Source organism: Toxorhynchites rutilus, chromosome 3, assembly GCF_029784135.1.
Source record: "Toxorhynchites rutilus septentrionalis strain SRP chromosome 3, ASM2978413v1, whole genome shotgun sequence".
Classification (NCBI taxonomy): Eukaryota; Metazoa; Arthropoda; class Insecta; order Diptera; family Culicidae; genus Toxorhynchites; species Toxorhynchites rutilus.
Window position 1 is genome coordinate 247513751 of NC_073746.1, and position 144179 is coordinate 247657929.

At 37.8% G+C, this 144179-nt stretch overlaps 2 protein-coding genes across 2 annotated transcripts; one reads left to right on the forward strand and one right to left on the reverse strand.

The window, feature by feature from the left end:
• Positions 1-6834: 6834 nt before the first annotated feature.
• Positions 6835-121223, reverse strand: LOC129779622 (helix-loop-helix protein delilah). The gene is made up of 3 exons (XM_055787208.1): positions 120033-121223; positions 48141-48205; positions 6835-8004 (listed from the first exon to the last, which is right to left on the reverse strand). Exon 3 carries the CDS (start codon positions 7981-7983, stop codon positions 6892-6894), a length of 1092 nt encoding a protein of 363 aa, XP_055643183.1. The 5' UTR covers positions 7984-8004; positions 48141-48205; positions 120033-121223; the 3' UTR covers positions 6835-6891.
• LOC129779623 (ubiquitin-conjugating enzyme E2 Q2-like) lies at positions 91820-92914 on the forward strand. Its single transcript, XM_055787210.1, has one exon. The coding sequence runs from the start codon at positions 91853-91855 to the stop codon at positions 92912-92914; it is 1062 nt and encodes a 353-aa protein (XP_055643185.1). The 5' UTR covers positions 91820-91852.
• Positions 121224-144179: the final 22956 nt, after the last annotated feature.

The following is a 144179-nucleotide window of genomic DNA, read 5'->3' on the forward strand; positions in this document are numbered from 1 at the left end:
CAATAAAAAGACGAAGCCAACTTTTCTCATGATGCTTCCCTTCGTTCTGTTGATTGAAGTTTGATTCATTTAGAATCCGAAATCACAAAACAGTTGTATTTCGGGATTGGTTAAAGTTACAACACAAGCTTTAGTATCAAAATACAGATACTTTATTGTTCTTTCAGAAAAAGAATATTGAAAAAAATGTTTTTTTCTGTCTTTGATAATGTGTACGTTATATCGAGTGACGTTATATCGAGGGTACGTTATAACGAGGGTACGTTATATCGAAGTTTCCCTGTAATTCTGATTTTGTCTAATATCAAAATAGCGATATAGTGTATTCGACAAATTTTCAGATCATTATAAAATAAAAGAAAAAGAAAAAGAAAAAGAAAAAGAAAAAGAAAAAGAAAAAGAAAAAGAAAAAGAAAAAGAAAAAGAAAAAGAAAAAGAAAAAGAAAAAGAAAAAGAAAAAGAAAAAGAAAAAGAAAAAGAAAAAGAAAAAGAAAAAGAAAAAGAAAAAGAAAAAGAACGTCTACGCTGATTCACGTCAGCGTCTAGGTGTAGCTATCCGGGTTGTCGAAGACATAAGCAGGGACATCTGTATGGAGTTCGGCCTCGACAAGTGTCGCTGTGTCCACCTGCTGAAAGGACAACTTACCGAATCCGGAGGCTACGAGGTCTATGACGGCGAGTTTATAAGAGACATGGTTCGTGGCGAATCCTATAAATATCTTGGATTCCGACAGCTCACCGGGATTCGCCACTCCGACATCAAGACGGAGCTGCGAGACAAGTTCTTGAGTCGAGTGAACTGTGTCCTGAGGACTTTCCTCAACGCGGGGAACAAGGTACGCGCGATCAACACATTCGCGGTTCCCCTGCTGACCTTCAGTTTTGGTGTAGTCAAATGGAGCAAAACTGACCTAGAGGACCTTGAGAGGAGGATGAGGAAAGCATTCAAAGAGGCCGGAATGCACCATCCTCAATCGGCACTGGAGAGAGTTTCACTACCACGCAAAGAAGGGGGACTTGGAATCGTCGACATTTCTGCACTGTGTGTTGCCCAGGTACGACAACTGCGCGAGTACTTCGCAGAACGCGCCAACCAAAACGCGCTATACCGGGCTGTCTGCGCCGCCGACAGAGGATACAGCGCTCTGCACTTGGCGCAAGCGGAGTACCAACTCAACTGCAATCTGCAGACAGTGGAGGAGAAGATTGCAGCTTGGAAGCAGAAGGCAGTGCATGGTGCCCACCCCCATCAACTGGACCGGCCACACGTCGACAAGGCCGCATCTAATCTGTGGCTAACGCGTGGTGAACTCTCTTCAGTAGTAGAAGCCGACATGATAGCCATCCAAGACAGGATAATGCCGACGAGAAACTGCAGGCGGTACGTCTGGCATCAAGACGTTGATGACATTTGCCGGATGTGCCATCAACCAGGTGAAAACATAGAGCACATTATGGGAGGCTGTCCCGTTTTGGCCAACGCAGCCTACACCGAGCGCCACAACAACGTGGCCCGTATTGTTCATCGACAACTGGCGCTCCAATGTGCTCTACTGGAAGACAACGTACCAAACTACCGGTACCTGCCTGCACCTGTCCTGGAAAATGACCGTTTCAAGCTGTACTGGGATCGCACTGTTCTGACCGACCTCTCAATCCACCACAACCGCCCAGATATAATGGTTTACGACAAGAGCGACCGCAAAGTCACCATCATCGATGTCGCTATTCCACTGAACCAGAATCTGGAGGAGACCCACGGTCGCAAAATCTGCAAGTACCGACCATTGGCCGTGGAGCTCAAGGAACTGTGGGGGCTAAGGGAGGTCCCAAGAATTGTTCCAGTCGTTCTCTCTGGAACTGGAATTATCCCGAAGACACTTCTGGAAGCGCTAAAGGTGTTGAACATCGAGAAGGAATTGGCCGGCATCCAAAAGTCGGTCATCCTTAGCACCTGCGCGATTGTCCGACAATTCCTCGGTCAGGACTAAAACAGCACGAGCATGCAGATACGTGCATTCCGCAGAGCCTAGTCCCCCTTTGGCATTCAGAAGCCCGGGGGCAGGTGAAAATTCTGGCTAGGTTCGCCTAGTTAAGAAGTGAGATAAGTCTGCCACATAAAAAGAAAAAGAAAAAGAAAAAGAAAAAGAAAAAGAAAAAGAAAAAGAAAAAGAAAAAGAAAAAGAAAAAGAAAAAGAAAAAGAAAAAGAAAAAGAAAAAGAAAAAGAAAAAGAAAAAGAAAAAGAAAAAGAAAAAGAAAAAAGAAAAAGGAGGGCGAGGTGCAAGAGCGGGCCACCAGCCGGATTCAACCCGAAGAGCTACCGCCACACGGAAACAGCAGCCATCGACATCACCAACGAAACGCTGCGCCTACGAGGCGTGTTGCGACTGTCAGACGACAGTCGTCCACACTTGTGGGTACTACTAGGCGACGGATCATGTGGACACACGAAATGAACGAATTCGTGATCCGCGCCTATTACATCTGCACTGCTTTGGAGACGGACATGAGCGGTCGCCCTCGAATACTCGCAATGTTCGAGGAAGCGTATCCAGAGTTCGTCGGGAGGCTTGACCAAAACGCGATGAACGCGAGGCGTAGAGCGATTGTACGCAACAATATGCTCTCCCAAACGCAAGTCGACGAGATCAAGCAGCAGGTGCAGAGAGAACTAAGCTCCAGAACAAACAGAGCAAGCGATGTGTCGAGACGAAGTTCAGTACGGCTGAGCAATTCATTCGCGAGTGGGGCACGCGAATCAGCACCAGTGGAGGCCTCAGTACAACAACCCCCTGAGCCGGAAGATCCACAGCCAGATCAACAACTACTACGCGATCTGGTCTTCCATTACGACGAGGCGATCTCACAGTTCCGCGACACGGACCCTCTGTCGCGCCCCAGGATCCCGAAGTTGCAGCATTCCCGTAGGCTGACAAGTGCAGTAAAGCTCATGAACGAGCACGTTCTTCCGCTGCACTTGGTTGATGCTGAGAACATGGAGGAGCTGCAACTGAAAGTTTACTGTGCTGCTGTGGCGACCGCCAAAAGTTTAGGATACCGTATTAGGCCAAGAGGCGGACTGCTCCAACATCTCCGTGAAAGGCGTGAGCCTCCATGGCGAAGGAGATTGAAGCAACGGATCCTAAACAAGCGCGCCGCAATTGGAAGACTGATGGCGTACAAAAGAGGCAGCAGATCGGTGAAATTATGTCGCCAAGTTGCTGTGATCGTGCGGCCTACTGAACTTCGCCAGCTGGGAGCTCACCAGCTGACGGAAAAACTCGACACACTGGTACAGCAATTGAGCGTCCTTACAAAACGGCTGAAACGTTACTCTGACTCTGCAATGCGCCAGGAACAAAATCGGATGTTCAGAGATAACGAAAAAGCGTTCTACGACCACATTAGCGACGAGAAGCCCGACTACCGCGAAGGTTTGCCAGATATTAGCGATGTGACGAACTTCTGGGCTGGTATTTGGGAGACCCCAGTAGAACATCGCGACGGGCAAATGTGGTTAAGACGGGAGGAGGAGATTTGTGGTGAAATTGGAGAGATGCCAGCTATCATCGTCGGAGAGAACGATGTCCGCGAAGCCTCGCGGTACCTGAGGAACTGGGCAGCACCGAGCCCCGATGGTGTCCAGAACTTTTGGCACAAGACGCTGACCGTCGCACATCCAAAGATAGCTGAGTGCTTCAACAAGGTGCTACGTGACCCACACAACCTTCCTGAATTCGCCACCCGTGGCGTCACCTTCCTCCTCCCGAAAGACAGCAACACATTGAACCCATCAAAGTACAGACCGATAACGTGCCTATCGAGTCTGTACAAAATACTGAGCAGCATAATTACCGCCAAAGTTTCTGCTCACTGCGAACAGCATCACATCATCGCAGAAGAGCAGAAAGGATGCAGGAAAAATACGCATGGCTGCAAAGACCAGGCCATCATCGACGCAGCCATAGTCGGCCAGGCGGTATATAACCAGCGGAACCTAAGTATGGCCTACATCGATTACAGGAAGGCTTATGACTCCATACCTCACTCGTTTCTCGTCCGGGTATTGGAGCTCTACAAAATTGATCCCGTCGTCGTTAGGTTCCTGCAGCATGCGATGAGGCAGTGGAGTACGTCTCTGCACCTCAGTGATGGGGAAAATGTGTTGCAGTCTAGAACGCTGCAGATAAAGAGGGGGATATTCCAAGGCGACTCTTTCAGCCCGCTTTGGTTTTGTCTGGCACTGAACCCCCTCAGTAGGACGCTCAATAGAAACGGTCATGGCTATAAAATAAGGTATGGCGACGGCGCCCACGAAGAAGTGACCCATACCTTCTACATGGATGATCTCAAGGTCTACGCTGATTCACGTTAGCGTCTAGGTGTAGCTATCCGGGTTGTCGAAGACATAAGCAGGGACATCTGCATGGAGTTCGGCCTTGGCAAGTGCCGCTGTGTCCATCTGCTGAAAGGGCAGCTTACCGAATCCGGAGGCTACGAGGTCTATGACGGCGAGTTCATAAGAGACATGGTTCGTGGCGAATCCTATAAATATCTTGGATTCCGACAGCTCACCGGGATTCGCCACTCCGACATCAAGACGGAGCTGCGAGACAAGTTCTTGAGTCGAGTGAACTGTGTCCTGAGGACTTTCCTCAACGCGGGGAACAAGGTACGCGCGATCAACACATTCGTGGTTCCCCTGCTGACCTTCAGTTTTGGTGTAGTCAAATGGAGCAAAACTGACCTAGAGGACCTTGAGAGGAGGATGAGGAAAGCATTTAAAGAGGCCGGAATGCACCATCCTCAATCGGCACTGGAGAGAGTTTCACTACCACGCAAAGAAGGGGGACTTGGAATAGTCGACATATCTGCACTGTGTGTTGCCCAGGTACGACAACTGCGCGAGTACTTCGCAGAACGCGCCAACCAAAACGCGCTATACCGGGCTGTCTGCGCCGCCGACAGAGGATACAGCGCTCTGCACTTGGCGCAAGCGGAGTACCAACTCAACTGCAATCTGCAGACAGTGGAGGAGAAGATTGCAGCTTGGAAGCAGAAGGCAGTGCATGGTGCCCACCCCCATCAACTGGACCGGCCACACGTCGACAAGGCCGCATCTAATCTGTGGCTAACGCGTGGTGAACTCTCTTCAGTAGTAGAAGCCGACATGATAGCCATCCAAGACAGGATAATGCCGACGAGAAACTGCAGGCGGTACGTCTGGCATCAAGACGTTGATGACATTTGCCGGATGTGCCATCAACCAGGTGAAAACATAGAGCACATTATGGGAGGCTGTCCCGTTTTGGCCAACGCAGCCTACACCGAGCGCCACAACAACGTGGCCCGTATTGTTCATCGACTACTGGCGCTCCAATGTGCTCTACTGGAAGACAACGTACCAAACTACCGGTACCTGCCTGCACCTGTCCTGGAAAATGACCGTTTCAAGCTGTACTGGGATCGCACTGTTCTGACCGACCTCTCGATCCACCACAACCGCCCAGATATAATGGTTTACGACAAGAGCGACCGCAAAGTCACCATCATCGATGTCGCTATTCCACTGAACCAGAATCTGGAGGAGACCCACGGTCGCAAAATCTGCAAGTACCGACCATTGGCCGTGGAGCTCAAGGAACTGTGGGGGCTAAGGGAGGTCCCAAGAATTGTTCCAGTCGTTCTCTCTGGAACTGGAATTGTCCCGAAGACACTTCTGGAAGCGCTAAAGGTGTTGAATATGGAGAAGGAATTGGCCGGCATCCAAAAGTCGGTCATCCTTAGCACCTGCGCGATTGTCCGACAATTTATCGGTCAGAACTAAAACAGCACGAGCATGCAGATACGTGCATTCCGCAGAGCCTAGTCCCCCTTTGGCATTCAGAAGCCCGGGGGCAGGTGAAAATTCTGGCTAGGTTCACCTAGTTAAGAAGTGAGATAAGTCTGCCAAAAGAAAAAGAAAAAGAAAAAGAAAAAGAAAAAGAAAAACCAAAAAAAGGGGAAGAAAGGGGATATTAAGGGAAAGAAAAATAAGAAGAAGAAGAAAAAGAAGGAGAAGAAGAAAAAGAAGAATAAGAATATAAATATAAAGAAATAGAATATGAAGAAAAAGGAAAAGAGGAAGAGAAAAAATGGCGAAGAAAAATAATGGGCTTCGTTTTTTCCAAATCCTGGCTGAACATTGTTCATTGAAAATGTTAGATTGAGTAGGAAACATGGATGTTTCCACGTCAGCTGAATCATTGTTTTGCCATGAATGTGGAAATGTTTGTCGATTCCAATAAATAGTTTGACTATTAACCTAAAATTTAGTTTTTTGGTCATTTTAATCTGAAAATCCCCAATAATCAATATATCCAACATAGTTCTGAGCAAACAAACCAAAGGACCCCAAGAGCACCCAACAAATCGCAGTACGGCGTCCAGTTGAATATCTAAAGCAATATTTTATGTTGTGTTTTCAGTTTGTGAACGCGTAATTTCGAAAGCATGTGTCCAATCAATTCTAGCAACTATCATTTATATGGCGATTCTTCTTTAAGACCGGAGGCGTTTTATTTCGCTACTTTCCTCATACAGGCCCTCGTGGCCTGAAGGCAACGTCAACAACAACTTACGAACTAAGTACAACAGGTGGCGGCAGCTAACTACAAACCGTATAACTAATATGACACTTTGAGAATAAATAAAAACAATCGCTCTAATTGGTCGTCACTTATCCTATCGTACAAGTAGGAGGAATTGTCATGTGTATCACACCAATATTGGTTTTCTAAATTGTTAGCCTTACACCTAGATGTATGTAAATTTTTACATAAGAATTTCGCGCTTGTTTGTGGATGCCAATTTTTGTTTTGTGATCTTTGATAATAAAAGGAAGGATACTGTTATAAGTATAACTCAAGTGCAGTCTGTTCGTTGAATCCTGTGTGTAGCAGATCATTGAAGGGATTAAGCGAGTCCAGGTGGCTCAGCGGACTCAGGCATGGTTCGGATAGTTGCAGCGAATCTGCATCCGATTCGAGGAATAGACCGAACTCCAAATCGTTCGGTGCACTGGTGGTGTTGCAGCTGTTGAAGGTTTGCTTCATCCCGCTCGATTGCAGCGGGCTTAGGGAGGGTTCCGACAAATTCAGCGAATCATTATCGGAGTCCAGCATCATTCCCAAATCTACCAGATCGTCTGCCGGATCCAGATTGAGTGATTTGTCCTCTTGTTTACTCTTCGCTCGTTTGGAGCGAGTGGAAGAATTTTTCTTGGCGGTCGTTGATTTGCTAGCCTTTTTGGGTTTTCGTTTACTCGTCGATGCACTACTCGAAGCGTTCGATTTCCTGGGCGGACTTTTCTCCACGTGTCTCACCGATTGTGGACTCACAGCGTTGAACAATGCTTCGTTAAGAAGCGCACCTTTTAGCATCACTTCCCGTTCGATTTCGTTGTGATTGATCATATCCATATCGTTGTTGTTGTCCATCATTAAACTGCTATCGGTGTTGTCCAAAATATCGCGCAATATCCGTATGTATTTCATCGCTAGGCGTAGCGTGGTGATCTTTGTGAGTTTCTCGTTTGCACCAGCACCACCAGTCTGACTGGGGGAGCTCACCGGGGAACTATTTCCACTTGTACCCGCCACTGCGACTGGAACCGCTTTGCGTAGAGTTTCGAAGGCACTATTAATTTCCCGCATTCGCGTTCGCTCCCTCGCATTTGCCGTTTTCCGGCGGTACTTGCTTAGTGGGGCAGCCTTGGTTTTGGGTTTCTCCTTCGCGGAACTTTTTTTCTCCTGCTGCTTCGTCGTTTGTGTCGACCTCCGGGACTGTCGCTGCCGGAGGGAGTACTTCTCGTCCTTTTTGGCCGCCTCATCACTGCCACTGGTAGTGCTTCCGCTACTGCTATTGTTGTTCGTATCCGCCAGCTCCATAATTGGCATCTGATTGAAGGTGAGTGGCGTGATCGATTGCATGGAGGTGTGCATGGTTTGATTTGTTCTCGATATCTGTAAAGGCAAAACAGCGGGAAACAGGGAATTAGTGATCTGTGAATACAATGCAAATATCTCAATATGGTGTGTCAATGCTTCGGACAATGGATGATCATTTCGCATAGGTTTATGTATAGAATAAATTACACGCCAATTATCGACGAACATTCACTGTTTGAAAATTCTATTTGATTTGTCTAATTAAACACTTGTCGAATTGGTTGATTTTTGACAAACCGGACCCTATTTCAGAATGCATAACGACCGGAAACCTTGCGCAAACTTTAGTGAATGATCACTCTGTGGCGCCTTGTCCGACAGATTGCTGTCTCATGTCGTTTCAGCCTCGTTTCGGTGTCCATTACGAGAGCCGTGTTAATTCCGTGCGCCATAAAACAGTACAAGGTGTTAAAACAATTCACACTCTGCACTCTTTCGGATAAAATGAATGAAAAAAGCCATTCTTCAGACGCGGATTTTGGGTTTATCGTCGACTAGGGGAATGGGTGGTAAGACAAGCAGGTTCAGTAGAACGTCAATTCCATCGTTGGATGATTGAGTTACAAAATTATTTTTTTTCTTAAATTGACTGGTCATGTATTTTACGAAAAAACTTTTTCAATGTTTCACTGGAAACCGCTAAGTTTTTTCGTTTTTTTTCAAAAATAATGGTTTTATCTGCAAAAAAATATTACAAATTCAATATTCAAAGTATTGCCCATCGCTAGTCACAACTTTTTCCCATCTTTCTGGCAATTCACGGATTCCATTGCAGAAATAATCGGCCGGTTTGTCGGCTAGCCATGAATCGATCCAATTTGAAAATACTCTCGTTGGTACGAAATTCGACATATTCGAAGTGGCAAAAAACTATGTTATTTATGCTTCAACTTTTTGACATATACTGAAAAAAAACGCGCAATGACAGTAGCTTTCCAACGAATATCTGAAAATTTGGTTCACTGGAATAATAGTCAAGTTACGCCATCTGTTCGAAAACCGAAGAAAGGAAGCGAGGACCGACACTGGTATTGTGTAAATGCTCTTGATGCGGTGTATTGTAACAGTTTTCCCAAAAACTTTAATTTCAACCCAAATTTTCCATACATCATAGATTATCATTTTTAATGTCACACTCTAAGACCACGAAATGATCCGTGGTTGGATCACTTGAAATCCGAGTTAGCGCATTCATTGAACATTCCCTTACTCAAGCGTATCCAGTGTGTTTATATTTCTACACACAACATATCTTCACTTGGTCATATCATTTCACAAGTTAATGGCTAAACATTTTTCATACCACATAAGTGTTGAAACCTTCACTAGAACACTTGTGTTCCCAAGCTCCGAAGTACTGACCAAATAATCGATTTCCGCGCAGCACATCGAATTTCATAGAACCCTCAGTGCGTTATGCAATGGTGTTCTTTTCCGCGCGGCATTATGCAAGTACGTTTTTTAATTTATTTATGGTTTCAGCCAGCGGCTCGCGACAGGCGTATTGGTGCATTTGTTTACATATTAATGTTTGTGTTTACCATCCACTCCTCCTGATTGGATGATTCGTAAATAAATGCTTCAAAGACAACTCCCACTTTTATTATTACCCATCTAGGAAATAGAATTAAGAACCGAAGTACTATAATTAAGAAGTTTCCTTTGTATCGAAGAAATAAAATAAATTGATTCTTGAATTCCAAATGGTTTAAGTTTTTTAAATGGTTTAAATTGCGACAGTGTTGTTCAGATGGCGACCGTGACAGAACAGGTCCTGAATGGAAATCATATCAAGAACAATTCGGGGCTCAACGTGTTAATAACGCTGTAAATAAACTAAATGATAGATCGTACTCAAAATTGATATAAGGACCACTGACAGTAGCATCAACTTAAAAAAAATAAAAGAAGGTCAGCGAGGTAATTTAAAACTACAAATTCCTGGTATATATTTGACAAAATATAGATCTTTAATATATACAGACATAGAAGTTTAATTTAATTAAGATACTACCTTTTCTAATTGCTACACATTGCCATTCTCCAGAACCAAGTCATCGCCCCAATCGAAGTGGCGAGATATAATTTTAATGTATCAGTACCATTGTGAAAAAAAATCGTGGATAAGTTTTTTCTTTTTATAATAAAGTGTGTATTATTTCATTTTTTTCGGAATATTTTTTTTATTTTGGAGGTGGCATAAGAGAACTAAACGAAGTGAAAACATCCTTGCCGCTATCAATTTGTCTTACCACTTGTCAATGTCATTTGTTCTATATACATGCTGTTTGGTTATTTAGTGCAGATATTTTAAGGTGTGATAGTGGGTCACATTTGGTGAAAAATTATAGGAGATTGTGTCCAAGACACGTCCGCGTTGTTGACGTAGGACTACGCTGCTATTATATTCAATTCGCTTGTTTATAACTTCGGATATTATTTTAGAATTCTGCGAAATTTTAGAAATAACTGTTCAGTAGAATGGTTTGGTCGCCCTGAAATGTTTTTTTTTGTAGAATTCTCTTGTCCTTTCTTGCCCTCGCAGAACAATACAATTGTCATGTCAATGCATTGATAATTCGAACGCTATTTTGGTGGTCTTTTTCGCATTTTACATACACTCGGCTACAGGCGATTATGTACTTCTTACACCAGCACTATTATTCCACATCATATAACTACATCAATCTATTTTCGGCACCGCATGGAAACAAGAACAATGACAATAATTGCAATTATTTTATATTATGCTAAATGTTATTTAGTACAGTTATACCTCGATATTAGGCAACTTTATTTTTTTCCTCGTTACGTTATATCGAAGCAACAAAAAAATTTTTTTTGTTATTGATGCAAAACTGTTCACAATTACTCAAAAATGCGCAAAAACTAATTGTATATCACCCAGCAGTATTTATAAACCTTTCTTATGCCCATAATTTTCGTAGACAAACATGATCAAGTAGAGGAAAAAGTCTGAAGAAATTGAAGTGAAATTTGCATCAATTAGTGATGAAACGCATAGCAGTTTAGCCGGATACCGGATACCGGATATCCGGCAACCGGGGATTCGGCTTTTTATTCGCGAATGCGAAAGTGGAAGACACTGTATGTGTGCATGAAGCGAATGAAGGATTACATTTTAGAAGAAAGAAACACATTCTTACATAAATATAATGAACTATGAATAAATTTTCCGTTTCAAATGGATATCCTTTAACCGAGTTTTCTGTAAGGAATCTTCAACAGGGTTTTTTTTCCGATAAGGATTCAATTACTTAGGAGAAGATCAGAATTACCTAATTGCAACTTTCTTAGGATCAGGTCAGACTTTTTAGGAGTTCTTGAAAGGTAAACAGTCTTGCTGATAATGTTTTTGGAGTATATAAAATATCTTGCGACAAATCTTCTGAGAGTAACAGTTCATCGACTTCTTCAAGACCTGAAATGAAACAAAAGAGATGAAACTGAATCGAACCTTATACACGAACCTCATCACACGCCTTTTGGGACTGTTTCAACGAAGTGGCAAATGAAAGTATTAGTTAGCGTCGCGTTCAGGAAAAAAATCCCGTTGCTAACGAAATCCACGAAATGTGAAAACACTTAGAATTGATCGCAATCACGATTCTTACATTTGGTGGTCATCAAAATTTAAGCAAGGATTGTTAGGGTTTATCTTTCAGTTCCTTGCAGTAGTATTACAGTGAAGATTGTTCTCTGAAGTTGGCCTGGTGTACGAAGCAAAGCGTAATCGTTTGTCATCATTAACTTCTGAAAATTTATTATTTATTCATCATAATTTACAACTGAGTACTTTTGAGTACAGTTCATAAATGAGTGTTATTAGTAAGCATTAACTTGATTTAAAATAAATCTGGCATGTCAGTAATCAAACCTTATTTTTAATTATCGATAAATGATTTTGCTATGCTTTGTTAGCTAGCTAATGAGCTATTTTGCTATGATTTATGTTGCGTTAATGATAAATTGTTGATTTTCTACAATACCCGATATCCGGCCGAGCGGCCGGATATCCGTTTCATCTCAAGTATCAATGTTTATTTTATAGTTTCTATGTTTGACTTACTTTATCTCCAAATGGAAATTCCTCTGAATTTTGTTCTTGAAACATGTTCAAGTTATGCTAAAAGTTAAAAAAATGCCATAATAATACCAAGAGAAGGCATTCGTTTTTCATAAGGGAAATTATTGTAAACTGTAATATGAAACAATCCGTACATTGCTTTTCCGCAAGTTCCTTTCTATTAAAAAATAATGAAATAAATTAAGGTGAATGTAACATGAATCGATAAACAAATTCCCGGAAATGTTTCAATCAGCTAAATGTACCGATCGGCGTCATTGTTTACGTTTGTGAAATGTCCATTCAGTACAAATTCAACCATGTATCGATATGCGTCGGAAGTTTCCAGAACTAAATAAATTCAACATTTGTTTTGATACATAATATTATTGGGTTTAAATAGGACATATTCACGAAACATTGAGACCAATGCTACCCCATTTTGCGGTTCTTATTTGTTTGAAAACTTACTAGAAACATTTATTTGATATAATTTATGCTCCAAAAACCATTTCTGTATTGTTTATTTCAGTTCTAAGACAAAAGTTACGTTATATCGAGGTTGCCTTATCTCGAGGTATGACTGTATTGCCTTAGTGGAATCGCACCTCTAGACATCGTTCATACAAAGTATCAAACCAAACCAAACAAGCGTTCAACATAGCATGCATACAGAGCCACACATTGATGGATTGATACGATGACATATATAAAATATATATAACCATTTAGCGCTTTTCTCAGAAGAAACGCTTTCTGTTCTGGCCTAGAAAAATGTTGTACTATTTTATCATGCTCGAGATGAGGATAGGGGTCAGCTCTTAGTGGATAAATTTTTACTACTGCAAGGGAAACCAAACCACATACAAAATCGCAGAACGAAATTTTATTTTCTTGGTGACTAAACAAACGAAATAACCTCTTTCTGTAAATCTTAAAAACCCCGAAAAGAGTTGCTTCATTATGATCAACATTAGCGCTGTCGTCATCCTTGCTGAAGGCAGTTTTGTGACTGGCACCCGAACCCAAATTACTTGTAACATTCCAGCACGACCTTACGATGGTATAGCTTCATGATTCCCCAAATAATTATGTGGTACACAACCTCAACGCCTGCTTCGCCATAGCGTCAGTTCGAGGCATTGACGCAATGTCAAAACACCAACGAAGCTATTATGACGTCGGAAAACAAGCGATGTTCACTGCTTCGGATATAGAAAAAGACTGAATATTTACCTCCACAAAGATCCATTATTCATATCTTAGCGCGTATATTCCCCTTCCGCCATCTATCCTTCTTGTTTGTATTATTACGGCTGCAAAATTAGCACAACCAAACAATTGTCCATCATAGCATAAACAATTAGGCGATTGTTGCATCGCAACAGAGCCAATGCGCACGGGATACAAATACAAATGAGTAAAAGAGAAACATATGGAGATTGACGTTGCGAAGATGTGCTATTTGTACGTTCGAATTGTGAAGAACGCACGTTCGCACACAAAGCCATATATCGATGACTTGAAACGACTGAATATTCCATTTTGTGATCTTCTCAACAGAAGCTCCGTCTGTTAATATTGCAGGTCCCAATTAGCGTAGGTGCCATCCTTGGTGGAGAGAGTTTGGCTATTGGTATGCAAAACTAAATCACACACACAAAAAAAAAATTTCAGCTTGATGATTCCCCACACAAATGTGTAGCTCAGAAGCTTAATGCCATGGCGTCAGTTTGATGCACTGATTGCAATGCTAGAGACATCAGCGAGTGAGTGATTCGTTCGCGTCCACAGCTCAAGGCGAAACGAAGACATGTGATGACGCAATATAAGGCAGAACAAGCGATAATTATTGCTTCGAGTAAAGAACGAGACTGAAAGTTTGCCTCAGCAGAGATTCAATATTTATGCTCTATCAAATATTCACCTTCGTTGTTCGTCGATTTGTTGCTCGTTATTGACGGTACGGGAAGGTAAGCTCACAAATGAGCAGGACAAATGCATGCGAAAATGGAAATGCTTTCAGTTTCCATAAATTTGAACCATTTATACACAGGCCCCTGTATTGCATAGCATATCAAACAAATCATAGGGAGTTTCCGAATCGTTCAGTAAGTAAATCCCCAAAATTCGTTCGCGGCAAAAATAGCCATTAACGTTAACTTTATTTCATAAAAATTTGACCTGTTTTCTGAATTGACACCCTTAATGACGTAGACGTAGACGTAGTCCTACGTCAAAGAATCTAAACTTTAACAGATTTATTGAACTTTTGTTTGAACCCAAACTGTTTACTTTAACCTGACTCTAATCCGAAAAGTACGTTACTTGGAACGATTATGTTGTTTTCATTTAAAAACTGACTAAATTTGAACGAAGTTATAAAACATTATAGGAAATAGGAAGAATTAAAAAAAATTGAATGTAAGTTATTTCAGGAGTTTTAATTAATTGTCTCCCAAAAATGCATGATAAACTTGATTGTTTCGGTCAACCAAATTAGCCCTTTGCGGTCGTATCACATTTGGACATGGGTGTCGTACTGGTCGGAATTATTTTTACTTGATAATTGATTTATTATAAAAAATTTGCTAAAAAATGTGTTTGTATTGTTTTCATATAAGAAACCCCGTTTTGTCTCATATTCCGAACAGTCTCAAATTCCGAACACTTCAGTTTTAAATGTAATGTTATTTTTATGTTATAAATAATTAAATTAAGTTACTTTGTAACATAATAATTAAATATAACATAATAATTAAATAATGAAAACACAGATATTCTTCGAGGTATAGGCTTCCTTTTGACACCATTGACAGGTATTGACTTCAATTTGATATATCGATCATATGAATCGGACAAGCAGTTTAAAAGTTATGATTTAAAAAAATGCGTTTTGCTGTTCGGAATATGAGTCAGTGACAAAAATGGTGTTCGGAATTTGAGACAAAAGTGATTGATCATATTTTCAGTTTTTCACCATGAATATTTATTTGTAAATCAATTTTATTGTAGTCAAATGAAAAAGAAGGCTCTATTGTACCCAAAAATCAAATTAATTTCACGAAAGAGTACCATTTTGAGTATTGATACACTGTTTAATGGCCATCAAAGCTTAAGTGTTCGGAATATGAAATAAAACGGTACATGCTAAAATTCGTATGGTATCTTTCGAAACAGTTCCAAAAATACAGTTTAGGTGTTCGCAGGTATCACAAAATAATTAGTTTGGTGTCTTCCACCCTTTATCTTTCTGAATATACAAATAATGTTCTTTGCCGTAATTTATAAGCCTATAATTTATAATATTAGACATTTGCAAAATAGTGACAGTCAAAACCTATGATAAAATATTTGCGTTAGCAAATTCTGTAAAAAACGCATTGTTCATTTTTCACTTTTTTTAATTGTTTCAACTATTTTGTTTTCTGTTATTATGTTAAATGCTAGAGAATGTATGAACCTCCAATGAATGGGTGAAAAAATGATGTATTAAGTTTAGTAAATTTACATTCAGAACTGAAGTGTTCGGAATATGAGACAAAATGTTCATAAAAAGTAATATTGAAGTAGTGTTCGGAATATGAATCAAATTTCTACGCATGATTCAAATTCCGAACACTTCATTTTAAAATGTAAATTTACTGAACTCTAATGTTATAAATAATTGAATAATCAAAACCCTGAAATTCTTTAGGTTATAGCCTTCATTTTAACATCGTTTACAGGTGTCGATACCGATATAACGCCCTTGGTCCCGAAACCATGTAAACTATAAGAAACAAATGCAATCAATAATTACAAAAGCAAAATTCAATTATTTGCGAACATAACTTTTTCCAAAAAAGACTAGCTAATTGACTTTAATTTGATATATCGATCATATGAATCGGACCAGCAGTTTAAAAGTTATGATTTAAAAAAAATGCGTTTTTGCTGTTCGGAATTTGAGACGCCATCGAAACCTAAACACTGAACATGTAGGAAATGAAAGATTGAAAGATTTCGAATACTTATAACTCAAACATTTCTTAATAGATCGCAAAGATGTTTGCATCAATTAATAGGGTATATTACACATCTATCACAATGAATAACATTTTATTTTTCTTGAGATAAACATTGAAATAATTGTAAAATGTCAAGCGTTATCCGAACGCGCTAAGGATCAAAAAGAGCAAAAAATGAAATACAAATACAAATGAAACACACATTTCTGTATTACTCGAGAATTAATCAAGGATATGAAACCAAATATAGCATTTGCAGGTTTTAGGGTGCAATAAAAGTCTTTACGGTGGTTAGACACTCCATCCCCCTGTAAGAGATGAACCAGCCTACGGCTGAGAGTCTCTATAATAAAGAATAAGAAAAAATCCACCCCCTCTCTAAGAGGGATCTGCCCTACACACGAAACACAAAATTCTGCATAACTCGAATACTAATCAATCAAATGGAGCCAGATTTGGCATGTGAAGGTTTTTGAATATGATAAATGTTTCTATGAAGGTATGACACCCCACCCTCTTCTGAAATGGAGAGGGGGTCCCGTAAAAGTAATACACATATTTCAACCAAACATGACAATTGATTTTTTTTTAATATGATAGAACGCACTCATATATCTTCTTCTATTTATATAAATAAAAATGGATCACCGAATGTGTTGATAAGAGTAAAACTCGAGAAAGGAATTGTCCGATTTAGGGCTGTCTTTATTCTATCATATTTTCTGTATCAAACATTTATTCCATGTAACGGACAAACAAGTTATTTGCAAGTGGTTGAAAAATCTTGATCGAGAATTGAGTCTGAAAGTAATCTGATATTATAATGACGAGTTTTGGTAGAAGTACTAGGAATTTTATAGTAAAAGGTAATTTTGAAGGGTAGATTAAGAAAATCAATCAATGAACAGTTCTGCGATTGGACCTATGAACGTGTGCTTAGTAAAAAAAACGTGGATGTGATAACGAAAAAACAATTTTAGGCGGGGCGAAGTTTGCCGGGTCATCTAGTACTGATATATAATCGCCTGTGGCAGCATTTAGTTTGTCTAGAAGAGTGCATTCTCAAAACAGGGACACAAATTTCAACATATGTCCATTGGTTCTATTCAGGGTTGCCAAACCTTCCACAAAAGAATTATTACAATACAATTCAATACATAAGTTCGATGCATTCTGAAGTGATGTCCGAAATAATAAAAAAGTAAACGGATTATTGTTTGCTTGGGGAGAGCTTGTGTTTAGGAGTGTTTTTGGGCTGGATGGTTGGTGATTTAATTCCGATTGTTTCATGATCGAGTTCTACGAAATTGTGCCGGAAATTGTGGTTAAAAGTAGCGTCGTTGGATATGTAATTTTGAAAATAGGTACCGAGAAACTACTTGGTTATTCGATAAGATATTTCAATTGGCAACCTTCGGTGGAGTTCTACTTCTCTCTGGTTTAGTCCCAGACATTACCCACCCGTCTTTTTGGCTTTCATTTAACGGGTTACCAATGATTCAAATATCATAGAATAACTTGTAGAAAGGGTGCTTATCAACATAAGTGTAGTATAATAACTATTTAATCAACTGCATATCCGTCCTACCCCCAACTCCTCTATATGTTTCCCAGACCGATGCGCTTCTGCTAATTTATTTTCTCTTCATTCGTTCAGGCGGCACTCGGTTAGAAACCGTCTAAAGTTCCATTAGCCATAAATCACCGCCAAACGTTAGCAAGCAAGCCAGCCCGCGATTCGCACATTCGCGGGTCATATTTCAACCTGCGGCACCCGCACAATTCAAATTCTCGCCCAACAGTTGGGGCGCGAGCGATTATTTACGATGACACTACGAGTGTTGTTGTTCGCTTTCGAGCTGGCGGTCAACTCTTAATAGGATTCCTTTATAATTTCCTCCCATCAATACTCCCCCAAACCCACACCGGTCGTGTTTGGTGATTCCCCCTCTCTCTCTTGCGGAAGGATCATCGAATGAGATGCTGCGATTCTTGGATTGGCACCTTCTTTAGCAGATGTCCGCCGGCGAGTTTCACAATCAATAATGAGCATAAAACATGCAGGGATGCAAAACGACTCACAACAGCACAATGAGCCTTGCACGTCATCATCAATTGATGGCGGCCTCGTTGTGTGTACCTTTAGCAGGTTCGTCCCAGCTGTTTTTTTTTTATTTATTATTTTCGTACAATCACTTGCACAAAGGGCAACCTGACGGTGGAAGTGGGAACGATAAATTCTCGCATCGTTTTCTATGGATTCGCAAACGGTGATAATTTATGACATCCGGGGCGCGCCCCGGGGGCACTTTGATCACCGGATCGTGTCAGCGCTAGGGTCTTGTTTTGATTTTGATTAGAGGGTTCGTAAGGGCACCAGGTGGTTCCGTACTATCGTGTAGCGTTACCCTGTTGTTCATAAGATTAATAGAAGTGTGAAAGCCTTAGACTGATCGTTCTGGATTTTTATCACTGTATATATGAAATATAAACTATCGAAAATGTAAATATCAAAAAATCGTCTTTTTCTGTGCCAAAATTAAAATTAAATCAATGTGAAAAAGCTGTAAAAATAATTAAGCTGACAATTCAGCATCTATGAGGCATTAAGTGATGCGAAATCGAAGATAATGCATAATCATCGGAACAATTGCATTAATACCTCTCCAGAAACACCCTGCATATCAAGCCATCTCCTCAATACTTTTCAAGCTATCATCAATCCCACCATCGAACCAATTATACACGCACGACTGCATCGGGGATACCTATAATTAGCATCTCAAAATCGCCCTGACTCGATAAAATTGATTTCACACCCTGTCAGCTTTCTATCGCGTGCCGAGATCTAAGAAGTCAATCACACCGGTCATAACACCGGCATCCGTGCTTAGGGGAATTTCCTCCTCGTATGCCCACGTGGAGAGCTGTACCACTCCGATCCGATCCCCGAGCGCTTTATTTATTCCCAGTGGCCAATCACGCTACCTAATCCGTCCATCTTGAATTACACATTCCAGCCAGGGTCTGTGTATGTCATACCTCCCTTTTGGATGTCTTCATGTCCGAATCGTTGTGGGCTAATTTGCCGCCCGGCGACGAATGGCCGGCTATTGGCATCGATGCAATGATCAGCGAATTACTGCCAGAAGATAAGCGGTTGACATTTGCTTAGAATTTATGTCCCCATTCAGAGAGACACCGGTGTGGATAGGATGGCGTGTTGGACGCGATGGTCCCATTCACTTTACCCTTCCAAAGGGGACTTCGTGTACTCTAGCTCTCTCTCTCACCGGTGAACAGCATATTTGTGCGATTGTCAAGTTATGATAAGAATAACGCCTTTTCATTAATTTCCCGAGGAACGCTTTCGGGCAAACGTTGAGGACGCATCAAAATCCTGACATTCCTCCAATCGTCATGCGATTTATGACGCGAAATTATGGTAATTAACTGCTTTGAGCAGAAGAAATATGCACACACGAGTGTAAACATTTTATGGCCAATTGTGTAATGGAGGTCCGAAAGCGTCGTAATGGAATGAATTAACAATACGGCGAAGATAAAGACCTGTCAAGGCGAAAGTCGACAGCACTTGAAGAAACTGATAATATAATAGTGGAACCGCGTGGTTAACAAAGAAAACATAACAACAGCACAAAAAATATGGCACATGAAAGCGAAACAAAAAAAACTTGAAAAAAATTGTTGTTGTGCGCGCATCGTTATCGATTTCGCACGATCTCGGAATGCTGCTGAAAAAATTTGCTCGAAATTGGACGTGACTAGATTTACAACGCCTTATGGGGAGTTTTATGAGCACGACATAAATTGAGATTTTTACTGGGCGATCGGTCCGCCGATAAGTGCGATATTCATTAAACGAATCTTATGGTTAAGATCACTGGGCTTCAAGTGTCGGGGAGGGCCAAACTGTTGTGCACCGTCCGAAATCGTAATCGGATTGGACCAATGATCATTATTAGTGTCGATAAATATAGGTATTGGCAGTTCCCTTGAGTAACATGTTCCCAATTATCGGTTGATCATTTGTTGTGTACTCAGCCGAAATCGGGATCTTCATCGTCGATATAAATCGTCTGTTAATGTTTTTTTTATTATTATTTTACATTATATTACTGCTTGCTAGTACTGTAGGAATTATTTGACGTAGAATTTCTACGTCTCATGTCTAATTTTCAGGGTGCCAAATCAGAAAACATGTCACATTTTTATGAGATATGTTTAACAATCATTATCAGTTGTAGCTCTACTGCCGTGCGGGTAGGTCTTGCACAAATCGTTCGTTGCGGAAGAATGTTCAGAGCAAGCACAAATACTGTTTTCTTCATCATTTTCAATGAATAAAAATATCCACAGAATGCGTGACAGTAATTGATATGCAAAATCATAATACTGGGTCATTTTCAAAGTATATTTGGTTATTCCTCACTAGAAGGTGCTGATGGTCATATATCGAGTAACACTAATCCAATTGTGTTAGTAGAATGCGCGTCTGCAGGATGAGACTCATAAGCTTCAATTTCATATGTCTATCATATGAATCGGTCCAATAGATCAAAAGTTCTGAATTTTTGTGGTGGAAAAAATGGAGAAAATTTGTTTTTTCGAACCGTCGATTAACTTTGAAAAATCATAACTCAAAAACGAAAAAATAGCATTTCTAATATCGAGATATGTTAAGCAAAAAATCCTCAGCTTTCAAGAAAAAACCTAAAAAAAAGCGGCCTCTAGTCCAAAGCCACGAAAACAATAAAAAACGACTACAATCAATAATAACGAAAATGAAATCAATTTGTTTTTTGCAAGTTCAATATTTTTTAATGAAAGGCTAGCTCATTAGATTCAATTTGATATGTCGATCAACTAAATTGGTTCAATGGTTCAAAAGTTATGAATTAAAAAAAGTCATTTTTTGGAAAAGTGGAAAAAATTGATTTTTCGGATAACCCTAATAAAAAAATAAAAAAATACAGGTATAATGTTTTGCGATAAAGAACAATATTACCACTTTTGACGAAAATCTGAGAACCACTATATCTAAAGCGACCAGATGGTCAGAGGTCTAACGCGGGACACAAAAAAACAAAACGTTATGTATATACGTTATGTTAAAATAAACCATAGTTTAGCGAGTCTCATTTATTCGTGAAACTCTCAACATGTGTTCTTGCAGTTAAACCTGATCTGTATGATTTCTTTCTAAGTATCGTCACTCAGTTGGGATTTTTCGGTGGTTTAGATTCTGTTTACGCCTGAAAATTACTCGCTCAGTCAGAGTATTTAAGCCTGGCACGCACGATTCAAATTCTATAATTTTCTTCCAATTACCGAATGGCATGCTCGAAAATTCCAATCCATTTATCATCGATTTTAGTGTTAACGTATGCATTAAAAAATGGACTATTTTCGAATGGCCATAAAAAACACTACAAAAAATAATTAAAGGTGAAGGAGGAAGGAAACCTCTGTAGTAGTATAGGTAAAAGCACGTGTTCTTAAGGGGTAATAGTGTTTGTGAGCAGAGATGGCAACCTCCCTGAATTTTCAGGATTTTCTAGATTTTTTAGCACGCTCCCTGATATCCTGACGAACACTCAATTTATCCTGATTTTTCTGAAATTATCCTTATTTTTCCTGATTTTTATACTCTTTACATTATACGTAATAAATGTACTGGTTTCCATGCCAAAGTTTTCTGTCATTAAGTTATCCGGTTGCACTTAACTTCTTCCATCTCTACCCTCAATTGTTTCGTGGCTTCCAAAAACAGTGTTAGAAATTTTTTGAAACCAGATTGTCTGACGAATTCATGAAATTACAACGGGATTAAGTTTGAGGAACAACATTGCTTTATCGAGGATAATGTGTATGTAGATGTATCCCCAGAGTTATTAATGTAGGAATACGTTTCAGAGTGTAAAATTACTCAAGAGAAAATTTTTGAATCCACAGTTAATATAAAAAGATTTTATATGTAATTTGTTCTTCTTCTTCTTCTTCTTTTTGGCTTTACGAGGGTTTAATGTAATTTGTTCGTCTGATTCAAAGTTGAATAAACTTTGATGGGACTATGGAAAATATATCTATAACCGTACAAAATATCATACAAATTAGAAAAAAATCAACAATCTTTCACTGCTGATATTCTTTCCTTATTTGTTGGGTAAAGATTTATTCCAAACCATGGATGATGAATTGAGTGAAAATTTGAATATTGATTTCTCTGCAATTGACTGTAGTGATGTTGTAGGGTTTTCGGAAAAAATATAAACGATCAAAAAGTCAGGCGAAACACTAGCATATCCGGTCTTCGCCCGAAGAGAGATATATTCTGTTTCTGGTGGGATTTGGAATGGATTCTGTATTATGAGCAACTACCAAGCAACCTGTTTCTCACATGTATGGCTCGCACCATTTTTCGACGAGGAAGCAAACATGTTCTGGGAGGATAGAATATTTAAGCTGTGTGAAAGATGGCGAAAAATTGTAAAACAGAACTATGGATATAAAATTAAATTATAACGCTTTGATCGAAAATGATGTTCTTGTTTTCCCAAAAACTCGACATTAACTTTTCGGACAACCCAATATGAGCTATCCTGATTTATCCTGATTTTTATTTTCATTCTTCCTGATTTTTTCAAATTATAGTTGGCAACCCTGACTCTCAGCCCCAATGATCGAGGGACCGACGCGAGCCTCAACATGTTAATGGCTCCGTGTTGGACTCACGTAAATGAAAATTTCGAAATTTTTATATTTTGCGAAATTGTCAGTAACTAAGAAAACTAATAATAAATCAAATCTAGGTGCGATTCTACATGAACAATTATATGAAACATTTCCTTCAAACACTAACCGTTCTTGAGATGTAACCAATTTTATGTAATGACAAACATGATCAAATTTATCATACAATTTCGAAAACTCTATCGTAATTTTCAACAACTGCATGCATTTATTTTTGTTACAAGTTATCTCAGAAGTTCAATTCAATAAGTGCGCACTTTTGCCCCGCATGGTGCATGGTTCCCCACATTTTGCATTTGTCATTTTGTATTAAAGTAGATATTAGTCCAACTACAAACAAAACTCGAGAACTTCGTGTACTACGTTTCGAAGGTAATATTTATAGTTACACTTTGGTAAGCAAACTAAAATTTATAAGCTTTTATTTCAAAAGTTATTGAGCGACAACAGTTAGGTGCGCACATTTGCCCCGCACTACTCTAAGCCTTTGTTGAGCTTCATCTTTGTAAGAGTTAGAAATGGTATCATTTCAAGCACGGTAGATATGTAACAAGTACAGTAGAACCTCGATTATCCACGGAATAGTCTGGCTAGGTCACCGCGGATCACGAAAATCGCGGATAATGCAATAAATGACTAAAAAAGAGATGCAAACACAATATTTCAGCATGATAACTATGTTTTATCAATAAATGAATCATTAAACTATCCATCTATAAGGTTGTGTACACCAGAAGTCAAATAATGTGAAAGTCATGACTAAAACAAAAATTCAAAATCGTACACCTCACTGATAATTTCCGGGAAAGTCCATAGCATTACTATGGAACTCGCTTTCGCGGATAACCGAGGTTCCACTGTACTCACTAAATTTTATCGTAGATAATATTCGATCTCTGAATAAATGTTGTTTAAGCTGTTAAGCTGTTAGCTTCGGTATTCCAGCTACAATTTTGAAACCTTAACATCTATTAACAACGATAGACAACAAACATGCACCGCAAGCAAACTCGAATGCTTATCTCGAACCGCTACTCTGTGTCCATATTGACAAATTTCGTTTTAACATCCGTGGCATGACAGCGCAGCCTTGTGGCGGAATATCCTCCGGCACACTCGGCAGCATAATTATTCTCCGATTATAGCTGTATTCTGAGCACATTGTCAGTCGGAGATTTTCCCATGAATAGTTGTCCCCGGCACAAAAGGCTAACCGAGCGGACTGGTTCCAAGGCAGCAGCATAACATATTCGAACGGATTCCGAAATGAATCAAAACAAGAAGCAGGTTCATCGCGGCCGCTGTGTACACACCGCTGTCCGAAAATGGCGAAACCACAAAGCTGAAGTAACCTCTGCCCATATAAACCCATCCGGTCGCCAGGGAACCACAGAAACGGTTGCTTCTGGCTTCTGAGGAGGTTTTGTAAGAGCTGATAAAAGCATAGAAAACCTGCCGATAGTGTAGAGGAGAAAAAAAAGTGGTAATTCTTCGGCCCTGCTGCAAAGCGATGAGAGATCCATATCGGATGCAACAACCGCATTGAAGTGCGCTGAGAATCGCTTCGGAAACATTTTGCCCGGTCCATCTAGATTCGCTCGATTTGGTCAAGGCCTGGTGTGATACCACCAGTGGAATTGATTCGATTATGTGTTTGTTATCTGAAAAGGAATGCTATCGATGACCATGTATCCCCCTGTCGATGGAATTCCAACCTGTCAAACAGACCGTTTCGAACGCAATCGGTATCCAAGTTTGACATGCCGTCTACTCATGCAATCGATGCTTCTTAAGCTCAATTATTTACAACCGTAATCAAAGCATGTATCGCAAATCGTTTTTGGTGTATATCAACACTTCACAAAACGACTTCTCACGCTTGAAATACGATCACATCCTCGGGACCGGGAAACGGTGAATCTCGCTCACACCTGCAACCAAGTCAGTCAGCCGGCTGAAGGCGAAAACCGTTCCTCCGTGCGGACATTGATTGTTCTCTTAGCAACTCAAGACGTACACACAATGAGTGCGGTTGATCGGACCGAACTGATAGTGTCACCCACCGGTAGCACAGGTATCAATCAAACTTTCGACTGGATCAATATTTACATTTGTATTCACGCGGCGCAGTCCATTTTGACGCGTGCATTTTTATAAAAGCTTTTTTTCATCGTTACCTTGCTCATTGCATTCGTATTAGCAATTGGTTTCTCAACGAGATATTCACGTTTTGATAGCACTTTGAACGAAGAAACGGCAGCGCTAATGGATAAAGCAAAAACCGTAATTTGTTTTCAACATTCAATGACCAATTTGACATCTGTAATCAACCGGTTCAATAGATACTCTGGATCGCGAAGAAATGGAATATCAAGCAGACTTGAAAATGTCACAAACTTGATCAGCACGATTAACGAGTTCGATGCTTACGCTTGAGTCATGCCCACACCCACAATTCCCCGAACTTCATCGAATTCATGCTCGCTCAAACAAAACAAATGCCCGCATTAAAATCAATCATCGTTCCGACCACGTTCCAGGATGGGTGCGTCAGCAAGAAGCCCCAGCTCTGTGTCTCGCCATACGTAAATACCACGTGTGACAAGCGTAACCGCTCCTCGAATTTCAAGTCATCTCCGATTCCCCGTCAACCAGAACGGGGCTAATGGCACGAGGGTGGGATGGCCTTCCTGGCCAAGACCCCAAGACCTATTTCGAGCTGTAAACGTGCCTCCGATGTCCGAGCAAATCAAGTCAAAGCACGTCAACTCAGTCGCCTCCGTTTGTCGGAATCGGAGTTCGCCAACGATTCGCGCGGGGGTCAAACAGAAGGAGGGCATGTCACGACCCGCAATCACGTAATGACCTCACCGCCACTTTCTTATCCATCTGTCGCCGTGCCGCGGCGTTTATTATGCGGTCCGGCTGGCTTCGGGAGCAAACGCTTGCGTTTGAGGGGCGAATTTTGTCGTTCTTTTTGCTTCGGTGGTAACTGCACTTTAGTGTACGCGTCGATGCACAACGTTTGTGGTATTCATGCATTTATGCGCGATCATGTTGTGTATCTCACTTTGCCCCCCACGTGCTTTGCACAAAGTGTAAAGCAATTGGAGCAATCGGGAAAAAAACAATTCCATTCTCAGTTTTGAAAATTTTGAGCTTCAAACAGGACTCTAAAAGTGTTTCAAATATTTAGGGTGACATATTCAAAGCATGCGAGCGACTGTGCACTCCAAAGAGAAACTATTCATGATAGTTACAATGAAGTAAGAGCTCTTGCATCTTCCTAGTAATGGAAGGTATGAGGAATCGTTGTCTTTCCCCGAAACGGTTTCAAAATCAGTGAACCAATCTTTGACAAAATTACTAGATACATTCCTAAGGGTGCTCGTACCTTGTTTGGACGAGGTCAAATATTTGATTCTTTTTAACAGATAAAAAATGTTCCAACTTGTTTAGTACAAGTGTTAAATATATTTGACACGACACGTGGCGAAATCTACTATGGTCGGATTAGACTAGGGATTGCATTACCGTTCTAAACTTCCAATAACCGGTTATTCGGTAATGAAAATTTCGTTACCGGTAAAACCGGTAAACAAATACTTAAAAAAACCATTATCTTGAAGAAACGGTTTTTATTGATAATGTTTGTTTTACAAAAAGTTGGTTAAAGTAATACTTAAGGACACAGAGAATGTTAATTTTGCCGCCTTCTAATCTCGATCGGATCTCATTAACAAAGTTTCCAGAGAAGAAAAACGCCCGTTCAAAGTCCAGTACCATTGTCATGTATTTGCCTCTGATCCCTTTTACGAAAACTCTAATTCGAGGGTTTTCATCTGCGTTCATCATGCGTTTATAGACGTTCAGTTTGGGCTAGACGTTGTTACCTTTGTTTGTTGCAATTGTCGTTCAAATTTTTCCTTGATGCTCAATTGTTCTACATGTTCCGCATCGCCAAGTGGTTTTTTTTTCCTTCTGTTGTCGAGCTACAGAATAAATATCATCATCATCAAATTTGATTAAGTCAGGATCAATTTCAAATCAGTATAATTTGATAAAATCTGTGTTTTCGACATGAAAAAATCTTTTTATCTTAGTTCTTTTCCAGAAAATCCGTATGGATATCTGTATTGTATTTATAAGTCTAATTTTTAGCCATAATCTGAGCTTTAGTTATTATACGATGTTTAAGGTAACCACGTAGCGCTAGTAAACATATACATTGTAGTAAAACACAATGCTTCATTGAGGTGTAATTAAAGTTTAAACAGTTGCATTTTTTCATGCTTGTTTGCATTGCGCAACGTAAATACTCTTATTATAACATATTCTAGATCACACACAAAAATGTAATGCTTGCAGATTCAAAAACTGGATAACTGTCAAAGAGTGAAAAGGGGACATTTAATTGGCATGAAACCATGTGTTCAGGATAAGGACAGGTTCTGATAGAAACTTTTATGCTACATAAATTAATCGGTATGTTTTCATTTATATTAACATTTTTTGAACTTTCATTGTTCAACCGTTTACCAATCATTTCAGCAGTAGTTATTTGTCTACCCTTATCCAGTTCAATAGCTGTTGCAACAGCTTCAATTCACACGAAGATTTTGTGGGTTCTATAGATTCAACTCGAAATTTCCAAAGTCTAATCCTGCGTCCTTTGATGTTTTGTTCTGGGCATATATTATCCAAAGAGTAAAATAAAAAGTTCTGGTTTCCTAGTTGATCTGAATAAATTCAATAACAAAATGTAGTTCAAAATAAGTGAAATAGACTTGCTCATCGAGTCGTTCAAATGGTGTAAAATTCGATTCGCTGTTTGGTTTCGCATTTAACTTGAAGGTTCAGTTCGTTGAACATCCGCAGACTGCGTTCAATGACGGATTCCAGTGAGAGCAAGCTTGTTGCAGATAAATTCAGAATATTCAATGATTTGAGCTCTACTATTTGTTGAATTGAGTTGAACTCAATGCAACTCGATAGATCTATGGAATGTATCTTTCATCTGAAACTTATTTTCATCAAAGCTTCAAACAACAATAGCTAAAATTTTCAAGATTCCCAGTTCGGTAGACTCATCAATTATGATTGAAGAGTCCGAATTTTCAATTTTCTCCAAAGGAATAGTTTTCAATGTTCGGATTGTTAGAATCCCTAACCACGTTGGCTGCCTCATTTGTGTAGACCAATGTAGGCAATGCATGTTCCTAACATTGACTATACCGATTGTTCCGTGTTAAAGAAACGCCTTGCAAACAAATGTTTGAAACATTATAAGTTCTCACTGCAACGCCATTTAAGAACATTTGGCAATTTTATAATTATCTATACAGTATTAGATGATTAGGGAGTGTTTTCGTGAAGTGACCGGACAAAATTATTCAAATTCATTGAATCAAAATAATTGTTGTATAAAATTGGAACCTTATCTTTGAAAATCTGTAAATTCTGTATGAAATCCTAAAAATCTGTAATCTGTATCTACAGATTGTGGGTTTTAAAAAGTCTAAAAAAACTGTATAAATACAGATTATTCAGTAGATTTAGAAACCCTGTTGCAGGTTTGATAGATGCGGTTTGATAGAAGACATCATTAACTGTGTCACTACCTCGAGCAAAATGATTATTCATATATGGGAATAAATCTGCGTATACGAAACGTCTTACTGCAATCCTTCCAATCAGGGCTTCAAGCAGCTGCTTCGAAATTTCCGATGGTTGCTCCGATATCTGTTCTAGTACAAATTGCAACCTGACGTAAGCTTCATAAAGCTGCATTTCTTCCGCAACAGCAGTTTAACAGCGACCAGAACCTCAACCAATTCCTTTATCGCTGTCAGTTCTTCATCGCTGAAACTTATCTTGTGTTTCGTTTTCAGATCGAGCAGCGGTTTTTCGAACTGAAGTTCGGAGGTCGTAAAATCGGCGGAACACTGTCGGTTGTGATTTTCCGATCTTATTTTGATTCTCGAGTCATATTTCAAAGCGGCATAAAGACAAATATTATTTGTGGTGTAAAAATGAAAATTACCGAAATTACCGGTTAATGATTGTTAAATTACCGGTAATTCGGTAACGGAAAATGACACGATATTACCGGTAAAACCGGTAATGGTAAAACTGGTAACAATCTATAGATGAGACGAAGGTAAACCTCATCGTAGATGACCCTGAATTGGCAGTTCATGCAAGGTAACGATCCGAAGTGATTCCGGGATAACAAAGTCGACGTCATGGGGTGGCTAGCGCCAGTAACCGGATCTGAACCCTATAGAAAACCAATAGAAGAACGTGAAAATGTCGGTGTACCCGGAGAAGTCGAAGAATAAGCAGCAACTGTGGGATAGAATCCAAGCTTGTTGGTACGCCATCCCAATCACCACGTGCCAGAAGCTGGTGAAATCCGCGCCGAACTGGGTTCGTGAAGTGATGCGTAAGCAAAGGTCACACGTACTAACCCCAGAAACTTTTCACGGTATTAATTTTCTTGTTTTCATTTTTTTACCATGAATTTTGGAACCGATCTTAATATTTGTCACGTCACGTTGACTATTGTTTTAACTACAGATGTTATAAACTTCTTCGAACATTGCACTGGATTGGATTATTTTTTCTCAATGTATTGTGACTTTCTTTTTTTAATCTTCTTAATATTTAGTCATCAACATCGTTTGCACATCATCAGTGTCGCTCCCAGCTCCCATAGATACTTATTGTACAAAAACAAAATAATCAGAAATTCGACTAAAAAAACAGTCACAGCTTGCAACACATTCGAAAACAAATCATATATTCTTTTATTTCCTTATTTTGTAACCCCACTGATCAACACTACCTCAACGAAATGCTCATTTTCAGTCCCGAGGAACCTACGCGAGCCACAAAGTGGTAGTAGCTCCGTGTTGGACTCACGTAAATGAAAATTTCAAAATTTTTATACTTTGCTAATTATACTAATTCAATATATTTGACACAAAATACGACAAACAAATATTCGTTTATTGAATGCCTAATTCTTTTCTTCGTTCTGTTCGTCAAACCTGTCCGTACATAAATATTTCAGAAAATTGTTTTCCATGTTCGATGTTTGACATTGCTTGCCACTATTGTTAATTAAAGAGGGACAAACAAAATAGTGTTTGTACCAAATTCAAACCAAACTTTATCTGTCAAAAAGTGTCAAATATTTGACCTCCGGACAAACTGTATACGGCCACCTTGAGTATTCTGTATTCTGTATTCAATAATTTAACAAGTAACACAAGTCATCATTTGTTATTTACTTTTGTGTCGTTACTAACATTCTATTCAAATTTAATAACTGAGAGTTAAACCAAACTATTGATTCCTTAGAGGCAGTTTATTAGTACTAAATTGAATAACTAATTGAATATATTGGATATCTAAGAGCTCTCGGATATTGAAACTTTCATAAACATACAATCATACATTCCTACAAAAAGAAACTGAGTAAACGCTAAATTATAATATGAGGAATTATAATTTTACCAATATTTCAGTACTACTAGTATTTAAACGATATTAGGGTTGCATTATAGTCTCTTGATAAATAAAATAAACCATAAAGAGCCTGACTGGGTAAGGGAGTAAAAAGTGTCCCCAAATCAAATCACCAGCTGTATGGCAAATATTGTTAAATAAGAAATTTACACGTTTTTTGAACCCCTATGTGGTTTTACATAGGATCTATAGTGAAAAACGTACGTACGTTTCGTACTTTCACGCCCCCCTCAAAAGCTTCGAGATGAAAATTTGAAAAAAAAACTAAATATGCATCTCATTACAGTGTATCAAGAAAAATTATCAAAAAAATAACATCAAAAATTTAAGTACTAAAAAATATTGAAATTTTAATTTTTTTTTATTTAGAGATTCAGTACTACTATGATTCATATTTAAATGTGTTTCTACGGCTTTTCTAGATCTGTGATTTTTTTTTCAGTGTTGCGCGGCACAAAAAAAATATTTTTTTTCATATTTCCAAAGGGTTTGGCTGGGTAAGGTAGTAAAAAGTGCCCCCAAAACAAATCACCAGCTATATGGAAAACATTGTATGAGGTACTAAATAAAACATTGTGACAATAGTACCATATATTTGAGTCCTTATATGGTACACCATAGGATCTATGGTGAAAAATCCACGTTTTCGTTTTTCTTCACGCCATTCTCAATTGCTTCGAGACAAAAATGAGAAAAAATACTGAAAGTACATCCTACTAAGGTGTATCGATAAATATCTTCAAACAATTTTTTCATCAAATAATCCAATAATAAAAAAAAATTAAATACGCGGTACAAAAACAATTTCTATATTTTCTGAAATTTAAAAATTTTGGAAAAAATATAACTTTAAGACTCACTTCTGATCTAATTTTTATTTAAATGCGTATTTGTCTATTTTTTCTACATGTGGCGTAATTTTTTCCTGAAAAAAAAAAACATTATTTGTTTTCGCGCAATCCTCTTAAAAATTACACATATGAACGCATTTAAATAAAAATTAGAGCAAAAGTGGGTCTCAAAGTAATATTTTTTTCAAAATTTCGAAATGGCTGAAAAAATATATATATATTTTTTTTTGCACCGCAAAAAAAAACACTCTAAAAATTCTAAAAACACACATATACCTTGAAAAGACGCAGGAAGAAATTTGAATACAAACTAGAGTAGTACTGAATCTCAAAATCAAAAAATAAATAAAATTTAATTTAAAATTAAAATATTTAAAAAAAAATTTTTAGTATTTGATTTTTTGATGGAAAAATTGTATGAAAATATTGATCGATACATCTTAGTAGGATGTATTTTCAGTATTTGAAAAATATTTTTGTCTCAAAGCTATTGACAATGGCGTGAAAAAACGAGGTGCATTTTCACCATAGATCCTATGGTGTAACATATAAGGATTCAAATATATGGTACTATTGTCAAAATGTAATTAGTACCTTATACAATATTTTCTATACAGCTGGTGATTTGGTTTGGGGGTGCATTTTACTCCCTTACCCAGCCAGACCCTTTGGAAATATAAAAAAATATTTTTTTGTACCGCGCAACACTGAAAAAAATCACACATATCTAAAAAAGCCGTAGGAACACATTTAAATATCAATCAAAGTAGTACCGAATCTCTATATCCCAAAAAAAAAATTCAAGATATTAATATTTTTTTTAGTACTTAAATTTTTGATAATTTTTTTTTTGATAATTTTTCTTGATACACATAGTAAGATGCATATTCAGTATTTTTTTCGAATTTTTATCTCGAAGCTTTTGAGGATGGCGTGAAATAAACGAAAAAGTATGTTTTTCACTATAGATCCTATGTTAAACCACATACGGGTTCCCTCAAAATTTCTTATTTAATATCCTATACAATATTTGCCATACAGCTAGTGATTCGGTTTGAGGGCACTTTTTACTCGCTTACCCGGCCAAGCGCTTTAATTCTTTTATTTCAACATATCATACTTCTGCTATCAAATCTACTACAGGTCGGACTCGATTATATATAGTCGACCTTTTTTTTTTCAACAATTGTTTTCAAATCCTATACATAATCGAATCTCAAGAAAACAATTTTTTCATTAATGTATGAATGTCAAACATGATTAGAAAAATAGATTTTTTTTGTGATTCGATTATGTATTGGATTCGAAAATTAACGTTGAAAGTGAAATTGCGATTATAATTAATCGAGTCCGTCCTTTTTTTTTATCAATTCGTTTATTTTTACAGGCTCAGTTACTTAAGTTTAAAGGAGCCGAATTCTTAAATATAATTTTGAAACTATATATATAAACAATTTTCTTACATCTATGGTTAGTAAGGTGGAAAACCGATTACTCGCGGTGTACTCGAGTTTAGGAGGGTGACATATTTTTAGGAGAAGGATGGGATATAAGGAAATTGTAACAATGTTGATGAACACTCATTTCATAAATCTATTCGTATATCTATAGTGTATTTACATTTCAACTTATTCTACTATTTATAGCAAAGGGAATTACCCGCAAAGGATGGAAAGGAGGGTATAAGGATGTAGGGACAATCACACACGAAGATCTATAGCTTTAAGGAAAACATATATATGGGACATGTAATCAAGGTCTAACCGAGACAACACATCTCTCACCGGCACATTGGGCTGTCTTCCTCGGGCCCGAAGGGAGTTTTCTAAATTCGATCTGGCGACCAGATACACCTCGCACGACCAAACAATGCGCTCGATGTCGTGATAACCTTGGCCACAAACGCAGAGATTGCTGCTGGCAAGATTGAAACGAAAGAGTAGTGCATCTAACGAACAGTGATTGGACATGAGTCGGGAGAAGGTGCGAATAAAGTCTCGACTCAAGTCTAGACTTTTGAACCACGGTTCGAGGCTAACCTTAGGGATAATCGAGTGAAACCACCGACCCAATTCATCTTCATTCCACTTGCGTTGCCAGTTAGCGATGGTATTTTTGCGGACTAAAGAATAAAATTCATTGAAGGCGATTTGATGCTGATAAATATCGCCTTCAATTGCACCTACCTTTGCTAATGAGTCAGCCCTCTCATTACCCGGAATGGAGCAATGTGAAGGGACCCAGACAAAGGTAATGACATAACAGCGTCTGGATAAAGCACTCAAAATTTCTCGTATTCTCTCAAGGAAGTACGGCGAGTGCTTTTCCGGCCTCACTGAACGGATAGCTTCGACAGAGCTAAGACTATCCGTTACAATGTAATAGTGTTCAACAGGTCGTGAGGCGACGCTGTCCAGCGCCCAATGAATTGAGTCCGACCTGTATATCTAGTTTTTTTTGCTCTCTCCATATTTCGAACGGAATGAAATAAACTTTCTTGATGTGCCATCTCTTATTTTCCAGCAATGAAATATGTTTGTCGGCACTCAACACCCATTTCTTCTGCTAAGTCGCGGCATGGTTTGATGAATAAGGGCTTCAGATTCTGGACTGGTCAGCTTGTTTGCCAGGTCAAAACCCTATCAAGAACTTATGAGGAGTGGTTTTACGAATAGTACATGCATCTTACAAGCAGTATGAGTGATTTGAAGAGCTTAAACGAGGAGTATCCTCTACGTAGAACGAGATACACACTACAACATGGCGCAACTTGGTCGTAACCACCCCGAATGGGTTATTTGTACTGATGGAGAACTAAAGAGGACCTACGAATTAGAAACGAAAAACGAAAAATTCACGTGAAATTGACGTTAATTTTGTAAAGGAGAGAGAGTCTTTCATCTGGTTCTGGTTCTGGCCTGTACACAACAATCAAGTTCAAATGGCGAGTTTTTTGAATGAATATAGACCGCTCACATTTTCGGTCTGCTGCATCGGTAATTGGCACTATTAATAACTCAACAAAGGAAGCTTCATATCAACAGTCCCGCTGTGAACAGCCCAACTGTGAATATTCGAACAATAGTAATATTCTTACGCCGAAAAAAGGCGACATGTGTTGTGCATCGATAGAATAGGAATTCTCTAGCGCCTAAACGGCTACTGTGTTATAGATAAAAACAAATGTTCATCGATAGATAGCGATACTCTAACGCCTCAATATGGTTACAGTGTAATATACAACAAAAGTTATCTTAAGATAAAAAATGTACACGAATGAATTCGGCTCTGTTACAGCTGAATTGCTAAATGAGCCTAATAAAATAAACTGTTGGGATAAAAAAAAAATATAGATATTATATTCTACACTATATACTTCAATTCAACCGACTTCTTACATATCTCTGGAAACTCTGAAGAAATTAGTGGCTCTACAGTTGTGAAACGCAGTGTATATATTGTTTAGAAAATTGATAACATCAGATGCGAGATTTGATTTCACATTCCGAAACATCATTTCCATCACTAAGAGAAATGGAATGGTTGTTCTGTTACGGTGGGATGACTCAGATGGTTTATTTTCTTTTTCGAGAATCAATCCGTTTATGCAAATCTGACTTGTTGCTCTACGTTGTTGTTTTTCAGACTGAAACTAGTGATATAGAACAACAAATTTTGTTGTGCTCTGTCAAAAAGATTTTTCGCTTCTGCAACGGTATAATCGTAATCAAACTAGATTATGTCCGGTATTATGTTTCTCATACAAATAAGGACATACGACTCGATGAAACTGATGTTGAATTTGACGTGGATGTGGTTTCACTATTCATTGTTTTTCGAGTTGAGCACTCCTCTCGTCGTGTTGATAGCGGATCCATCAATCCTATGAGATGTTCTTGTAACAGTTCGGCTGAAAAGCTTATAAAGTAACACAGTAAAAGTTTTTTCTTTTAATTTTATCAATTTTATTATTAAACATATTCGCCTTCTAGGGCAATACAGCGATTATAGCGATCTTGAAACTTTTCGATACCATTTTTATAGTACTCTTTCGGTTTTTCCAAAATAGGCCTCAGTTTCTGTAATCACTTCATCATCGGTCTTAAATGTCTTGTCAGCGAGCATTTTCTTCAGGTCTGCGAGCAGAAAATAGTCGCAGGTGGTTAGATCTGGAGAATATGGAGGATACGGAAGCAATTTGAAGCCCAATTCATGCAATTTTGCCATCGTTTTCATTGATTTGCGATTTTTCCATTTTTCAAACTCCACTCACAATGATGTAACTCACAAACCAATCGACTGATTGGTGTCAAATGATGATATTTTCCACGTACGTGGGAAAATCCTTCTTTTATATATAAAGATACTAGGGTGGCTAGGGATGTATGGAAAAAAATTCATCATCGAATTTCAAAAACCGACCATGTACATTTTGTTTACCGGCCCATAAAAATGATCTGTGCAAAGTTTCAGCTCAATCGGACATGGTTTATGGGTGCCCTAAAGCCCCCAAAGTTATGATTTTTTATCCTCTTCCAAGGGGGGAGTAAAGGAAATTTGGAAAGTCGAAATTTTTTTTCCGATGCCAAATGACTGAAAAATGCAAGAAAAGCCTAGATCTGGTGTCATCTCTTTAAAAAAAATTTTGGTCGAAAATCCTTTTGGGACTTAGCTTGAGTGGCAATGAAGGTATGGAAAACAGAAAAAAATATCGAATTTAAACAACCGACCATGTACATTTTGTTTATTGGCCCAAAAAAATATGATATGTGCAAATTTCAAATCATTTAGGGGTGCTCATTTTGGTGCCTCATTTTCGGCCAAAAATTTTTTTTCGATATGACACCAGACCTCGACGTTTCATGCATTTTTAAGTCATTTGGCATCGAAAAAAAAATTTCGATTTTTTAAATTTCTCCCCTTGGAAGATTTTTGAGGATCAAAAAATCAAAACTTTGAGCGCTTTGAGGCACCCCTAAATCTTTTCCGATTGAGTTGAAACTTTGCACAGGTCAGTTTTTTGGGCCAATAAACAAAATGTACATGGTCGGTTTTTGAAATTTGAAATTACCATTTTCGCTGCCACCCTAATCTATACATTTATTATTTGTGGTTGTCCTCATACCACTAATTCATCCCTCCGAGCATTGTTCCAAATTAAACGCAGCACGAATAAGCGAATCTTACATGCGGACTTCCAGTTCATACGAATCGTCCTTAAGCTTCAAGCTTGCAGTGAGTCAGAGACTTGGCAAACTCGCTACCCACAGATGCAATATGGCGGCGGCTCTCGTCCTTCCTTCTCGTCACAAAAGAAGAAGAAGAAGAAGAAGAAGAGAAGCTGGCAAATAGTCACCGAGATTACGCAAAAATAAGGTAAAACCGATTTGCAGCCCATTATGCGTGTTTGCTGTCCAGTCAACGCCGCCGGACGAGGAACAAACGCCAACCCAACAAAAAGCTCATCGGCGGCGGCGGCGTCGTTAATTTAATTATCCGCGTAACGGCGAAAATAGCAGCCAATGTGCGTCGCCTGTCGCGTACTGTCCGCGTGTGAGGATTCCGTTCGGCGAACCGGCAAAATTCTGGTCAGGTCTGGTCGGTACACTTGAACGCACCACATGTTGGAGGCAAAGCGCGCGCTCGATCTGATGATTGAGATTACGGGGCAACGAAAAAGTTTATGGGCACAAACCGGCCGCAAAACTGCATCCGAATATGTATGCATCGACACGTCTGAGATAGAGCAAGATAGCAAGATAATCTCGAGGGAGGCTGTCCGCGTGGGGGTGAAGGGTCAGGCCCCGATGGTCGTATGTCGGCGCTCATTAACGTTATGACAGATGATTTACTCGGAGCTTTCCAAAAGTGGCACTTCGCAGGCAGCCACGGCAAAATGATTCACCCCGCCGGGACACGATGCGATTTAACGGATGTCACTGGAGACCCCAATTGACCACGGCAATTTTGTTACCTTTTACGGCAAGGTGAAACGTTGCTTGATAACAGCACACACAGAAGTGTGTAGATCCGTTGATGATGAGCAATTTGAGCGAAATTAATTACGCAGGATGAAGCTAAAAGGCTCATCAATATCAGATTATGGTGGATCAAGTTGTACGCAAGACCCATGGTGAGGTCGCTGCTTATCCGACGCATCCGGATGCATGGTGCCGTAAATTCTGATGCGACGGTACTCATGAGTATGTTACCGAGTGTTGGTAATAAGCAGTTTTAATTTCGCGCCCGAAACAAAAGCCTTGGTGGAAACTTTTTACGATTATTGCCAGAGCCCAAGAAAAAAAAAACGACCCGTGTAAGAGAAAGAAGGTGAATCGCGATGTGATTAAGTTCGCTTCAGCAGCGATCTCTCCTCTGTCCCGGCTGCCAAAACCAGTCAATCAAGATACGTTATGGTTCTGAGCTGTTTCGCAGGCTGCATGTCCTGATTCAAGCGTACGAGGGATGTAAGTCTCCGACACACTCATCACTTAATGTGTTACGAAAACAAGCAGCATCATTCGTTATAGATGAGTGATTGAAGATATTATTTTAACCTTTGGAACGCCTCCCTCTGGCCCCAACTGGTTCATGATTATGATTGCTTACTCACGACGTGGTCGAGAACTGTCCGATGTATCGGAGATGTAAGCAGCTCTGCCGTAGCGAAAGTCTCATTACTTATAAGTAATTACTTGCGGATTGGTTCGATGGGATCAATTTTGTTGCCTCTGATGAGGTATTGTTTGTAGGAAGGGTATAGTAAGGTGTTGTTAATTGATCGGTTTATTAGATTTCTGTAGTGTTTAGTTTACACTAAGCCGAGTAGCGTGAACCTGTTATGTCTGGATGATAGATCGTGTTAAAACATTAAATGTTGCACAATCAACCCATATTATTGTTTCAACAATTTTATACATTTATCAGGAATAACAGTAACTATACAACTTCTAAAACAAAAAACGTTCTGGAGATAGTAACCATACATAAAGGGATACTTAGGAAAATCGTTTTTTCAGGACAATCGTGGTTTTTCATTCATTGCGTGTGTATGATTTTTTTTTTGCTAAGTGACTCCTATGGCCGAGTCATTAGCGTCACAAATGTCGTTATGAAATCTTCGGGTTCGATTTCAAATTTGATTAGTTTTTTCATTGAATCTACGCACGTGTTCTCCAGCTAGTGTTTTATCAGGATTTATGACAATAGCGTAATTATTACTTTGTAATCACCGTTCCTTCGCTTCCTGATATTGGTCCCATTAATAGTGCTGCTTACATCAACGAAATGGTTGATACCGAGCCGAACCTCGATGCCACCGTTGTTCCAGCTACCACAACTTCGCATTTCAGCGTTCTTTCGTCCAACCGTCATCAGGAAATCAGTGTATATTACCAAAACGTTGGCGGCATCAACAACAAGGTCGACGATTTCCGGGTAGCTGTATCAGACCAATGCTACGACATAGTAGTTCTCACGGAGACTTGGTTAGACTCACGTATACTCTCTCACCAAGTGTTCGGCTGCGATTACGAAGTTTTTCGTTGCGATAGGAGTGCTGATAATAGCCGTAAGGCTAGAGGCGGAGGCGTTTTAGTAGCCTTGAACTCCAGACTCGAGACGAAGGCTGTAGAAAACCAAAAATGGTCTTGCCTAGAGAAGGTTTGGACGGCAATCACACTTGACGATCGTACTTTATATCTATGTGCATTGTACATCCCTCCTGACCGAACACGAGAACGCGAACTTATCGAGATCCATTGCCAGTCAGTTTTCTCCGTTCTGGAAGTCGCTAAAGCAACAGACGAAGTCATCTTGATTGGTGATTATAATATCCCATGAATCTCGTGGAAGAAATCACGCAACGGCTTCCTTTATCGGCACTCCACTCCAACGCGTATTTTATGCTAGATACGTATAGCTTAGCTACTCTTTCACAAATTAACCACGTCACTAATGAGAATGGCCGTAGCCTGGATCTTTGCTTTGTGAGTGCGCAGGACACAGCCCCATGCTTATGCGAGGATCCGACTCCTCTCATGAAACTTACCCCTCATCATCCACCCTTGGCCATTAGCACAAAACTGTTACAGGACATCAATATTTCACCTGTAGTCGTTTCTTACGACTTTCGTAATGCTGACCATCGTAGCATCAGGCAGTTGTTTTCTAGCTTCAATTGGGGAGATATATTAGATACCTCTAACGCTGAGTCTGCAGCTATAACATTCTCCAACGTCCTGGCATATGTCATCGATAGATATGTGCCAAAGAAGAAGCGCCTCCATACGTCCCGAAAACCGTGGCAAACACGCGAACTTCGACGAATGAAATCCATAAAGAGGGCTGCATTGAGAAAGTTCACCACATACCGAACACAAACTCTTCAATGTCAATATGCGAGAATCAATTACGAATACAAACGTATTGCGAAACAATCTTTCCTGAATTATCAGCGTGGAATACAGAGGAAACTTAAATCCCGTCCCAAACAATTTTGTAATTTCGTCAACGAGCAGCGCCATGAAGCTGGCCTGCCATCGTCTATGACGTTCAACGGAAATGCGGCCTCTAATCAACAGGATATCTGCACCCTATTCTCAGAAAAATTCTCCAGTGTTTTTACCGATGAAAGATTGACCGACGACCATATCAGGCATGTCACTAGCTACCTCCCCCGTTCTAGCCAAACTCTGAGTAGATTCGACATCGATGCGAAGATGATTTCACGGTCATTCTCAAAGCTCAAAACGTCGTTCAACCCGGGACCCCACGGTATTCCTTCAGCTTTTCTCAAAACGCACATCAATGATCTATTGACCCCGCTGCTCCACATATTCCAACTTTCTGTAGCCACTGGTGTATTTCCGACCTGTTGGAAACTATCTCATATGTTCCCAATCCATAAAAAAGGAAATAGACGAGATGTTAACAATTATCGCGGCATCGCTTTGCGCTTTGGTAAAACTGTTTGAGCTCGGAACCTAGAAAACTTTCAGCTAGAGGCTTTCAGCAAACCATACATAAGTACTGACCAACACGGATTCACGACAGGCCACTCCACCACCACAAATTTATTGTGCCTCACCTCTTACATCACCGATAGCATGTTGAAGCATACGCAAACGGATGCTATTTACACTGATCTAATTGCAGCCTTCGATAAATTGAACCACCGTATTGCTGTCGCCAAACTAGACAGGCTTGGGATTAACGGCAACCTTCTGCATTGGTTCCAATCATATCTCACTGGCCGTCGACTAGCCGTCGTTATAGGTGATTGCCAATTCCCTTTTTTCGCTGCTACGTCTGGCATACCACAAGGCAGCCATAGTCCCCTTGATATTTTTGATATACTTTAATGACGTAAATCTGGTAATTGAAGCTCCATGGTTATCATATGCTGATGACTTAAAAATTTACCTTCAGGTCAGCTCGATTGAAGATTGTCGCTTCCTTCAACGACCATGCTTTTGCCGATTGGTGTACTCTTAATCGAATGGAGCTGAACCCCGCTAAATGTTCCGTCATCTCGTTTTCGCGCACGAGACAGACCATATTGCACAGCTATGTCCTGTTCGGCACGGAAATTGAGCGTGTCAGCGAAGTCAAGGACCTGGGTGTCATTTTAGACATGCAACTCTCTTTCAAACCGCACATCACATTCATGGTCAAGCATCCAGAACTCTGGGGTTCATCTTCAGGATTGCTAACAATTTTACCGACATCTACTGTCTTAAGTCTCTCTACTGCTCCCTCACTCGCTCCATCTTAGAGTATGGTGCAGTTGTTTGGACTCCACACTACAACAACGGTGTCGAAAGGATCGAATCAGTTCAACGAAGGTTTATAAGATACGCTCTGCGCAGATTGCCGCAGACTGAGCCCCTCCGATTACCGAGTTACCAGAGTCGTTGTCAACTGATCAGCTTGGAACCTTTGTCGGTTCGTAGAGACACAGCCAGAACTTTGATGATAGCCGATACCTTACAAGGACGCATCGATTGTCCCGTTCTCCTGGAAAAAATAAATTTCAACGTTCGACCTCACGCTCTCCGAAATAACTCGATGTTACGATTGCCCGCACAACGTACAAACTACGGGATGTTCGGTGGATTAAGTGGTCTGCAAAGACTTTTCAACAGGGTAGCCAGACTGTTCGATTACCATTTATCCCGAACGCTTCTTCGTCGGAGATTTAGCTCTTTTTTCACAGAACAAACTACCACGTGATTATTATTTTTATTTGTATTTTCAATGTGTGACGACTGTAATTTGATGTAATTAATTGTAATACGATGTCATTTGATTTATGTTCAGATTTAAACTTAGATTTAGATGTTTATATACTTTTAAGTACATCATTGGGGCCCTTAAAGCCCGTTGATGAGTTGACAATTAAATAAATTAAATAAATCCGAGCAAGTGTGATTTGAAGAATTTCAATAATTTACCGTGCTCATTAAAAAAGGCTTTCAGCTCACCCGCGATGCACCTGACTTTAGGCGAATTGAGGTTACCTGCGCCCGTGTGAATGAAAGTTCGATGAAACGGACTTAGCGCCATCTGTCATTCAACAACGAAGATAAATTCGTTCTGTTTTAATTGTTCATACACCCAAAGTTAATTTTTAGCACATGTTAAATTAAATTATTACATTAAATGAGCTGAAAAATAACAGAAAATGTTCTACTCCCCAATACATGTATATCACTTGTATAATATTTATGCTAGAGCCAATGTAAGCGAGCGGAGCAGGAGACACATTTAAATGAAAGCATATGAGAGCTTTTCGTGTAGCTTGCCAAATACATGGCCCAGACAGAGAAAACTATATTCTCGTTAATGTTCTTCTTCATTCTCTTAAAAAACACTTTCCAACTTCATTTTATGATGAGGTGTAATATAATCACGCTTCCATAAAACAGCGCTGGCAGATATGTATATAGATAGCGTGGTCGTGTGAAATAGCTTTGCGTTCCAGCTGGCCTTGGTTCGATCCCCATTGACGTCGTATGGACTTTTTTTTTTGGCACAATCCCAAATGAAATGAGAAAAGAAAACAGAAAGAGATGTCTGCTCGCATACATACAAACCATTTTCAAGCTCATTATTTGCGCATTTGACCCTCCAGCACACGAAATGGCATCATTTCTGCCAAAGATGAAATGTTTTCAGCCAAAGCTAGTTTGGGTGTACAAAGACACAACAATCGCGATTAAAAATAGGGGAGGGGGTTCAAATTGGGATTATATGTATGGAAATTTAAGAAAAGAATTATTCAGATTTTTTTTTCTGCATAACTTGATAACTTGATTATTATTCCAGTGAATCAAATTTCCAGACATTCGTTGGAAAGCTACTGTCATTGCGCTTCTTTTTCAGTATATGTCAAAAAGTTGAAGCGTAAATGACATAGTTTTTTGCCACTTCGAATATGTCGAATTTCGTACCAACGAGAGTGTTTTTGCGGGGAGTGTTACTTCATGACTTCAATATGAAGAAAAAAGCTGCGGAAAGTCATCGCATTTTGGTGGAAGTTTATGGTGACCGTGCCCCAACTGAGCGAACGTGTCATACGTGGTTTGCACGGTTTAAAAGTAGTATTTTTGACTTGGAAGACGAAGTACGTTCCGGACGTAACGTGGACACATTTTATTTCATTTACTTTAATTCTTCATTTTTGAAGCCACTTTTCCACGACCGTTTTGTGTTCCTGGAGATCCCGTGAAGCAATCGTTTTGTTTTTGTGACTGCTGAGAATAGCTCTGTCATCTGAGAATGTTGTAGTCATTAAGTTCCGCGCGGTCGGGAGATCATCTGTGTAGATGAGATAGAGAACTGGCCCAACAACACTGCCCTGAGGAACGCCAGCATAAATTTCTCGCTCTTTCGATAGTGTTTGGTTATATCGAATATGAAACTTTCTTCCCACTAGGCAAGAACGCATAATTTCATATACTTGTGGTAGCATTTTTTTAATTTTATAGAGCAGTCCTTCGTGTCAGACTTTATCGAATGCTTGAGCTACAAAAAGCGCTGAGCAATATCCGCGGCTTTCATATACTTTACGAATTTCGGGCCTGATCACGAACGTCACTTCACGGTGAAAACGAAGTGAATTGTATACAACCTTATTACGGCTGTCACCGTGTTTGTAGAATCCAGAAGAATCCAGAAGAATCAAACGTCCGAAATTATGCAACCGACACAACGTTCAAACACCCGACATTATGCAACCAACATGTCTCTTATAAACGGGAATGAACACTTTCACTTCACGGAGTTCATTTTCAAACGCAACTGTCCGTGACAATGATTTTTTTTTATCCCATCCGTTTATTAGGCTCATTCAGCTGTCACAGAGCCGAATTTATTCGTATACATTTTTATGTTAAGATAACTATTGTTGTATATTATTTAGGCTTAAGATTCCTATCCATCGATAAACATTTGTTTTTTTTTATGTATTACACAGTAGCTGTTTAGGCCTAAGAATATTCCAATTCTATCGATACACAACACATGCCGAGTATTCCATTTCTATCGATACACAACACATGCCGCCTTTTTCGGCGTTAGAATATTCCTATTGTTCGAATGTTCACAGTTGGACTGTTCACAACGGGACTGCTGATATGAGGCTTCCATTGCTGTGTTAGAATTAGCACCAATTACCGATGCAGCAGATCGTAATGTGAGCGGTAAGGGACTGGGATTACCGACACATGATGATTGTTGCGTGGACGTAGTGGCTAGAATAACACACAAAGATGGTCAGTTGAGGTGAGTGACAATGATGATAGACACAAAAATATTAAGTGAAGTGTAAGTGACGTGAAAGCGAACGTGGCAGTGATTTTCGTGATCAGGCCCTTCTTCTATCAATCGGTGCACTTGTTCAATAGTGCCATGTTTTTCTCGGAATCCGAATTGGTGATTCGGGATTAATCTTTCAATCTCGGGCGCTGATTTTATTAGGATAATTTTTTCGAACACTTTTGAGAAGATTGGAAGGATGCTGATAGGTCTATAAGATTCCACTTTCTGTGCGCCTTTACCTGGATTAGGAATCATAATGATGGTCGAAATTTTCCATGCTTGTGGGAAATATCCTATATGGGTCATTGCGTTGAAAAGTCTCGTGAGATGTTTAATTGCTAGGTCAGGTAGTTCCTTGATCATATTTCCGTTAATGTGGTCGATACCGGGTGACTTTTTCACATTGATATGATTTTTGATAACATGTCTCACCAGCCGATGTTTGATTTTCATTTTGTTTTGGTTTGTAGCACCAGAAAATTCGAGCGTTTCTTGATTTGGTCCCGATTGATTCGGAGTGAAAACTTTTTGAAGATGGTTTGCAAAAGTTGCTGCTTTTTCATCGTCACTTCTGGCCCAATTACCAGAGGGCATTCTAAACGGCAGGATCTGTAACTGAAGTCGTTTTAGATTCTTAGTTGCCTTCCAAAGTGAGTAATTAGTATCTTAATTTGGCGACAATTCAGTCAAGTAATTAGGGAATTTTTCATCTTTCTCGTCTCGTAATAGCTTTCTTAATTTACGTTGTGCCACTGAATACCACTGCAGACTACGCAGACTGCTGGAAGGTTACAATAGCACTTAGTATGCCCGTATTCTTGGCAGTTGTGACACTGCACAGGGCCGTCCATTTGTGCGGCTCTTCAAACATCACTAGACGATTTAAAAGTCGGGTAACTTTAAAAATTGGATGCACTTCACCCGGTTTCAATTTATTTTGTCTTTGTCTTTCTTTGGCTCATTTTTATTTTAAAATAGCGATCTAGCCCTGTTTGCACTTTTTTATTGTCTATTGGTTTCTTCACGTTTAAGATGAAATTACAATTTTCCGGCGTTTTGTTCAAAGCGGGCTCACTTATAGTACGGGTTAACGAGTTCTCTATCGCATCACTTTTTTTCGTCGGCGTTCTAGAAAGGCCAAATTTTACAAACGGATTGACTTGTTCTCCGTTCATTTCATTACGAGGATACTTCGTCCTTCTCACTCTCTACCAACACTCTTGAAAGAGCGCCAGAAGCGAGCGCAAAATAGAGTGCGAACGCGTACACTATCGCAACGAACGAACTTGCCACGGGCTTGAGGGGTGAAAGATAATACTGGACTGCTCAGCTCAATAACCAAGCAGCGAATGCGTTCACGCTTAATCAGAACCAGTGCTGAAAAAATTCACGTTCACGACATTCAAATTCGGCGAATTTCAGCCTTCCTTGTATTGATAACCTACTGCTCAAGCGAGAGTCGATAAATATGGAACAACACTATCAATGAACCCCAGTGGAATGAACATCAACATCAGCTTGCCATGAAGTTCATTTTTCATTTGCATCTTCTTTTTCGTCATGGTATTCGTAAGGTCGAAGATGAAGATCATTGCGTGTTAGTGAAAATCAAAGCATAAAATTCAGCGTCACCAATTGAGAGTGAAACCGATTAATGGTAAAGGATGGCAATTCATCACACAAAATTCTTGTTTTTGGCGACTTTGGCAATGGAATGTATAGAATAACTCTGGCTACGTTTTATGAATCTACTCACGATTGACCGGAAATGACATACACCACCATTTATATGTGCAATGGGTAACACTTTTTCAATAAAAATTTACTGCAAGTGATGAAGATCAACTTAACGTTCGTGATAATCACCTAAAATTATTGACAGTAACGAAAGTGCCTGAATGCAGGCTTTTCGAAATTCGTTCATGCTGTTTTCGATCAATATACCAGACAAAGTTCACGCGTCTCGACTCTTGTGTTCTACTCATTATGCCAGATATGGAGTTGAGTTTTAACAGAAGAGAATTCACCCGATACTGGGAAAAATCTAATTCCTCCATTCGTGAATAAATTTTGATAATTTATGGCACTGATCAGAACACATGCCCACAAATCAGGTTCAATGGATCTACAGTACCTCAATCGACTGATATTAAATATCTCGGTGTACACCTAGAATCACATAGAGGCAAAGAAAACGCAATTGAAATTGCGAGCAAACCAAATACATTGGCTAATCGAGAGGAAGTTGAAATTAAAACTGGAGCTCAAATTACTTCTATACAAATCCATGCTGAAGCCTATTTGGCATTATGGCTGTCAACTTTGGCAAACAGCTTCAGCAAGTAATATCGAAATAATCGAAAGAGTACAAAATAAGCTGCTAACACAAATTACTGGCGCCCCTCGGTACATCCGCAATAGTGTCATACATCGAAATATGCGGAAATGGTCAAGAATCATCCAATTCCACTAGCAAGACCGAGTCAACCTATGGTAACACGTCTGAAGAAAAAAACCTTAATTATTTGAACGTGGTCAAACGTTAGTGTTGTGCTCCAGCACATATGTGAAATTTTAACTGTAAGAATTGATAACAAACGTGATACTTTTTTTTTTTTTAATATTTAAGGCGTAAGAGTATCGCTATCTATCGATAAACATTTGTTTTATCTATAACACAGTAGCCGTTTAGGCGTAAGAGAATTCCTAATTCTATCGATGCACAACACATGTCGCCTTTTTACGGCGTAAGAATATTGCTATTGGTCCAATGTTCACAGATGAGCCGTTCACAGCGGGACTTGTGATATGAGGCTTCCTTTGTTGCGTTATTAATAGTGCCAATTACCGATGCAGCAGACCGAAAATGTGAGCGGTAAGGGACTGGGATTACCCTCACATGATGATTTGTTGCGTGGACATAGTAGTTAGAATAACACACTAAGATGGTCAGTTGAGGGGCCCTGAGTTATGAGCTCATGATCGTTCGCTTAGTAGCGGATAGTAGCAATCAATTAGGCTACGAAGACCCCCCGTACTTTATTATGTTAGAACTAAATGCATAACCAAGTATTGTTATTTCCAAATCAGGAAGATCCAATAAATGTATGTATGAAAAAAAACTTAGAATGGTCAGGCAGAACGTGAGCTGCGATAACCTCAATTGTCCCAACAGCGTGCGTTGATGTGCATATCAAAATCGAGACTGAGCGTCTGAAGTTCACCAAACTCAATTATAAATTATCAAAGTCCTACGAGATAATTCATCTGAAACTCATCGAGCTTATCGCATCACCATACTACTGAGCACTTGCATTACGACATGTCGACACTATCGGCCAAACCCCAAACCACCGAAATCCAGTGGATTGAGCAACAATGTAGAGGGCGGGTGTATCTTTGAAAAACCACAAACCAACATGATGTCTTTGTTAAGGTTTTCACCGGCGAATAATACATCCCCCAAACCAATCACCACCGAAAGTGGGCACTTTCTGCGGTGATGCGCCAAGTACTTCTCGAGCAGCAGCGCCATCAATAACCATTAATCTCGGTGAGGTGCGGTTTCGACGCGAACGAATACCTGTGTGTCAGGTGTCAGTGATACTCTGGGAAGGGAGACAATAGGCTACGACGACATAATCATTCGTTGCTGTTGTTGTTCCCTGTAATAAGTGAGCGAGCAATTCTAAAGATCCGCCCAAACCGTGCCGAAAGTGGGGCTTTGGTGATAAACATTTCTTTTGTTGCAACTGGAATGATTTACAGACGAACCGTAAATTATAACGATCCTCCGCCAGACAATGATTGCAATATTCACATGTATTTCCAATTATCGCATCATTTTGAGGAGATCAGCTTTTCAACTTTACACTGTCGCGAATGATTTCACTCAACTTGAGCGCCACTGCTCTAGGCCAAATACCAGATTCGCTATAAATGATATACCTTTCGAAAAAAAAACTTATCGGTCTCTTCGCTGCATTAATCATTCATGAAAAACAACTGGCCGCTAAGCATACCATCATTTTCTCGAAAATCACCCCACGCACTGCCATAAAGCAGTTTACTCACCGTAATGATTCCGCGCTATCGGCTGGTAAACCCGTGTAAGTGGGAATATTTGTGGACGGAAGGACCTGTGAGTGAGTGGAAAAAAAATAAAATAAGATTTCTTCAGTCGAAAGAGGATACCAGTTAATGGGTTTTCGTTTTAAGAAGGCCACTCATTAAATGTTCGAAAATAAAAGAAGGGTCCCCTTACGCAAGGCCGGCTCTTAAATCAAAAAAGTGTTATTTATGTCTTCGTCCGCCTTTTCTCGCCAGCAACGCGTCATTTTAGGGAGAGTTACATTTAAATTTAAATTCATTATTTGTTTCTTGTATATTCACACGCGGCCACGTTGGCCAGGGTTGTCGGCTAATGGTTTTCTCTTCCAGCACAGTAACGTTTTAAAGGTGTGGGATGTTCTATCAACTCGAACAACCCTTGCCAAACCCCTTCGGACCGATGACGATCGAACTGATTTCAGGCGTCTTATCACGCGTAAACCTGATCGAGAGCTTGTTTCTGGCATTTTTTATGTCAATACTTATCCCGAAGTACAACGTTTTTACGATTTGGGGCGTTCGGGCCGTCGTCCCTTCGCCCCATTTTGCCTCGATGTGTCCGATCTATGCGTGGTGTGGTGAGTAAGTAGATAGCTGCCGACAAAAGATCTGGCTGGCAGTCTCTCGCCTTTTCCTGGTTTCGATACAAGTTTGTTCCTTCCAATTTTAATGGTCACTTAGCGGGCCGCTCTTTTGGAGTCCTCACATCTCCGTCGCTTTGTTTGACTTGTTAACATGTCGCAAGAAGCGTCCCTTCGCGAGAAGAGCGCGATATCACGCGGCTCTGGGCTCGCAAAAACAGGTGCTTTGCTTCGGGAAATGGTCCAGCAGCAGGGGAGAACGGTTTTTAGGGTTGACTTTCTGAAGCACATTCTTACATTCCCATCGCCGTCCCAGATGAAAACCAAAACATGTTATCTGGGAATGGTCTGGTTTACATGGCGGTGCGAGCTGGGCGGCATAAACAGCTTTCTCGAACTGCGCATGCTGAGAGTGACAGGGAAGTTGGTATTGATTATGTTGAGAACGTAATTTTTCGGGTGATTGAAGGCTTCTACGTTTTCCATTCAACTAAATCAGAAATGTTCATACATTTCTTCATACATTATATACACACTATACCGCAAAGCCTCATTGATATTTTAATGCGCTAACTCAGAGATTGACGCTTTATTTCTCCAGCGACAATTGTAAATTTGATACTGAATAAAAATGAGTATTCTTTGATTAATTTCTCGAGAAAATGAGTTTTCAATGCTTCTCAACTATCATCTTGACGGTATTTTGCAAAACAAAATTGACTGTCTGAAACGTTCAATTTTATCGTTGTCCACCATCTTAGATCTCTGTTCATTACTTTAATTGATTCCAGAATAGTGGCTTCAAGGCAGATTTGTACAACTCGATTGGATTTGAGTCGAACAGATGTGCAGCTGGATATATAGGAAGACATCTTCACTTTCCTCAAACTGAATAACAAAGACTACCTTAAGGTTCTGGATGGCTCTGTTACAACCTTACGATGCAAAAATTTCGAGCATTGCTGAACGATTTTTTTTTCATCGTTTCCTTTTTTATTTTCCTCAAATCTATGGTTTTGTTGTATTCGTGTATTCGTGAAAAGTGTCCCCAAACCTTATTAATTACAACACAAAATTAAAATTTCGATATATAAAAAATGCGAATGTTGACTTACGTAGGGAAGTGGGTGAATACGGAAATGTTAATATAAACTTCGATTGTGTCTTGGAAACTCAAGTTTCATGAGCTGAAACGCAGTTTCTTGCAATTCAATATACTGTTTTTTGAATGAACAGGCCAAATGTTTTCAAAAAAGTGTTTTTTTACTGGAATCAAAACAGACCGTAAAATAGAACATTTTTCTCGATGCGACATATAGTGAGGGGAAAACGGACAGGTTTGTAATGCACGAAGCTTGGAAGTTTATCGTTCGCGAGAGGAATAATTCAACTCTCTCATCGCATACTCTTCGCATAACTTCCCATCATTCATCACATCCACCAACAACATGTATTTGTCCATTTCACCTCATCAGTACAATTGATTAAATAATTTAATGAGAAAAATGATACATACTTAATATCGTTTTGATGCTAACTTACACATCAGAATATAACCACCAGTGAAGTAAATTTTGAAATTGAACCACTTAAAATACAACATGTCAAATATATACCGGGAACTTGTGTTTTTAGAGACAATGCTTTAACTAAATTTATAATAAAACAGACCCCTTCAGAAGCAATAAAATTTTTCTAACGAACAAACCAGTCACCGAAACACTTTTTGTAGCCACATTCAGGAACTGCCTTGCATGCAGCGAATTCGTTTTTAAGTCTTCAAAGCTGGCAAAACGCGTCCCACGAAGCGGTAATTTTAATTTTGGGTCCCATGCGGCCATATCTGGAGAGAGCGGTGCTTGTTCAATCACATTCGTGCCATTTTTAGTTAAAATCGATCGATGAGCATTGATGCATTACCATGGTGCTAAGGTCCCAGTGTTTTTTCCACGAATTTGGTCATTAGCAACGAATTTTCATGCTTCAAAGCGCAAATACCCTTTATTGGCCGTTTTCCCCTCCGGAAGGAATCCGAACGAACAAAACCACGAATATCCGAAAAAAACAGCCAACACAATACAGCCTTCACTTTTGATCAACTTTGAAGTGGTTTTATCGGTTTCGACTCAATTGCAGTAGACCATTCGGCATAGTTGAGTCGCTGAATGTATTCCGCAGCATTTTCAACGTTAGACACAAAAAATTTTGTTTGCAACACAAAAGTTCACACATCTTTGACCAATAGAATTATCCGTATTGGAAATCACCGAACAAAAAAAGATAGCATGTTTTCAATGAAGCTGTCTACAAACTAAATGAAAGTGCTCAAAATTGACATTAAGACCACTGGCAGTAGTACCAACTTAAAAAAAGTTCAGCGGGAAGATGTAAAATTACTAATTTCTAGTATATATTTGACAGAATGTAGGGGAGGTGGGGGTAAAACGGACATGTTGAGAAGAACTTCAATTATATCTTTGGAAACCCATGTTTCCCAAAACGTTGTTCTACCTAATTTACTAAAATCAAAATAGACCGAACATTTTTTTCGATGCGGGTAATATGGACATTATGGTGGCAGCGAAAATGGTCCATGTCCAATTTCAAAAACCGACCATGTACATTTTGTTTATTGTCCCAAAAAAATGATCTGTGCAAAGTTTCAGCTCAATCGGACATGATTTAGGGGTGCTCAAAGCGCTCAAAGTTTCGACTTTTCGATCTTTGAAAATCTCCCAAGGGGGATGTAAAGAAAATTTGGAAAATCGATTTTTTTTCGATGCCAAATGACTTAAAAATGCATAAAACATCGAGATATGGTGTAATCTCGAAAAAAAATGTTTGGCCGAAAATCGATCTTTTGGGACTTAGCCTGAGAGGCAAAGAAGGTATGGAAAAAAATATCGAATTTAAGGTGAAGGTGGAAGCTAGCCATTGTAGTAGTATAGGTAAACCCACGAGTAAAAATGGGGTAATAGTGTTTGTGAGAGAAGAGCAAAGCACACATAAATAGATCAATTTACTTATCAGACTGTGTGGCGCTTCATTGACATGAGTCTTTGAATACATTTGAAAAAAAAATAACAATTCAATACTAAAGTTAAATGTATGAACGATATGTTCCGATGAACAATTACAAATATTAATATATATAGAAGGTGCATTTGCATATGAAGCAAAATTCTGATTATACGCGAGCGTAACATGAGCAAATTTATAACACATGCGAATTGGGGGTCTTTTGGTATTAATTTGGTTCTTCCGCATAGTAACTCGATGTTGATAATTCCTTAATATTTTCCTTCGTTGATCGTATTGTTTTCACATATTCAAGTTGGAGAGCCTTAATTTTGATTGAATGTAATACTTTTCCGTTTACTGTTTTTGAGAGCATAGGCAGCCGAGGCAGTGTTCCGAGCTCTGCGATACAATTTTCTTACTCAATGTTAAAGTTGCTAAAACATACATTATAGACCCATTAAACGTAAAAATAATAATTGTATTGATATCAACACAATTTCATTCTATTGATTTTCGTGACATGAAACGCTATGACTCACAAATAACATTTTATTGAGTGGTTTTTATAGCTGTTTCGATGATGTTGTCTGGCATCAGTGTCGAAAAAATAACGATGCTTTTACCAATACAAACAAAACCAATGCCGAAGATTGAAAAACGAAAATTTAACTTTCAGAGCACTTGCTTGCATTTTCCGACGTTTTTCAATATACATTGCGACAGCAGATGAAAATTCAACATCTTGTAAGTAATCGATTAGAATTTGGTTGATATTATTTGATGGGAAGTGTGCGAAAACGATCATTTTCTTCACACTGTTTCGCAAAATTATTGATTTTCGGGCGAGAGGTGAGGGAGGGAGATGAATGAAATGAGCTTCCACCTTCACCTTAAAGAACCGACCATGTACATTTTGCTTATTGGTCCAAAAAATGATCTGTGCAAAGTTTCAGCACAATAGCACCCAGAAGGTCAATATTCGGGCAAAATTTTTTTTTTTCGAGATGACACCAGATCTCGACGTTTCATGCATTTTTAAGTCATTTGGCATTGAAAAAAAAATCTATTTTCCAAATTTTCCTTTCCAAATTTCGAGGATCAAGAAATCAAAACTTTGAGCGCTTTGAAGCACCCCTAAATCATGTCCGATCGAGCTAAAACTTTGCACAGATAATTTTCTTGGACCAATAAACAAAATGTACATGGTCAGTTTTTGAAATTCGATGGTGAAATTTTTTCCATACCTCCATTGTCACCCTGATAGACATATAGTGGGGGTAATATGGACAGGTTTTTAATATATGAAGCGTAGAGGTTTATCGATCGCGAGAGGAATAATTTTATTCAACCAAGGTCTGAATTCATCACGAATGTCAGTTAAATGATGAAAAAATCGAATTGATCCAACTTGAAGTGATGTCGTGCTTTTCAGCAGTATAAACGGACAGACGCTCAACTATTTTGCTTTTGGTTCCAGTCAGCTTCTAAACAGTCTACATTTGGCGATTTGATTTCCATTTATAGACGAAGAGCATTTCTCAGGAATAGATTAAACAGACTTTTCACAGTCCATTTCACTCCTACGTTTTACCCCACCAGTACAATAATTTCAATAATTTAAATTTTCCACTCAAAAATGAATTTACTTTTCCGTACATATCTAATATCGCTTCTCTGTTAACTCACAAACCGAAATATAATCATCAGCGAATTGAATTTTTATATTAAACCACTCAAAATTCTTAATATCGAAGCGGCTAATGTTACATCCATGATTTTCGGTTTTTGTTTCCCTTTTCCACTTTTGATTAATATTCATTGCCATAGGGTGGCTTAAATATTATAGAATAACATGTGGAAGGTGTTCTCATTAACAGAAACCTGAAACTCAAATTGTAACTATACAAATCAACCAAATTACCCCCACTGTCCGTATTACCCGTATTACCCGTATTACCCCTACTTAATATCGAAGCCGCAAAAAATACATCTACACGCGGAATCATTTATGATTTTCGGTTTTTGTTTCCTTTTTCCAGTTTCCACTGTCACATAATAGCAAGAATGTTGTAAAACTAGAAATGGGTTATATCTGTGATATAACCGTAAGGAGGACGTAGGACTACCGTTAGCTTAGCAATAAATAAGTAACAAGCATATAGCTTTTAGACATTTCATCTTTCGAATAAAGTGATTACCATACCTCTTCGATTAGTCGGAAAAGAATTATTTCCGCTCTAAAAAGGAATCGGTTTCTCCTCGGAAATAACCAGCAACATAATACCGATTGTGGCATTCATCAACAAATGAAATTAAAAATCCTGCCTTCATCAAACAATACGGTTTCTTCGATATGGTGGAATATTCTCTACACTATATCGAACATTTCATTTTCTCTGCTGTCAAAGCCAAATATTTATTTTTTTTTGATTTTATATTATAAAAAAGATTTTCGATGGGAGTATCAGAAAAATATAGTTAAACAATTAAATTAGGGTCAGAACCATGTATCTCAAGTTATTAAATAATGCGAAGTAAAAATGTTCATTCAAATTTAAACAATTTGTAACTGTTTTCGACCAGCCACTCTGTTAGGGAGCTATTTGTTTCATTAATACAAATGACGCCACAGATGTCGAAAACGTACAATGCCGATTGATTATGATTTTTTCTTTTGACAAATCAGCCGAACGAACCAGGGATGCCAGTTGTGCAGATTATTTTATTTACAGCATTTTTTAAAACCGCGAATCCCGATAATTTTACTTGTTTTCGCACATGAAATATACAAGGAAACTTCTGCAGTGAATTGAAAATATTCTACTAGAAACAAAAATTCTGGTGCAGCAACGAAATATATTTTAAAATGTGCTGTTCATGTTATTGATTACATGGATTTATGATCCACATATGAATGCATATTCAAAGGATTCATACTTATGTTATTAAACTTTGGGCGAAAATAGAAGCACAGTGATTCCGAAACACCACTAAGAATCGCATTAGAGATGATTGTGACTTGAACATATCAACAAACACAACACAATGTAAAAACAAGTTAAAACAGGAAAATCATTGAAAATCTAACAAATAACCATTAGAAAATTGTGTAAAACACATAATCTAGAAGAATGTGGTTGGAAAATGGTTTAAAACACTCCTAAAAATGTATAGTGTTGTAGTAACTTGCACAAAGGATGTAATGTCCAATTATAGGATCAAATGTCGAATTATTCGTATTGCATGACAGCTAGCTGCATACCCAATTAGAGGCGAATCCCTGTATGAAAATTATAAAACACATGTATAGTGTGCTCTCGAAGCATAAAAGTGCGAAAACAATAAATCGAAAATGCTTTTTTTTGAAATTCATAACTTTTGTACCACTGAACCGTTTTAGATAACACATATCAAATTGAAGACAATGAGCTAGCCTTTTTTTAAAATACAGTGGTAGATATTCGTTTAGCCGCACCCTATTTTTCCTCAATATTTTTAAAAATAAGTCAATTCTTTGTACAGTTTTGCTCATAAAAGACGATTATTGTTTATTTTCATCGAATTCTTTCTAAAGAAAGTATAAATTCACTTTTTGTTTGTTTACGAGTTTCGCTTCGATCTCACGACATGCCGTTGACTTAAATTGTACCAATAGCAACAGTAACAGTCCGGGCCATTCAAACTGAACTTTTTTCGCCGGAAAATACAACATTTCTCTATTCTAGTTTCCATTCCATGTATTGCCGGGCGAAAATGAGATGGTTCTGCTTATGGGTGGCGGTCAGTTTCGGCTTCCCTTGAAGTTTCTTCCTCATTATGTTTGGTGACTCGTTCAAGACGCACACAATATGCCTCTTCGTTACTGGAACAACCGATTCTGCCTTAATGTATGAGTAGGACATCGTTTCTTGGTTGCTTCGTGTCTTATTCGACCTTTGAGACGCAAAGTACCTTTGATGTTCCCATTTGTTGGTCGTTATATCCCATATTTCTGGCACTATTTAAATAAATTCCGTACCACTTTCTCAGATAGACCAATTTTTGTTACGATCGAGCGATTAGAAAATTTTTGTTCACTGAATATCTTTACTATTTTCCGCCCCTCTTCCGTCAATAGAATACCTTTCGCCATTTCTTTCAATTCTAAGTAACTCGATGTTGATAATTCCTTAATATTTTCCTTCGTTGATCGTATTGTTTTCACATATTCAAGTTGGAGAGCCTTAATTTTGATTGAATGTAATACTTTTCCGTTTACTGTTTTTGAGAGCATAGGCAGCCGAGGCAGTGTTCCGAGCTCTGCGATACAATTTTCTTACTCAATGTTAAAGTTGCTAAAACATACATTATAGACCCATTAAACGTAAAAATAATAATTGTATTGATATCAACACAATTTCATTCTATTGATTTTCGTGACATGAAACGCTATGACTCACAAATAACATTTTATTGAGTGGTTTTTATAGCTGTTTCGATGATGTTGTCTGGCATCAGTGTCGAAAAAATAACGATGCTTTTACCAATACAAACAAAACCAATGCCGAAGATTGAAAAACGAAAATTTAACTTTCAGAGCACTTGCTTGCATTTTCCGACGTTTTTCAATATACATTGCGACAGCAGATGAAAATTCAACATCTTGTAAGTAATCGATTAGAATTTGGTTGATATTATTTGATGGGAAGTGTGCGAAAACGATCATTTTCTTCACACTGTTTCGCAAAATTATTGATTTTCGGGCGAGAGGTGAGGGAGGGAGATGAATGAAATGAGCTTCCACCTTCACCTTAAAGAACCGACCATGTACATTTTGCTTATTGGTCCAAAAAATGATCTGTGCAAAGTTTCAGCACAATAGCACCCAGAAGGTCAATATTCGGGCAAAATTTTTTTTTTTCGAGATGACACCAGATCTCGACGTTTCATGCATTTTTAAGTCATTTGGCATTGAAAAAAAAATCTATTTTCCAAATTTTCCTTTCCAAATTTCGAGGATCAAGAAATCAAAACTTTGAGCGCTTTGAAGCACCCCTAAATCATGTCCGATCGAGCTAAAACTTTGCACAGATAATTTTCTTGGACCAATAAACAAAATGTACATGGTCAGTTTTTGAAATTCGATGGTGAAATTTTTTCCATACCTCCATTGTCACCCTGATAGACATATAGTGGGGGTAATATGGACAGGTTTTTAATATATGAAGCGTAGAGGTTTATCGATCGCGAGAGGAATAATTTTATTCAACCAAGGTCTGAATTCATCACGAATGTCAGTTAAATGATGAAAAAATCGAATTGATCCAACTTGAAGTGATGTCGTGCTTTTCAGCAGTATAAACGGACAGACGCTCAACTATTTTGCTTTTGGTTCCAGTCAGCTTCTAAACAGTCTACATTTGGCGATTTGATTTCCATTTATAGACGAAGAGCATTTCTCAGGAATAGATTAAACAGACTTTTCACAGTCCATTTCACTCCTACGTTTTACCCCACCAGTACAATAATTTCAATAATTTAAATTTTCCACTCAAAAATGAATTTACTTTTCCGTACATATCTAATATCGCTTCTCTGTTAACTCACAAACCGAAATATAATCATCAGCGAATTGAATTTTTATATTAAACCACTCAAAATTCTTAATATCGAAGCGGCTAATGTTACATCCATGATTTTCGGTTTTTGTTTCCCTTTTCCACTTTTGATTAATATTCATTGCCATAGGGTGGCTTAAATATTATAGAATAACATGTGGAAGGTGTTCTCATTAACAGAAACCTGAAACTCAAATTGTAACTATACAAATCAACCAAATTACCCCCACTGTCCGTATTACCCGTATTACCCGTATTACCCCTACTTAATATCGAAGCCGCAAAAAATACATCTACACGCGGAATCATTTATGATTTTCGGTTTTTGTTTCCTTTTTCCAGTTTCCACTGTCACATAATAGCAAGAATGTTGTAAAACTAGAAATGGGTTATATCTGTGATATAACCGTAAGGAGGACGTAGGACTACCGTTAGCTTAGCAATAAATAAGTAACAAGCATATAGCTTTTAGACATTTCATCTTTCGAATAAAGTGATTACCATACCTCTTCGATTAGTCGGAAAAGAATTATTTCCGCTCTAAAAAGGAATCGGTTTCTCCTCGGAAATAACCAGCAACATAATACCGATTGTGGCATTCATCAACAAATGAAATTAAAAATCCTGCCTTCATCAAACAATACGGTTTCTTCGATATGGTGGAATATTCTCTACACTATATCGAACATTTCATTTTCTCTGCTGTCAAAGCCAAATATTTATTTTTTTTTGATTTTATATTATAAAAAAGATTTTCGATGGGAGTATCAGAAAAATATAGTTAAACAATTAAATTAGGGTCAGAACCATGTATCTCAAGTTATTAAATAATGCGAAGTAAAAATGTTCATTCAAATTTAAACAATTTGTAACTGTTTTCGACCAGCCACTCTGTTAGGGAGCTATTTGTTTCATTAATACAAATGACGCCACAGATGTCGAAAACGTACAATGCCGATTGATTATGATTTTTTCTTTTGACAAATCAGCCGAACGAACCAGGGATGCCAGTTGTGCAGATTATTTTATTTACAGCATTTTTTAAAACCGCGAATCCCGATAATTTTACTTGTTTTCGCACATGAAATATACAAGGAAACTTCTGCAGTGAATTGAAAATATTCTACTAGAAACAAAAATTCTGGTGCAGCAACGAAATATATTTTAAAATGTGCTGTTCATGTTATTGATTACATGGATTTATGATCCACATATGAATGCATATTCAAAGGATTCATACTTATGTTATTAAACTTTGGGCGAAAATAGAAGCACAGTGATTCCGAAACACCACTAAGAATCGCATTAGAGATGATTGTGACTTGAACATATCAACAAACACAACACAATGTAAAAACAAGTTAAAACAGGAAAATCATTGAAAATCTAACAAATAACCATTAGAAAATTGTGTAAAACACATAATCTAGAAGAATGTGGTTGGAAAATGGTTTAAAACACTCCTAAAAATGTATAGTGTTGTAGTAACTTGCACAAAGGATGTAATGTCCAATTATAGGATCAAATGTCGAATTATTCGTATTGCATGACAGCTAGCTGCATACCCAATTAGAGGCGAATCCCTGTATGAAAATTATAAAACACATGTATAGTGTGCTCTCGAAGCATAAAAGTGCGAAAACAATAAATCGAAAATGCTTTTTTTTGAAATTCATAACTTTTGTACCACTGAACCGTTTTAGATAACACATATCAAATTGAAGACAATGAGCTAGCCTTTTTTTAAAATACAGTGGTAGATATTCGTTTAGCCGCACCCTATTTTTCCTCAATATTTTTAAAAATAAGTCAATTCTTTGTACAGTTTTGCTCATAAAAGACGATTATTGTTTATTTTCATCGAATTCTTTCTAAAGAAAGTATAAATTCACTTTTTGTTTGTTTACGAGTTTCGCTTCGATCTCACGACATGCCGTTGACTTAAATTGTACCAATAGCAACAGTAACAGTCCGGGCCATTCAAACTGAACTTTTTTCGCCGGAAAATACAACATTTCTCTATTCTAGTTTCCATTCCATGTATTGCCGGGCGAAAATGAGATGGTTCTGCTTATGGGTGGCGGTCAGTTTCGGCTTCCCTTGAAGTTTCTTCCTCATTATGTTTGGTGACTCGTTCAAGACGCACACAATATGCCTCTTCGTTACTGGAACAACCGATTCTGCCTTAATGTATGAGTAGGACATCGTTTCTTGGTTGCTTCGTGTCTTATTCGACCTTTGAGACGCAAAGTACCTTTGATGTTCCCATTTGTTGGTCGTTATATCCCATATTTCTGGCACTATTTAAATAAATTCCGTACCACTTTCTCAGATAGACCAATTTTTGTTACGATCGAGCGATTAGAAAATTTTTGTTCACTGAATATCTTTACTATTTTCCGCCCCTCTTCCGTCAATAGAATACCTTTCGCCATTTCTTTCAATTCTACGTAAATCACTGATCTGACCAGCTTCTTACGTTGCACATGTAACATTTATCTTGTAAATTGAACATTCCCAACTATTTTTTCAAAAAAACACAGATAAAGGCTTGGTGATTATGCGAAAACTCGATTTTTATGCCCTGCGGCTAAACGTATGTCTCGGGAAAAAATGACGTTTGAATGTTCAGATCCACCGATGCCGCCTTGTGTGTGTGATTGTGACGCACGTCCTTTCAATAAAATTGACTTAAATATACTATCACTACAGTAAATAAGTATCCCGATAGAAAGAACATTCCTAGTTGTTTTGTAAGTGTTTCAAGATTTTTTCCGAGTGCGGCTAAACGAATGTCTATCACTGTATATTGAACTTGCAAAAAAAAGGATTTCATTTACGTTATTATTGATTGAAGTCGTTTTTTATTGTTTTGATGGCTTTGGACTAGAGGGCGCTATATTTTTATATTTTTTTTTCTGGAAAGCTGAGGATTTTTACATAACATATCTCGATATCAGAGATGATTTTTTTCGTTTTTGAGTTATCATTTTTCAAAGTTAGACGGTTCAAAAAACAATGTTTTCCCCTTTTTCCACTACAAAAATTCAGAACTTTTGAACTACTAGGCCGATTCAGATGATCGATATATCAAATTGAAGCTTATGAGTTTCATTGAAAAAATATTACCTTTGCGAAAAATATGGATTTTTGTTTTTGTAATTATTGATTGTGTTAGTTTTTCATAGTTTTCTCGGTTAATGATAGAGGGCGCTATATTTTTAAATATTTTTTTCTGGAAAGCTGAGGATTTTTTACATAATATACCCGAAAATCAGAGATGTATTATTTTTCGTTTTTGAGTTACTATTTTGCAAATATAACATGTTTTAAGTCTTTATTCAATGTTCAATATTCCTGTGTAACTTGACTAGACCTATGCGACTAGATTCCGATCTTCCCGCAAGTGTGATATTTTGTTAGCTTATTGGCTTCAATTTAACATATCGATCATCTAAATCGGTTCAGTTCAAATGTTATGATTTTTTGCAAAGAGTAATATTTGGATAAAAGGGCAAAAATGATTTTTAGGCCACTGGTTAACTTTGGAAAATCATATATCAAAAAAGAAAAAAAAATAGCATCTCTGTTATCAAGATATGTTATGTAAAAAATCCTCAGCTTTCCAATATAAAAAATATAGCGCCCTCTAGTCCAAAGCTATGAAAACAATAAAAATCGAATTCATTATTTTTTAATAAAAGTTCAGTGGTCAAAGTCATTTTTGAAAAAAGTGGAAAATTTTGATTTTTTGGACCACCCTAAAATGGAAATGGGCACCCTATCGAAAAAAATAAAAAAATACGGGTTTTATGTTTTACGATGAAGAACAAAATGACCACTTTTGACGAAAATCTGAGAGCCACTATATAGGTTTGGCATGGAATGGCTTCATTATTTTATTTTCCTACAGATTTTTACGAATTTGTAGATTACAGATTACAGATTTCTCACAAAATACCTTGATTTTGCCTTATAACCTGAATAACCTAATGGTGGAAATAATATTAGTTTTGTTCCATTTTAGTGAAATTTATGCTCCACCTCACACATTTCATTCGGCTTTTCCTATCGTCTATCAATCGTATATACGACCTTACACAGAAAAGGGAAAATTCCCTAATAAAGTGTCCTTTCCCTTAGCACATGGCTTCATCATAATTTTAGGGCCCCGTTTCTTCCATGGTCAGTTATTCAATTTTTGAATTGTTTATACTTCCTTTTCATGCATTATATTTGTTCATTCCTTAGTATTGCTGCTTTTAACTTTTCTGTTTATAAAGATTGGTCAAATGATAATTGCATTTGAAAAGGATCAGTTTCAGCCTAAATATGAGAACAGGTTTTGTAAAAAAGACCCAAACTGAAAACAAGATATGGAACCCCATCAAAACTACAGCATAATATTCATAACCATTGTTCAAAGGCCCATTAACTCCGATTTTCGTTTCTTCAAATTATTATCAAAGTTTCCAATCATCACACCGATGACTGTAACAATGAAGTGACAACTAGCGATAATACGCTGATGATTGATAGTATCAAGGGTCAAACGCATGCATCCATCAAGTGGCATGCCATCACAAAAAAGCATCTTCTCCCCGAGAAGGCTACACAAATTTGACAACGACCAATTCGCCTCTATGGGTCCGATCAGCTACTTCTCCTCGGACTCCATTGTTGGCCTCCACCGCATACGATACGCAGTGATCGGAAGATTAATGATGCCACCATACGCCACAAAAGCAGCTCATACATTTGGATGCCGGCTCTAATAGGTTTGTGTACCGACCGCCGTAATCAATAGGTCTCAACAAAGGGGACACGACCGTAATGGCTGATAGAGAAACTAAACCTATTGAACTGTTATGAGGTCTGGTGGAATTAATGGAATCCAAAAAGATCGACGAATCTCGTTTCCACCTGTTGCCTTCGGTCATAGATTATAACGAAACGTTGGACGTTGAAGTCTGATAGTGAAATAGTTCAGCGGAGTCAGAAACACAAAAAAATGAACACGTTCGTATTTTGAAGCAAAGATCACCTTGAGAAATTGGCGAGAAGAGTGGTTTGGTTTTGCATGCATTGCGAGTATCTACTATCAACCCGATCGAGTGGGCCGTATTGGTTCCGACGAATTTAACTCATATGTACCCTCGCGGGAGGAACGAGAAGGTTGCCAAAAGTAGCCAGGCAGTAGGACTCTACCGCGTGCCAGACGGGCTGCCCACACAAAAGTCTGAGGACTGGATTTTTTTCTCATTTATCTCGGGACGCTCAGAGTGGATAGTTGTTTTTCCGCAATATCACAGATATTCTCGCAGAAGGACAACCCTAGTCTGTTCCCGCATGCAGACGCTTTTGCAGGGCCATGAAATATTTGCGCGGTGTCGATTGCGACGACACATTCTTTGCGTGAGAGTGAGCGCCATGAGTCGTGTACTTTTTCAACATTTTTCGGCGAAAGGGCGAAACGAGTCGAGTCCCTATCCTTGTCCGGACTAAAAGCAAAAGAGCGTTCATTTTTTGATGTGCCAGCCAGGTTGATCGCATCGAAAGTGACTTTTCTTGTGATAAGTCAGCAATTTTTCTTCCCCCGGATATCCGCCGCTATCACGCGGAGGTTTGCTTCGTATACACGAAGTGTACGAAGGCTACTCGGGGTAACACTTCGAAACATGGCACGTTATCACCGGCTTCTTGTGGCGTGGTCAAGGAACAGGGAGAAGTGTGTTGTGGGTTTGTTGGTGGGTTGAAAAGAGGAAAAATATAATATTTCCAGATGATGAAAGAAACCATTGATTCTTTATTTCTATGGCTGAAGTGACGGATTGAATCCGTTCATAAATCGAAACCCTTTGCCACCTATTCATATTTCTTTTACCCAAAGTCATGGTAGACAAATGACAAATGGGTTAATTCTTCAAACAAACAGAAACGATTTGGGCCCATTTGGCTTGATGACACCCCATTCCCAGGACGAGGTCGCTAATTGAGCTCAGCGACACTCTAATTTGTCTCTTTGTTTCCATTACATTGTTTACACGCGATTAACAGGTTCCGAGTAATTTGTTCCGCCAGCAGTTGTTTGTTTTTGTCGACACTAACAGTCGAAACGAAGAATGCCCAAAATGTGCAACACAGGCGGAGACATAAAACGACGCGACATCCGTCAAGCGTTGGCGCAAATTGATGTCAGCTTCGGATACGAGAGAAAAAAAAATCCAATGCGGACAACGGAGGAGAAGTTGAACTGGTGGTCACATTGGATATTCTGACCTGGCATATGTTGTCTCGGAACTGACGGGGAACTGTCTTATTATTCATTCGAAATTGATTTGTAGTGTTAAATTTGTTGTGGATCGATTGGAAGTTGGGCGTAGCGAAAGGACGATACATTTTTATGCACTGCGAATATACGTGTTGTACCACTTCGTTCGTGTTTTCTTATTTAATTTGACGAATCGAAATCAACATTTCAGTTCATATGATTCTGATTCATTCGACACCTTGTGCTCGATCGCTTCACTGCAAGTGCTGCGATCTTGATCGGTGTCAAGAAAGTGCATTTGATTTACCAATCATTCTCCGTTCGCACATTACCATGGCTGCAACTACCGATCAGATGGAGTTTTGCTGAGGGCAGTTGGTTGGTGGGGTAAAACGGAGATCATTTTCACACTTCCAACCAAGGCCGTCGATTGACTAGTTCCAGTTGTCCGCACAAACTGATAGCTAATTGTAATGGGTTGGAGCACAGAAAGCGCAAAACTGCTTTTAAGTAGGTTTAATTTGCACCTCTTCGCGCGTGTTATCGGAGTCCCCGTTGTTGTTGTTGTGCTACAATAGTTCATATACGGATTGTGATGATGAAGACTGGGCTGAATTGAGACGGGTTGTGATCGAGATAGAACATTGACCGATGAATGATACGACTATTTAAGTTAAGGAAGGGTAATAATATGATGTACCTACAATACATTGTTAACGGTATGCAACATTTTATCGAAGCTCGATTAAGGAAACTAATACTTAACACTTTGCCGTCCGGCTACACCACAGTGGTTACGTGCGCATAGTATCGCTCAGTGGCTGGCGACAGCACTTTAGTATCGTTTGGTCTTTTGTTTAGGTAACAATAACTTACATACTTAAGCTTACAACAAGTTTTATGTGGTAGTTTTGTTCTTTATTGCAAAACATCAGACCCGTATTTCTATTTTTTGTTATTAGGGTGACCATTTCCATTTTAGGGCTGTCTGGAAAATCAATTTGTTCCTTTTTTTTTTTCCAAAACCGACGAATAAAATCAATAATTACGAAACTGAAATCCTTTTTTTTTTGCAGGTTCATTATTTTTCAATAAAATCTTAGCTCTTTGCCTTCAATTTGATATGTCGATCATTTAATCGGTTCAGTGGTTCAAAATTGATGATTTTTTGAAAAAAAATCAGTTTTGGAAGAAAGAGGAAAATATCGGTTTTTTGGACCACCCTAAAATGGAAATGGGCATTCTACGGAAAAATAAAAAAAATACGAGCCTAATGTTTTACGATGCAGAACAAAATGACCACTTTTGACGAAAATCTGAGAACCACTATATCGGTGTGGCATGGAATTATAAAACAAAATAATTTTTAGACACAATTCTCGTTCAAGATTCTTCAATTACTTGCAAATACAAATCGGACTCGATTATCCGGATTATTGATTTGGTTTTCCAGTCCGGATAAACGAATGCTCCGGATAATCGAATCATAAACAAACGAATTTTCTCTCGGTAAACGTAAAATAATTATGATTTGCACTTATCTATTAAACGGTTTTACCTAGGTTAACCCGTTTGTATGTTTAAGACTTTGTAATTTTGTAACTTTGTAACTTTGTAACTTGGTAACTTGGTAACTTTGTAACTTTGTAACTTTGTAACTTTGTAACTTTGTAACTTTGTAACTTTGTAACTTTGTAACTTTGTAACTTTGTAACTTTGTAACTTTGTAACTTTGTAACTTTGTAACTTTGTAACACTTTGTAACAAACTTTGTAACTTTGTAACTTTGTAACTTTGTAACTTTGTAACTTTGTAACTTTGTAACTTTGTAACTTTGTAACTTTGTAACTTTGTAACTTTGTAACTTTGTAACTTTGTAACTTTGTAACTTTGTAACTTTGTAACTTTGTAACTTTGTAACTTTGTAACTTTGTAACTTTGTAACTTTGTAACTTTGTAACTTTGTAACTTTGTAACTTTGTAACTTTGTAACTTTGTAACTTTGTAACTTTGTAACTTTGTAACTTTGTAACTTTGTAACTTTGTAACTTTGTAACTTTGTAACTTTGTAACTTTGTAACTTTGTAACTTTGTAACTTTGTAACTTTGTAACTTTGTAACTTTGTAACTTTGTAACTTTGTAACTTTGTAACTTTGTAACTTTGTAACTTTGTAACTTTGTAACTTTGTAACTTTGTAACTTTGTAACTTTGTAACTTTGTAACTTTGTAACTTTGTAACTTTGTAACTTTGTAACTTTGTAACTTTGTAACTTTGTAACTTTGTAACTTTGTAACTTTGTAACTTTGTAACTTTGTAACTTTGTAACTTTGTAACTTTGTAACTTTGTAACTTTGTAACTTTGTAACTTTGTAAATTTGTAACTTTGTAACTTTGTAACTTTGTAAATTTGTAACTTTGTAACTTTGTAACTTTGTAACTTTGTAGCTTTATAATTCTGTAACTTTGTAACTTTGTCTGTAGCGCTGGACAACATTGATAGAAATTTAACCCCCTTCCTGTTGACCGATCGATCTGAAATTTGCAACATATCTTTATCTCTGATGTCATTATAAATCTGTGTATTGGCGAATTTCATGCTAACTCGTCTTAGAAGTTGGCAGCGTAGTGAAACGTTGTGGGTGTAAAGACATGGATCATTTAAGCAACTTTGCATACTTGAAATATTCCAAAAAGAATTAGACTACTTTTTGGAAAAAGCCAAAATTGTTTTCTCTCAATTTTTTTACAAAAATTTATAACTAAAAACTATAATACCTACAAAATTCTTGTCAAAGGATGAAATGTAGGAAATTGCTTAAATTACAAAAAAAAAACATTTACAAAAACATACCAAAAAGTTTTTGGAACAAAATTTCGCTGAAAAAAAGTTATTTTAATAATTAAAATTCATTTTTCTCAAAAATGTATTTTTCAAAAATTCCAAAAATATATACAGGTCGGACTCGATTATATACAGACTTGATTATTAACATACTCGATTATATGTGATTCGATTATATACAATTTTGGACTCGATTGGACTCTATATGTAGTTTGGAAAAAAATATTTTTGTTTATATTTTAAATATGACTTATCAAAAGAAAAAATGTAATATTTCAACATTAAGGTGTTATTTAAGTGGCTATTACATGTACAGTGGGGTAAAAATCGTCATTTTTGAAGATTTTGCTTGAATTTTCACCAGGAATTGTTTATATCGATATTGCAGCCAAGTTAAGAATGATTGAAGTTGGGTGGCAAAGAACAAATTGTTGAGCGGTTAGAGAACTTTAATTTAATTGATAGAAACAATCTGGTTTGATATAAATTTTCAGGATGAAATCAATAATAACACATTAAAATTTTTATCTTTTTTACTTCCAAAAGGTTATTAAAATCCACTAATTTAGATGTTCAACTACATTATCCTGTACTAAATTATCTCATCTTTCAAATGAAAGCAACAGAATCGTCTTCCTTAATGAACTTTTTAATGTAGAGCAAGTTTGGGGCAACAGAGTCCGAAACAAATAAAAAGTTCTATAACTCTTTGATTGTTGAAATTCGACAATAGGCGTAGAAGGATTTTTTCATCAAATATGATCGTCTATCACCTCCTGAGAGAATCTAAAAAAAATATTTTTTTCATGTGAGAAAGGTGTTTTCTGATTTTAAGGGGATGAATCAAAAATCAAATTCCTCTTTTATATTCAAAAAACGAAAAAACATGCAAAAAAAAATGATTAAAAAACTTTGTTTTCACTTGATTATGTACAGGATTCGATTATATACAGTGAAAAGAAATCAGAAACTGTATATAATCGAGTCCGCCCTGTGTATGAATAGCCCTTAATATTTCCAACAAGTCGTTCATACATCCGACGATGGGCACTTTTACAGGGAAAAAGTTTTTCTAACAACAATTTTTTTTATGTTTTGACTAATTATTCATAAATAACTGTGTTCCACTAGTAAATCACTTTTATTTGATATTCATATTGTTGGGATTCTGAGAAAATATGTAATCCGCCATTTTGTAGTGGCCGCCATCTTGGATTTACGTTTTTCATGAATAACTATCTTCTGCTAGCCCTTGCATTTTATACCCATATTGATCATTGATTATGGAATAATTATACAAATTATCAAAAATAAGAAAAATCAAAAATAAAATACTCCGGATAATAGAGTCCGATCTGTAACATGTTTCTACATGTTTCTTACTACATGTTTGATACGGAAAATATAGTAAAATGAAGACAGCTAAAATCGAATTATAACTTTCTCGAGTTTTGCGCTTACCAATTCATTTGAGGATTCATTTTTATTTATATAGTTAGACGATATAGGAGTGCTTTTTATCACCTGAAAATCCATTTCCATTTTCGAACAAAGATCAATTTCGTTAGCGCAAACATCAAATGGACTAAAAACGCTTTTCAAAATGTTATTGTAGATCATTTGAGAATAAAACTTTCCTATTTTCCTTCAGAATTTTCCGAAAATTTTCAATTGTCATGTTTAGTTGTTGATAATACATTAAATATAAAATATGTGTAATATTTTTATGAGACCCTTCTAATTCTTCCAGAAGAGGGAGGGGTTTCAAACCATCATAGAAGCATTTCTTGTACTGTTAAATCCTCATGCAGCTCGGACTCGATTATATACAGATTCGATTATATATAATTTTGGACTCGATTATATACAGTTTGAAAACAAAAATTTATGTTTCAAATATGACTTGAAAATATAACCTTTCAACGCCAGAAACAATCAAGTTTAATGTGAATTTTTAGGATTAAATGAATAATAACACATTAAAAATTACAAACTTTTATGTTTTTCACTTCCAAAATGTTATTGAAATCCACTAATTTAGAAGATTTTTTTCATCAATATGATCGTCTATCACCTGAGAGATTCAGGTTTTATTTTTTTTCCATGTGAGAAATGTGTTTTCTGACTCTAAGCGGATGAATCAAAAATTAAATTCTTCTTCCATATTAAAAAAAAATATGTGCATAAAAATAAATTTAAAAAACTTTTTTTGACTCGATTATATACAGTGAAAAGAAATCGAAGACTGTGTATAGTCGAGTCCGCGCTATAGTGGGGAGAATATGGACAAGTTTGTAATATTCACTTATGTATATCTTCAAATTGTTATGAAAGTATGAAAACAGGATTGAGAAAGTATGAGAACTAACGATTAGATTAATAATACTTAACCATTTATAATTTCTCGATAATGTCAAGAACAGCTAGCGACAAACCAAGTAATCCGAATTAGAGCTGCCGGCGCCAAGCGAATAAATTTTTACAAAACGTGCGGATGGCAAAGTGTTAATAGAATTGTTCAAGATGCTCTCGTTGACCTCATTTTCTAAAATGTACCCGAGGGAGATGAATTCTAATTCATAACTGTTTATTACAATATTCATTCTCGACTTCATCAGAAATCGAATTTGCGGAATTTATTCACAGTACCGTTATATCAGGTAAAATATTAGTTATCTGAAGCCAGCTATCAATACGCTCTACTTCGAGAAAACAGGCGGTGGTCTTCAAGTATTGGCTATTTTCTATAGTTTGGGTCAATCAACCCATGCCAACAATATCTTCGAAGTGAACTGTTATTGTTCTCTAATAAAATAAACTTCTATAATTAGGGCAGGCTATATCTACCCTAAGACAAGACGTGACAACTGACTTCTTACTCTTACTCTTCGACCAAGTGCAAGCAACGGGGATGCTGAACTACTCGAGATGTCAAGTTTACAAATGAGATAAAGTTTCTGAATAATATTTTTTCACGTCCCTATGATATGTTTTGGTATCAGATGAATAATTACATCTGGATGATGTGAAGCAAAATTGTTGCGTATTTCACAGCAAGTTGTATTTTTCTGTTAATCTTAGTATGAAAACTAGTGTGAGAGTACAAACCATCAGTACATTATGTAGAAGTTTATTTTCAAATATTATTGGCATCCCTTCAAAATTGACCAATCAGCAGCTGGTCCTAAAACTGGTCCAAAATCGACCCCCTATTGTCTGGTCTTGTCTTAGTAGCTACCTACATCGATCGATTACCTATTACAGTACCCGTTCGATTTTTACACGGAAGTACCGTTCTGAATCTTATTTCGGACAATATCATATTTCGGACACTTTGTTCTAATATCTTAAAATGCTTAATGCACTGATGATATAACTATAAAATTAATATCACAACTGTTTCTTTTCAGTAATCCTTTGGTTTCACTATCATTTCATATGAGAACTATGAGAATATTTTATATAATGTTTTATTTTATATGAGAATTATAACATAATCAGCAAAAATCGGACAACACTACTCATTATCGTTTGTGTTTGACGTTTGCTTAGCGTGATCACGTAGAATTTACCCGTTCATAAAAAATATTAAATTTCTCCCGTGTTTCATTAGTTCTCATCATCGTTAACAATTTACTGTGATTGCTTCGTAAGTGTTTCGCAGTTGATTATAAACCTGTAATTCTTGAATCAGTTTTTTTTTTGCGTAGCCCGAGCGGCTCAAACGAAGAGTCATTATGGAACTTACGATCGTCAGCTGAATCGAGAAGTGTTGAGCCAAATAATGAAATACGGAGTCGTTCTTATCGAGTAATCAACAAACAGGACGTTGGAGAAGTTTCTAGTAACCAAAACCGTCAGAAGTTTATGAATTGGCAGTGTATTGGAAACTGTGGAGTGAAAACCAAGGGTTTGTAACAAGACGATGGATTTGAAGTTGTACCAAGCAGTGCTGAAAAAATCGTCTTCGCTAAGCTCAAATGCATAGATTTTTTGGGCTAGGTTACATCGAGAACCTATATATTCCAAACGAAAATCAAAATGACCGATCTAGACAACCAGAGGATATAAGCAAATGAACTTTTGTTCTTCAATGTGTTTTGAAGTTTATTTTTCCACCCAGTGTCATTTTCGTCTTTATTATTGAAGACGTTGGAATTGAATTTCATTTTAGCCAAATGAATATCAGCTGTTCCCTATGTCGCAAATCACTTGACGGTAGCTACAACTACTCGTAGCATCCGTTCTGCATATGTCGGTATTACCATCTCGCCAAATAAAATCCTGCGCGATTTCTAGCAATTTCCAACCTGACTATTTTTTTATTTTATTTTGACTCAAATTCACTGCCAGAACGAATATCGTTTCTAATGTGATAAATATCAATTTGTTGCTTTTGATATTCAAAGTATAAATAACAGCGAAGTTATGAACCCCACTCTATGCCGCATTCATTCATTATAGCAAATTTGTTCATGCATCAGCGATATGAACCAAATGAACTCGTTTGTTATTGTCATAAATATAATGAGGACAATGTGTTTCAAGCAGAAAAAAAGTCATTTACACTGAAACAAAATCATATTCGTTACTTGTGAATATTTGTTGATATTCTAAGACACTGATACAAAAAATAATGCCTCTGAAAACGCATGATGTCGTTCATGAAAGCACTCAGAGGTTCTATGAATGTGAATTTTCCGCAAACATGTTTTGAAAGGTTTTTAGGTAATAATTTGTTATAATCTGTATAAATCATTTCCCACAAGAAGCGTTCCATATCACCTTTGGCTTCGCACTGGTTATTTACATTAATTTTGGCGAACAGTTTTGTCTGGATCCAATCGTAGAACTGTTGATTAATTGATTTTCAAATCGACCCTTGAAAATTAACTTTTACTATAAAATTCCTAGTACTTCTACCAAAACTCGCCATTATAATATTAGATTATTTTCAGACACAATTCTCGTTCAAGACTTTTCAACCACTTGCGAATAACTTGTTTCTCCGTTACATGGAATAAATGTTTGTTACAGAAAATATGTTAGAATAGAGACAGCCCTAAATCGGACAATTCATTCCTCGAGTTTTGTTCTTATCAACATATTCGGCGATCCATCCACCGGTGATTTATCCAAACTAATGCCAAGCCAAACGTATAAGATCGTTTCCTTCGTAGCCCTCCGAGTTCCAGTTCCTGCTGCTACAGACCAGTTCCGCTCATTAGATGGCGGCCCTTCCGATCCAGTTCCAGTTGCTACATCCGTGATGACATCCATCTGCAGCACCGCTATTGCAGTAGCGGCCCTCCTAGTTCTAAATACCACAAGGGTGGTGGCTATTCGTGTCCAGCTTCTATCAATTAGGTGACGGTTCTCTTCTTGAATGGCGTTAACGTTCCCTGTGGAACTTTTGCCGCCTCAACGTCACTAGCGTCATTTATTTATACATAGCTGGATTTCTTAAGCCACATAACACGTCTTGAATGTATTCCGAGGGGCAAGCTCTAGAAATACGCGTGACCATAGTTAGTGCAAGTCGGAAGAAATTTTTTTGACGAAAAATCCCCCGACCAGAACGGGAATCGAACCCGAACATCCGGCATGATAATATGAGACGCTAACCACTCGGTCACGAGTGCACATAAGGTGATGGTCCGTGAATCATGAATCCAGCTACTAAAAAATATGGGAGTCTCTCTCTACAACAAGTTGGCTGTGTGTTACCAACAAGCTCCAACTAACATAAGGTAAATGATTTTGGTTTGTCCAGTCGAAAATACGATCATGGTTTGTCCACTGTTTTGAATGCTCTAATTCAGCACACCTTTGTCAAATCAGGTATTCGAATTTTTCAAAACGTATAAATAAAATAGTCTTTTCCATAATTTACAGTAGTCTTATAGTATATTTTTAAGGATTCACATGTTTTAAGGGATGATAAAATACAATCAATAGAAATATTGATGTCAATGCGCCCCTCAATTGAGCTAACTTTTAATCAATTAACAGATGATTATTTGGCACATATTCAGACCTTTTCTGGATTATAACACTCACAAACAGGGTGTCCAACTATAATTTTAAAAAATCATAATTTTAAAAAATCAGGAATAGTGAAAATAAAAATCAGGATAAATCAGGAATGCTCATAATTGGGTTGTCCGAAAAGTTAATGTCAATTTTTGGGAAAACAAGAACATAATTTTCAATCAAAGCATTATAATTTAATTTTATATCCATAGTTCTGTTTACAATCTTTTGCCATCTTTCACACAGCTTAAATATTCTGTCTTCTCAGAACATGTTTTCTTCCTCGTCGAAAACTGCTGCAAGCCATACATGTGAGAAACAGGAACCTTGGTAGTAGCTCATAATACAGAATCCATTCCAAATCCCACCAGAAACAGAGTATATCTTTCTTCGGGCGAATACCGGGTATGTAAAAGAACTAATAAGCATGGTATAAATCCTCGCATAAGCGAAAGTGCTAGTGTTTGGCCTGACCTTTTGATCGTTTATATTTTTTCCGAAAAACCTACAGCATCACTACAGTCAATTGCAGAGAAATCAATATTCAAGTTTCCACTGGATTCATCGTCCATGCTTTGCAAGGAATTTTTACTCAACAAATGAGGAAAGCATATCAGAGGTGGAAGAATTGTTCATTTTTTTCCAATTTTTATGAAATTGAGTACGGTTATAGATTTATCTACCATAGTCCCATCATTAAAGTTTATTCTACATTGAATCAGACGAACAAATTACATATAAAATCATTTTATATTTACTGCGGATTCAAAAAATTTCTCTCTAATTTTAATTTTACACTCTGAAACGTATTCCTACATTAATAACTCTGGGGATACATCTACATACACATTATCTTCGATAAAGCAATGTTGTTCCTCAAATTTAATCGCGTTGTAATTTCATAAATTTGTCAGACAACCTGGTGTTATGAAATTTTCTAGCACTGTTTTGAAAAACCACGAAACAATTGGGGGTAGGGATAAAAAAGATAAGTTCAGCTTTGCGTCTAGAGAATTAAACTTAATATTAAATATATACAAGTGTGAACCGGAGAACTACCATGACAGAAAACATAGGGATGAAAAGCAGTACATTTATTACGAATAATGTAAAGAGTACAAAAATCAGGAAAAATAAGGATCATTTCAGAAAAATTAGGATAAATTGAGTGTTCGTCAGGATATCAGGGAGCGTGCTAAAAAGTCTGAGATATCCTGAAAAATCAGGAAGGTTGGCATATCTGCTCACAAATATTGTAACCATCATGCTCGCACACCATTTGTATCAGATTTTCAGAGCTAAACCATTAAATTAACTCATTTCGATGACCTCAATTCTGATCATGAGTTGTCCAATTAATTAATGTTGTTTTGTCCACATGTTTTCTATGCCAACCGCTTGGCGCGCTGCAGTTTGTTTATTGTGTCCTTCACACATAGCAGAAATAAAGTTTCTCTATGTTGAATGTGTTGGGTGGGCACTTTTAAAATGCACAATAAAAGGCTATATTCTGAAGAAAGTCTAAATTATGAATGGATCAATATGTAAACTCAAACTCAAACTCAAACAATGATAAATACAACATCTACTTGAAATTTTTTTTTATCCAAAAATAGTGATTCCTAAAACCGGACAAACCATGATCATTTTTTGAACAAACTATGATCAGAGGTGGTCAAACCATGATCATGATTTCGCTTTGGAGAAAATCAGAAAAAACAGAAAAATTCTGGTAATTTCAACGCCTTACGGTAGTCTTAGTAACTAGAGACTTGGTGCTTTTGAACAAACCCAAACTCGTACCGATTATATGTGATTTTCCTTAATTGCCTAAAATACCCTTAATTGGACAAACCAAGATCATTTACCCTATTTACCCTATATTGCTCATGAAGAAGTTGTCTGTGGTTACAGATTTTTAACAATTCGTAAATAGTTCCATGGGTTGGATTATAGCATATTCATAGAATTCACATCCAAAATATTCGCAGCGAAACGCACGTTGTGTCTGCATACTTAATGCGGTGTGTGAATTTAAATCAAACAGTCGAGGGTCATCGTTGAGGATGATGCCGAAAACAAACTCCAGAACGAATTCGAAATAGTGGAAAGAGCACGCAATCCTTCAACAAACAATGAAACCACGTACAATCAATGGATTTCTGTATACTAGAACAGGGGTTTTCAAATGGTGCTCCGAGGGAAATTTGTGCTCCGCGAAGTTATAGAAAATGCTCCCAAATGAAAAACCACATCGAAGAGGAACATTCATTAATTTCATTTCACGGGGCATATGTAGTGTAACTGTGACGCACAACCGATATGGAGCTGTACCGAGTTGGGTAATGTCAATGCAAATAGGATTTGTTTTATTGATTGAAACATGCAGGTGCTCCGTCAAATGTTTTTGCTAGAAAAAGTGCTCTGCCATGAAAAAATTCTGAAAAACCCTTGTTCGGACTTAGTTCGAAACTCCATGAATCGGTCTTGTTTATGACAGATCAAAGCTGAAATTTGTTACAATCAGTTTGTAACAATTTGTTTCTTAAATTTATGATAAAACTTACATTTATAGTTTCGTTCTATTACCCTTGCAGATGCCTCACTGAACAACAGATTAATTTTCGAGCCTAATTTGAGTTGTTTTATGAATTATAAAAATGAATGATAATTATATTATATTAATCACTCACTTTCAACGTTATAATAAACGACTTGAGTTATCGATTCTCCTGCTACTATTCTATTTCCTTTTCTGCTGTAAGCTAAGTTCGTTTCATAATTTCAGTAGTAGAATAAGTTTCATAATGTTTACTTACAGCGATCAGAAATAATCACTACGTATATTTACGTATATTACTGATTTAAATATCTGCTAAAATTCGATTCAATTCACTTCCAACTTCTTCTAACTTTGATTTTGAATACCTTTTCTTTCACTACTCAACCTTTTCCTTTGGTTTTCAAATTCCATTTGTTTACTTTCCTCTCTTTGTTTTTATTTACACCGCAGAGCACAGAGCTCCTGAAGTTATCTGCGATCATTCGACAAATTTACATATTTTCAGTGGCGGTTTTTTTTGCGCTAAATGCAGTGCTCCCAACACCCCTGTACTAGAAGATGACAGCATAGATATTGCGAGTTTATCTTGTGTGGAGGATGACTTTCCATGTGCCATAGATGAACTGGATTTGGCATGCCATCATACAAATTTCAGTTCTTAAAAACGTTACAGTTTGTGTAAATAAATTTGAAGTTGTCAAATGGACAACAAGAACATATTTCCCGAGCCATGAGAAAAAATATCCCTGTGTTATTAAAATAAACGTTGATTTGTCATGATCCTCTAAGACTCTTGATGGCATTCATCTGGATTTAAATTAGCTTCGATCCCATGTTATCGTGAAGATTTCACTTTCTGGTTTCAAAGCTTCAATTTTTCTACAGTCGGCGACCTGCAATCCATTCCCAGCCTAACATGGACCCCCTTAAGCAACCGCTACCTTCACGTAAATTGATCCATTCGCAGTACGATAGACCAGCGGCAACTCATTTGCGTAAATTTGGCAGCTGGGAGGGCCAAACTAGAGTAGCGGTAGCGACCAGTTTGGCCACTTGTCAACACGGCACTAATCAGTGCCAAGTCCGAACGGACCGCACCAAGGAATCCTTCATCAGCACACACACAAGGGGTCACATGGGCGACACCCCGAAAAATCAGCGTCCACTGTTTGCTTGTTTAACCGTCCGGAGAGAGAGTTCGAGCTCGGACCGGGTGTTAATGACTGCTTTTCTGTCTTTGCGGGTGATCTCGCAAATTCGAGCATAATTAAGCCAGTGCACCAAAGCCGCCAAACGGCATCGGCTCAAATGGTCAATAAATCTTAATTTTCGCATCGAGAAAAAAAAGCGTGTGTGTGTTTGAAACTATTTGGATTTTGTCACGTAAACCTGCGAAATGTTTTGCTAAATGTGGAGAGAATCACAAAAATGGGGCTCTTAAAGTTAATTAATTTAATTGGGACCCTCCTTTTGGAACGACGCCGCCGTCTGACAGAAACGTGACTCGTGATTCATGGCGGCCAGCGAGACTCATGTTTTAATTAAGATCATAGACGCACGTGCGAAATCTGTTTGTCTGGTTTCTTCGTACGTACTTTGGCCCAAGAAACCAGACCTCAAATGGAAGAGGAAGATTTACGGCAATGAAAATCGCTTTGCTTATTTAAATCGTGTTGTGGCTGTTTTCTTATTTTTTTGCAGATCACCTTCGGGGTGCTGAAATCTAGGGAAGTGAGATGTTGTAAGCGATAGTTTAAGATAATGTTGGGATTTAATTGTCGCCCTAATGTGGCGGCGTGTTCTCTACGTGACCGGGTTAGGCGGCAATCGGTTCAACATACGCGTTAGACTCATCTCATGAGATCTGGGTGAGATTGTCGTGTATGCTTTGCGTAATAAATAATCTGCTGAGTAGCAATGTCTGCGACGGTGTAACGAACAAGCAATTATTCGATAATTGGCCTAATAGAATGTGGACTGCTGGCGATGGAGAGCCGCAGGTCGAATTGTTTGCATTCGCTCGTGACTTGGCTTCTCAGAACCGCACTATTGGACGCAACACCGGAGGGAAACAGGATTTTGCATGTATCGTTAAACTCGATGACAAACCATTCTGCATGTTTCACAATAACGATACAGTATGGGACATGCGGAAAACGATTTGACTAAAGCATGGCAACGTTGGCTTCACCGCATTATGTTTGAACGTTTAAACCGTGCTAAATATTGAAGAAATACTAAATCGCTCGCCTGTCTTGAACCTATTAACGACCAAGGTGTAAAAAATATTTTTGGATGAAAGCCATTCTGCCCAAGTTTGTATAGGAGACGTAAACAACAAAATGTACAAAATCAACTCTTTCGCTGTTTCGCATTCTACACAGTGTAATACGTTTGTTCAACATGCAAACGAACCGTTTTTGTTCGAAAACATTTGAGCAATTTTGAAAAAACCTTTCCGAAAAATCACTGTTTGTCCGCATAACAGACGTAGTTTCACACAGCTTTCATACATCGTTCGAAAAACAACAATTGTCAGTATTATGAGCTATAAGCTAAATCTACATTTGAATCACATTCGTTGTAGAGTCAAAACATGCCTGTCACGATAGTGGCTTATTACTTAGTGTTTCCTTTTAGATGAATATAAGAAACCATTGAAACGTTGCTCGTATAATTACTATTTTCTGTACACGATGAACAAAGAGAAGTAATTGTGTTTTTTTTAATGTTATAATTACCTAAATTTCTGCATTTGAATCTGCAAGTAGATTATGAAACAATCAGATCAGTAGTAAAATTAAAATAATATTGGTTCTTAGCATTATAACTCCTCGGATTCAACATTGAATTACTCCACATACTCAGCATTTACTCATATCGTTGGAGTAAGTCACTCCACCATCTTTATGCGATTGATCGTGATATCGGTAAATTATGTTGCTAAAATTACCAACTTTGCAGATTGCCTTTACAAATTCAACTAATTGAAAAATTATAGGAGGTTGTGTCCAAGATACGACCGCATTGTTGACGTAGAACTACACTCTTAATTTATATAAGTCGCCATAAAACTTGAAACTACTAGGAATATAAACACTTCTCATCATTTTGCGCTATTCTCAAAAGAAACGCTTATGTTAATATTACTGGCCTCGAAAAAAGTTGCATTACTTTCTCATGCTCGAGGGAAGCGCAGCTGTCACCCTTAGCGGAGGAGACTTTGCTACTGGCAAGCGAAATCTGATCACATACAAAATTCCAGAACGACATTTACTTTCTTGGTGACTAAACAAGCAAAATAAACTCTTTTTGTTAATAACAACCTCGAAAACAGTAGCAATGCTTCATTATTATCAATATTAGCGCAAATGCAATCCTAGTTGAAGGCAGTTTTGCGATTGGCACGCGAACCCGAATAACTTATAACATTCCAGTAAGACATTCAAGATGCTTGGTATTCCCCAAATATTTTTTTGGCGCTCAACCTCAACGCCTGCTTCGCCATAACGTCAGTTTAATGCATTGATGCATTCTCTAAGGCACCAACGAAGCCCTTATGATGACGGAAAACAAACCATGTTAACAGCTTGGAAAAAGACTGAATTTTGCCACACAGCTTGTACTCTGCTGTAACACCCATCGATGCGAATTCGCTGATGCCTTTGTCAAGAGCGACCGCCTTCACCACCAGCGGGGGGAGCTTGATTTTGGTTGCTGTCTGGGTAACGGCGTTTACATTTTCGACCGACGCGGCGAAATCTTCGCTGTTGTTCGATGCGGTGTCACACTCGCGAAGGCTCGGTTCAGTGCGAGCACTTTTCACTGCACCAACAACGCGTGCAGCATTAGATGACGCTTGCCTCGGAATTTTGTTGCCCCTGGCAATGCGTTCGTTTTTTGCAGGACTCGAGCATGCCTTCCTCTTCTTCTTGCTCATCACACACTGCGCAAAGCGTCCAATTTATGACGCGGAAAGAAAAACACACGATACGAATAACGCGAAAAACGAACTGGAAAAACCACACGACGATATCCAAGTTTAATTACCACTGGTGGGGTCCAATCTTAGATCGAAGCGCAGCGAAAGCAAAGTGAACTGGATTGCTCAACAGTCCGATACCGAATGAAAGTTTGCCTCAGCGGGATCCACTGTTTATACTCTTGGCAAGTATTCCCCTTCATTCTTCTACCTTTTCCTTTGTTCACGGAGACTTTAAATCCTTCGATTTCCCCTCCGTTGGTCGTCGATAAGTTGCTCGTTATTGACAGCTCTGTTCGGGAAAGCACACAAATGGACTGAACAAATGCATGGGAAAATGGAAACGCTTAAAGTTTTCAGGAATTTTAACCATCTACAAACCAGGGGAATCTAATGTATAGCATATTAAACAAATCTTACGGAATTTCCGATTCGTTTAGTATGTAAATCGGCAAAATCCGTTTGCGACAAAAATAATTATTAACGTTAACTTTATTTCATAAAAACGTGACCTGTTTTCTGATTTGGCACCCTTAATGAAAGACGTAGTTCTACGTCAAAACCACAAACCTGCTGTTTCTATCATATCTCAGAATATTCTTCAGGAAAAAAGTACTATCATAGACTCGTAACAAATCAAGAGCACCTTTTCCAGACATTTGATTTCTTTCACTAAATTTCTTCCAAACCTTTTTGTTTTTATCCGATAACAATTGAAACTACCGACGAAGACGTTTTGACTATTATCGGATTTTGACTATTATTATTACACTGACACTTACAAGGGTTGCCAACTTTTTTTTTAAATCAGGGATAACGAAAAAAAAATCAGGGAAAATCAGGATAGCTCATATTTATTTATTTTTTTAACTATTTATCAACAGGTTGACATTGAACCCTAATGATACAAACTACTTAACTAATTGTCTTAACCTAATAACGTTTGAGCTTGTCTAAGACGATTTTTTATTCTGTTCCTTGATATATGAAAATCGATGTTTTCAAAATGGCGATTGAATGTTCGAGCCATGCTAGCAACAGGCTCATGGTGAGAGTAATTAGTTCGTGCAGTTGGAAGGCGGAGAAATTCGTGGTTACGCAGATTTCTCCTTCTGACGTTGAAATTAATGCAACTTAACAATCCAGAACAGTCGATGTTGGCTTGGATGAGATCGTAAACGAAAACAACTCTAACTGTGTTACGTCGTACGCATAACTGATCCAAACCCAGGAGCTTACAACGATCTTCATATCTTGGAAGGTTTTGAGGGTCATTCCAATGGAGACGACGCAGTGCATAATGGACAAATTTACGCTGCACAGACTCCACTCTTTGTATGTTATTGTGGTAATATGGAGCCCAGACGACCGAAGCGTACTCCAAAATCGAGCGAACCAGAGAGCAATATAAAACCTTAAGGCATTGTATATTCGTAAAGTGTTTAGTAGTGCGGAAAATGAATCCAAGAGCCTTGGAAGCCTTTGAGACTGCGTATGCGATATGTTCGCTGAACGTGATCTTCGAATCTAAAATAATTCCCAGGTCTTTTATACATGTGACTCTGTTGAGTACCGATCCGAAAAGCTCATAATCGTACTGTATCGTTGTGTGTTTGCTCATATTGGGTTGTCCGGAAAGTTCGTACCCATTTTTGAGAAAACAAAAGTATTATTTTTTTTAAATTTTATATGCACAGTGTTGTTTTGCAATCAATTCAGGAAGTTCTGAAATCTTTCAGGTAGCCTAACAATTCTATACATTATCTAAGTATGGAAGCTAATTTGTCCAGTTGCGAGCAGTATTTGTGGGAATGTATCGACTGTTTGCTTGGTAGAAGCTCACAATACAGAATTCCTCTCCAATACCACCTGAACTAGATTAGAATTTTTTTCAGGTGAAGACCGGGTCAGTCGGATTGTTTAAAATGACCCGTTTTCATCACCCGCCACGAATTGCTTTAAAAAAAAATCGATGCATAGATGAAACGCACAAGTCGTAACGATTTACGTAACCATGTTTCAACTGATGCACATGAACGGAGATTCTAAACATATGTAGTGAACCTGCTAATTCATGTTTCGTGTCTCACGGATAATTCTTTCAACTGCTCGCTTTACAAACAATTTGATATATATTCTTCAAGAAATAAAACACTTTTTAATAATAATTACAGTTTAATAAAAAAAAGATGCTTACACGTTCTTACTTCTAAAATTCTTGTGCATCGATTGTTCTACTTGGATGTTATTTGCTGCGAAAATGTAATGAAACCTGTATCGTTTTTATTTAACTGTACATAACTGTTGGTCGCTAATATTCCTTTCATCATTTCCGTTCCAAAATGCGAACAGATAAAATATAATCGAAAGAAAGAGTAAGTATTATATAAGCGCGGACCGGAAAGCTTTTCAATGTAGACTATTATGACAGTTCTCATACACAACCAGCAAAATTCCCAGTATATTTATATGGATTTTTTTTTCTGATTAAGCAAAAAGTAAAAAATCAGGAAAAATCAGGACCATTTTATAAAAATCAGGGAAAATTGAGTGTTTGTCAGGATATCAGGGAGCGTGCCAAAAAGTTTGGGAAATCCTGAAAAATCAGGAAGGTTGGCATCTCTGCTTACAAGTATTATAAACATCATGGTTGCAAAACATTTGTATCAGATTTGTATATCTAAATAATGTAATTAATGTATCTCGATGGTCTCAATTCTGACACGGTTTGAACGATGCGCTGATGTTGGTTGGTCACATGATTACTATGGCAACCGCTTGGCGCGCTGCAGCTTGTTTATGTTGTCTTTCGCGCATAACAGAAATAAAGTTTCTCTGTGTTGAGTGTATTGAGGTGAACACTTTTTTAAATGCCTAAGAAAAGGCAATATTCTGAAGAAAACATAAATTATGAATGGATCAATATGATAACAGTAAAATCAAGCAATAAGAAATCCAACATCTAATTGAAAATCTGATTTTTTCCATTCAATAATACTGATTCCTAGAACAGGACAAATCATGATCAGAGATGGACAAACCATGAACATAACTTCTCTTTGAAAAAAAATGGGTGGATTATATCTATGATATAACCGCAAGGTTGACGTGGGACTACCTTAGCTTTGCAATTATTTGTTTGTATTAATTTAATTTTTGATTGAATGAAACAATTTCCGAATTCAATCGAATTCAATATATTTGCTTTGTGAGTAAAAAGATTGTATAATGTCATGTGAGGTCAATTCATGCATTTGAATAGATTATGTTCTTCGTTACAAATATGCATGTATTTGCGATGCCAATTTCTCCACGGTCCTTGGATTTGAAGTCTGTGTTAGAGAAACACATTTCAGTCGGAAGAAAAATACACCCGACCTGCATGAATTTGCAATGCCAATTTCCCCAGACACCTTGGTTCTGAAGTTTGTTTTGGGGAAACACATTTCAGCCGGAACAAAAATGCCCCCGACTTGCATGTATGCAAGTCGGGGGCATTTCCAACTGCAATACCAACTTCCCCACGCTCCATGGATTCGAAGTCTGTGTTAGGGAAACACATTTCAGTCGGAATAAAAATGACTCCGGCTTGCATGTATTTGTAATGCCAATTTCCGCACGCTCCATGGATTTGAAGTCTGTGTTAGGGAAACACATTTCAGTCGGAACAAAAATACCCCCGACTTTCATGTATTTGCAAAGTGGATTCCCCCAGGCACATTGATTTTGAAGTCCGTGTTAGGGAAACACAGCTCAGTTGGAACAAAAATGTCCCCTACTTGCATGTATATTTGCTATGCGGATTCCTATAAGTACATTGAATTTGAAGTCTGTGTTCGGGAATCCGTAAATCGGACCAATCAAAACTAGGCATTTAGGGCGTTTAGATAACGCTTGACATTTCACAGTTTTTCAATTGTTTATCTAATGAAAAATAACATTTTATTAATTGCGACAGAAGCGTAGAAATATTTTTTACAATTGATGCAAACATCTTTCCGATCCAATAAGAAATGTTCGAGTTATGAGCATTTGGAATCTTTCATTTTTTCCTGCATGTTCTGTGTTTAGGTTTTCATTTTACCCCCCATATACTCCGGTTAGACGTAGACCCACGTCAAAATCGTTAAAAAACATAAAAAGAACAATTTGAGTGCCTTGTGGTATTCTTAGAAAACTAGAGACATGGGGCTTTTCAACTCGTTTTGATTACATGTGATTTTTATGAAGAACAATCGATTTGCATTTACTAGTTACGCGAAAACGCCCCAAATCGGACTAATCAACATCATTAACCTTACATGCACACTGCGAACAAAAATTTACTTTAAATAGCAAATATAAGACATTCATAATTGCATTAATTATTCATAGCGAGACGAACAAGTACAGGAAAATGAAAGTCTCAAAGGGGAAACCTGAATTCATCCACTTAAAGTGAGATGTGATCCTTCTTCTTTTCTGTAATTTAACTTATTACCTGAAAACTTTTTTTTAAACGAAAACTATTCTGTTATTTTCACTGTTGTTGGAGGAGAAATGTCAGTGGTGAAGAATTATTTCTTTCCAATTAACCATTTCTCGAAAAATTGAACATTCTTCAAAACCTGCTATGCACAACTAAGCTGCGAAAAAATGGCGTTCAGGGCTGGGAGGTTGCCATTCGGATGAATTTAATCTCCATCAGTGAGATGACCCACTGGATCCGGCGGAGGAATTTTCATACCATCAATCTCATTGATATCGACGTTCCACGTCCCGATGATTTCCTCCAGCACCTCCACATCCACAAAGCGTTCACCTAAGGTTGTTGTGAACAAAAACGTAACTTTTCCTCAACATTTGCTAAATTAATCGATGCTTCTGAACATTCACAATTGGAAATGCAAACCGTCTTCAGAAGTGAACTTGAATGCGCTGTGGAGAACAGATGTGTTAGTAATGATTCAACAGAAAAAAAGTTCGTTATGACCAATGTTCGTTTTTTCGAACAATTTATTTCCCACTTATTTTTTCTACTGTAAGAGGTTCATTCGAATGGAATTTGTCCTACGACTAATCGCCACTTGCTCCTTTTAGACGGCGAAACTGAGGAAGCGTAAATTATACCAGTTAAAACGTGGAATATAGCGTAGCAGAACATTAAACCGATCCCATGTTTATTTGCACAGTTCCATATTTGTATTGAATGCGCAACTTGGAGAGCAAAGATTGCTTACGTCAATCGACCAATCAGAACGCGGAATTTTCGTTCTGATAAGGCTTGACATTTTTCAATTGTACGATGGTTAGTTTTATAAAATATGCAATTCCCTGCATGGTGATAAATTGTTATGGAGTGCTCGAATTGATTGATGCAAAAATCTCGTGAAGCCATCAGGAAATGACTGAGCAATGAGCGTTCGAAGTTGGACAATTTTTGCAATGCGACCGAGGGGGGTTCTGATACAAATGAAACATACATTTCTACATAACTCAAGAACTAATCAAACAAATGGAACTAGATTTGGCATGTAAAGGTTCAGGGGGCAATGGATGTTTCTGTGGTGGTTCGAGACCCATCCCCCTCTTTAAGGGGGGCTGCCACACAAATGAAACACAAATTTCTGTATAACTCAAGAACTAATCAAGCAAATGGAAAAAAATTGCATGCCGAGGTTTCAGGGGGCAAAAAATGTTTTTATGGTGGTTCGACATTCCTCCTCCTCTCTTAGGGGGAGGCGCATAACTCGAGAACTAATCAAGCAAATAGCGCCAAATTTGACATGTGAAGGTTCTAGGGGAAAATAAATGTTTTTATGGTGGTTCGACACTCCTCCCCCTCTTTAAAGTGGGACTGCCATACAAATTAAACACAAATGTCTGCATAACCCGAAGATCAATCAAGTATATGGAACCAAATGTGGCATGTCGAGGTTTCAGGGGGCATGAAATGTTTTTATGTTCGAGACTCCTACCCTCTCTTTAAGTTGGGTCAGCTAGTAGCAAATAAAAAAAATTTATGACTCAATTTTATACAGGATTCGATTATGTACAGTGAAAAGAAATCGGAGACTGTATAATCGAGTCTGAAGGAAGGAAAAAGGAAGAAGGAAGAAGGAAGAAGGAAGAAGGAAGAAGGAAGAAGGAAGAAGGAAGAAGGAAGAAGGAAGAAGGAAGAAGGAAGAAGGAAGAAGGAAGAAGGAAGAAGGAAGAAGGAAGAAGGAAGAAGGAAGAAGGAAGAAGGAAAAGACGTGGATGAGTTATTTTGCGAGGAATTGCAATTTATACGTTTGGTGGTCAACTGTCTGTTTGAACGTTCTATTGTGAGTGAGCACTAGGATGCCAATGAAAATGGTCATCTCGAATTTCAAAAAGTTACTCCATAAAAAATGTTCACTACCTCGAAAAAACACCCTATGCCAAACAGTCTTCCGAAAAACACTTACACATGTCCACGCGATGTGAAAATTCCATGTTTTTGTTTGAATTCAAACATGATTCTCGCTAGTGTTGAGTGTCTATCCCCAACACGAACAATGATAAACAAACATAGACATGTGAAAACAAACACGATGTTTATAATTCAAGAACATCATGTACAAACATATCACCCGATGTCGCAGTATTCATTGCTTTCGTTTCGTTTCTTTTCATACACGGAAAGAAATTATTCATCCCAAAACATTTCTTCGTAGAATACTTTTTCACAGAAACGAACTTGAAATTTAGTTCGCATTTCAAAAATTGCACGAACTAAGAGGCTATAAGTTCATGCACCAAAATATATATTTTTATTAAGGCTCATATGGCGTCAGCCTAACGGGGCCGGGAGTTCAATATTTTGACAATGTTTGCTTACAACTATGTTAATATGTAACCGATTACTCGCGGATGGCTCGAGGTTAGTATTACAAGTGTTCTCATAATTGGGATGTTGCAGTCTTCAGTGCTCTGTACGTGTGCCCGACATGGGATACTTCCTATTGGGATGCAGCTGACCGTTAATCAGCAACGACCCCCTAGTCTGCACCCCATATCTAGCGTGGTGCGTCTTTTTCGACTCGAGGAATCCAGGATAGAATGATCACTAGCCGGCGCAATCATCAGCTCGTGTAGAGTTGTCATGAGCGGTACAACCTTTGGCTCTTGTTAAATCATCAGTGGACTGCACAACCTTCGGCCCGTGTATCTGTAAAGAGTGTGTGTATGTATTGCCGCGACTAAGTAAAAATTTATAGATCGTTCATGCACATTTTGCAAGTCTGATTAAATAGTCCTTGGTTTCGTTCAAAGAAAACATTCTCTGAATAGAAAGAAGCTTTTTTTTTGCGTGCATGTTGGCAATTAAAGTCTGGGGAGCCGACTGCATAGCGTCGTACAAATGCTGACCAAAAAAATTAATGCCCAAAAATTAGTCTTAGATGCAACCTTCAGCGGCACACAGCAGAACCAACAGAGAAATTTCAGCGGCTAAAACACACCATTAATTTCTCGATGTTATCACAAACTGAATGAAGGAAAAAACTAAAAGCTACACTTACACTGCACTACATATGCTATGTGTGCATGCGATTGCATCATCCTTTCTTCTCCTTTTCTCCGCTCGTTTCATAGCTCGGGTCGCGATCGTCGCGAACAAGCAGTATTGGCCATTTGTATTCAAAGATCCAGCCAAAATTGTTGCTCCCGTGGTCGAGTGGTTAGCGTCACGCCTAACATGTCACTGCTGAATAATTCAATTTTAGTACTTGTTCAAATAGCTAATAATAACGAATGTTACATGAATTCAATATATAAATTGATGCGTGCACTAAATAATGATATCAAATGTGAAAAACTCTCATATCAATCGATGTTTATTTTGTTCAGAACAGAAAAAGAGGTTTATTTTATTTGCCCAATATTTTAGACGAAGCATCCATTGTCATGAAAGCATTTTTTCCATGTCAACATACCAACACACCACGCGTTGAGTGGTGGTGGTGTGGTGTCCGATTCGCTTCTTCTACTCTACGCACTGCCGGTGCTTGGGGTGAAAATGCAAGAGAAACTGTACACCATGTTCGATCATCATGTGAAACATTGGGATTAAACATCGTATGTCCAAACATACCACGAATACAAACATGTCACATTTTCTAACATAGGTACGAAAAAATCATGTTTGTACTCAAACACAAAACTGTGAACAGCAGCGTGGACATGTTTATTCCGGACGCAGTGTTTTTTGTGAAACATGGAAGACTGATGCCAAATATCAGCTCAATCGGGCTTAAGGGAGAGTGGCGCAAAGCGGTCAAATTTGAGTTTTTTGAAAATCTAAAAATCACCCAAGGGTTTTCGAAAAAAAAAATTTGTTGCCAGATGGCTTAAAATGGCATAAAACGAGACAATAAATGTTTTTGTGGTGGGTTGGGACCCCTATCTCTTTTCTAAGGGGGGCCTGCCATACAAATGGAACACAAATTTCTGCAAGACTCAAGAACTGATCAAGCAAATGGAAAAAAAATTGCATGCCGAGGTTTCAGGGGGCAAAAATGTTTTTATGGTGGTTCGACATTCCTCCTCCTCTCTTAGGGGGAGGCGCATAACTCGAGAACTAATCAAGCAAATAGCGCCAAATTTGACATGTGAAGGAAAATAAATGTTTTTATGGTGGTTCGACACTCCTCCCCCTCTTTAAAGTGGGACTTCCATACAAATTAAACACAAATGTCTGCATAACCCGAAGATCATCGTATGTCCAAACATACCACGAATACAAACATGTCACATTTTCTAACATAGGTACGAAAAAATCATGTTTGTACTCAAACACAAAACTGTGAACAGCAGCGTGGACATGTTTATTCCGGACGCAGTGTTTTTTGTGAAACATGGAAGACTGATGCCAAATATCAGCTCAATCGGGCTTAAGGGAGAGTGGCGCAAAGCGGTCAAATTTGAGTTTTTTGAAAATCTAAAAATCACCCAAGGGTTTTCGAAAAAAAAAAATTTGTTGCCAGATGGCTTAAAATGGCATAAAACGTCGAGATCTAGTGTCATCTCGAAATTTTTTTGGTCAAAATTCGGCACTCTTGGGACTTCTTTCGGACTACGGAATGAAAAGTATGGTTTTGGGTGCCAATAAAAATAGTTATTTCGATTTTTCATTCGGAAATTGCTACGAAATGTTGATTTGCACGATAATACACCCCATGCAAAAGAGGCGATCTGGCGTAGGTGTAACATCCATACCTCTCACGCTAAAGGTCACGAGTTCAATACTCATTCCCGATATTCTTTCAAAAATGGAAGTAAAGTGACAAATCAGCCATAAGTGCTTGAAAGTCACTATAATATAGAAAAAAAATCCTATGCAAAATATTAGCTCATTCCGACTTCATTTTCTGGTGTCACAAACTTTTAAATTTTAGTTTTTTTTTGGAAAGACGAAAATTAACAGTTATCTCGAAATTTGTCTTTTTGTCAAAATTAATGTTTTTTTGGCAATTGGTTGTTTTTCCGCCTGAAAAATCGATGTTTGACAAGAAAAAATTTTCGAGATGACTATAAATCTTGACGTGTCATGAAATTTCAAGACATTTTGCACCAACAATATTTTTTAAAAACAACGATTTCCGGTGATTTTTCGGTTTTCAAGAAAACTCAAACTTTGATCTCTTTGTGCCACTCTCCCTTAAGCCCGATTGAGCTGATATTTGGCATAGGGTGTTTTTTCGAGGTGGTGAACATTTTGTATAGGGTAACGTTTTGAAATTTTAGGGTCGATTTTTTCCCATACATTCATTGGCACCCTAGTAAGCACACCTCAAAAATTTCACCGTCATACACACTGACGGGTTGCGTCTAATTCATTATTTATAGGAAGATTTACCTCTGTTCCTAACATTCACAAGAAATTAACTCGCTTGCTTTATGTCTGAATCTGTTCCATAATATAGTTATTGATAAAGCTTATTCTATGGTCAACTATATTCTCTAAAACTTGGTTTACCAGACGGTGTTGTGAATTGTTTTGTTTTTAAATTGGATTGAGGTTTAAAATAATACTATTATTATTCAAACAGCTGACAGCTTGGTTAGGTGTCATTGTTCATTTGAATTATTTGTTCGCGGTAAATTTCTACCCTTAATTAACGAAAAGGGAAACAATTTTGCTAACCTGAAATTATTGGATTCATTATTATTGGAATCGTTACTCGATCGTTTGAAATTGGATAACATCTACAAATGAACAGAAAATGTTGTTTTAAAAATGGGTTTATTCCCCCTGCAAAGCCATTATCATTTTCGCTCCACAAAGTAAACACGCGAAACTCTATGCCATTAAGACGAATAATAACTGATATTCAAAATGAAATTCAATTTTGTCGTCTTCAATAATCATGAAGACACATAACACTGGATGGAAAAATGAACTACAAAACATTTTATAGAACAAAAGTTCATTTGCTCACATTCACTGATTGTATAGATCTGTTATTTTGATTATCGTTTGAAAAATATAGATATTCAATCCAACGTAGTCCGAAAATGTAAGTATATAAACTTTGTGACAATGACAAACAAGAACAAGGGAACAAACAATAATATCACGACAAATCGTCGGGTGTCAATTGAGTTTGGGTCACTACCCCAATTGCTCATCCGACAAACGTTCTCAAACGATCTCTAAAAACAGCATGACAAGCAGCTTATTTGATGGAGTGGTTATTCAACCGAATTGAAGGGAGATGGTGAGCAGAGATCCATGTGCATGAAACATGCCCATTCGTCAAATCAGCTCAGTCAAATGCATCCGCGATGTTTGGGATGAATAGAAGAGCAGTACATTGAAATTGTGGATTTTACATGAAAAAAATATGATCAAGAAGCTCAACAGCAAAGTCTTGTCTGTAACTCATTGAGAACAGTGCTGCCAAATAATCAAGAAGTTGCTAATTTTACTTTCCAGATTGTTAATGTAAATCTAAATAAATTCCCTGAATTCAGTCAAGAAATGGAAATTTCTCTCTGAAATTGACAGTTTTTTTTTCAATGTTTTAATTCATACTTTATTAGGTCACCTTACACGTATCATATTTGAATGGTTTCATTTGAATTAAACAAACCAATGTAAACCAAGATGTAAGGGCACTGAAATGCCAAAATATTCACAAACCAGGATTCTGTCATAAATATTGTATATATTTCGGTCTGTACGCAGAGGAACGGCGGAAAAACAGGATTATGTGGGTTTTGACGGAAGATAGTGCATGACTAGCTAATTACGTGATAACTACCATACCAAAAACGTCGCGATCGTAGAAACAACAACCCAATGCACCGATAAACACTTAGTCATCACTCAACCCTACCCAAACGGATTGTCACCAGCCGGGGTATTAGCAAAACAGGTACTTCCCAAAGACGATTAGGGAATTATCTCAACTTCAGTGCTACCTCGACCTATTCCGATACGCATCAGCTCCTCCAAACTGCGCTATCCGCGGACATCTTCTTCGAGATATCTGTCTGGCATTGACGTATCTTCGATAAGTATATTGGATACCAACTCAAATCGCGTCAAGTGATAATGATTATTGATTTATGAGAGCACTCCAAAGAGGAAAGTGAGTAGAAAGAAAAATAACCCGAAAAAGGTCTTCTCAATTTGGATGCTGACGTGCGCTTTCTTGGTTTGGTGTTTTTTTTCCCTGCCTCAGAGATCGCGTTTAAAGAGGAAGACGATCATAAAACAGGTTGCCTTGCAGCGACAAAAAAAGAGTGTCATTCCTAAGCCTATCTTTGATCGACGCATGAATGAATGTCGCGAGTGTTTGAGCATTTTTGAAACGTCTACTCTTGTTTAGCTTCAATTTTTTTTCTTCAATGTGTGACCGTCGGTAGGATTATTACCACGACGTGAGATGCTTAATTCATTGATGATTAGATATTTATGTGGCTCGTTGGATTGAAGCTGAAAGGCGGAGTCCAGAAGCGGGGAGAAATCAAAACATTTGATTGACATAGTGTTTGTTTCTCCGTCGTCTCGAAGGGAGCTCGAGTGGCGGAAGGTAAATATATAGACATAAGATGAATGTTAACGCGAAAATGATAGTTTTAGCGGGTCGTTCGGCGCGTAACTCTTTCGGTGGACTAATACATCGTTATTAGGGTGGCGTGTAGCTAAAAAAAATGTTTTAAGAACGGCGGATTATGACGATTGAATTGGAATTCACTGGAACGATTCAACACGATATTAATGTGGGAACTTTGCCGTGGTAGAACTGTTATTTTCTGTAAATTGAATGCCACGAGTGAAATTATCATTAGGTGGAAGACATTTCTATTTCACGAATTCTGATAGAGGAGGCCGGTACGAATAATGGAGCTGTGATGACTCATTGAACATAAGTTGGCAGTACAAAATTTCTTCATGATGACATCGAACAGTCTATCGGGCGTTTACTTTCCGTAACAAGCATTTGAAAGGTTTTGGAACATTGAACACGTGTTTCTTAGCATGGAAACGCAAAACAATGATTGAAGCAAACAAGTGAGCATGAATATTTGAAGAACCACCACAATTTTGCATTTTACCTAGCAATAAAGACTACCCCGTCTACTACAAGAGCAGGTAATAAATAAATATGTTCCTGAAAATAGAAAAATACCATCTGGATGGTATATATTCAAAGGCCTCATGCAGGCTCAATCAGTTAATGATCCGCATTATTCGCAGATAGTTGATCTAAAAAAATTTAAAATTCATTCCAAAGAACAGAGGTGCACGTGTTTGACGAAAACACGAACAAAATGGCCGCCGGGGATGATACGCTCGCGTCGGAGCTAGAAACACTGAAGGAAAAATTTCCCAAAGATCACGAACGATTCCAAATCCTGGACGGATCGGTGGATGGACTAAGGTGCCGATTTATTGACAACGATGGAAGATCCTACTTCATTCGTGTCCATATTGTTGAACCATATCCCGAAATGCCACCCGCCTGGGTAGCAGAAAACGATGATAGCGGCATTATGAATGTTTTAGATGTTTTTGCAAATGGTAGCAATCTGTCTAATCATCTAGTGAACCAGGTAGATGTACTTTTACGCGAACTTTGCCGGATGTTTGAGGTACCATTACCTGTAGGGTTGGAAGCTCACGAGCTTCATGCTTCCCGCGAGGGTAACAACAAGAACAAAGTGACCGAAACGGATAAGGTGAGCAATGGTGACACGGATGCTGTAAGTAGTTCGACTGCAGGATATAAAACAAGGGACCAAAAGTTGGAAAATCTGGAGAAGATACGGCTAAGTCAAAAGTCAAAAGATCCTTCAGCATCGAGTTCATCGGTTCTATCCACTAACCGGTTGATGAGAGAAATACAGGAGATTTATCGTTCCTACGCGTACAACAACCAGATTTACACGTTGGAGCTAGTCGATGATTCGCTGTACGAGTGGATCGTTCATCTGAAAACTGTTGATCCGGACAGTTTACTACACCAGGATCTCATCCAACTGAAACAACGTGAGGGTGTAGACAGCATTCGGCTCAACATACGGTTCAAGGAGAGTTATCCTTTCGAGCCGCCCTTCGTGCGAATTGTCTATCCGCACATAGTCAATGGGTTTGTGCTGAAAGGGGGTGCTCTCTGCATGGAGCTGCTAACGGATCGCGGCTGGAGTCCTGCGTATTCGATGGAAGCTGTCATCGTGCAGATAGCGGCTTCACTAGTGAAGGGGAATGCACGCATCATGTTCAACGTTGCCAACAAGAAATATAATTTGGAACGGGCTCAATCTTCGTTCCGGGAGCTGGTTCGGTTACACGAGAAGAGAGGCTGGTATACTCCCCCAACGGAAGACGGATAGGCTGTTTGTTATACACGTTTGTTTTATAGAGGCAATTTTGCTTGATTATCGATGATGCGCTAAAAATAAAAGGACTCTTGTTTGCATTCATAGAAACTGTTTTGATTTTGAAATACATCTTTTTTTTCTATGATGTCAATTCTATGATATCATAGAAACCATAATTTTAGTAATTAATATTGCCACCTTTGGAATCCAGTACTGCTTGCAAACGTCGTGGAATCGATTCAGCGAAATTTGTGATCAATCTGGAGGAGGACTACAAAAAAACAACACTGGGTAAGCAGCAGTTCGGGTTTGACATTACTCACTGATAAAAAGCAAGCTTATCTTCAATGAACTTATTTGAACAGTAAATTTAGTTTTTAGGATAAATGGGAAGTGTAGATTCGATTTGCTATACTCAACATAGTTATGTTTTCAATTTTTAAAAATTAGCTTGTACGTATAGCTTGTCAGTATAACCATAGGAACGTACACCCAAACTAGCGTTGCCAGAAAACATTTAATCTTCGGCAGAAAAAATGTCTTTTTGTGTCTTGAAGCGTCAAATTAGCAAATGAGTCTCAAAAACTTTGAAGTGTTTGTATGTATGGGAGCAGACATCTCTTTCTTTTTTTCTTTTTTCATCTGTTTTGGGATTGTGCTAAAAAGTCCATACGACGTCAACGGGGATCGCACCAAGGTCGGCTGGAATGCAAAGCTGTTCTACACGACCACGCTATCCATATAGTTGCTTGTGCTGTTGCGTAAATGCGTGGTAATATTACATCTCATTATAAAATGAAGTTGGAAAGTGGTTCCTATTAATGGTTCTTTTATATATTTTCAATTTTTAAAAAAGAAGTATCAAAGCAAATGAGTTTTCACGACAGTATGAGCGCACTTTTGAAATTTACATTGTCTGTGCATGAACCATGTTTTTTATTTATTGTAATGCTAAACGATATCGCTAACGTTTGCATCAAAACTAAACAAATTCAAAAGCTTTATGACAAAATAGAAGTGATGGGAAAAATATTATCAACACCAAGCCATAACTATTATTGGTACGTTATCTTGAAAAAATTGTAAATTCTGTATAATTTTTTTTCTTGATTTAAAAAAAAATATAACTCAAAAACTACAATACCTACAAAGTTCTGGTCAAAGAATGAAATGTAGGAAATTATTTGGATTTTCATAAAAAAATATCGAAACTTAAAAAAAAAGATTCGCTGAAAAAAAACCCATTTTAAAACCTCCTTTCACTCCAACCTTTCAATTTGACGTCCATCCAGAAGGATCCACTTTGGAATAAAGTAATCGAGTTTTATTAAAATCACCTGTCGAGGAAACATACCAGTTTTCTGTCCGCTTCAGGATAGTTTCCACAGTGAAGACCCGGAACATGGATAATAATGGCCAATATACAATTGATTGGATTTGGTTTTCAATAATGAAGATACTTTATAATTGAACCAAATTATTTTGCTGAAGTGAAAGAAGGTTCGTCGCTTCAAAACACCGAACTTTTCTCATGTTTAGCATATTTAGTGGCAAAGTTTTCTCGCTATCTCGTGATTTTTTGTGCAGTCAAGTGCAAAGATTAAATGAAAAAAAAATGTTATGAAATTGAGTGTTTCGAAAGTGTTTGTTATGTGAAAAGAGAAGAGATTTTTTTATATTATGAAATAGTCATGAACAATCGATTTCGATAAGATTGAAATCTTATTAATCTCGATGAAATATTGCTAGACAGTGAACGACATTCGATGATTTATTTTGCCTTCATCAGTCTGAACTGATATTCTAGAGCCATTTTACCAATACTTCTTCCCCACGAATATTGCAATTTTTGTTCTATTTTGTATTATAATTAATCTTTGCTAGCAAAAATACGTGTTTCACCCCCTATAATGGCAGTCACCAAAAATTGTTTAGAAAAAGAAAATACTAGAAAAAACAAGAAGTGGGTTATATCTGTGATATAATCACAAGGTAAACGTAGGACTACCGTTGGCTCGGTAATCATTTATTTGAAATTGCATCTGAATTAATTCTAAATAAATGAATGAATGAATAAATATTTTGAAAGATGCTGAAAGTCTTCTTGTTAGTTGGTGGTTTTATGAGTAAAAGTATGGAATTGTCATTAACATAAAAGCCAACTCTTTCGAACTTGTTAGTGGTCCTGAAACGACCCGATGGAATTTGAGTGGCCTTGTAAAAGCAACTGTTTGATAAATGATTCAATTTTGTTTTCGTGAGAATAATACGAGATTTTTCATGATCACTCCATGATCACTAAGTGCACCCGTGGCCGATTGGTTAGCGTCCCACATTATCATGCCGGGTGTTCGGGTTCGATTCCCGTTCTGGTCGGAGGATTTTTCGTCAAAGAAGTTTCTTCCGATTTGCACTGTGGTCACGCGTATTCTAGAGCTTGCCCCTCGGAATACATTCAAGGCTTGTTATATGGCTTAAGAAATCTCAACTATGTATTGATAAATGACGCTAGTTAATGCATATGTTGAGACGGTAAAAGTTCCACAGGGAAAGTTAACGCCATTCAAGAAGAAGAAGTCCATGCGCAAAATTGAAACGCCTCTTCACGGTGAAAACGAAATAAAGTCTATATAACCTTGCATAAAATTCGCCATTTTACAATGTGGTATGTATATTTTGAAGGATGGCTTGGTGTAAGTGTTGTAACTTTTTTTTTTTCAACTAGATAAACGATGAGTAGCATGTGTTGCGCTAAAAATACTGCAAATCCTTCTTGTATCGGCCCTTACATTATCAATGATTCAATCCAACTTAATGTGATATCGATTTCATCACCATTATCCACAGTATTCATAACCTGTATGCATTATCAAACTCAAAATTTTCGAAGATTATCAACGATTTTGGTCCAATCGCGTGTTGAAATCATCGTAAATATACAAAGTCCTAACTTTATTACCATATACTGAAGATATTTAATGGTTGAAATGAATCTAAATAGAAATAAAATGAATAATCACGACCGAATCTTGCTTTTCAGTGCGTAGAATAAACAAACATCATCACTTTTGTGGTTCTGAACTCTAATGTAGGTGTCGCATGAGCTGATTCAGCTTTGTGTAAATTCGTCTATTGGATTGCATCACGGGAACACCAAGTCGAATGCATAAATGCGAATATTCCTTCGCTTGGACGCATTCACACGCAAACAATTTTTCATGACTGTTCCATGCGAAAGCAGAACAGAAACTGATGCGAGTAAAAGTACTCACGCCTTGCATGTGTCCGCTATGGTTTCCCAAACACTAATGCAAGCGAGCAAAAGAAGTCGCAGCTTGCATGTATTCACTATGATGGTTTCTCCAGGTGCCTAGGTTTTGCGTCCGTGTTCGGGAACACATTGCGATCACCAATGATGATTTTAATAGCTTGCTTTTGAAGCAATTTTTAAGCTATTGAAACGATTTTTTGGACCAATATGTGACAATCATATAACTCGTTGATATTTTATCTTTCGGATGAAGTGATCATTATACCGCTCCATTCAGCCGGTAAAGAGGTATTAACGTGCAAAACCTTGCACTCCAGCGTCACTCTCTCGTTTTCGAAACTTTGAACTTACACCCCGGTACAGAAATGAAAGGAAATAGTCCTACGTCAACGGCCTCTTCTAAAAATAAATAATCAATCGCCCACACATGTTTATCCACTGCGTTGATAGCAGGACATTCTACTTTTGAGTATTAAAGATTGAAATTTCTCGCTGCTCCTTTTCAAATCACTGCTTGAATTCGTTTTTCAATTCATTATATTCGATCCCCCGAAACACCGATGATCATTTGTTGAGCGGCATCGTTTGACAATTAAAAGCTTCAACTCCTAATCAAAGTTGACCTCCGCTCCACCATCACCGGGCTATTAGTTCAGGCCGACTGAGATAGAAGACCAAAAATTCCAACACCAGCGGCGACTTCCATATTCCTCATCGCGCACCAAATCCAATGGATTCAGAGGGTAATATGCAATCCGTCGAACGTATGTTGGGCTCGTGCTCGTTCGCACAGCGAAGCGCATCGTGTAGGCCAGACCATTGTTTTATTAGTTTACAAAAGTGTGACGCCGTGATCTATAGCCGCATAATGATTTCATTTATCATGCTTGAGAGGAACCAAAGCGACCGATTGGGCGTCGAAGGGCGTGAAGGCAGGCGAAAATCAACGCATGCTTTTTCATTCGGCGCGTTTGTTGGGTCCCGGAGTTCGTGCCGCCACGCCGATGGGTACCTCCAACCAACTATCTAATGCGTAGGTCACCAGAAATCTAAACAACAAACGTAACGAGTATGGATGTGAAGAAATAATCAAGCAAGACAAAAGCGACATTTATCAATTTCATCGCTGGGAGTAACCACGGCGAGCGAGGGTGTGAAACTGTTTGGCCATCCATTGAGGTTCTACTGCTTAAGTCTTGAGGGCCTGTGGTCGGAGTGAGTGCCAAAAGGTCACCCATGCGCAGCATATTAGTCATCGTTTCATACCCGATGGAGTCTTTCATATCTGTACCCCAAACACGTACGAAACATCGAATGATAAATGTCTTCATTTTTATTTAAATTAGTTCAGAAACTCGCATCTCTTAGTGTCTATTTCGCGCACTTACTCGATTGGTGGCCGATGGCTAACCATTACTTCGAGCCGAACCGTGGCCGCGGATCGCGATTCACGTACCCAAGTCTTGTCTGCTCTCGATTGTTTACGTGATGTGTCGAAAATTGAATGAACGACAGAAGAAGAAAAAAACGGGAAAGAAAGAAAGGCGAAGTGTTTGTCTTGACTGTTTTCCATTAAATACTCGTTACCAGGTTTGTTCGTCTTGTTCACAAGCCATTCCCAGTGCGCGAAGTCGTGTGCTTTTTTTTGGTGTTCTCACATAAATTAGGAACAAACTTTTGGTGTGTATCCACCACGATCATTCGAAGCTTAGCTTCGTTCCGCCGGGGTGTTGTGATTTATTTTGATTGATCGCGACCGAGTTGGTGCGATCGGTTCGGGTGAGTGATCGGTGCGATCACTGCCATTCGGGATTGTGTGAATTGTTCAATTACTCCATACACTTTCTTCTCGCTTGGAATGATAAATATTCTGGATGATTTATTTTTACTTTATGTGTTTATCTATGTCATTTCAATCGTATCTATTCAAAATGTAGTTTCGACAGTACAATTTGGATCCAATTTGCAGACAATCAGTTCACTGTAAATATAAGATCTGTTTACAAAAAAATAAACACTATGAAAAGTCTCCAATTCTGGCAACAGGAGACGCTGCAATCACTAAATTATTCTAAACTTCGAAATATAGAATTTCTGTAAAAATTCCGAAGAAAAACAATGTTTGTGAAAAATTCACATATACCGTAGCTCCACCTAACTCTGTGCATTTTCGTCTTTTTTTAGACTGAACACACCAATTCACTATTGATTGTGAGTATCAACCCCTTGAACGACAATTTATTTTCAGTCAGCACTGCTCTGGCAGACGATTTAACTGTCATAGTTTTAAGAGGAGGGAATTCTTCTTCATCTGACTGTTCATATTCACTCAATTCAACACTGTCACAGATACTGCTCTCACGAAAAACATCAAACCTCATTAACACTCCTATACTCGCGCATTGGTCTGTCAGACCGAGAAATCAATAATTCGTTCATTTCTCAGAAAATATCAACACTACGACTTTGCTATTCTTTCTAGCTTCGTTATTCGTCGTTCGTCATCGTTTAACGTATCGCATGTGTTGGTAAGAAGGGGACGTGTGTCACTTTTTTAACACCTTCGGTCTGACACACCGACGCGAGTATAGGAGTAACTTTTTTGGACAAGTGCCTTTTTTCATATTCTAGAATATTGTTGAATGAAATTAATGTTAGTGGCGTGGAATATTTATTGCATATAATTCATAAGATCATTAGCGGACTATTCTTATTTGATTTCAGTTCCTTTTGTTACTGGATTGAACGAATCCATATATTAACTATTCGTCGATATATTCGTCGTTAGATTCATACATTCAAAGGCAAAATATAAATGTTTGACTTTCGCATAAGTATTCGCTAAATATAATAATCATACATATACACACTTGTGAAAGAATTTCACTTATAGAATAATTGTAAACAGTAAACTATAAACTACTCGGCGGCTTATGGTAATTTTTAACAGTTATAGTTTCGGGGATATTTTATTTATAATGGACAAAATCGGCAAGAAAACAAGAAAAAGAAAAGGAAGTTCCTAGAAATCCCTTTATATCATCTTTTTATGCCCCATCTAAAAAAAGGCACTAGTTTCTAGTTTACCAAGAATACAGAGACAAAGAATATTATAAATATGCAAACTTTATATTCCAGAACCTTTATCATCTGGTAATTGTCTAGAAGGTCGTTATACATTCTTCTCTTTGATAAAAGATCCGAAAAATACGCAACAACTGCATGAAATGTAAAAAATATGTTTGTTTCGGACATGCAGTTATGCTATGTTCTGATTGCTTACTTTTAATTAATTACAGTGAAAAATTCGAATTTCGTTATTTGTGTTGGAGTATAAAAAATAACTCTTTTTTGAGGAGGCTGAATTAGATGACTATTAAAACATAATAAAGAGAGAGAAGAAAACATATTTTTTTGAGTTTTTCTCTTCCATCATACCCTCTTCTTCGAATAAATGCCAATAAAGCCTGAAAAATACACAATGGAAACATTACAGAGAAGTTCAATTTTCGGTCTGTGACACCGTGCGCGTGTATACGTGTTATGATTTTGCACGCGAGTACAGGAGGGTTAATTTCTGGCGAGTCCAGCTCATCATTGTCAGTTTGTTCCGGAGAGTTTATGGCGAGCTGGACTAGTTATTTCCGTTCAAGGGGTTAATACTGTTGAATAATTAGATTGTTTTTTGACGTAGAACTACGTCTTTCAGGAAGGGTGCCAAATCTAATCTCTGTAACGGTTTAAATTCATGAAAACTGGAAGAGTTTCCTTTTTCCCATAGATTTGTTCTGCCGAGTTCTGTGCTAACCCTACCCATATTTCCAATGCTTATAACTCGAACATTTCTTAACAGATCGGGAAGATGTTTGCATCAATTGATGGGAAATATTTCTACGCGTCTATCACAATTAATAAAATATTATTTTTCATGAGATGAACAATAGAATAACAGTAAAATGTCAAGCGCTATTTAAACGCCCTAACTGCCAAGTTTTGATTGGCCCGATTTATGGTTTCCCCAACACAGACTTCAAAATCGATGTGGAAAAAATATCAAAAACAAATCCGACTTCACCGACATTTTTGTTCTTGTTAGCATCAACGTTAAAATGCAAAAAAAAAATCTTTCTTCTCCCTAATTTAACGAAAAATGTGTTACAGATCCGAAAATTATCCGAAATCAGTAAGTTTCAAGGTCTTTTGCATCTGAATGTGACTCATTTGAAGTGATTAAATAAACTCTCAGAAAAAGAGGACTTTGTAATGTGCAGAATTAAGCTTTTCATGTTTTGTTTATGTTCCTTACTTTGCGCAGGATGAAACAAGAATGACTCCGGGAAAGGAAAATATGCGTTATTCCCGTCAGCAGCTGGTTTTGGTCATGGAAATGACAAGAAAGGGTATTTCAAAACGCCGAGCAGCAAAATATCAAGGAATTCCGGAAAGTAGGGGAAAAGGGGGGAATTTGGACCACCTAAGCAAATCGCCTAATATTTCCAAACCAATACGGTCTAAATAAAAAATGTCACATTGTATACTAAGCTACACTTATTTTCTCTTAATCAATAATGTTTAATCATTATTTTTATTTATTCATTTCGTCAAACAAATGTAGACTACACACTTATACACTAATGTTACAATGTTTTCTTAGGTTAAATATTATTTTTGCGGTACATGTTTCTTTTTAGCTGTTTTTTATTCATTGTTGTGTCAATTATTTCGCAGTGCTGATTGTATATACGCATCATGTGATTGATAGGGGCGTTATTTGCATAATTTGTTCTGGATGTTTTGGTTAGAAACAAATTTCGCGTTCTTAGTTGACGCCCAGGTACATAGAAATTTAGTTTTTCTAGTAATTCAGCTGACTGTACTCGTTGCGAAATTAGGTCATTAACAAAAGAAAGCATTGCAAATTCACGGCGTTCTTTTAGTGTTTGGATGTTTATGAACATGCAACGTGCTTCATATGAAGAAGTGGAAATGAGGTCCAGTTGAGTTTACGAAGTGCAAATAGAAGAAACTGTTTCTGGACTGACTCAATGCGTTCTTCATGTACGACCATATACGGGTTCCAAACGATGTTACAGTATTCCAGAATAGGCCTTACATATGTAATATATAAAAGCTTTATTGTGTATGGGTCCTGGAAGTTATGTGAGAAGCGTTTGACAAAACTTAACACACTATTCGCCTTATTTATTACAGAGTTGTAGTGTTCTATGAATGTGAGTTTACAGTCCAGGACGACGCCTAGATCTCTAACTATTTCACATTTTTCTACATTTTGATTTCCAAGACATATTACAATATTTGGTACATGTTTTTTTCTGCTAAATGTTATAGAGTTGCACTTTTTCACATTCAGTGTTAGTAGATTTTTATCACACCAAGTATGGAATACATGTATTTCGTTTCGAAATGCTTCGATGTCGTTTTCATTTCCAATTTCCACGAAAAGCTTCATGTCGTCGGCATACACAAGCACATTGATACGCTTGAGAACGAAGGAGATGTCATTAACGTACAGAATGAAAAGAAGAGGACCAAGATGAGAGCCTTGTGGGACTCCCGATGTGACTTTTACTGGATTTGAAAGAGAATTTTGAAAATGAACAATTTGTTCACGGTTTGTTAGATAAGAATTGAGCCAGTTTAGGAGTCTTTGTTCCATTCCTATTTTCTGCAATTTGAAGAGTAGTAATGGAATGTCGATGCGGTCAAATGCTTTACTGAAGTCAGTGTAAAGAGTTTCTACGTGTTTGCCATTTTCCATTGCATTCAAAATAAAAGTCACAAAAGCCAACAGATTAGTTGCAGTTGAACGGCCTTTGAAGAAGCCATGTTGCATACACGTAATTCTATTCTTTACTTGTTGGAAGACTTTTTCGTTGACTATTGCTTCGAATAGTTTAGGAATGCAAGAGATAATGGCAATTCCACGATAATTACGTACGTCAGATTTAGCGCCTGATTTAAAGATAGGTACCAAAAAAGATTGTTTCCATTTTTCTGGGAATATTCCAGTTTGTAGTGACATATTGAAAATGCAATGTAAGGGAAGGGTGAGTTCCTCAGCCAGGTTCTTTAGGAATATAGGTGCTATTCCGTCAGGTCCTGGTCCTTTTGTTCCGTCTAATTTTTTTAGTGCATGGCATATTTCCTGTTGTGAAAGATAGTTCACCGATATGTCATTTGGATAATCCGGTAAAAATGAAAAGTAGTTCCGATCGCGATTTTCTTCGGAAAATGTGGTATACTTCCTGAAAGAAATTTGCAAAGAGATTACAAATTTCGTTCGAAGAATTCCTCACATCCTCATCGAGATGCATCTGCGATGGGAAGTTATTGCTTTTGAGCTTAGACTTTACGTAATTAAAGAATTTCTTCGGGCATGATTTGACTTCAGTTTCGACCTTTCTATTGTACTCTTCGTGTGCACTTTTAATTGCAAAATTTAATTTTTGGGAAATATTTTGATATTCAAGCAAATTTTGATGACTTTTGTCTATTTTGTATTTTTTATGTGCTTTTTGTTTTTTATTCTTTAGATTTCTTATTTGAACGTTAAACCAAATAGGATATTTGCTGGTTGAATTTCTTCGTCTTCTTTTCTTCGGCACAAATTCTGATATTATGTTATTCAGAATTTCGTGAAGAATATGTACAGTTAAGTTGACATCTCGTTCGCTGTTTAATAAAGTTTGCCATTCTATGGCTTGTAGGCTACATTTGATTGCTTCAAAGTTCGTCTTGTTATATTCCGGTACTTCTTCATACTCCCAGTCGATGGGCAATTGTCTATTATGTATAAAGATTGAGTATTCAATTGCTGTGTGAAATTTTTCATTTTTCCAAAGAGGAGTCATGGACTCATTCACACAAAAGTCGTCGGTGATGTTAGTGAATAATAGGTCTAGATAATATTTTTGGAAATTTTTTACATGATTTATTTGGTTAAGACCGAGATGTGCAATTTCGTCAAATATATATTGTAGGGTTTCATTTTCCCCGACGACTGGGAGTAGAATGCATTCATTATCATTATCGGGAATGAAGTCTGCTTTATTTTGATTGAAGTCGCCATAGATATGCAATTTCACTTCTGGTTCTAGTGTTTCTGCAATTCGATTTGCCGTCTGAAAAAATAATTCATACGACTTTTTATTTGCATGTTCGGGTGGGAAATACACAGAAGCAAATATGTGTACTTCGCCAGCTATAGATAATTTTGCCCATACATGACCAAATTCTTTATGTTTTTCGGTTATAAGTTCCTCAGAAGTGAAATTTGCATTAATGGCAATGAGGACCCCTCCTCCAGACTTCTTCTGAGATAACGATAAGTTGCGGTCGTGCCGGAATACGTTAAAATTATTTCCAAAAACTTCTTCGCTTGTTACGCTTTCGTCCCAGCTAGTTTCAGTTGCAAGAATTACACTGAAAGAAGCGGGTAAAAGATTTTGATGAATTTCCTTCATTTTTGCTGGGCTTTTCATGCGATTGAAGTTTTGACAGTATATCAAAATTTCAGTCGCATTCTGTTGAGAAGGCGGAGAAGTTTTTGAAAGACTAATTCTACTTACTTTACTGTTTTGATTTTTTCGACTACTATTTCCCTCTAAGGGGCGCGTCAACGTCGTTGAAAATTTAGCGGACTGTAGAACTTTGTAGATGCTTCCCTAGCATGTTGTAGCCGTTGCGTGTGTTCACTGGACAGGAATGCTCGGTGTGATGTGAGGTCTGCCAAGGCGTCAATGCGTGAAACTCCCAGCTCTTCGTGTACTTCCAGGAAAATTTCACGCAAAAGGTTTGTGTCTGTTGGTAGACCTTCAGCTGCGAGCATTACTGATGCACTAGTTCTTGTAATTCCACGAATACAAACAGCCGTTGTTTGGTCGTGGAGGAAGGACAGATACGTCCTCACTGTGTCCATTATTTTCGAGTCCCGTAGGCGTGCCTTCAAAAAGCGTCTGTCGCCGGCAGCAGATTGCTCCGTAATTCTTATTATAGGAGGTCGCATTGGGTCCAGAAGAGGAGAGCCTTCTCCAGGTGCTGAATTCGATTCCACAAGTGTTAGCGGAGTGGAATTTGCGTTTGACGTTGATTGGGTGCTGTTGTAATGCGGCTGATTTTCTGCTCGGTACGGGTTGATTGTTTCGCCCTTCCTGAAATTGATGTATTTCGGGACCGAGAGGCCAGCAATTGGATGGTCGGTATTTGATGGTGGGCCAGCAAACTGCACTTTTGCTGAGGCCAGCAGTTCATTATCCGATTTATCGGCGCGTCTGTGTTGATTTTTGTTATTCGCATTGTTGCGAATGTGCTGGCTGTTGTTGCGTGCAGTTTGCTTTCTTCGCTTTCTGTTGAGTTTTGCTTTGTCGGCTGCTTTTTCTTGAAGCCTACGAATTCGTTCAAGCTTTAAACTACCAAATATATCATAAAATAAACGAGATGATTTTAGGACATTAAAATTTGATGCGGGGTGATTTGGTCCAGTGTGTGTTTCAACGAAAAAACATATTTATGTTTATGTAAAGTATTTTGGGATAATGTTATAACCAGTAACAGTGTTCTGGGATCGATACCAGGTGTCTTGGCCAGATTCCAGACCATAAAATTGGATCTCGAATTCTTCATGGATTTTCAAACACTTTCGATGCTTGGTCAAAGAAAATCCATTCTTGATGGCCTGCGTTGTTCTTTCAAGCTCCTCCTTCTTCCAACATTGTCTGCCCATCATCTTTTCGTAATCCAGCGGCATCTGGAATCAATTAGACCGAAGAAAAACCTCAAATCTGTAGTACCAATTCACCCTACAAAAACGTGTCCATGTCACCCCACACAACATGCAGAAATTAATTTGCAATTAATTTTATTTATTGTTATCTACCTTGCAGTTTCGCTACATAAAATTGTTCCTCTTCTGTAGGCGAACAGAACTTCACTGCACAATACACGAAAAGTTTGTTTAATCAGCGGTAAAAACCTTAAAACCACGATCGGAAAATTCACATTTTTTGACAATCAAAGTGCTTGATGTGTTCATGCTACCATTTCCTTCCACCCGTCGAATTTTACCAACGTTTTTTTTACGTTAGTTACATACGGTTGATTAATAAAAAAAGATGACATTATAAAAGATCCAAGTTGAGCCGTACTTTTTGAGATAATGGGGTGGTCCAAATCACCCCGTATGTCCAACTCACCCCGTTTTACCCTATTCTCCGTGCACAACTGAAAGTATGGTAACGTGAAACGCCCTGGAAAACACTCAGTTTTGCGGAAGGAAGAAGAAGAAAACATCGTCCAGTGGGTAATCGAGGCATTCAGAGCCGGGTTTCCGATTGACAAGAAACGTTTGAAGACATCCGTTGTATGTATATTTTCTGAGAATCGTTAAAAGGAAGAACCCATTCAAGGGGGATGTTCCTGGACACAAGTTCAAATTTTGAAGAGTCTTCGCTGCGCAGAATATGGTGGGATTACGGTACCAGAATTATTTTTTCCTGTCCCTTCAAAAGGATTTTAAGATTTCCGGTGGCTTTTGATAATAATAATGCGGGATAATACGATGGAATAGAGTATGAGCTCCTTTGCATTCAACTATATTTGACAAATGGATAATTTGTTCTCATAAAAACATCCGTTCCGCTTCCAATGTGTACACATAGCCTTGAGGATGCTTTCGATAAAAAATATACTATTTTTCAGAGTGCCAACATACTACAGTGATAGGCATAAAAAAGTCCATCTTGCATATTTAACAACTTTTCTCTGTTTCTGGACTGTTTCATCAATAACTACTACCGTAATTTCAAAGAATTGTATATTAATTATTAGAAAAAAAATATGATGACCACCTCATACCCCTACAAAGGTTTGAGCAGGACGATTTATCTTATAAATTATTTATTTTGAACAAATCAAGAAACCAGTATTATAAAGCAAACTGGCACTGTTGCAGGCAAACATATCTATTAATAGAACATTAAAAATAGGCATAAATTGCGAGAAAAAAAACAAATAATGTTTCCATCCATATTGACATTGATATAGTCATAGTTTCAACTTCAGGCCCAAAGTTTTTTTTCCAAGGCATGCCAAAAAAATTTCCAACCCGGGAAGATTCTTGACTGATTGGGATTTTAACCCAATATCCAAAAGTTTCTACTTATAACATAAAAGAGATCTGCTACATTCAGAAATAATCGATATAACTATCTGATGAAAGATAGTTTACGACAATTCTGAATGAGCTATCCCAGTTACAGTTTCCACTTCAGACTCTACATAAAAATTCCATTATGTGTCAGTTTTCTGCCAGTGTTCATTATTAACATTAGTCTAGGCCCACCAAACGCGCGCTGCTCAAACTTTCGTAGACAACGTTCGGTTTTTTAACAATCTACAACATAGCAGTTTGAGATACCTGTAAAGAAAATTTAAATTCCAATAATTAGTAAACATAAATAATTGATTTTACAAAAAAAAATCGGAAACCTGTTTATAAAACAGATTCAACATGGGAAATACACATTCTCTCAAACTCTACTATTGTGGATGCTCGTTTCATTTCTCTGGACATCGAATTAAAAAAATGTATTCCTTTGTATACTCGTTGTGCGGCCTACTGAATATAAAGTTAGGTGTTCTTACATCATCCGCGTTTCTAGTATTGTATGAACTATGAACATCACATTCTCCTTCAATTCGATCACGCAAATATCGAGGCAGCATACCTTTTAAAATTTTAAAGAGGAATACCATTGTCAAGTAATAAACTCTTTGCTTCACAAATAGTCACTGTAGCGCGTCCAACATCAAATTTGAGGAAGTGTATCTACTACATCTTAAAATCAAACGCATGACATTATTTTTCAAACGCTGAAATCTCGTTAATTGTGTATTATTTGCCAGGAACAGGATCGACGAGCAAAAGTCTATATGCGGTAAGATTAATGATTTATAAAACTTAATTTTACTATTTATTGTCAATTCTTCCTCCAAACGACACAAAACGCCGTACTTTTTGGCGACCTTCTTGATAACATTTTTAATATGAGATTTAAAAGTTAAATTATCATCAATGATAACTCCTAAGTATTTAATTTCTTTCACGCGTTCTAATGTCTCACCATCTATTGTGAAATTACCGTCAATACTGAAGTGTGGTGAAGAAATTAGCATGTATTTGGTTTTGCCAACATTTGATTTTAAGCCACTGAGCCAAAGAATGCAAATCTTCGTTTATGTATTCCTCGGTTGCTTTCATATCCTTAGCTGCGATGAACATGACAATATCATCCGCGAACAAATTAATGTCACAATATCGTAAAACCCGTCGAGGATCATTTATGTGTTAAATAAACAAAATGGGCCCTAAGACACTTCCCTGCGCACCCCAAGTGAGTTACCGATGGGATCGGAAAAATAATCATTAAAACGAGTCTTTTGAGTTCTGTCGCGCAAATAGTTTTCGTACGACATTTCTACAATTCCATTGCGTTCCAATGTTTGTAACAACACGGGCCTAGAAATTGTTTCAAAAGCGCGATTCAGACCCAGGAATACCGTAAATATATGCTCTTTCCATTTTGCTAACACCAGATTCAGAGCGGTTTCTTAAGAGTGTCTCGATCTTCCGACTTTTGGGGTATTAGCAAATTGTTGTTATCTACAAATTACTCTTTCAAGTAATAAACAAGTTTCGCCATTTTTGTTAGATTTTTTTTCTTCCTTACATGACATCTTAAAAATGTGCAGATATGCGATGACAAAAATAAAAGCCCACCTCCAAAAAATAATATTAAAATCAATCAAAACCTTTGATTAACCTCTCGTTTCCACATGTTATGACAGCTAGGGCTGTGCGACAATTACAACCATTCAGTTATTCAAATGACGCGATATAAACATAGTGTTGTTAACGCTGGCACATAAAAGTAGATTGTTGTTGTCTACACAAAGAATTTTCAACAAAATCAAAATGGATGGAAAGAAAATCAGCATGCAAGTCGAAGTCTTGTTGCTCAGGATGATTTGTAGCAGATTTCACAGCGGAAGATTGCAGAGAAGTTCGGAATAAGTCGGGGAGCAGTCCGTGAAACTGTGCACAAGCACAAAGCTTACGGTTCGCTTGCTGATAGACCCGCAAGAGGACGTCGTCGGAAGACCGATAGCCGGACGGATCAACGAACCATCCGGGAAGTGAAGAAATATGCAAAAGTGTCAGTTATGCAGGAAAATCTCTCGTTGGCGGTATCTGTCAGAATCGTTCGCCGCAGACTAGCTGAGCATCGACTCAAGAGCAGATACACAAAAAAACATACGTTTACAGAAACAGAAACAGGTTGGAATTTACTCGGAAACATGTTAACAAACCCTTTTAGAAAAAAGTACTTTGGACTGACGAATCGTAAGTTTAGCTTTTCAACAAGAAGCGGCGCGATAGAGTGTGCGGGAAGGATGATGAAGGATTGCAGGAACGTCATCTGCAGGCTACCGTCAAGCACGGAGAAGCAAAGTAATGATGTGGGGATGCATTCCCTGGGCTGCTGTTGAAAATCTGGTGCGAATTCACGGAATCATGACAGCAGATGTCTACATTGACTTCCTTGAGAACAACCTGAAGGAATCGCTTCGAAAAACTGCCCTACGAAACAGCTTCGTTTTCCAATAACACAACGTTCCGAAGCAACGTTCTAAGAAGACCAAAGCCTATTTCCGTTCACGCAAAATAAAACTCCTTGAATGGCCACCACAAAGTCCTGATCTCAGCCCGATTGAGAACCTGTTGACCATTATTGACAACAAAGTGGCGAAAGATGGTGTCACTAATAAGCACACTTTTTTCACGGCTTTTCAGAACCCGTGAAACGAAGACGACCCGCAGCACCACCAGAACTTGGTCGATAGTATGCCCAAACCTCTTCAACAGGTCATTGAAGTTTCAGGAGGCCACACTAAATATTGATGATTTTTTTTTTACTTTTTTGCTTTTATTGTGTGATTTGTTATTTCTCGAACTTGGATGTTTATACATGTTTTCTAATTTTATTTTGCGTTCCATTGAAATTAAGTGTTTGGTTTAAGATTTGTGCATTAAATATGGCTAAATATGATGGAAATGCAATGATTTTTTTTAAAATGAAGACTTATGAAATGGCTATTTTTACTAAACAAAATTGTTTTTTATTCAATTAAAATTGAGAAAATCGTTATCTGATGCTGTTTCTAAAACATATGTTTATAAAGCGTCAATATCGATTGCTAACAAAACCGCATAGCTGTATCTGTCATAACATGAAGAAACGAAGGGTTACTCAAAGGTTTGCATATTTGCACACATTAAAGAAGTCATATAAGGGTGTAAACAAAATCTAACAAAAATGACAAAACTTAATTACTTGAAAGAGTAATAGATAACAAGCAATTCTATGAATTACGGTAGTAGTTTTTGATAAAATAACGAAGAAATTGTCAAAAGCCCACCTTGGCATTTTATGGCCATCACTGTACGAACCGACCGACCGCACAACGGTCGTCTTCTGTCTCCCCATTATTCTGCCTTCGAGGAAGTGATTTTTCTTCCCTTCTCACCAGTCCGCAATCGATACTATTGTATGCAGGCAGGACATTAATTGAATTAAATTTTTCCTCCAAACGACAAGAGACGAATGAACTCTCAGAGTTTAAAGTCTCTCTAATTCAATACCTTCCTTCCTTCCTCCAAACGACACCATGTTTCTGCTAATCTCGTCCGCCTTGGTCTTGGACTTGGGATTTTTGTTCCGAACGGCGAGTGAAATCGTATTCCGAAACCGAAAGGTGTCGTCTTCGCCAGCTTTTGCTTGGGGGCCGGCCGGTGATGGAGCCAAACCAACCGCAAACCGATACCAAAGACATGGTAAAATATTAATTAAAGCTGGATAAGAGCGCTGCAGCGGCAGCGACGGCGGTCCCAATCAATGCGTGTGTGTGTTGTCATGGATTCCTCCGATGCCCAGTTCTTCCGCCCCGAAAAGCCCTCCGGTGGATATTCGTACCGATAACCGGAACGAAATAAAATATATGAGTTTATTGATTTCAGTTAATTTCTGGACATGCATTTTTCACCGCCGTTCGTTCGTGCGTTCGATTCGAATGGCGTTCCAGTTCTTGAGATTTCTGGAGGGATGAGTGAAAATGCTGTATAGAACATGCATATCAATCAAGATCGTTGTACAGGATTATGAACGGATCAACACTTATTATGTGTTGGCCGAACAATGATGATTATACGATATTTTGAATCATATGATTCATATGATATGGTGAGAATTTGTTTTTTGAAACAACGCTATAGCTAACCAGGTTTATTGTTTCATTTGGATGTCGACATTAAGTAAAAAGGAATATACACGTGTTTTTCACTGAAACACAATTTGACCTTTGGTTATTATTAATTTTACTTTAGTTTGGGATGCAGCTTGTGTTCATTTTTCGTTATGTATTCTCGTGAAAGGTATGTTCAAACAAAACAATTTTGTCGATCTCAGTGACTTTCATTATCACGCTCATAAACTTCATCGTAATTATACATTACATTTGGTGAATAATCAGTTGGAGTATGGAGAAACGATAAGTGCGATTTCGAGTACATACTGTAGAAAATCGAACAAGTTGTCCCTAATGCATTGGATTTTTCTTTGTAGCAATTTTCGACTTTTTAGTTAGTACATTGAGGAAATAGTATCAATTTTAATGTAATTATTTAATGACCGTTCAACATTGAACTTTTAATTTTTTCTATTAAACAAACAACGGTGCCATTTTCGTCACAAATACCAATCAACTCCTAATTGGAAAATAAGCCCCATTCGGCGTGCATCCAAAACTGTACCAAAACCAAACTTTTATGACACCCTTTCGTCTTGCAATCGCACTCTTCCGTTCGCCTCGCTGTCACTTGCTCGCCATGAACTGGCCGCGGTCCGATCGCCGCCACCGCCGCCTCCAGATGGACACGCACGGTGAAAGAATTTCGAACCAATTATCTTCTCATTTACCGTGCTGCTGATTCACGAGCAGTCCGCGGTCCATGATGGGTGGTCAATTGGATTCGTCAAAAATCTGTCACATAGTGGTGCATAGTGCGTCATAAAACACCCAAGTAACGGAGCAATCTATAGCGGTTGTAAAATAGACTGGTTCGTCGTAGAATGAGACGAGAGGTACTCCAGCAACTGGTTCGCGATTAGGTTGGAAGTGTATGTTAAATCTGGACTCATTGAGCAATAAGGTAGTCCCTAAATTCGGATTTTGACCAGAGAATGAAATGAATGAAGCTGTTTCATTACATGCAACGTTTGATTTTCCTATGGTAGCTTTAACAACGATTAATTGTGATGTTGCCGTATGCGAAAAGAAGAATGCGAATATAATAAATATCAATGAAACATACTAAATAGTCGAAAAAGGAAAAATTTATTCACATTGTAGAAACTAGTGTCAATGAATTGAAAATATGAAGGCTAGTAGTTCGCCTAAGGTCTTCATAGCTTAGAAACGATCAAGTTCGAATCATTTAATATCTGGACGCACTGTTTATTTTACTGCAGCGCTCCCAGTGGTCGGATCTAGAATGTTTTGACAGCAGTTTGTTTTGAAATGTTTCGTCTTTCATACTGACAGGTCCGCCATGATTTGTTTGCATTTGTAGCAGAGTCATGGACTACAAAACGTATAGGAGAAGTTTGTAATACGCACTCCCTAAGCGAGAATGAATTTATCTTGACCGTGTCCTCAAAATTTAAGGTAACAACTTCGTCAGTACGTAGATTAGTTAACCCTCAGTCATCTGTACTCGTTCTGTATTTTAGATACTGAATAACAAAAATGCTACGAATTTCATTGTGTAAGGCGCCCAAATTCTAAATTTCCAATCATAAGGTGTTAAATGGCCCAGTAGAAGTATAATATACCCATGAGTTGTTTCTCTTAGAGACTATAAAGCTCAAAGAAACAGCTTGTATGAATGAGAGATTCCATCAATCTATTCCCTTCATGCCCACCAGTGAAGAGAAGAAACCGTTCCTCCGGTGAGCGTGTTCTCCCAGTATCCGTGCATTAATTCTCTAGTCCGCGCTCTTGTTTTCCTGCATTCTCTGAGCACATAATATAGATGCCAGATGTGAAGACATGTTTTCGTTGTCAAGACATTTAATTTTGTGAAAACATACTGAGGTCCAGCGTTGCCAATGTTCCAGTTCAAACTGGATTCTTCCAGTTTTTTTCCTTGATCCAGTCAAACAGTTAAACCCTAAAATCTTCCTTTTTTTTCGAATATTGTCCAGTTTTATACAGTTTTTTATATGTGTGTTTCAGTTTTACCAAATTTATGTAAAATAAATTCACAATACTTAAATATTATCCCTCCCTCATTCCATTCCATGATCAATTGGTTTGACAAAACCGCTCGGACCAGCGATATATTCCATTATTCATCTACAATCAACAATTGTCACATTTTTCGTGAGTTTTAAAAAGATAGCAACGAAGATGGTCCAAAGGAACATTACAGCGTTAGGAAATCATTACCTTCACCAGCGACCAATCGGAGCACATGGCGTGCAAGCCATGTGCAGCAATAGGAATGTGCTAAACAAGCACAAATAACGTTATAAAAGAGCCACGACAACGTGGCTCGGTCTCTTTTTCATTTGTATCGCGTAGAGCTAAGTTTGTGTCCTAATAAATTTATCTTTTAAAAAAGTGACATTCTCTAAATCCGAACCTAACTCAGAAATGTCAAAATTCATCTGTCTTCATCTGAGAAATTCACTGGGAACTCGACTCAATAATTATGACCCACAGTTATCGCCTCGGAATCGGTTTCAAGCAACAAAAACCTTATACCTTACATTACAGAAATGTCAAAATTCATCTGTCTTCATCTGAGAAATTCACTGGGAACTCGACTCAATAATTATGACCCACAGTTATCGCCTCTGAATCGGTTTCAAGCAACAAAAACCTTATAGAAATTATGTAGAAAATTATATCGAAAATCGCTTCCAAAGAATATTATTTTTCTTATTTTTTTAAAGCATGTTACAAATTTAAAACTTGCATGGTAGGATTCTATCATTGACTAGCACGATTGCCTATATCCATTGCATTTCTATTCTTGCTGGTTTACGAGAAAATCAGGCGGGTCAAATTGCCTGGCAGGCGCGTTTTAGATACATCTCCTTTACATGATGAATATGGGATTATAGGATTCCAGTTATGAATTTTTGAAAACGTCATTTTTGGAAAAAAGGGAAACATGATTTTTAGACCATAGATTAACTTTGAAAAATAATAATTCAAAAACAAAAATTGGATACATTATGTAAAAAATCCTCAGCTTTCAAGAAAAAATATAAAAAAATTTAGCGCCATTGGGCCCGAGACCATGAAAACTATAAAAAACAAATACGTATTATGAAAATAAAATTCAAATTTATCAAATTTGCAGATAAAGTATTTTCTCAAAAAATCCAGCTAACTGGTTTAATTTGATATGTCGATCATCTGAATCGGTCCAGTAGTTCAAAAGTTGAAGTTGGTTTTTTGAAAAAAATCATTTTTGGAAAAAAATGAGAAAAAAATGAGTTCTTGGACCACCCTAAAATGAAAGGTCACCCTTACAAAAAAATAAAAAAATACGGGTCTGAAATTTTGCGATAAAGAACAAAACTACCACTTCTCACGGAAATCGGAGAACCACTAAATGGGGTTGGCATCGAATGGCTGTATAATCGAATCAGTATATAATCGAGTTTGACCTGTTACTTCAGGACCCCGGTTTTGTTATTGTGGTTTTAGTTGAAAACCTGGCTAAGAAAATCAATTTTACTGTCGTTGGTCTACACCTGCGACCTGCGTTTTGCAAGGAAAGAGTTTGCAAACATTTGTTAACAAATGGTCTTTTTTTATTGTTGCTCGCTGTATTTGCCGGACAATAGTATGCTCAAACATTTTCTTTCGGAATTCGATCCATGCGCCGAAACTTGATTTAAATTACGAACACCACTTTAACGCTAATTTTAATAAATATTTCTGCATAAAAGATTTTTTTTTAACAATTTATAGTACATTCGTAACGAGATTCTTACCGGACGAACCGGACGAGCAAACAAAATAGTTTTAACTACAAAAATTAAAAAAAAATCACGATGCTTGTTTTCTACGGAATTTATTGTAGATTCTCACCTTTTCTAGCACTTAACATGAAAAAAGCAAACAAAAAAATTGAAAGAACTACAAAAACTGAAAAAATAACGATGCTTTTTTTTATGCAATTTGCATTTTATCTTTGGTTTTGACTGTCAATTTCTTGAAAATGTTTAATATTTTAAATTAAAATGTAATGATGTAAATGTAAATGATGTTAAAATGTTGCTTATACCTCAAGAATGTCAGGGCTTTCATTATTCAATTATTTATAATATTAAAGTGTAGTAAATTTACATTTAAAGATGAAGTGTTCAAAATATGAGACAAAACGGTAATTCAATTTACTTTTTTTTTACCATTTTAATGATAAATTTTGTGATGTTTAGTCCAAATTTATTGTTTATCCTCTAAAGAAATTTTTTTTTCTGTGATACGGAAATTTTCATCAATGGATAATATGGTTTGGTTCAATTAAATCCTAAATAAAATTTAAATATTAAAAAAATATAATAACAAATTCGCTATCGCTTTTCTCACCAAAACGGTAATCGGCGCAGTGTACATTTGAAAACTTTTGTCTTTACCTAAATTTTGCATGTAGTCACAACCATCGCAAACTGCAGCAAAAAAATTTTTAGGCTGGATTTCTACAAAAAATCACTTTTTTTCATATATTTTTATTTTGTCGGGCCTAATATGATCAAATTTTACAATATCTAATGAAAGAGATTTGTTTTGTATAGTTTTTCGAACAACTTTTTCTTTGACGTCAAAAAATCCAAGCATGCCGCAACCAGAAGCGAAATTGTTAGGGGCACGTCCGTTTATACTGCTAAAATACACGATATAACTGGATTAATTCGGGGTTTTATTCATTCAACGAACATTCCGAATGATTTAATACCTTGCCGCCTGACCCCACTAATAAAAGTTCTCCTTTCATTCTGTTTTCATTTCAGTAAAATGTGGGAAAACATTTGAACTGCAAGAAACTGCATTCAAATTTTGGGAAACATTAGTTTCTAAAGATGCAATCGATGTTCTTCTCAATCCCCGTCCGGGATATCTCAGGTAGCCGTGATCCTGATCTTCTGCTTCATCTATACCTGTTCCTCAGAAACGCCGATGTTAACGTGTAGTGATGTTTCCTTCGTTGTGTTCCTGTTTCATATCCCTCTTATTCGATCTATAAACTTTTAATTTGTCGCGGCAATACATACACACACTCTTTACAGATACACGGGCCGAAGGTTGCGCAGTCCACTGATCATTCAACAAGAGCCAAAGAGTGTACCGCTCATGACAACTCTACACAAGCCGGCACAATCGGCTAGTGACCATTATATCCTATCGAAATTTTTGGGTTATTTTTGAAATACTTTAAATTTGTAAAAATCAATACACGAAGATGAGATGTACATCATTTTAAAGCTTAGACATTCATGATTTAGAATATTTTACGAACGTATGGTCGGTGTTCTTCAAAGTCAATCACGAGGATTTTACGAGTGACTGTGTGTACTTGGTCCACTCTGACTGAACAAAAAAGTTTAAAGCCTCTTGAGTACCAATCAGAATGAAGAAGAGTCATAATTTAAAGCTCAATGGTGTCGTATAGCGTGGGAGAACTCAAGTTACCATACAATTGTACTGTCAATGTATGAACGCTTTGCTGAATGCGCCCGGATCGAAAAATATCAAGTGTGTACATGTATGACATACTCGTATTTTTTTCATCTGACATTAAACTTCAAAAACAAGTTAGTGTCTTTCTTCAAAAAAAAATAACTTGGTTGTTCAGCGCAATGTCGGTATTCGCTACTTTTGTTCTTTCATTAAAAGAATCGGTCGAATCACATCGTTCGCTTGTTATAATTTTGTTTCGAGAACCCAAAGCGCAAAAATCATGGCTTTCACCTGATGAATTCTTCGAGCACTTCTTCAAATAAAAACGTTGAGCTCGGAATTGTTCTGGCTGCGTTTCCCATTCAGCCCGTTTCAATAGTGTTTTCACAATATCAGTGTCGGTCCCGGCTTCCAAAAATACTTACTGTATGAATAGAAAACAGTCAGAAATTAGACTAGAAAGTAGTATCATTTAGTAACACATTCGAAAACAAACCATATATTTCATATTTTCTTATTTTGTATCTGTTAGTCCCAGTCAGTCAATGTTTTCCTACCAAAAAAGCTCAATGTCGGCCCCTAGGGACTGACGCGGGGCTAAACGTGTTAATGAGGCTGACGAGCGAAACCTCCGTATGATGAGGGAGAATCCGAATTTAAGTGCACCACAATACCAATACAACACCACAATAGTTCAAAATAATGGACGCACTAGTTCATACCCAACATGGGAAAAAAGTGCACCTAAACTTTTAGATATGGCCAACAAATATTTGCAAGAAAAATCAAATCCAGAATATTTATGGTAGGGTAGTCAGACGAAAGCCGCACGTGGACAAGGATTTCGTCTCCTGGAGGCATTTAATGTTTACGGATGAGAACAAGTTCAACGTTTGAGATTATTGGGCGGCTAGAGATGGAATTCTTTACCTATTTAATAGTGTAAAACTTTTGAAAGGAAATTTTATCGGTGTACAATTTTGACTGTAACTGACTGTATAGAATGCGACGTAACTTCACACGAAAAAAAAAGATTATTCTAGAGCTGTTAAAGTGACAAATATTCGTGATCTAAATGGATCTGGTTGCAGAGAACATCGTGGTGGATGTGTATCTATATTCGTACTTACTACTTTGAAGAGCCAACTGTGCATGGAGCACAACTTAATTGTCAATAATTTTCTAGTAATTGATTTACTTGACTTTGTAATCAAGCTAAAATAGGTCGGGAACGCTGGAAGGAATGTCAATCTCTTGCTTGAAATTGAGCAAATAATTTTAGATTTTAAAACTTCGTAACTTTGCGGGGATTTCAATATGATTGTTGTTCATGGTTGTAGCAAAGCTTAGGATTTTTGAAATTAAACAGCTTGAATGATGAATTAAGAATTACGAATGCGATTGCCACAACACCAGATCATTGTGTTGAGAACCTGAAACCTTACATCACCGCTAATGATTGAAATTGAAGTAAAAAAAAATGTAAGGGGTTGTATCTAGGACACGACCGCATATTTTCGACGTAGAACTACGCAATTATAATATGCAGTCCACTTGTTTACCACTTCGAACATTATTTTAGAATGCATCGAAATTTTTGAAATAAATTATGTTCTTCGTTACAACTAAATTTGATGAACGTCCTTTTACGTTTGATATGATGCCTAGGAATACCAAAATATGTAAACGGAAGAATTGTCAAATGATCATTGTATTTTACATTTCCCTCTGAAATTATTGCACATCTCATGTTTACGTATTTCTTGAACCGCGAAAGTTCATTCATCTCTAGTATCTGAAATGACGATTTTCCCAGGCTTCTCATTTTAAAAGTACGTTTTAGGGAAACATATTCCCGTCTGCATAACGACAAGCGAGTACAAAAGTACTCAACACCAAAAAATACCCCCGACTTGCATGTTTTGACAAAATGGATTCCCCAGGCACATTGATTTTGAAGTCCATGTTAGTGAAACACAGCTCGGTGGGAACAAAAATACCCCCGACTTGCATATATATTTGCAGAGCGAATTTCTACAGGTACATCGATTTCGAAGTCTGTGTTGGGGAAACCGTAAATCGGGCCAATCAAAACTTGGCAGTTAGGGCGTTGAAATAGCGCTTGACGTTTTCCAGTTATTCTATTGTTCATCTCATGAAAAATAATGTTTTATTAATTGTGATAGACGCGTAGAAATATTTCCCATCAATAGATGCAAACATCTTTCCGATCTGTTAAGAAATGTTCGAGTTATAAGCATTCGAAAAACGGGTAGAGTTATCACACAAATCGGCAGAACAAATGTATGGGAAAAAGGAAATTCTTCCAGTTTTCATGAATTTAAACCGTTTAAAGATTAGCGAATTGTAATGTGTATCATATCAAACAAATCTCATATCAAAAATCCGATTCGATTGCTGTGCAAATCATGAGAATTCGCTCACAGTGAAAATATTTATTAACGTTAACTTTATTTCATAAAAACGTGACTTGTTTTCTGATTTGGCAATCTTCTTGAAAGACGTAGTTCTACGTCAGAAAAAATATACAGATTTAATAGATAAACTGCAATTAACTTTCAGTTGAAAAGTGTAATGTTCAGAAAATATATTATTGCGCGGAATAGAGTTTGAAATAAATATAGCTAGAAGAGAAAACTTAAACAGAACAACATGTATGTGGTACTGAAGTATTGAATCAAAAGCATTTCATTTCATTGAGTCATCAGCAATGTATTTTATACTGGATTTGAGAAATTCAATTCGCCTCCATATAGCCTCGAACCAGAAACAAATATGATAAAGACCAAACAAACATTAAAATTGTATGCCATGGATTATTAAGTACACCGAATGCAAAGTGAATTATGATTTATGTTTAGGTTAGATTAAGATGCTTGCACTACACTTAATCTTGCTATACTGTGCTTTACTTACTTTACTTTCAGCTTGTACATTGAATATAGATTGAGTAATGATTCGTTTCCTGAAAAATAACATTTCGTCATAGAGAAAAGGTCATATTTTTCAAATGTTTGCAAAAACATATGATTTTGTGATCGAAGGTCTCTAAATTTGGTTCTCAACAATTTGATATACCACGTAACACTTCTAGCCAAGATATTATTCAACCCTTTCGTCGCCCCGTCACCCAGATATGGGTGACACTTTGCTCGTTCAAATTAAATAGGATTTTTAAAAGGAATTCGATAGAATAGGCTTCTAAGTGTAACTATAGGATATATAGAAAAATAATAAAATTATAACCATATTTTTATAATGTTTATACTATACTTTTTATTATTTTATAGTGGGGATGGTTTGTACAGCAGCGTTTTTGCGAAACCCATATAATATGACTTTGGCAAGTGTTATTGTTGTCAATTCATCTTCAAATTAAATTAAATATTGCTAGATCATGCAAAAGTTGTCTGCAAACTAAGTTTGATATTCATTTAATAATTAATCCACAATTTAGGCTCCGCTAGAAACTCAGAAAAGTCACTTTGGGCGACGAACGTGTTAACTCTCGTCTATCAAGTAAAACTATTCAAACTTAGAACTCCGTATTAGTGTTCGGGCTCGTTTCATTTTGCAAATTTTTATTGAATACTGATACTGTTTTTTTTTTTCATTTACGAATTTCCAACGCGTACATTAAAGCAGAATAAGCATTTCCCAGGTTCAGAATTTGTCAACAGAAAGGACTGACCCGAACTTTGTTCTAAAAGGATTGAATTATCAAGTTCAATGCGAAATCGGTTTTGTGTATCTATTCGATTACTCAATTGAGACATTTATTCGTTGCGCTTAAAATATTCGATTTTCTTTAAATCGAATAGCTGGTAAAAATCAAAAATCTTTGATCATGAACGTTCAACACTTGCGATCCAAATTTCTCCTATTTACACATCTAAAGGTTGGACTGCTGAGACTCCCTACCGGGGCCTTTTTATGTAATACAAGTCATTAACAGACAGAGAGGGCCAAAACCGCACGGTCATTCCAGCAGATGTGTATACGTACCGGTCAAACTGCTATCAAAATCTCGGTAGCCATGTACCCTACACTCCTCACTCGAATCGATAATTTAATTCTTCGATAAATATCTGTTCACTGTATTTTCTCTTCACTTGACTTCTTTGGCTCAGTTCGCTGCTTGGCAGCAACCTCAGTCGCACACCGCACTGATTGCAATCCAACAAATGATCTTTAAAATTATTAACGACTCTACTTCACTTAGGCCTCTTCTCGCTCCTCGCCAGTGTATCTTCTGCCGCCGACACTCGCTGTTCCCTTGGGCGACTCCAGGAACACCAGGTATGAAGTATAAATTAAGCAAAAAATCCGTCGTAAAAAACGCTCACAGATTAACCGAGATAATCGTACAGGCTGTTTATTAAAAAATTTTGCAACCTATAGCCACTCTTATGCTGCACTTCAACAGATCCCGATCGACATGCACTTTCAAGACCCGTGTCCAGTTATCGTTCACCACCAGCTTGTCCACTCTGCTGGGCACTCGATGCAAAACACTTTTATTTTTCTTATTTTTTCCTTCTGCAGAATCTACACCACACACACCGAACGTGCTCTGTACTTAAGTATGTAAATTATTAATTCTCCATCCGTCGATAGCTGATCGAACTTCTGGCCACGATAGCAGAACCACCACTCGATTAGTTTCCACCATCCAAACACCGATATCGCGCAATCGTTTGTCTTCTCTGTCAATTTACTAATTCTCCAACATCTTCCAGGAATCAGCACAAAATCTTAAAAAAAGGTAATCCTACAAAGCTCCAATTCAGAACAGCCTAGGAAGGCGCCAGCCGGGTGCCACTTGTGCGCCTACTCGAACCTCGAGCCCACGGCACGGAGCAGAAAAAAAAACACGTCGGTAAACCACTTTCGGTTTCCTTCTTCAGCTACCGCCCGCGTTGAGAAGCGATCGCATCGATCTTCGCCTGGAATCCGCCTTCGCAAAAACAACAAAATAACGCAACTGCTGCTGCGCTCAGCTGATCGGGTGTCGTTTTGGGGGAAGTAGAAGCAGACCCTGGGACCAACACTACCAGCAACCGATAATCGTCTTAACCGCGCGACAGACGAAATCAAACTGAAACCCGCGACTGGACCACAGTGCAAAGCAAACCCGGGCTTCCCCCGCCTCGGTTTGGCTCGCCACCGAGACGCGCAACGTGTGGATGCGTGGCTCGAAACCTTCGCCGCGCGATCTTCAGCGGGCGCGCGCGCCCCCACTGGTTTTTGTTTGTCTGCTTATGCACACGGTGTGCGCTCGCGCGCGCTACTCTCTTTCGCGTGCGATCGATCCCTCCAGTGCATTCACAGCATCCACAGTGTGCGCCACCACAACCACCACTCGATCGCGGGAAAATCCCCCGCCTCTGCTGGTTTGCGACTCGGAGACCGCGAATAAGCGTATAGAATTTCTCGAACCCCACGCATGACCGCGCGGAACTGAGCCGCACCGTGTGGAGATTCGAAGAGGTGGCTCGCTGCAGATCTTGATCGAAGTGCATGCGCACGATCGGCGCTTCGTGTGGAAACGGGGAGAGTGAGTGACTCGGTGACTTGGATTGAGTTTTGTAGGTGGGGGGGTTCTCAAAATCTGACGGAGAGTTCTGTTTAAGAGAGAGAGAAAGAACGCAGAGAGAATGGATTTGTCAGGCAGGAGAAATTTAACTTTTGAAGCAACATGGTTCGTGGGGAACCGGGATGACCACAGTTTTGACCCGTCCTCAAAGATGAATGGATTAAATAACCGGCAAACTGATCGTAAAAAAATGTTACGTAGTCCTGGCAATTATTATGTTAAATGTGGTAAACATAATCATGGACAACTATTTAGATGCACTGACATTAAGAATGTACCAGTATCCGTTTTTATCTTACAATGTTATGGTTTCAATAAAGCGAAAATGATAGTGGTGTGTGACATGTTCCCTTTTATAATTTTTACTTGTTTTACTTGTTTTTACTTGTTACTTGTTTTCGATGATCGAAATTTTCCATATAACAGAGCAGTATTGAGTTTCAGTGTGAGCATTCTAAATTTCTACAAATCGAATAATGTTCTCCAATTATTTCGCTCCTTTAAAATCAAGATCTTCTCAGCATAACATAACATACTACGTAACTGTTCTGCGAAGCTTTCGTTTGATTTCGTAACAGGATCATTGTATGGCCTTCATGTCAACTTTGCGAATGCATCTCTTGATTCTACCAATCAACTGTTTGCCATTCGTGGCTCTCCAGTTTTGTCTACGGTCCAGCTACGTCTTTGATTTCTCTATAGGGGGGGGGGGGGTGGTCTCTACTAAAAATATAACGAAAAGTTAAGAGATTTCAAATGCATATTACACAGAATCGTTCTTACGATATTTGTTATAATACATACCATTAGACGGAAAATTTATTCAGTAATATTTTCACCTGATACATCGACAGTGGAAATTGTAAAAAAGTGAAAAAATTAACAAGTAAGAGAGGTATGTTTATGTAGAGATCGGACTCGATTATATATAGTCGACCATTTTTTTCAACAATTATTTTCAAATCCTATACATAATCGAATCTCAAGAAAACAATTTTTTCATTAATGTATGAATGTCAAACATTAATAGAAAAATAGTTTTTTTGGGATTCGATTATGTATTGGATTCGAAAATTAACGTTGAAAGTGAATTTGCTCATAAAAGACGATTATTGTTTATTTTCATTGAATTCATTTTAAAAAAAGTATAAATTCACTTCTTGTTTTCTAAGTAATTCAAACAAATGAGAAGCTTGCTGTGATAGGAAACGGCTCCCCACACTGTCAAACTCCCGCCCCCAAAGTTTCGCTTCGATCTCACGACATGCCGTTGACTTAAATTGTACCAATAGCAACTGTAACTGTCCGGACCATCCAAATTGAACTTTTTTCGCCGGAAAATACAACATTTATCCATTCTAGTTTCCATTCCATGTATTGCCGGGCGAAAATGAGATGGTTCTGCTTATGGGTGGCGGTCAGATTCGGCTTCCCTTGAAGTATCTTCCACATTATGTTTGGTGACTCGTTCAAGATGTGCGCAATATGCCTCTTCGTTACTGGAACAACCGATTCAGCCTTAATGTATGAGCAGGACATCGTTTCCTGGTTGCTTCGTGTCTTATACGACCTTTAAGACGCAAAGTAACTTAGGTTTTGCCATTTGTTGGTCGTTATATCCCATATTTCTGGCATTATTTAAAGAAACTCCGTACCACTTTCTCAGATAGACCAATTTTTGTTACGATCGAGCGATTAGAAAACTTTTGTTCACTGAATATCTTTATTATTTTCCGCCTCTCTTCCGTCAATAGAATACCTTTCGCCATTCCTTTAAATTCTACGTAAATCACTAATCTGACCAACTTCTTACGTTGCACATGTATATATTTATCTTGTAAATTGAACATTCCCAAGTATTTTTTCAAAAAACACAGATAAAGGCTTGGTGATTATGCGAAAACTCGATTTTTATGCCCTGCGGCTAAACGTATGTGTATGTATGTAAATGTTTGAATGTTTATATCCACCGATGCCGCCTTGTGTGTGTGATTGTGACGCACGTCCTTTCAATAAAAGTGACTTAAATATACTATGTAATTTTCACTACAGCAAATAAGTATCCCGATAAAAAGAACATTGCTAGTTGTTTTGTAAGTGTTTCAAGTTTTTTTCAAGTGCGGCTAAATGAATGTCTATCACTGTATACCGGGGTGTAAAATCAAAGTTTCAAAAACGAAAGCGTTACGCCGGAGACCGAGACTTTGAGCGTTAATAACTCCTAAACAACCGAACGAAATGGTATGATAAACACTTCATTCGAAAGATAAAATGTCTACGCGTTATATACTTGTTACTTTTCCATCCAAAAACGTGTTTCAACAGCCTTAAAATAGCTTTCAAAACATGCTATTGAAATCACCAATCGGTATATAAGCGTGCGTCGCTCGGAAATCCGCTCAGTTATAATTGAACAGCGATTGGAGCATGTTGTCGCTGTTGTGGTGAAGCTAACTTCGTTTATCATGAAAGCGCTGATGAACGGTGTCACCAAGAGCCTGTTTATGTACCTCAGGCCATAAGGGAATCCATCAGGAGGAGAGTGATGCCACAAACGGTTCCGCTTGAGACATCGGAGCAACCACCACACACACACATACACGCGCGGAACTATTTCCGTTTGGTTGCCATCCAGCATCGAGAAGATTCCGGAAAGATGTCATCGTTGCTGAAAAATAATCTACCAGTTCCCCTTGGAATTGAAAAATACATTCATGCGAAAGAGTATATGTTAATGTTTCCTATCCATATAACACTGCAACCAAATACATTTGGTTATGTGATTTTTCAATCAAGTGCAATGAACAGGTGGTTATCGAGTTAGCATTAGCCACTGGTGGGCTTCGAGTATCGAGGAGAATCTGGAAAGATGTTATCGTTATCGTCAAGTGCAATTAGCAGAAAAGTTGCTGAAGATTATTCTCCCCCATCAGTAAGATATTTTCGTATCCAATATTGGATGCGCGCGCAACGGAAAATGTTTCGCATCGCAAAAATCATATAATTTTAAATCGATTATTGCTCAGTCGCTGAAAGTTTCAAACTCAGAGAGAGCATTCGCCTCTAGTTTGCCTTCCAAATTGCCATCGTAAACCACGCCTTCTCTCGATTCAATCACGTACAAAAAGCATACTTAAGAAATACTCTGGTGGTGAAACGCATTCATTTTTCATGAGTACATCGACAAGGCAACATCGCTATTGAACGATCTGAACGGCGAGGGATCGAGGGATTCATTACCTGGCCTGACTTGATTTGAAACGCATTCAGTTTGTTTGGAACTGTGAGGGAGCGCAGAAACGCCGATCCATCAGGAGGAGAAAAGAAGGCGACCAAGAGAGTATCAGCATCGAAAAACATCGGAGACATCGGAGTAGCAGCCACACACACATACATACACGCGCGGAACTATTTTCGTTTGGTTGCCATCCAGCGCCGAGAAGATTCCGGAAAGATGTTATCGTCGCTGAAAAAAAATCTTCCTGTTCTCTTGGAATTGAAAATTACATTCAAGCGCAAGAGTTTATTGTGTTTTCTATCCATATAATACTGCGACCAAATACATTTGGTTTTGTGATTTTTCAATCAAGTGCGATCAACGTAAGACCACGCCTTTCGGCAATTTATTAGAGATGCAATGAATCTTAAGAAGGAATTCCCGCTCTACGCGCACTGGCAAACGATTTTTACTCAACAATTTCTCAAACTAGAAACAGGTGTTGTGAGAATGTATGAGCGAACGCAAAAATTATGTAGGCTGATTTGATGCAATAGATATTTTGTCTATTGGAAAATGAATACAAATCGTATCACAATACAAGCAATGCATCATGTATTATACAACTTTCGTGTGATTGCTTCTTTTGCTGAATATTGTGCCTTCAACGTAACGCTCTCGTTTTCGAAGTCCACCAAATATTTATTTATTCATTCATTCAGAATTGATTCAGAAGCAATTAAAAACAAATCATCACTAAATCAACGATAGTCCTACGTCACCCTTGCGGTTATACCACAGATATAACCCACTTCCTGTTTTTTTGTTCGGATCAAACTAGTCGAAATGTCGCAACATTTGACTACTAATTAAAATCGGATTTTTATCGCAATGAGCGCAAGTGAGAAAAAACCTGTACTAACTGTTACGGAACGTGTTAGGCGGCACAGAAAACGGAAACTATGAGGAAGAGTTTCGTTGACGTCTGAAGCTGCTGGTCCATCATCCACTGTGCTACACTTGGATGTTCAAGCGGGAAATTTGAACATTCTGGACAATGTTGCAGGTGATACATCTTACCTCTTCAATTGTTACCGTTTGAGGGATATCAGTATATATAACAAACAGGGCCACCATTTGGAGTTTCAAAAGAGTTTTTTTTTTATTAATTCGTTTATTTTTACAGGTTTAAAGGAGCCAAACTTTCAAAAGAGTTAAAATAACAGATTTTTTAACAATGAAAAAACAATGACTAAAAATTTATTTATTTATTCTGAATAATCGCAGTCCTACGTCAAACTTACGCCCGTGCCCCTATGCTCAGATCCTTGTACTTTTTTTTGTACACTAAGGAGCTCAAAAAATCTCGTAGAAATCTTCAATTGGGCGACACTGAGGCAGATTTGTCAGGTAGAAGTTTTTGGGTGCGAATTTGATCAAATGGGTATTAAGGAACGATTGTGTTTTATGGCGTAATGCGAAGACGATTTATCCGCCAAAAACACGCATTGTCCATTTGCATGATGTTTTTGTTGAAATGGGATCAAACATTCGTTCTGGTACACTCGATTCTCGATTGATAGCGAATATTTGATTGATAGGCCTGAACTATGGTTTAGGAATACCACTGTCGGAAATGACAGTGTACAGTAGAACTTTCTGTTCAAACTTATGTTTAAACTTCTATTTTATGTTCGGAGATGCTATCCATGGGATAGTATCGATCGTTTTCGGGAATGTACGTTTTCGAAAGAGGGAGGTAACTTTCGCAGTCCAAAACAAAACATTTTCCGGAATTTTTTTTTATCTACCAGCGGCATTGGAATTTCAGCGTCGAAATCTATTTCTCAGTGTATTCCGGGCCTCTTGTCTTCTTTCGGCTCTTTATTCTGATTCTTTTCAATATTTTGCAGATGTAGGGTCAGTGGGGAGGACATACGGTGTTAATTTTATCTCCAAAAGTACAGATCATCTTGGTTTTCTTTTATAATGTCATCTCCTTTTATTGGTAAACCGTATGTGCCTAACGTACAAAACCCAGTTAAAATTTGACAGGTGGAGGGAAACGGTAGCATAAACAAGCACATACATAAGCAAGCACAATCAAGAAAATGTAGGGGAAATGGGGGTAAAACGGACATGTTAAGAAGAACTTTAATTGTACCTTTGTAATATCATGCTTTCGAAAACTTAAAAGCAGTTTCTTACAATTCAATATGCTGGTTCTCGAAATAATTTGTCAAATTTTGCAATTAAACCACTCAAAATGCTTAATATCGAAGCCTCAAAAATTACATCCACACGCGGAATTATGTTTTATTTTCGGTTTTTGTTTCCCTATTTTACTTTTGATCAGTATTCATTGTCATAGGATGGTTTAAATATTATGGAATAGCATGTAGAAGGGGTCCTTATTAACAAAAATTTTAAATTCATAATGTAACTATACACATCAACCACCTATTGATTATACCCCGTCTTACCCGCGGCTCCCCTAAGTTTTTCGATCGTGGTTTTAAGTTTTTTTTTCCGCTGATTAAACAAAGTTTCCGTGTATTGTTCAGTAAAGTTATGTTCGCCTACAGAAGAGGAAACATTTGATGCAGCGAAACAGTAAGTTTCATAACAATAAATGAAAATAATTGCATTTTAATTTTCGCATGCTGTGTGGGGTGATATGGACACGTTTCTGTGGGGTGAATTGGTCATTTAGGTTTGAGACTTTTATTTGGTCTAACTGAATGGAATTATCTATTTTTTCAAAATTTCGAAATGCCAGAAAATATATAATTTTTTTTGTACCGCATATTTATTTTTTTATTAGATTTTTTGATGAAAAAATTTCAGATTTGGAAGAACGAACTAAATCTCAAACAAATAAAAAATAGTTCAACAGGACACGTGTATAGCTTGTTCGCGAAAGCCCGATAACAATAAGATTTAAATTCTGCAAAGATGTTATGCATAATATTTCGGAAAAACACTATAAAACTTAGTATTCCAAAAAACAACATCAAGTTCAATTGTCCCTTGTTGATATTCTAAGCATAACTGTCCCACCATAAATTTTTGAACCAAGCACGGTTGATTCAGTGAGGGAAACTTTTCACATTTCATCAAATTGATTTTTATTCACTACTTCAGTTGATAGAAACGAAAGTAAATCTTTAATAACAGCACGACAAACGGCATGAATGAAGGTGCGATTGTTCAATCGAATAGAAGGATACAGTGAAAAGACATCCGTATGAATGAAGAATGTCCATTCATCAAATCAGCTCATGAGCCTGCGATATTCGTTCGAATAGAAGTCAAGAATGACTGATGGTAACTGTTCGTTGAATGAATTGATAATTTTCAGCACTGGTTGTGAATATTCAGCAATTCGATTTTCATATCGTCTGGTCGAGAGTGCTTATGCATTTTGCCATCAATGCACAAATTGTTGTTGTGTTATGCCTTACCAAAGGTCATAAACATATTTTTTTCACAAATGTTTTCGATTTTAGTGACAGCTAAGTATGGTTTGTTCAGAGAGGTTATACATCTGTGAATAATATTTATTTCATATCGCTTTATGTTCAACACAAACACTCTTGATGTCAACCGCCAGAGTTTCATGCTCAACTAGCCAAATTTGTGGGTGGATGACACTGGTGGTGGATTGAAAGAAAAGTTCAGCTAAATTTTATTTAGAATTTGTTGACATTATTCATGGGGACACTGCTCTTATTGATAATACACGTAGATATTTGAATTTCATAGTTAGGGACTCCAGCGTCTCAATATGTGTGAATAAACAGAAACATCAGTTAGAAATAAAACAATTGAGTCATTTTTTCGAGGTGGAATCCATAAATTGATTAAAAATTGTAAAATAGTAGTAACCATGGAGGGAGAATTCTTTTCCAACAAACAATGAATGCAGGAATAAGCGGAAACGGACTTACTGGGTAAGAGAGTAAAAAGTGCCCCCGAACTAAATCGCCAGCACTACGGAAAACATTATATAAAGGGTGTCCCACATCAAATTGCATCTCGGAAAAAAACGCTGAAGAAAAAAACCCATTGGGTATTTTCTTTTGAAAATTTAGATAGAAGTAGTTTAGAGTGTATTGTTTACACTGCATTTTTATCGCTGTCAGTTTTTTTCGAAAATTGGAAAAAAAATTGCGTGACCCGAAAAGAGACGCCGCAAATTGATTTCGCTCCAGCACCTGGAAAATCCCCAACTCTCTCATCGGTGCCTCGAACGGAGAATCGTGTGATTAAACGTTACTACGAATCTCTGACCATCAAACGGAAGGAGAAATGTGGTCAGAATGGATGTTCTTCCAGTGATCAGGATCACAATCGTGTCGTGAAAGCTATTAAGCGGAATCCCAATGCTTCGGTCAGAAATGTGGCCAAAAAGTGAATCTGTCCAAGTCTCTCGTTCAGAGAGCCAAGGACCGGGGGGAACTGCATACGTACAAAGTGCAGAAGGTCCCAAATCATGACGAACGGGAAAATACGGTGGGAAAATCACGGGCCCAGAATCTGTACACCCAAGTACTGATGAAGTCTTATTGTCTCATCATGGATGATGATGGATGTTTCTGGTCAATCGCTAGCTTCAAACGGACCATTTGTTGACAGTAGAGATCTGAATTTAGTGTTAGCACTGAAAAAAAATTAAAAATTTTATAAAAAATTGAAAAATTAAAAAAATATAATTAAAATAAAAAAAAAATTGCACGTCTTTTACTGTTATAGTATAGGTACCATAAACGCAATTCAAAATTTCAGCTTTTCGGCATGCATTTTCGCCTTTATGAAGGAAAAAGTTTCAAATGTACCGAATTTTCTCTTTGTTCACTTCCATTGTTAAAACCCTGTAACTGACAACTGAATGGAGCAAGCAAAGAACACCAAGAGCATTTTTTTAATGTGAAATATCAGCTTTACAACAATCCTGAACTTGAAATTGTATGATCGATATTACGCGAGATATCGATCACTACAGCCAGCTATCGAGAAAATAATGGATTACATGAACAAATTTCGTATTATTTCGCATCAGGCCCTCAATCAACATTAGAAACCTAGATTTTCGTAAAATAATTGAGAAAAGAACGAGTTATTTTACCATGATGGAATGCACAAATTGCTTGAGAAATGTGAAACACACGATTCATCACGAATAATCGAAATTCGACAGCAAACCCATTAAACTTCTCTGGATCATTGGAATGGAAACTCAGAGATGTGAATGTTTCTATAGTGTACTATAGTCCATAGGGTCGTTTGTTGTTTCTATGTCAAAGGTGGCTTGAACGGGCAGCTAATTGCTTGCGTTCATCGCCAGTCGGAGCGCTTTGCTGACAGCCAATTGGCGCCCAACTGTCCAGCGGCTAAGAATGCCGAGAAAAATTAAATTAATTATCAGACATGCAAATGGATATTATTAGAAACAAATGGGTTATCCAATTCGCATTCGAATAGGAACAGAGAGTGGGGAAGCGAGTCCGTGTGTGTATGACCTGCCAGTGCAAGTTTTGTCTTTTACTGTCAGCTCACTAATCACTATGTCACGACAAACGTCTCATAACCAAAGCTTCCAATAATCATTTGCACTAAAAGCAGGCGCCCGTAATTGATGTTAACAACAGTGAGGTCCGAAGGAAAATGATACCCGATCAACGCGTTATCCCCGCTGGCAGCTGAACTGAAATTTAATTAGTTATTGTTATCTGGACACTGGGTGTCATTACAATTATTTAAGGAATCTTGCTCTCTGTAATTATTACAGTTAGCGGGCCACCCACCGTTTACTTGACTTGCAATAATATAACTTATTTGAAAGTCCCACGCTGTCGATATTTATAATATATTATATTGCATTATATTGAAGTGGCCACCAATTGTATTCGAAAGGTATTTTTCATTTGATTGAACCGCAAACAACTATTATTTTTATTGCTTAAAAATGTTGAATTTTGTACCCGAAAAAAAAATCATTTGCGGAACGTTTAATGGTATTTTTTTTTGTTTTTCTTCAGACTGACTTTAGACTTTGTTTACAGCTGATAGTTATCATTTGCTTCTCGAAGTTTGTAAAGGATATGCTCCATCGTTAAGCGTTTGTGGAAAGTGGTTTAAACGATTAAGAAGCAATGATTTCGATTTGGATCAAAAAGAATATAGTATAGCCAATATAGTATGAACCCAATTTAAAAGAGTCCCAAATCATGACAGTGCATTTATAATTGGGATTTTCGGCGTTCGACAGGAAACATGTTTCAATTTTCATGGTAGCTAATAAAACTGAGAGTAACGGGCGCTGGTTCGTAATACAATATTCTCAAAATAATGTCGTTGGCACCAACATAAATTATACCCTAGCAGTGCACTCGAATGAGTGAAGCATCCGCTCACCTTTTCACATAGCCGCATGCTCCATGAACGCAAGCTGAACCAATTCTGAATTTTTATTAACACAATTGATTTCTTAATGATTTGCGGGATACTTTACATGGCACATGTAAGTCAGTGATACCCTCAGTCGGAGTCGTGCAGGCGTATTCACATCGGATCTACAATTGGAAGAAATCTGTTGAACACACGACATCCGCTGAAGAAATGAATACGTACGAGTACATCGTGACAGTAAAAGTTAATCTGCGGATCATTTTGCCTTCTGCCCGGGCAACAGAGTAAGAGGTACACACACACGCGAGACGTGCAGTTCAATTGTACCGTCAGTATCCAATTTATTTCATGATTAAGTCATAATCATTAATTTTCTTGCCACCCCCACTTTGCGATCCCAAACCCATCGCCCACCTGCTTCTCGGATATGTTTTGCTTCACTCCCAAACATGAAAGACCCTCATCTGACTTGGGAATAATTAAACGGTGCTGAATTAAAACATTTCTCTGATTCTTGTACGATGTAGATCTTTGGGGGGTGCTTTTGTGCTGTAGCAATAATTCGCTCTTGTCAAAAAATCTGACCTTTTACCGTTCGGAGGCAGCCACAAGGAGCAAAAGGAAGTATTTCTGCAGTGGCCCAAAACGAAAACGAATCTCTCCGAAATTCATTTGCATTGTTTATCGCTTTACGGCACCCATTATAGCACGTTTGCGAGACAGACCCGCTGTGGTTTCTTCAGTTCAATCTTCTACGCGGCATCTCATGTAAGCGGCATTCTTCGAGATTTCTCATATGTACCTTCCACCCCATTGGCAATGGCACACTGTTTGTACTGTCCCGAAGCGTCAGCACAGGTATGTATTAAGCCACGAAACAATAAGAGCTTAAATTAATAATAAAAACCACCCGACACCTCAATGATAACTGCTTCGATTTAATTCCCGGCGACCGAAAGCATTTTCTCTCACCACAATGTTTACCGATTCGATATGCGATATTCGGATGCTCGGATGTGTTGGCACTTGTTGCGGCCTTTGTGCGCACTTTGAAACGCACTTTACGATCCGGAGATAAAAACAAGAGCGTGGCCACGGGAAGCAAGAAAAAACAAAAGATTCCAGTGGCTCTATTTTGTCGGACACCCAACAGTGCCATGTGTCCCCCTTTTGGGTCTATATGGAAACCACCAGCAATTTGATGATAACCTGGTTCTTCGGGTAACAGTGGTTTCTTCTATGTGCCTTTCTGAATTACTTGCGCGTCAAGCATAACGCATAAATACTTTCGGATGACAATTATAAAAATAACAAGAGATATATCAAAGAATTTTTTTTTTAATCTTGTTTTATTAAACCTTCTACAAAAATACTTCGACGCTATTCCAACGACAGTTGGACGGTACGTTAGCCATTACCGATGAACAGATGGATGTCTACATGTTCTTCAGATGTTTCGTTGGAGTAGATCCTCCGTTTGAGGTTCACTCAATAATTTTCATCGGTCGCAGCTGGAAGACGTTGGGTAAGATGATAGTCTTCGGTACAACGTTTATTTTCAGCCGCTTCTCTGCTACAGTGATCTGTTGGTACAATGGTCCGAAATCAGGGTCGGCTAAAAGACCATATCCTCCTCCTCGTGATACTTATTGACCAAGGCGGCATCTTTCGGCAGGCACTGTATATGCTTTATATTTCCCATTCACCGCAATACCCGTAGAGAAGAACAGCGGTTTGGACATTCTCTTCTTGCTGATCGTCAGCCACAGAAGGGTTTTTTTTACGGGAACTTGTTGTGGGATACAGTTATATAGGATGTCATCGCTTACTTCCTTGGTGGGGAACGTAAAGTATCCCTTCCCCTGTCAGTCGTTGCCGTCCAACATCAAGTAGGTCTCGTCATCTTTTCTGATCACTACATAGTGCTTCTCGGGAAAATGTTTTACCTCAGCACCCTCAGCCGCTTCTTCTTGGTGATCCCCTGTTCAGAAACGACCGGTCTCGACTGACACATCCGCATAAAAATGTCCATTTTGGCCAGATCACCGTTTGACCGGTTTGGCGACACATCTCCAGCTTTTGCTACACTTTTCGGTCACGTAGCTTCGACGGGCGGCCGAAACTACGCTTCCATTCGACAATCTCTCCTTTCTCCAAAAGAAAGAGGATGTTGTAAATGCCTCACGATGTCCAACTTCTTAGCTCCGAGGTGGGGCTGGCAGTACGAACAAAGCATTTTTTTTTGTGCACAACAGGGTTGTTACGATTGATGATGCATAGGTGGATTCACCCCCAGGTGACAGGGTAATTACAAAAATCAGTCTATTTCTCATGCATACGTTAAAGTGAGTTTAGAATAATAGTTCATCCATTCTTTAACTAATTTCGGCATGTCGGAATTAGGATTTCTATATAAGGTAAATGATCTTGGTTTGTCCAATTTAGGGTGTTTTCACGCAACTAGTAAATGCAAATCGATTTTTCTTCATGAAAATTACATATAATCAATACGAGTTTGAGTATATTAAAATCCCAAGTCTCTAGTTGTTAATACTACCATAAGGCGTAGAAAATATTCAGATTTTTATGTTTTTTAACAATTTTCCTCAAAGAAAAATTATGATCACGGTTTGTCCAGCTCTGATCATGGTTTGTCCAAAAAATGATCATGATTTGTCCGGTTTTAGAAATTATTATTTTTGAATGAAAAAAATTCGAATTTTCAAGTAGATGTTGCATTTATCATTGTTTGAGTTTACTGCCATCATATTGATCCATTCATAATTTATGTTTGGTTCAGAATATTGCCTTTTCTTGGGCATTTTAAAAGTATTCACCTCAGCACAGAGAAACTTTATGTCTGCGCGAAGGACACAATAAACAGACTGTAGGGCGCTTGCTTTGTCCACATGATTTCTATGGCAACCGCTTATGCCATAGAAATCATGTGGACAAAGCAACATTAATGAATCGGACAACTCATGATCAGAATTGAGTTCATCTAAATGTGTTAATTATATGGTTTAGCTATGTAAATCTGACACAAATGGTGTGAAAGCATGATGTTTACAATATTTGTGAGTGTAATAATCCAAAAAAAGTCTGAATACGTGCCAAATAATCATCTGGTGATTGATTGAAAGTTAACTCAATAGAGGGGCGCATTGACAACTATAGGAGGTGGATTTTATAATCCTTCAAAACATGTGAATCCGCAAAAATATACTGTAAAACCACTGTAATTCATGAAAAAGACAATTTTATTTATATATTTTGAAACATTCGAATACCTGATTTGACACAGGTGCGCTAAATTAAAGCATTCAAAAAAGTGGACAAACCATGATCATATTTTCGACTTGACAAATCAAAATCATTCACCTTATTTCTATGACCTCCCATGTTTTTTCGATATCATATTGTTACAGAACCTCTCTTCAACTATTCATGAACTATTCTACAGTATCTGTTGATCTTTTTTTTTTTTTTGGTAAAACGCAAATTTTGATATAATACAAAAATGAGTGTTTTTAGGTTAAACAAATGGGAGTGAGACCGACACCCTTCGGGGTAAAACTGACACCTTCAGAGAAATAAAGCAATTTGAAACACCTGTTGCAATAATTTCAAAGTATTAAGGGGCTATCTGTATGCTATGTGGACACTTCAAGAGCGGAGAGAGGGATAGTTGCAGACAGTGTTGCCACACGTACAGATTTATTTGAAAAGCTACAGATTTTTTCGATATTTTTGGTACAAATTCCGTACCGTACAGGGTACAGATTTTCTTCAAAAAGTACAGATTGGTACAGATTTTTTTCGCGTGTAAAATTTCTTACAATTGAACAGGGCAACGACTTTTAAGCCGCAGTATCGCTGTGTGCTGCTGATCATAAAAGCATTTACAATCAATTATAATTGATCAGTTTTATAAGGATGAAAGTCATTGTGTTAGAGGCGTTTCCAGGGTTCTAAAATGGGAATATACAAGATTTGGAGGATAATTTCCGTACCCTGAAGATACAAATTACTCCGTAAGCAAATCACAGTTTCAGAAAACGAACATGTGCAGGATTGGTGGACGAAAATTCGATGTCTAAAAAAATTGACGATTCAATCGCATTTTCGGCACTTCGATGACTTGTTTGTGCCGTTATCAATAGCCTCACTCCTTGGATTTTTTTTCGAAATATAATCATAATAAAAAATATGCTTTGAATTCGGCTCAGGAACGATACGATGAACGCTATAGTTGAAGCTATGTTGAAGCGTCATCAAATACACGAATGTCTTGCAAATGTAAATTTAGTATTTATAGTATATAATATTCGTTGTGGAAAAAATATATTTTATTAGAAGGAAAAACATACTCATTCAATGTTTTTCCTTCAAATACTTAAAATATATTTTTTCCACAACGAATATTTTCGATGATTTTTGGAAGAAAAAGTACAGATGGGAAAGATTTTTAACTTCTCTGGTACAGATGAAAATGTGGCAACACTGGTTGCAGATGGTATGTAATTGGATTGCTCAGATTTTGAACAATTAAAAAAACAAACAAATTCATGTATTTCAAATTGAGGGAGAAAATTCCTCGCAAACGGCCAGATTTATGGAAGGTTTTGTGTGAAATATTCTTCGGTTCCCGCTTCTTCAGAAGAGAAATTATTGTCGCCATGCTCAACATTTTCATACTTCCAAATCCTTGCGACCAAGTCATCCAAACTACTGAAAACTTTCAAATGACAATTTATTTTAGTTCGGGACCACCAAAAACCATCCAACCTAAAACCGAATCTATTAATACGAGTGAGCCTTCTCAGAGCAGCAACTTTCTGTTAGCGTTGATGTAATCGAAAATGCTTCGATACCCACTTCAACTCCGTTAGACGCGGAGTTAAAAATGGTTTGCCTCTATTTGAGCTTATAATTAAACAAACATTTCGAATAAGAAAAATCAATTGTAATAATAAAATGAATTATAACAAATACAGTACTACCATTGAAGTCGATGGAGATACTTATAATAAAATGATAGAGGCTAAATTATTTTGTGGAAAATAAATCAAAACCTTGAGTGCCTTGAGGCACACCTCAATCATGCTTGATTGAGCTGAAATTTTGCACAGATCAGTTTTTTGTGCCAATAAGCAAAATGTACGTGGTCGGTTTTTCTTTAAATTCGATAATTATTTTATTTCCCATACTTTCAGTCCCAAAAGGTCGATCTTCGGCTAAAAATGTTTTTTCGAGATGACACCAGATCTCGACGTTTCATGCATTTTTAAGTCATTTGGCATTAAAAAAAAATGAGCTGAAACTTTGTACAGATCGTTTTTTTGAGCCAATAAACAAAATGTACATGGTCGGTTTTTGAAATTCGATGAGGATTTTTTTTCCATACATCCATTGCCACCCTAATGTATATACATCTATATGAACATACAGCACATACAAGTATATGAACAAAAAAGGATTGACATAACTGATGATTTTAACATTGATTGGGTCGAACATAGGAAATCTTTTGAATTAAAAGCAATCACCCAAGTCGCTGAATACAGACAAAGAATTGATGATCACACCAGAATAACACGAACATCTTCGACGACCATTGACTTGGTTTTTACGAACCTTCGAACAGTCAGACTGGCGTTCCAGTACTCAGAAATATCAGTGGCAAAGCCTGGTATAACTATACGTTGACTTACATAAAGAGACAATGTTTAAATTGTAACAAAATTAAAAACGAGCGAAGAATAGACATAGATTCAACATTTTGCGTGGAGTACAAACTGCCTCCGAAACTACGGAATTACGAGAGATAGAAGATATTTAGCCATCCAAGAAAGGATCGTATAAAAATTATGATGCACTTTATCTAAATGTGGCACACACTTTGACGAAATAGAAATACTGTTGTCCAACGAAAAACCGAAATTGTTAATTATGGTTGAAACACATTTAACGGAAATTAGTTATCTGATTGAATTCAATGTAGTTGGATACACAATGATTGATTGCTTGTCGAGATATCCATGTATATTTCGAACCTTCTATATTTTGAAGAACTTTTCAATGGTACACATGGGGACAATTGGTTTCTGGCCGTTGGATGTAAAGAGGATGTAAAATTTCAGGAATATACGATGGAATATACCATTCGCCTAGTGCTAGTGTCAAAACCTTCTTGGAACTTTTGGAAGATGTATGGCTACAGCATATAGGGGAGCCGCGGGTAAGACGGACAGTGGGGGTATGATGGACAGGTGGTTGATTTGTATAGTTGCATTTTGAATTTCAAATTTCTGTTGATGGGAAACTCTTCTACATGCTATTCTATAATATTTATTTAAAAAAAAAAATTCTTGCTTTATATTAATAACATCAAACAGATGTTAAATGACAGTGTCGTAAACTTTTTTGCTGACGACACAGTAATCGATCGCTCCACCTTTTGATTATTGTACATATGTGCTATTTCTTGCAAATACGAGGCAAATGAAAAGAATGCAAATTGTTCACAATAAGAACATGTGCTTGATATATAGATGTGATCGACTTACTCCACGAAGATTTATGCCTACAATGGAACATGAGATAAGCTAGGGATAGCTCGACCGGAATACTTGTAAATTCAACTTCTCAACAGATAATTATATCAACACTTTTCTTTGCTGTGGCAGATCTCATTGCAGATTCAGCTTGACACGTTTGTGCCCCAGGTTGAATTCAGGGCCTGAAGTATCGGCTGGAATCAGGCTTAGGTTTGCTCAGCTGTCTAGTCTATCTGGTATCCAGCGTAGCGGGAATTCCATTGTAAATTCAAGGCAATGCTTGCATAGGTATTGGGTTCAATTCTGATCAGTCAACAATTTCTTCGGGTCGAAAATTTTCTTGACATGCCTTGGGATATGTGAAGTAATGTAAATTCATGGCTAACACTGACATAGACATTGGGTTCAATACCCGATCGGTCTAGGGTCTTCCAGGGTTGGAAATTCTCTCGACATGCCATGGAATAAATACCTTAGGTTGATTACATAAATTGTTCTTCCAATTAGGAATCTACGTTTGAGATATAACCAGTCAGTTTGTTTTTTTTTTACTTTAATGTGCTTACTGGTTATTTTGATAATTGTTGCATAATGATCAACAAGAGAACTCGTACAGCTCAAACTTTTTGAGGGGACCATCATCATTATTTCATTATTTCATAATACGAATAAGTTATTGTCTTTTGTGAGTATGTGTGACCGAGTTTTTTAACGTAAGACTATGGTGATGATGGTATTTTTTTTCTTTTATTTTTATCTTAGTTTTTCAATTAAATTTAAAACATAATTGTGAAATCTACAAATGTTTGAGCTCACGCGCGTTGGCAAACATAGAGAAACGTGAGATTGAACAAGAGCAAAAACATTTTCGATCGAATAAAACAAAGTCATTCCAAAGGGTTTAATGTGAAAACCAGAGCGAAGCTAAGAATAGCTCGACTGGAATACTTGTAAATGCATCTTCTCAAAAGATAATAATTATATGAAAAGATTTTTCCTTGTTGCGGCAGATCTCATTGAAGCTTCAGGTTGATACGTTCATATTCCAGGTTGAGGGTAGGGCCAGAAGTATCGGGTGGAATTAGGTATAGGTTTGCTCAGCTGTCTGGTCTCGGAAATGATTGTATTAGCAGGTCGTTGTCGGGTATTTAGTAAAGCAGAAATTCTTTTGTAAATTCAAGGCTTATACTGACATAGGTATTGGGTTCAATTCCAGATCGGCCAAGGAGTTTTTCGAGTGGGAAATTTTCTTGACATGCCTTGGGATAAGTAATGAGCCTGAAGTATCGGCTAGAAATAGGCTTGGGTTTGCTCAGCTGCTAGAGCTCGGAAACGATCGCAATTGCAGGACGTGACCGAGGATCTGATAAAGCGGGAATTCCATTGTAAATTCATTGTTCAATTCCCGATCGGTCTAAGGTCTTCCCGGGTTGGAAATTCTCTCGACATGCCATGGATTGAATACCTTAGATAAAGGCTTAAATTGTTCTTTCGATTAGTTTTCTCTTCTATTTAGTGTGCTCACTAATTAGTATGATGTAATAAAGAAATACAGTAACTCAATTGTTATCAATAAGATAACTCGTCCTGCTTAAACCTGTGTAGGGAAATGAGGTGGGACCATCATCAGTCAAAACTTCAAACCTGTGCTGGGCGGTGAAGAACAGTAGTCTCGGAAGCTGCCAAAAGACCGCCTTGATGTAAGTCTCATCATCCATGATGAGACAATGAGGCTTCGTCAGCATCTGGATATACAGTTTCCGCGCCCGTGACTTTCCCACCGCATTTTGCCGTTCGTCACGGTTTGGAGCTTTCTTTCTCTCTGAATAAAAGACTTGGACAGATTCATCTTTTTGGCCATATCCCTGACCGAAGCATTGGGATTCCGCTTAAACGCTTTCACGACATGCTTGTGATCCTGATTACTAATAGAACATCCATTCTGACCGCATTTCTCCTTCCGTTTGATGCTCAGAGTTCAGTAGAAACGTTTAAACACACGACTCACCGTTGACTGCACGATTAATAGAATTTTTTTGCCGATGTCCTGAAAGGGAAGTTGAGGACATTCCAGATGCTTGCGCAAAATCAACTCGCGAAGTTGCTTTCCGAGTGACGCCATTTTTTCAATTTTTCGAAATACAGGTCGGACTCGATTATCTGGAGACTCGATTATCCGGGATTCGATTATCCGGAATTTTAGACTCGATTATCCGGAGTATTTTATTTTTGATTTTCGGAAATTTTGAATAATTTGTATAATAATTCTATATTGAATAGCTAATATGGGTATCAAATGAATGGGCTTGCCTAGTAGAACACAGTTATTTATGAAAAATGCACAAAAATATATCAAAAGAAAGTTCTCGATTAGTAGAACATAGCAGATAATGAAAAATCCAATTCAAGGATGGCCGCAGTCCCCAAACAACTAATTACTTTTTGAAAGGTTTCATTCAGCTTGACCTGTTTCTATGTATGTTTGAATGTTTGTTGGGTTGCCCCATTAATAGAAAATTGACCCCGTTCCTGTTGAATGATTGATCTGTAAAAAATGGCTTGATTTGGAGAATACACTACACTATGAACAACATAAATTCGAAAAGGTCGCCGCCACAAAATGGTTGACTATTTATCGACTATGTCGACTATGCAATCCCCTCAATATTGGTATCAAATGAAACGATTTGGCTAATAGAATACAGTACAGGTCGGGCTCGATTATATACAGAGTCGATTATATGCGATTTGATTATATACAATTTTGGACTCGATTATATTTATTTTGGAAAAAAAATTTTTTTTTTTGTATTTCAAATATGACTTATTTCATGAAGAAATGTAACCTTTCAACGTTAAGGTGAAGTTTAAGTGGCTATTACATGTACAGTGGGGTAAAAGTCGTGATTTTTGAAGATTTTGCTTGAATTTTCACCAGGAATTGTTTATATCGATATTGCAGTCAAATTAAGAAAGATAGAAGGCGTGTGTCAAAGAACAAATTGTGGAGCGGTTAAAGAACTTCATTTTAATTGATAGAAACAATCTAGTTGATTATAAATTTTAATTGGTAGAAACAATCTAGTTGATTATAAATTTTTAGGATATAATTAATAATAACACATTAAAAATGATTAACTTTTAAGTGTTTCACTTCCAAAATGTTATTAAAATTCACTAATTTAGTTGTTCCACTACTATATCCTGTACTAAATTTTCTCATCTTTCAAATGAAAGCATCAGAATCGTCTTCCGTAGCGTACTTTTTAATGTAGAACTAGTTAGAGGCAACAGAGTCCAAAACAAAAAAAAAAGTTTTATAACTCTGTCATTATTGAAATTCGAACATATGCGTAGGGGGATTTTTTCCATCAAATATGACCGTCTATCACCTCCTGAGGGAATCTGGATAAATTATTTTTTTTCATGTGAGAAAGGTGTTTTCTGACTTCAAGGGAATGAATCAAAAATCAAATTCCTCTTTTATTTTCAAAAAACGAAAAATACATGCAAAAAAAACAAATAAAGAAAAAAAATTGTTTTGACTCGATTATTCGGAGGATTCGATTATCCGGAGTGAAAAAAAATCAATACTCCGGATAATCGAGTCCGACCTGTACTACCAGCGAGAAAAATACTGTGTTTCTACAAAACCTGTTTCTACCCATATTTTCAAGAGAAAACACCCAATGGATAATTTTCTACAGTATTTTTCCCGTGATGCAATTTGATGTAGGACACCCTTTATTGGAGCTTTAGCATCCGATTGGGCATATACTTCGAATTTTGCCTATCCCAAATCAATTCTATTGGGATGATTGAATTTTGGTTTCCACGTCATAGCCATAAACCTGATTCGTAAACAGTTACGAAAAACTAAGTGAAAAAGTCACTTAAAAAAAGAATTTGGATGATCACAAGTTGCCGACAAACTTTGTTCGGAGATTTAAAATCAATTGATTGCTAAACCGATCACATGGTTCTTCTATTAAGCACCAAAGCCCCACTAACACGCTAGCATACTCGCAAACAAATCCAATACCTTTCTGCTGTATCTCAACAAATTGAAACAAAATAAACCAAGCCTGAAAGGGCAATGCTCAGGCGTTCCTAGGCGCCAGAAAGAGAAAGCTTGAAAAAGGTACACGCCAAGGGCTCGCGGTACGTCTCGGTCCTCGTATCGTAGTACCTCCGGACGAGGTCACGAAGGTGGCGCCGACAGTAGCAGCGGCTTCGGCGGCGACGGCTGCCACGACAAGCAGAAGCAGCCAGAAGGTTACGCAACAACGCACTCCACTAAATGGCACTCTATTAATCAAGTGCAGATCAGCAATGAGAAGTTATATGCAATGAAACAAAATGAAAATTTAAAAGAAACACCAAGAAGCAAAACAAGTTAAACTTTGACAAAAAAAAAAACAACTGATAAACTGACATGCGAAATGGCACATCGTAATTGTGGTACACTTAGCGTGTGTACTCGCAATCGAGTCTGGTGGGTTCGAAACGAATACCAAACATGCATGAAAAAAATACTTCCGTGAGGATTCCGACAATCACCGCGATCGGTAAACAATTCGGACACTTGGTTTGGCAATTAGCGATTTATTTGTGATTTCAATGGGTACGGAGTCGGTATCTATGCTGTTCCCATCCGAGCATACCCTTCGGGGGGACACGATGTGCCTCCCAAAGCGAGCCGCACGTTATGCTGCCGATGCAAGTAATTGCAATTATTATTAATAACATGGAACACAAACGGAAACAATGGCGAAATCAGCGCCGTTTGTCGGCGCTCGCCACACACGGAACCGTGGAGATAATTGAATTCCGAATGGAGGATCCGCGAATCGTTTATGCGTTTATGTGTTAAATTGAGCTAGCAAAGGTACGAGCCCCGCGCTTTGATTGTGGGCTCATTGTTCTCGGCGATGCGGCTGCGGATTTACCACCGCCGCCGCCGCTTCTCACCCGCACTTATCGGACAATGTAATCGAACAAAGACGACCTATAATTACACATCGAGCACTCCGATGTCGGACTCGTGGGCAGTTGGTAGAATTTGAATAGAGACAATCATAAGAGAAAATAGAAACGGAATAAAACTAAAGAAGAAGAAGAACGAAGAAGAAGCAAAATATGAGGGAAGAAAACGGACACACGTGGGAAAAAGAAAACAGAACTGAGATCATTTCGAAATGTTCGTTACCATCCATAGTGGGAAAAATCTCATTTCCATACAATACAATTCGAAATGGTGATTCACGCTTCGGTTGCAGTTTAATAAATAAAATGTACTCGCCATAATTTTGGACAACTTCTCGACTTCTTATCTGTCATGCTGGCGTGTCAAACAGATTCTCCAGCAGTTATTGTATGGCAACGGGAATGCGATTCGTAATATCTTCGAATTCACAGAGCAATCACGGAGTCTGTGATTGATGATGATGGCTGACTCGGCTTATGGGTTATACAAAGTGCTAAGTACGTAATGAGATGACCTTTTCATTTTCTTCTGACTTTTGTGAAATTACTGCACGTCTACTGTTCTCCTTCTGTATACAAGTTTAAGGTTCAGATAATCAGTGCGAAGTAATCTTTCATCGGATTGATACGGGCGAATGACAGTGCGCGGCCTTTGTTACTTAAACTCCGCGACCGACACTGACACAATTGTAGCGCAATTAATCGCACGATGTGGCTTGAAAATTCACATTTATTGAAGTGCTCCCGTGACCGAGTGGTTAACGTCACACATTATCATGCCGGAAGATTCGGGTTCGATTCTCGTTCTGGTCGGGGGATTTTTCGTCAAAGAAATTTCTTCCGACCCACACTGTGATCCACGCGTATTACTACTGATAAAAATGACGCAAGTAAATAGTAATTGAGTCTGTGAAAAAATCCACTGGGAAAGTGCAGTTCAAGAAGAAGGCTTATTATTACTGAAGGATCACCCTTTTTTGCATGTTGAAATTGTTATTGAAAATATTCTGTACGCATATATATTGCATTTTCCTTTTCTTCGACCCCAGTTTCGTAATGTAATAACCCCGGATTATTCGTTTACAAGATTTAATTTCTTGTAAAGAATCTTGTAGAATCTTGTAAAGGTTTTGCATTTGTGAAATCAGTAATAAGATATTCTCATAAATATTCGGTTGAGTATTATGTATTTAGTTCCATACACCGGGAATAATTACTGATAGAAGAGCTTTTTGGAGTAACATTGTCACGGTGCCCCCCTGGACCATTATTATAAAAAAGTGACCATCAACACCAAGTACAGGGCTCGATTCCTTAGGCAATTTTACACCTCTGGGCAAATTTAAAAAAAAATCCCGTCGAGAAATCTTGATTTGAAGGTT

What these genes read in the sequence shown, in the direction of transcription:
- LOC129779623 (XM_055787210.1), top strand. Translation starts at nt 91,853, where the DNA reads ATGGCCGCCGGGGATGATACGCTCGCGTCGGAGCTAGAAACACTGAAG.
- LOC129779622 (XM_055787208.1), bottom strand. Translation starts at nt 7,983, where the DNA reads ATGCACACCTCCATGCAATCGATCACGCCACTCACCTTCAATCAGATG.